Source organism: Bactrocera dorsalis, chromosome 2 (assembly GCF_023373825.1).
Source record: "Bactrocera dorsalis isolate Fly_Bdor chromosome 2, ASM2337382v1, whole genome shotgun sequence".
Lineage (NCBI taxonomy): Eukaryota > Metazoa > Arthropoda > Insecta > Diptera > Tephritidae > Bactrocera > Bactrocera dorsalis.
In genome coordinates this window covers 37614939-37759117 of record NC_064304.1, presented here as the reverse complement: position 1 = coordinate 37759117, position 144179 = coordinate 37614939, and the positions used below count along the sequence as shown (strand labels likewise).

The following is a 144179-nucleotide window of genomic DNA, read 5'->3' as shown; positions in this document are numbered from 1 at the left end:
TGAAAAAGAATGTAATTTTCTTTTAATAATTCAAAGTTTCGTTTAAAGCTAGTTTATTTTTTTAAACCATTCGTTATGCAATTTAACTTTTTCTATGTTCTTATGTAAGTATTTACATACACATATTTTTCCCATATGTGGTATTGGTTATAGTTAACATTTTTCATTCGTGTAGGTCAAGGCCGTGTGGCGCTTACATGTATGTACATATATTCTCCTCCTCCCCGCCACAACGGAAATTACGCAGCGTAAACGTACTATATCGAGTTTATTTGCGATTTTCTTTTTGACTTTTACTTTTGCTTTTACTCTTACTTTAGTGTTTTTGTTTTGATTCTTTTTTTTTTCGTCTTACCTAAGTGGGTGGTGTCATGTGTGGGTCATGGTAAATGTTGTTCAATGTAGTTGCTTGCAATTGATTTTCTCTAACGTGCTATTTTTAATGTCGTGCAAGTTGCAGGTTTCCGAAGGTTGTTGTTTGCCAATGTCATTGTTACGTGCATATGCCTGAATAAGTGTCGATTTTTTATTCTTTAGGAATAGAACAAAGGAAAGTGTTTTTTATGCCCTGAACAAAGTTTATTTGATTTGCCAGAAAGCCGACAAGCAGAGCCGATATAGCCATGTCCGTCTGTCTGTATATACGCGTTTTAGTCCCTCAATTATAAGATATCGATCTGAAATTTGGCGCATATGTTGGAGCCGCCAATTTCGGATTACTATAACATGTGCTTCCGTACGAACTGTTCAATCAAAATCACTCTTTATATCACGAACTTTTTTATTTGACGAGCCATCTTCACGAAATTTATCACGGATTGTTGTTCAAGCAACGGTGCAATCTCCGAAAAATCAGATCGAATCAGATCGGACCACTATAGCTTATAGCTGTCATACAACCTGAGCGATGAACGACAAGTTCTTGTATGGAGAACTTTTGATTTATGAGCTATCTTCATGAATTTTTCATAGGTTATTGTCCAAGGCAACACTATAATTTCCCAACAAGTTTTGAAGGTCGGATCACTGTATCATATACATAGCTGCCATACAAACTGACTGATCAAAATCAGTAAAGGGTATACATATGTACATATATACACATTACATACAAATTATAAGAAGAGTGTGAAAAACAAAAGCAAGAAAAGTCTTTCGTTTCATAACGTTTTCCGGTAATATCGAAAATAATAAAATTTAAAACGATTATTACTATGAACTATGCACTTGCATTATAGGTTTTTTTTCGCCAAACAACCAAGTGAATAAATTTATTTACATATTTACACATGCACTAAAGATAGCATACAATCAAATAAGAGCAATTAAACTGAAACGTGTGGCTAGTGATTCTTTCTGTATGTGGCGATAGTATTCTTCTTTTGAACATTACTTGTGAGTGCGATAAGCAGAAAAAGGTTCAAACAATCACTCTGATAAGCTCGTGTGTACTTTGACTAGTCATAGACTGAATTTTTGTTATTTTCCAAAGATTCTTAGTTGATTAGCAACAGTAAACAATGGCCAAGAGATTCTTATGCATTTTAAATATATAAAAAATTATACAAATAAGCAATATAAGAATACTTTTTTGTATATACATACATATGTATGTATGCGTGGAAATTTTTTTTGTCTTGTATTTTGTGATTTATTTTGGCGTTAAGCCAAAAGCAGTCTTATCTACTGCAATAGCATATTTAATCCCGCCGCCTAAATCTACAAATATACATACATACGTGAAAATTGGTGCAATAAACAAACAATTTTTTTTTATTCAATTAAAAAATTCAATGCATTCAACACAAGTTGATGAACTTCACCATTTGATTGCCAAATTTATTTTTATATCTCAAAATAAAATTTCGTTTACTTTTCCCTCGCCCAAAAACAATCGTTCGGTGGTCAGTCAAATCAACATCAAAAACACATACACGCTATGCAACAACAATCACACTGTGCCACACTCTAGCCTACTCAAGGTCTGGCAGCAATTGAATCTCATGAATTGGGGGCAAAAAATCGCATAATCAAAAATGTCAAAATTTCGAACACTTAGAACATTAATTAATAACTACAAATGCTTCAGTCGGAGAAGAAACAAAACACGACATGTATTTGCCTCTAAATTGTCGACATTGATAAGTGGGTGTGTTACACATGGACAAACCTTCCAATACTGCTACTAATTTGTACGTAACAAGTCATTGACTGACCGCTGCTGGTTGATTGAACTCGTCTCAAATGCATTGCTAGTAATTGCTTTGGTGTTTTTTTTTCTACGTAATGCACACTCGCCCGTCTAGTAGCTACACTTACGACGTTTAACTTCGTATAAAAAAATAAATAAAGGCTTCGTTGGCGTTTTTAGCCGCACTAATGCTTATTCAATATATTCACCACATTTTATGTGTATGTTTTCTATATTTCAGGTTATTATTTGCATTTTTTGTTTGCTTCTGTTTAGCATAATATGGCGCACACCTTTTTTATACCAATAAATTTCGTATTCAAATTATAGCAATTGCTATGCGCGCTTCTAGTTATATATGTACATATATGGATAGTTGTATATGTAGATATGTATATATTTACTCATCGTTATGTATTAAACGCTCCCATTATAAGTTTTCCTGTTTCGGTTTTTTATTTCTGTTTGTATTTGCCTTTTTGTTTCTTTTTAGTTTTTTTCTGTGTTTTAGACCAAACAAGCTGTTTTTAATTATCTGTTGCGTTTTGCTTTTGTTTTCACACTTTTTATGAGTTTTTTTTTGTGGTTATACCTAGATACTATATATGTATATATAAATTTGCTTTTTCTTAAGATTATTTTCCTTTATTTGACATTTCCAAGAGGCATGGCAAAAAATTAATAAAAGAAATGTTTATTATGCAAATAAATAAAATTGTAATTGTATATATATACGTATATTATGCACCAATTTTATTATAACTGCAGAAATATACAATAATTTTTTATATAATTAAAAAAAAATAGTTGACGTACTATTGTGGTAAATAAAAAGCTGTAACAATAATATGCCGTTATCTGTTCTGTCTTAAAATAAGTTTTAGTTAACAATGGTTGTAAATGAGTACTAAAACTGATATAATTTAATATTTTTATCAATCTTTGCTGCCCGCTGCACATATTTTTATTTTCAAATTGTCCCCATAACCTTAAAAACAGCATGTCCGTATTGAAATTCATATAGTATAATATTTCTATATGATCGGTTATATGTTCTTGGTAGCATAACAACATCGATAATTGATATGCAGATAGAAAGTTGGTTGAAGTAATGAAGTAGCAACTAGAGTATTTGAAATACAAACGACCACACAGGGTATATAGATAAGAAAACGCATAAGCCCATCTCTTCTATTTATAAGAGAGCCGTATTTTAACAAGAATAATATTTTAGCTCATATTCTCAGTGTATAATTAAATAAAAATTATGCTAACTTCAAGAATTTTCAAACCGAATTAAGGTTACTTAATAAGAAAAATATATCTTCCATGAGGAGTTTATCTTTAGAGTGGTCTGAACTGAACCATTTGTTCTAATTATGTAGCGTTGCCTTGAATAATAACCTATGACACACTTCGAAATATTATTTCAAAAAAGCAAAAGTTTTCAATACTTGATTTTCATGATTTCATGATTTTCATAGATTACTTTTTATGTCAGCTATATGCTATAGTGGTCCGATCTGTACATATTCTTTTAATATTGTATTCATTCTGTTCTGGTCATTCGGATAAAAATCTGCGTCCGTTCCGGTTACTTAGACCTGACTGTCTTGGGAACTGTGTAATCATGCTGTGAAATAAACAGTTATTAATTAGTACATTATTCTGGTTGTTATAAAATTCCTGGCAAACTGAATATAACCTGTTCAGGGTATAATTATTCATAGTTGTTTACTTTGTATTCACTATCAGTCACGCTAATGGAATATTTACTCGATTTCAATATTTCATGCCTAAGCGTTTGTTTACAATTGCACGCTTTAGCGCAGTATGTGTGTTTGTGTAACTCTGACAGCCCTTTGGTTGTTGGCCTATATATTTTTTATAGTTTTCAAATGCTTAAAATTTTTACATATCTGGTATATATACATACATATAAATCTGAATGTTTGATAAAAAAAAATATTTAAATTTTCCTTTGACCCTATTGAATTTATTCATAGATTAATTAGAATTAATAAAACTTAAATTCAAAAAAAAAAAGTTAGGAAACACATTTGCATCGTTAATTAGCTGAAATTTTGATTAGCGTAATTCTATTTATAGCATGAACGAATAAAAATGTCGAAATCGAGATAAGTTGCTAAGAAAAATTTCGATAGATATGGAACATTCATTCAAACATACTCGTACATATTTACATATGTAGATATATGCATCTACAGCCAATGATTTTCATAATATTCACATATGTATGTACATACATACATATACATATGTATGATTTGCAAATATAGCATTGGAATATCAAGAAATGTGAAGAAAAGTGCATACGTGCATTTGTATGTATATATTTACAGATCTTTATATAAAAATATGTTTGTAACATAACTACATATGTAGTTCTTATGGTGAACCATTTCGAGGTACCCTACTTTTTAAAGAAAAATCAGAGAAACTTCAAGTTTGGGGATGGGGGGATGTTTATTATCATAAAAAAATGTTTTATAATTTAAAATTTTCACGTTTGCGTACTTATTGTTCTATCAAATTGATTATTTAAAAAAAAAAATATTTTTACTTTTGCCTTACTTAAATTTAATTACTTTTAATTGTAGTGTTTTAGTAAATATATGAATATTTTTATATTGAAAAATAATATTTATTTGTAACACCAAATTTTAAACTAAAAAATATTTTTTCAATTTTTAATTCCAAATTGAAAATTGAAAATTTTTTATTATTTTTTTTTAATGTAAAAAATAGAAATATAAAATTAAAAAAAAAATCATATTTAATTCCAAACACTGTGGATTAAAAAATAGAATTAATATCTAATTTCCAAACGCAAACCAAAATGTTTGAACTAAGAAATTCTCAGCCTTTTCGAATTTCTGTTTCAAAAAACAATAATAATAATACTATTCCACACCTGAAAAGCAGCAAATGCTTATACACATTCATTTGCGCTGCATAACACAGAACACATTGCCATCGAAAATAGTTTATTTTCAAATTGATTACATTTGTAAAAGCTCATTAGCATGAACTTGAATTTTAAATACAAAAACACGCTTTTAAGTACATATGTACATAACATACATATTCACAAACAGCTGTTTCTTTTGGCCCCCTTTCAAAGCTATTCAAATATGTTCTGTATGTGTGTATTATATAAGGAAATTCTTCTATCAACCTAATTTATTAAACGTGTGTAAATACATACATACATATGTATATGTACATGACAAGTGAGACCAAAAATAAATAAAATAGTACAAAAGCCAATTTTATAAAGACAATAACAAATTACATAACAAAGGCATACGAACAAGCGCTAATCACTTTGCTTGCACGCTCCACGCTCAAGCTTTTAGCGCCGTCGTACATCTATACTAAGCTTTTAAGTGAGTGCCTGATATATGAGACAATTTACGATATGATACTTTGTCTCATTGCCGTCGTTAATCAGCTGAGCTTAGATAGAGTTTCCACAATTAAAATATGTACATCATAAATCACCAAGCTTCCGAGTGTTTTTTCAAAAATCAAAAGATGATAACAAAGGCATACAGACCCACCTACATATATTTACATTTGTATCGGTAATATTGCTACATCATTTCAATAATTATGACAATCGTTTTCGTCTACTAAACTATATATTTGCAAATTGTCTGTGAACACTTCAGCATACGTATTTATTTTAGTAGTGTTATGTTGTCTTTGTTATGGAACTTTCCCAATCAGCCAGACAGCCAATTTCAAACGCACCGCAATGATAATCGTTTTTGTTGTTATTGTTTGTTTGCTTGTTTGCCGGCTCTTTACCTAATTGATTATTCTCGTTCGATTTTTTATTATTTATTTACCGTTAAGTTGTACTCTGTACTATGAACGTACTACTCGTGCTGATCATGTGTGTTGACGTTTGCAGTTTTGGCTTATCAGTTCTTGAATTTCAAATTACTTGTGTGTTTGGTAATGGATATCAAGATTTGCTTACATATCTACAAACTCGTATTACGTTGAGTTTAGCATATGCTCAAAAAATGTTTACAGTGTTGCACAAAATTATAGCATTATCATAAACTTAATCTTATATACCCTTTTAAGCAAAAAATCTCGTTTATTCACGTAGATTTTAATAAAAGCTAGAAAGCACGTTAGTGCACCGAAGCAAAAAAGAAAATAAATAAATAAAAAATTTTCCATGCAAGAACTTGATTTCGAAACCTTACTTTGATCGGTGAGATTGTATATCAGCTATATGCGATAGTGCTACGTTCAACAAAAAAATGTCCAGTGATTGTAGCGCTGTCTTGAAAAATAATCCATGCCAAATTTCGTGAATATATCTTGTCAAATAACAGAGTTTTTCATATAAGAACTTCTTTTTTTATTTTGATAGTTCAGTTTGCATTGCAGCTATATCTTATAGTAGTCTGATTATGTCGATCTTTGGGAAAGAAGAAAGCGAGCTAAAATCCGGCTGACTGAGTAAAAATTGGGATATCTTGATGAAACTTGTTTCTTTCGCGAAATAGGAAGGATGAGTTTGTAAATGGGCGAAATAGCGTAATATGATTGGCGATTGTATGTGAGGTACCTTATAGGAAACCTGGGAACATTTTATTAGTATGTGGTATTGGCAAAAATAGATACAATCGATTCGATACTTAATATGCAATTTTGCCGGCACTTGAAGGAATATCCCGGTCTTTGATCTTTGCAAGTTGCAAAACTATAAAATGTAAGGTCACAATCGAAATTAGCCCTTCCTTACTTGTTCTGTTTTAGTTTTATTAATATTTTTTTTTTTTTAATTTTTCCTTGATTACTTAATACGTAATGCTTAAACAAATTTTAAGTTTTTTTTAATAATTAATAATTTTATTTTTAATAGATACTTTTTTGATTTTATAATGTTTTTGCGCATATTTAAAAGTAATTTAAATTCAATTAATTTCATGCACATCACGGTGATTCCACTTGAAAATTTGAAATACTCGTAAAACCCATATGTCGGCAAAAGGATTCGAACTTATTATAAATCTGTCAAGATGTCCAATTTCTATTTTTCAAACAAAATTTATCTCCAATTAAAATCTAAGATTTGAAGAGTGATTTATATTCACCATGCTCCCCAAACCACTGCTAAAAGAGTATAAGGATACCTCAATACAGTTTGATCACCTAATTCTATTCAATCTATATTATGCCAATCTAAGTGATTTATAACAGTTGTATATTCGATTGGTCACTATCGAAGTTTTATCGCTATAAAGACAAAGGTGTCTTATTTTGAGATAATGTATCAATGAAGTGGTTTTAGATATATTTGTACACAAATCGTTTTTATATATTGTATAAAAATTTTGAAAAAAATATAAATATAAAACTACCATGCATGCTTCTCATAACTATGTAAATTGGGTTATATTAGGCATTTTAAAGGTGTTATATTGCAATAAGTAATATTTTATTTTAATTTCCTTTTGAGATATGCAGTTTAACGGCTTTTAGGTAGTATTATATGGTACACATGTATCCACCTAAATACTTACACACATAGTAGGTAATAAAATAAATATTTGCTCTTATCAATTTAAGCCATAGAACCCCATATTGTATGCCTGCCAATATATTGCCTTTACGATTATTGTTATTAGTAGGCCAACGGCGCCAACTCTATTAACATGCATACTCACAAGCATATCCTCTAATCTTTTTTGTGACTAAGAGCGTTAACAAAAAACACTTGTTCATTAACTGTGTTTTTTTGTTTTTTTTTTCTATATCTTTTTTTTGCAAAGGTAAATTAGACATTTTGACGCCGCAATCAATCTTTTTAGACTTCTATTTTTTCCCCATGATCTGCACTTTATTAAGCAATCAATCAACGTAGCAATATTTGCCATTCATAAATCACTCCATGGTGCATTAATAACTTGAATTTTTACAATTTTTTTCCAGGTTGCTGTGCCCGATCTAATTGACGCCTGCAAGAATGCCGACATACTCATCTTCGTCGTGCCACATCAGTTCATTCCGAACTTCTGCAAAACACTTTTGGGCAAAATCAAGCCCAATGCCGTTGCCATTTCACTCATCAAAGGTTTCGATAAGGCCGAGGGTGGTGGCATCGATCTGATTTCCCACATCATTACCCGCCATTTAAAGGTTAAAGCGCACAGCTGCCATTTACTTAGCAAACATATTATTTAAAAAGTGTTCTATTGCTTATAGATTCCTTGCTCTGTGCTGATGGGCGCCAATTTGGCCAATGAAGTGGCACAGGGTAATTTCTGTGAGACCACCATTGGTTGTCAGGACATCAAGTATGCCAAAACACTGCGTGATCTCTTCCAATCGCAAAACTTCCGCGTGGTTGTGGTAGACGACTCTGATGCCGTTGAAGTTTGTGGTGCGCTCAAGGTTTGTACACTGTAAAATAATTATTTCATAATTCAATTATAATTGCAGTAGGTACTAAAATTAATTAGCAATTGTTCTCTCTTCTTGTTGTATAGAACATTGTTGCCACCGGCGCTGGCTTTGTCGATGGTCTAGGTTTGGGTGATAACACTAAAGCGGCGGTTATCCGTTTGGGTCTGATGGAAATGGTACGATTTGTGGATGTCTTCTACCCAGGCAGCAAATTGTCGACGTTCTTCGAAAGTTGCGGCGTTGCTGATCTGATCACCACCTGCTATGGTATTTATTCATTAAAAAAATATTAATAATAAAAGAAGCAAACAATTATTATTTTTTTACCTACACCAGGTGGCCGCAATCGTCGCGTTGCTGAGGCTTTCGTAAAAACCGGCAAAACTATTGCGGAACTAGAAACCGAGATGCTCAATGGCCAGAAATTGCAGGGTCCACCCACGGCTGAGGAAGTGAATTACATGTTGAAAAATAAGGGCTTGGAAGACAAGTAAACATACACATTTTTTCGCTGCTAAAATACGCTTATTTACTGTTAATGTTTTTATTTCAATTGTCCTTTACAGATTCCCACTCTTTACGGCCATTCACAAAATCTGCACAAATCAATTGAAAGTTCAAGATTTAATTGATTGCATACGTAATCATCCCGAGCACATGTAAGTTAATTGTGTTCTTTAGCGTTCCTAAATTCCTAAGCTCGAAATTAACCAAATAATCCCACTTTAAAAAAAAAGAACTGCCTCTTAATGCAAAAATTATGCCACTATTTAACGCTTCTGCTATGTAAAAATTTGCCTTCCCTTTTGTGATATAATTTGCAATTATGTAGCTTTTATTTGTTGTTGCACGTTTTAATGTTTATTTGTACTTATTTGCTTTTGTTAGTTTCTTAAAAACGTAAATAATTAGCCTTAGCTTTCTTATTGTACGCTGACTTCTTCACTAACTTTAAGTATAAAGAAGATATTAAAACTCTAAATACACTGCTGTTGGACACCAAAATTTGTTATTTTATTTACTTGCCACACTACCAAGCCTATTTACTAACAGCGCACACGAAATGCTCAAAATTCGAAACAAAATTTATATTGTATATTTTATAATAAAAATCGAATCGAGGAGGCTGCTTTGCTTAACTTTGCCACGGCAGCGCTTAAGCACGCATGATTGTTGGTGGCGGCCAAAAGTGAATGATCTACAGTACATATATAGCTTTTGTTGTCAGCATTTGCTTTATATTTTACTTGTATATATATAAATGTTTATGGCTCTTTCTCTTCTTATCGAGCAATTTTACAAAGTGCTTTGGGGGTGAAACTGTTATATATATTTTTATTAATGTATTTTTTTGTTTTATGATGAGGCTTTTGTTTTTACTTCTACTGCCTGTGCTTAATACAAGTGATTAATTTTTATTGTGCCAATATTTGTATATATTTTATGAATACAAATCTCAATTTTCTTGTAAACTGAGTTTGAGTGTTGAAAAGTGCTTCCGCGGTCACATATGCTTTTTGCTCAAAGGTTTGTATTGTTTTGATTATTTATAATTTTTTTCCATAACCTTTTTTGTTCGCTTTAACTATCTCTTCATATATGTTTAATATATATAATTTTATTGCAGATATCATCCCACAAACATTTTTCCGCTCTAAATTCATTTATGCATGCACCAAGTCAGTTGTGTTGTCCCCATTTTACGTTTAACCTTCTCATAGCACCATAAAACAACTAATCATTAATCAATCTTGCAGCAATCAACTTTCTAGAATTGTCCAGAATTTCATACATCGTAACGCTAAACACATGTTTACACATTTTCCATTTCTCTTAGGGACGAGCCCATTATTGTGCAACCAAAATTGTAAATTCCTACAGCGTTTTCACAAAAATAATATATATAAATTTAAATATATATATAAAAGTCACACAACTAATTGGATTACTGGAAAAAATTAACAAAAACACGCGAGAGAAAGAGAGCGACCGTGCGTGTACTATAAAGAGAACGTTTCCAAAATGCACACTTACCTACTTAAACACTGTTCTCTGACGCATACAAGGACTAAAAACGCAAAAATAATTAACAACAAAAACAAACAAATTGTAATTTCAAATTTCCGCAGTCGCACTTCACTCATCTTCCTTCCACGCATCAATATCACAGCCTACAACTGTCATGAGCGTATGCCGCCAATTCATCTCCCCTCAGCATAAGTGTGCACAAGAAGGATCGAATTTTCGTGGCTCTTGCGCCTAAAAGCTAACAAAATGCATTGATCTAACGCAGTGCGATTTATATGTATTTGTATACATTATGTTAATTGCAGTATATTGTATATTATGAAGTCTATATATATGCATATATGTATGTACTTATGTATATGCAAGATATATTTGTAAATAGCTATAAATCATTTTTGCTTTGAATGTTTAATTCTATAATTGTTATATTGATAAAATTAATTTTATAACAAAAATGTTAATAATAAAAAGAAATGGTTTTGTAAAAAAAATCTAACATTGCCATTATTCATTTACATGCATACCATTTCAACATGTTCGAAAGCACTCTCCATTAGTTAACTGCTCAGTGAAAAATGTTTCATAGGAGTTGCGCGTAGAAATCTACTTTATTTTCAAACACATTTTCACAATTTTCAGAGTTTTAGTAGGCGAAGGCGATCCCATATACCGGAAAAATAAAAAAAAAATAAAATTCAACCCACAAACCGTATTAAAAGTTAATTTACAATTTTTTATTCTTAAGCTTTTCTTATTTTTAACATTTTTTTATTTTTATTTTTACTTTTTTTAATTTTTATTTTTACTTTTTTTTATTTTTATTTTTTTATTTTTAATTTTTATTTTTTTTTTATTTTATTTTTTTTTAATTTTTAATTAAAAGAATTTAATTTTTATTTGTGTTTTAATCGCAACTACGATATTGAAAATTAAAAAAGAAGAATTTTAAGAATTAATATTATATACATATGTATGTATGTATGGGATTAAAAAATTTCAACCCACAAACCGTATTAGAAATTAATTTTAATTTTTTATTCTTAATTTTTTTCTAATTTGTAAAATTTTTTTTTATTTTTTTTTTAATTTTTTTTAATTTTTATTTTTTTTTAATTTTCATTTGTTTTTAATTTTTTTTTTAATTTTTAATTTTTTTTTATTTTTGATTTGTTTTTTTAATCGCAACTACGGTATTGAAAAATAAAAAAGAAGAATTTTAAGAATTAATATGTGGGATTCAAAAATTAAAAAAAAATTCAACCCACAAACTTTTTTATTTTTAATTATTAATTTTTTTTTTATCCTGACTTCCGGATCGAATAAAAAATATATTCATCCCACATACCGGATTAAAAGATTTAAAAAAGCAATATAATTTAGAATTGAATAAAAAAAATTGTTTAGAATTAATATATTTTTGTGTTTGCGTATTTCATTCAAATTAAAAAATAAAACTCTAAACAAACTAAATTAAAAATTAGACTTTTAATTTGGGGATTTAAAAATACAAATTTTATTTAGAATCCAAAATTTTTTAAAATATAATATTTTTTTTTTTAATTTTGTTGTTGTAATTTTGCATAATAAAAAACTTTTAAGCCTAAACGTTTAGGTAAATAATAATAATTCGTTATAATACAACACATAACCATAGAAAATCGCTCATATTCATGCTATCAAACTGTTCTTGTAAGACTTAACCTGTAATTTTTTGCTTGGAAACTCTACAAATAAAACTTGTTTAAACGCTCAATGTTAACGACTTCATGTTTTATGCGCTAAACTAGACGCCGCTGCAAGTGCAGAAGACCTTTGCAGACTTATTTTTCCATAAAACGTCTAGGAAGATGCTTTGCCCTCTGATGTGCTATGCTTTAATGCAGCAAAACCTAAAAGCGAAAAAAATAATAATTACAAAAAAAGTAGAACAACACAAAAAAATGTGAAGACAATATTGAAAATGATTTTCAATTAAACCGCTGCAGAAGACACACACTAAACGTATGTATGCAATACCCCTTGTATAGTTCGACTGACAACAGATTGGTTTTATCCCCTCCGATTGGCATGTTTAGCACATATTGAAATACTAAATTTATGACGTGCAATGCTGAATATTATTGTCTTTTTTTTCTCTCTCTTCTTATGTCTTCTATTTCACAGGCAAAATCTCTAAATAAATATGTATGTAAGCGGTTTATAATGCAAATGCATGACATGTACTAGACACACACACACACACACGCATACACAAAAATAAGTATATACAATACGTAGATGATAACTGTTGAGAAACGCAAAAATAATATGTGTGACAAAAAAAAAACGAGAAATAACGGCACTGCACATTTAATCAAGCAAAAAAAAAACTAAAAACTAAAGAAAACTGCAAATTAATGCATTTGAACAATTTTAAAATTCTCTCTTTTAATTACTTAAATGAATGTGTTAATTTTAAAGCCATGCCACTAAACCTGAAGCGTTGTGCCTAGTGCCCGGTACCTTGAAGCTGCAGCGCATACAACTGTGAATTGTTTTTAACGCCTAAAAACCAAAAAACCAGTGAAATGGCCAGTAAATCCACGAGCATCCAAATTCAAGGCTTAAATATTTTAATAAAAAAATCATTAAACAAAAATAAAAAATTTAAAATAAAATAAAAATTAAAAATAAAATAAAAATACCAAAAAAATAAAAAATAATAATAAAACAAAAATTTAAAATAAAATAAAAATTTATAATAAAATAAAAAAAAAATAAAAATATAAATCCAAAAAAAAAAATAATAAAAATTAAAAATAAATATCGATGAAAATGATGGTGCTGTTAAACGGTAGCTGAGTAGACGATGCAGATACACACACATACATATATACACAGCGTTAGAGTTAGCAGTTAAATTGCACAAAAATAGCCTAACTCCACTTTACGTATTTAGACAAAAACTAAATAATAACAAAAACAAATAAAAGACACTGACTTCTTCAGTTGCTCTGCACACAGTCAACTTTATTTAAAAAAAAAATATTTTTAGAAATACATTTTTTTGTTTTCAGTTGGTTAAAAAATTTAAATATTTTTAGAAACAAAATGTTTTGTTTTTAGTTGGTTAAAAAATTTAAATATTTTTAGAAACAAAATGTTTTGTTTTCAGTTATAAGCGCCTTCAACGGCACTTTTGTTTGTATATATTTATTTAGAACGCGAAAATGTACCTAAATTCTTAGAGTTTAAGTAATACCACTGCTAGTTGTTGTTTCTCAACCCACCAAAACCAAAACCAAAAAAAAAAACATTTGAAACAAAATTATAATAAAAGGCAGATTTTAAACTGTAAATAGGATGTGTATTAACTGAAATATTAACTGATATATTTTGGTGGCAACATGCCTGTCGGATATACACACATATAGTTTTCGAGCAGTTTAAGAAAAAAAGCATAAAAATATGGAAATAAAAAAAATCAAAATAAAAGACACCAACACACGAAATTGCGGCGTTTTTTTTTTACTTAAACAAATTTAAATCGAATTTATTCAACTTTTTTGCAATTTTCGCTTTGATTGAGTGTGTTACAAACTTTAATATAAAGGGTGTCTTTCTTAGAGATGTAGTTTCCAAAAAGACGTAAATTGCATGCAATTTAATGTTTTGATCAAAATATTTTAAATATTTTTTGCGGTTAGTGACCTCCGAGAGCCCTAATTCTAGACCACTTTTTGCAATAATTGGCGTCGAATATTCTATTTCAAGTCGTCAATGGTCTTGAGCTTATCTACGTAGATAAATGACTTCAGATAACTCCACAAAAAATAGAACAGCGACCACACCGCAGACGCACGACGAGATATTGCGCTCACCAAAAGTTTCCTGCAATAAATTGATTGCTTCGTTGGCTGTATGGCATGTACCACGGTTTTATTGGAACCCAAGGTCGTCCACATCAACATCCTTCAAAGCAGTTAGGAACAAAAAGGCATTTACCATGATTCTATCGCGTTCCCCATTGACTGTATTGATCTGTTTGATTATGACCTGTTTTATTTTTGAAGAAATTTTTGAACCAATGATTCCTGGAGGTTTGATATTTCCAGCCGACGTGATTTTGTTTGGCGTATGGAATCGAATCCTGGTTTTTGCGGAGTGCTGGTGCTTATACTATATACAAGGTCTGTCGCAAAAAAACAGAACTTTTTAAATATAACTGTTTCTGGTGGCGCCACCTATTGGTGGGTATATGAAATAAAAAGTTTGATCTCTTGTTGACATTTCGTAAAAATTTTAAGACAATTGGATAACTACAATCGATGTTATCGATCAAAAAGTGACAGCAGCTTTTGGTCATCGGTCGTAAAATGCATTTTGAACAAAGAGCAAATATTAAATTTTGTTTTAAACTTGGGAAAACGTTTACTGAAACATTTCAAATGATAAAAAAAGTTTATGGTGATCAGTGCCTATCCCGTGGTAATGTGCATGAGTGGTTTAAGCGATTCCAAGAAGGTCGTGAGGACGTAAGCCATCACCGAAAAAAAGTCGTCTTCAGAAGTGAAAAATAAAGACAATGCTGATTTGTTTTTACGATTCCGAGGGTATTGTATACCGGGAGTTCGTCCCACCTGGCCAAACGATTAATGATGTGCTTTACTTTGGTGTTATGAAGCGTCTTTTGTCACGCATTCGTCGTGCTCGACCACAATACCGTGAGGCAGGGTCCTGGCGCTTGTTGCACGATAATGCGCCGTGTCATCGGTCGACGCTTGTCACTGATTTTTTGACAAAAAACTCCATATTAACCATTAATCACTCACCCTACTCACCTGATCTGGCACCCTGTGATTTTTACCTATTTGGAAAACTTCATTTGCCCATGAAAGGACACTGGTTTCAGGACATTTCAGCTATCCAAAAGGCGACGACCGATATTCTCAAGAGCATTCCGAAAAATGACCTTAAACACTCATTTGAAATGCTAATTGACCGGGCTAAACGCTGTATCGAAGCACAAGGAAACTACTTTGAATAAAAAAATATAACTTTTGAAAAATATTAATTTTTTGTTGTTTTTTTAACAGTCCTGTTTCTTTTGCGACAGACCGTTCAGTTCAGTATCACCCTAGATTAGATTAGATAAATAAATGATGATTGCACCGCGTCCTAAGGACTATTGTCTACGTCTAAATTACAATATACTGCTAGGTGCTATTGAGGCGATGTGATACCTATTTAGAAACATGGATCCAAGGGCCTTTATCCTGCGCCTACAGACTGCTCTGCAGGCAATTAGCAAGTGTTCTGGGGTTTCAGGTTCTAACTCGCAGGACCGGCAAATTCGCTCAAGAAGCTAGACCCATGTTTCGTATGTGTTTCTTGAGCTTGCAATGGCCAGTGGTGCAGAAGGCAATAAGTAGCTTGAGTTTGTTCCTTAGGAATTTAATATTTAAACGTTTTAAGCTTGTAACCACCCGTTAGCATGGCGTATGCCAAGGAGTTGTTACCAGTACTCCCAACCCACTCCTTCATCCTTGCGGAGCAGCTCGTTTATGGAATTGGGGACCAACCGCAATAAACGGTTCGGGTCCTATCGTGTTGGTTGGTACTCAGCAGCCAGTTCATTCTCGGCTATAGCTTTCTGACCGAGCACCCAGATAAGATGCACCTACTTACGATCTGATAGACTGTTCAGCCGTTCTATAAACTCCCGCACCAATAGTGATTTGATCTCGTACGCTGTATCAGTATCACCCTAAATGTATACTACGTTTTCTGTGTAAACTTTTTAATATAGCGAGTGAAGATCAGTTTATTTTCAATTGCGCAACCTTTTCGTCGTAATTATTTAAATAATCACAAAAATAGGAATAACTAAAACTGATTTTTTAACATTTTACTGTTTTTTTATTAGTATTAACAAAATTACATAACAATATAAAAATAATTTAAGGCCTTCAAAATGTAAATATGGAAATTGGCTATTTTGTAACTAAATTTTTCTAATATTTAGTCTCTAAAAAATGCGTGCTTTCAAGCTTTTTCTGGAAATCCATCCAAAAATCCGAATCTAATAGTAATAATCCACTACAACCATATCGGATCGATAGTAGACTTTACGATCACCAATCGGTTGCAAAGGTCTATAGTTGTTTAGTAATTTCCGACCCTCCTCATCGCGCACAAACCAAAAGTTTTTCAGCTGTAAATTAGAGCATATTTATGTAATATTAATGAAATTCAGCAAACGATTACAAAAGCAAAAATATTCGTTACGCACATTATATACAGAGATGGGTATAACATCTGGGTACACAATCCATGTGACTGCTTCGGAGCAGGGCGGTGTTGTCAGTGAACCCTGATAGGTGTAAAAGTTTTCACGATTAATATTCGCCAGCAGCGAGCCCAATGTAATCAATTGTCGTGTTGATGCCGTCGAATTATAACGAAGCACAAACGGCACTGTGTTGAAGACCGTGCTCGGACCAGGGAAGAAAATATTGGCAATAGTCTTTAAACAGTGAAAAGGCCAAAATTAATTTATTAACACGAATGCAAGCGGCAAAACTACAATAAGTCATTTACCTTCTCTACTTTAAAGAAAGCGCCTATCACCGACAGGCCATCTTCGAACTCGCGCGCCTCTTCCACAGTGTTGTATTTGGAGTTTTTGTGTACTATATGCATTTCGACGTCATAACGTTTGCCATTGAGTTGATGCTCGGAACCCTTCGTCAATGGCGAACCCCAATGGAAGTGTACCTCCACGGCTTCGTAGATGTCCTTAAGTGGTCCATTTGTAATGTACGGAATCTGGTGTTCAATTGTTGGTGGTACATTGAATTTGACTATGTGAGTAGAAGATATTTATTGAAGCGTGGTTGAACCAAAAAAAACAGATACTTAATTAAAATACATTATTGCGAATTTAATATGGCTTAAAGTGCATAAACTTATTTGAAGTAAATCTGTTAGACAAACAAATTTTGAATTTAAATGACTAGCCTCTAGTTACAAGGCCTCTAGGTACTACTTTTATTAGTATTTTTACTTACTTGTATGTCCATTGTTCTCTAAAACAACATAGTTGGAAAGAAACACATCATAGGATCCGAATACAATCGCTGGAATATCCACGTTCACTATCTATAAAAGAAAGTAAAATAAGTAACGATGAGTGATTAGTAAGATTTACTTGAATTTAATATGATTTTAGGCGTCATTATGCCCTGAACAGGTAGTTTGTCACGCTGGAGACACCATAAAGTACATACCGGCATGAAGTGAGCCTTAAAAGACAAATGTGTTGGTAGGGAATATTTGTTGTGAACGAGCCTTATTTTTTTGGACATCTGTCAAACATATTGAATAGCATTACAGTCATTGAACAAATAATATCATATTTTTTCATTCTGTTGAAACTGTCAAAACTTGTATCAAAGAGTGATGATTTGCGGAAGTCATTCACTTTTTTTTCCTTTGGAAGAAAAATGCTGCAGAGTCGCATCGAATGCTTGTCGAGTAATGTTGTGATCATGCTTTCTCAGAAGCAGCATGCAAAATCTAGTTTCATTGGTTGAAAGATAATGATTTGGATTGAAATGAAGAACTTTGAAGACCATCAAAAAAGTTTGAAGACGCTGCACTACAAGCCATATTGGATGAAGCTGATACTTAAGTCAAAAGCAAATGGCAGCCATGTTAACTGTTGCACAACAAACAATTTCAAACCATTTGAAAGCTATGGGAAAGATAAAACTATCGAAAATGCGTGCCACGTGAATTGAATGATAGGCAAATGGAAAATCGAAAAAACATTTGTGAAATATTTCTTCAAAAGCACGAAAGAAAACCAGTTCTGCGACGAATTGTCACTAACAAAATAAAGAGGGCATAATAGACCTAAGATCAGGGTGCAATCCTCATCTATTTATCTTACAAGGGAAATTAATTTATTTTAAGAATCCTAAATGGCTTGTTCCGGGACAACTATCAACTGCAAAAACAGTTCGTGTCGGTAAGAAGACAGTGCTCTGTGCTTGGTGGGATTAGAAGAGTGAAACTGTTAATACTTACAGACAACAAATGATCGATTTGAACCATGCATTGATCGAAAATTTACAAAAAAAAACAGAAGACACGGCAAAGTAGTTTTGTTACACGACAACGCAGCCGCACACAAAGCAAAATTGGTTCAGGATATTATAAAAGCACTTGGCTAAGAGCTGCTACCCCAGCCGCAGTATTCATCACACTTATCCGCTTCCGATTACTATTCGTTTTCATCGATGACACACAGAACCATCAAAGACGCAGAAGTCGAAAATTGTGTGTCTAATTGGTTTGCTTCTAAAGTCGAACATTTCTATTGGCATGGTAATTTTTTCCTGCTTTCCAATTCAAAATTCCTATTTCATTTTCAAAAAAAACGCGCTTTTCATACCGGTACACTTTAAGAAAATTCAACAAGTTTGCCGATAAAGTTTTGGTTAAGCGCTTAACCACACAAAGCGTGAAAGCTAGTTTTAAATGTTAAGCTTCATTAGTAACTCTAAATATTATTTGTTTAAATCTAGATTTTACTTGGTCTCCCATATAGTATCACTCACCTTATTTGAGTTAATGGCAATTGGCGATTGCTTTTGGCCACCACATTGCGGATACTCCAGTTGCCATTCTGCGGGGTTGTCATAGGTGAAAGAACCAGCTGAAAGGTAAAAACAAAATAGAAATAAACAAAAGAGATGTCACACTATGCTGCCTCAAAAAATCACCCCACACGCGCATGAAATTTCGCTAATGCCGCTCATATAATTCAATGTATTTTGCAATTAAACGCTCACTTAGTTACTTAAGAAAATGTAAGTGGAGGAAAATACTTGCAAATAACACAAACAACAATAGCAACGAGATGTGACGTCAGTAAACGTTTTAAAATCGTATATTTGAAGAAATTTTAACAAAATGATATGAAAGCGAAAGTGCTGTGGAGCGTTAGATCTCAGTAATCATTTGTAAGCACTGAAATTTAGCAAACATGTGCATAATAACCTATGTATTTACTGCTACAATTAGTCTAAATTTTGTCCCACGCGCGCGAAGCACTGTGTCGTCGTGCGCTTATGTCAATCAGATGTTAGAGATACATATGACTCGAAGTTCACAAAAGTAACTGCGTCTGGTAATTATCTAGGTGAATAACCTGTTGTTTAGAGAAAAAAATGAAGAAAATTGGGACAGTCTCAAAGAAGTGGCGCATACTATGAAATAGGGATGCCGTGAAAATGTTTACTTAAATAATTTTAGTGGAAGTTATATGCGGTAACCTAACCTAACCTAACCTATATGCGGTAATTCATTGTAAAATGTGGAAATGCAATAATTCGGAGAGCAAGATGCCTACCAAATTGTTAAAAAAAAAAAGTATTAAAAGTGAAAAAAAAATATTTAAATATTAGGGTGGTTCTTAAGTATAAAAATAAAATTTTACATTAACTTTTTTAAGTCCAAGATAACACATAGACTATCTATTTTTTTCTAATTTACCATATTGACCAAATTGTAACATTTAAAAAATAAAGATTATTTTAACCATCATAATTTAAAATTTTCTTTGCGACTATAGTAGTTATCATTCATATGTTTTTACAGGCCATCAAATAATTTAAATAATAATTAATAGCGTCTGAGAGTTGAGCCAATCTACAGTTTTCAGCAGCAAAGCATGAAAAGTGAACTAGTGTTGTAGCAAACAAAAATAGCTTCGTATTGAGTCACTTCGTTTTACTGCTGGGTATTACATACTAATAACACAGTATGAACAGCTGTTTTATAAGCAGATTTGCCGTTTATAATATCTGATATTTCGCACGCGTACTTTTTCTTAGGGGTCCGACCGAGAGTTGAGATGGCATTTTCTTGCTATGTATTTAACGTCGCATCTTGCTGCCAGCGCTACAATTATGCGCCGGCACATCACCAACCGTTATGTAAACTAACCGATAAGCGGCAAGTAGAGGAAGCAGCCATGCAGTAAATACTAATTCGGGAATTGGTACAAATGCACGCGCGCACACGCACACCCGCACCAAACGCAAAAACACACAAATCGCACACTAACCGAGTTCACCAAGTAACACACACGCATACCTCACTTGCAGATTGGCTTATGTTGTTATACTACCAAGTAGTGTATTTGTAGTGAGTTTGTTATGCAAATGTAAGCATTTCTACGTTATTTGCAGGATGAAAACGCAAAAAAGCGATAAGAGCAAAGGCGGCAAGGGTGGCAAATCGGCTGGCGCATGCGTCAAGAAACCAAGCTATAAGGCGCCCACCCCTTGTTGTCAGCCCAAAAGTGGTGATGACACACAGAAGTGTAAATTTCACACATTCAACTATCGTGTGACGCCACTGAAAGCCAAGAATGTCACCTTCCGCTTGGTGCCCAAGGGCGAGAAGAAAGAGTTCGCCATCATGAATGCCAGCTCGAATAATATGTATCTCTTCAATGGATTTCGTACGCGTTGTGGCAAGGGTTTGCCGTTGGGTATGCGTGCGTTGTCGGGGGCGAGTAAACCGGTGCGTGCCCTCAATACAGGGCTCGGTGTGTTGGCCACATTTTGTGCTTACAAATCGGCTAAAACTAATGCTAAATGAGTTTTGGGCGCAAAGTGTATAGGAAATTTAAAGTGATACTCATGCTGGTATGAGCGTAAGCAAGCAAGGAATTAATTTATTTTTTAGCATCTTTTCAGTTATCGGAGGTATTTATTTGGTAATAGTATTTGCCAGAAAAAAAGTGAATATGAAACTATAATAAAACTATATTATATATTAATTTACCTCAGAAACTCAGAAACTGTAAATAACATAAAAATTGTAAAATAAAAAGCAGAATAAAAAAACAACAATATACTAATATTTATTCCAACGATACATTGACTTTTTATCTTTAGCCTTCAACCATTAATATTTACATATATTTCAATTGTATAAAAGAAGGAGCATCCCTAAAGTGAAATTATAAATATATATTTTTCCCATTTTTTAATAGTTTATAACATATAAAACATTTAGGTATATGTAGCTCGGTGGGTAATTGCGGCTGGGCAAACACCGACTACATGATCCCACTTTTCAACTGGGAAATAGGGTTCAAAGTAGACATAGAAAAAGATAGCTGCCGTAAAGGTATGTTAGCTTCACGCAAAACTTTTAACATCTATACGGATGGCTCGAATATAGACTACGGAGTTAGTGCAGGAATATACTGTCCAGAGTTAGGTACAAGGCAGCCTTTTAAGTTGCCGGACCACTGCAGTATATATCAAGCTGAAGTCTTTGCTAGTGCGAAAGCCGTGGAACTGGCCTCCAATGCACCCGCAGGTTATTCTTGAGTCAACATCTACGAAGGCAGCCAAACAACAATCAAGGCAATAACCTCGTATAGCATATCGGCTAGAAGTATCTTGAGAAGCAGGGCAGCAGTGGAAGTGTTGCCAACTTCACTTTTACTGGGTGCCAGGCCACAACGGCATCGAAGGCAATGAAATAATGGACGAGATTACTAAGAATGGGGTACGGTTAACACTCGAAATCGTGATCAACATCAGGAAACCCAAGCACTGTCTATACGACGGTTTGGGCAGAAGTGTGGTAAAGAAGATCAAAACCCGATGGAACAAGCTATTTGGGTACAAAACAGCAAAAGTTATGTGCAAAGGGTAGATCGGAAGTGCACAAAACTCCTATTGGCAATGGATAGAATAGACTGAAGGAACATGATCGGAATACTATCTGATCACTGTCTGGTGGCGACACACACCTGCAGAATGGGGTTGACATATCGAGAAGTATGCAGGAAATGTTTAAAGCAAGGCATGAGGGAAACAATGGAGCATCTCTTGTACAATTGTCCCTCATTGGCAACAACATGCTGTAAACATCTGGGGTCCTCACGGTATGATACACTGGAGGATATATCGATAGTGAGTCCGCAGAGTCTGTTAAAATTCGCGTTAAGGGTAGGCATCCTAAAAGATGACTACTCTCTTGAACTTAGCAACTGAACTCCATCTAGTATCGCGAAGGGCCAAGACTGGTCTATGCGTGGCTTATTTACCTAACTTAGTGGATAACCTTATTTTAGCGCAGTCCAAGATCACGTCTAACATAACACATTTTTTCTTCCGGAAAACAGGAAATGCCTCATTTTATGTGGGGATTTTAAAGAGACTTGAACCAAATATCTTTTTTGCGATAAAAATAGATTAACTTTACAATATTTGAAATAAACGTACTTATTTTCTCCATAACACACATCTACGTATTTATTGTTTACATTTTTTTGAAATATTTAATGCCTATGAAACAAAGGTAGTATTTGAGTTTACTACATTGCCGTGTGTGTCAGCAACGTAGTAAACAGAATACCATGATACCTTTACTATGGTATTGTTACTACATGACTGTCTCAGATATTATGGAATCAGTCTCATTACTTAATTGTCATACCTCGTACCTTCGGAATCGACTATAACCAGCGTAGTTCTATATATTTATGATATTGTTTGATATTGTAAAGCAAAACTGGACACATTAGCAGAGTACCGATTATGTTATCACTACTATAAAATATTACCATTTAAACCAATTTGACTGACTGACAAAAACTATATTTTACGAATTTTATTACAAATCTTTATAAGCGCCTTCAAAATAATCCAATTTTCCATACACTTGTGTACTTGCTATTAGCCTTTGCTGGGATGGTCTTCGGTATCTTTAACAATTTAATTTTTTTCTTCTGTTTCAGTATAGCATTGCCTATTAAAAAAAAAATTAAGGTGACATTTACTCACTTATCACTATCCAAACACACACTACCACTAAACCGAATTTCTACAAAATAAGTCGACAAAATGTAATATTTCCATTCAAATAAATGTGTCTCGAGAAAATAATTAAATTAAGAATTAATAACACTGCAAATTACCATTCAGCTGTCTTTGTAAATGTTCTTTTAATCAAGCTACTTTAAAAAATATAAAAATCGTTTGAAAATTCCCTTAATGGAAGAAAGTGTGAATAGAAAAAAGAGAGCTTAATTAACTCCAAATTGCAAGTTTGGCAATCAGTAAAAGACACAATAACAAGCTAAATTTCTATAGCATGAGTAGTTTAAGTGCACCATAAAACTTTTAGAAGCTTCGCAGCTTTTAATAATGGGCTAAGCTGGTGGTATTGAAAGTTTACGATTGCTTTATTTACACAAAGAAGCCGGAAAGTATGAAAGTGGCTGCATATAAATTCCTAAAAATTATATAATATATAAAATGCATGGTAATAAAAGTACTCAAAAAAATTATTTAGACAAAAAATGGTAAATTATTAATTAAAATTGTGTATTAAAAAATATTCAAAAAAATTCAAAAACATCTACAATTCCTCCACCATCACCTAAAATGGAAAATAACGTAATATTACTTTTTATAAGTTTATAGTACATGCGAAAGAAAACGGTTTAATAGAAGCCACTAATATTGAAAAAAAATTGAGTTTTGGTTACAAAATGGTTCCGTATTTGTTATATCTGACAGCGGAAGCTGAGAATTTTATGCTATGTACATACATACATACTTGTATATCTGATATGATGTAGTGAATCGTAAGCATTAGAGAACTCAATTTCGATTTTTTTGATGATACGTTATTTTCCATTTTAGGTGATGAATTGCTTCAATATAACCTAATTACTTTCTTCAAATTTTTCAATTCTCTATCGAAAAGTTTCAAGTGTTTCCCAAGTTCAAGTATTCTAAAAGTCCTTTAAATTTCTGACTTAACTTTTGTTGTATATGCTAATGAACTGTAATATATTTTTATTATTTTATCAAAGGAAATCAGGAAAAAGCCACCGCGGCGTATACGTCACTTCGTAAATCATTGACTACTTACTATATGGAGAGCAGATGGAAGTGAAGCAAATACTCATATAATGGTCAGTAATAAACAATTTTTTATTGGCATTTACGTAAAATAGTGCAAAAATATTTATATATAAGTATAAGCATATGTATATATATGTTCAAATACATACATATATATGTTGTTAAACTCCTTTAAACCTTGTTGCTTGAGACAAGTTAATCAGTTTTCTTTAAAATTAAAAGAAACGAAGAAATATGATAGACACATTATACATATTTGTAAAATGAAGACTCGGCTATAATCGCGTAAGCGGTGACTACGCCAGTAAAGAAGAAGAAAATGAAGACAAAAACAACTTATGTTATTCCCAGTTATTTAGTCAAAAATATGCGGGGCAGCCATTTAGTACATTTCACATTAAGTATTCTTAGTTGAAGTTAACTACAGAAATGTATATTAAATTTTAAATTTCTTAAATCTCATATTTTCACAAGCTTTATCACTATTACCAGACAATTATATCAGTTTTAGCAACGTGAGTGACTTAACACGTGTTAGTGCAAAGCTTTATACTAATACAGCTGATAGTTGGGTTTTCTTACAAAAATTAGTGGGAATTTAAATTTTACGGAAAATATTTAATTTTATAATTTTTAAATTTAGTTTGGATAATTTTATCAATTTTATATACCCTTAACAGGGTATGTTAAGTTTGCTATAAAATTAATATGCACATACATATATGTTCAATTTTGACCTAACTACGCTATGCCCGCCTGTCTGTATATTGGAGAACTAGTCCCCAAATTTTTTAGTTATCGATCTGGAATTTTGCACAAGTTTTTTTCTGCTAAAATCTGCTCAGTTCTCGGAACTGCCGATATTGAACCACTATAGCATATAGCTGCAATACAAAATGAACGGTCAGAATCAAGTGCTTGCATGGAAAACCTTTCCCTTTTCATATTTCCAATCAAACTTCAATTTTTTTTTATATTTATACTAATAAATAAATAAAAACTATGTACCATTTTAGTAGACCACTTTTTGCCATTTTTCAGCTTCTAAAACTTTCATCCGCGTAAATCAAAATTTCCAGAATGGAAGCGAGCGAACCATTGTTGTGCTACACGAACTGATACAGCATCGCCTCCGTAAACTTCACAAATTTCATTGGTGGCTTGCGTGGCTTCTTCCCTTTTTTATACAAATATTTCAAAATATAGCGAATTTCTTCATTATTTTCACTCATTTTTGAACAGCTGAGACTTTTTTTCAATTTCTCTGAATCTTATTTTTTTTGTTTAAATGAAGCTTAAAGTCTCACCTTTCCAACACTATATGACACAATGTGATTGGCAGCACCTGAGATACACGACTGCAACGACATCTATTAAGAAAATACGAAAAGACTTTTTCAACTACCCAATATTTTTACGAAATTTGGCTTGGCTGTCTAAGGTAATCTCTGAAGAAATTGTTCAGACCGGATGGCTATAGCATATACCGTAGGCAGCTGAATTATAGAATTCTAAGGAATCTTTTGTATTTGTGAAGCGTATTATAGCTTAGGTTCATCGCTTATTCATCGTTGTTAGTATTAAGTAGGAGCAAGACAAAGAAGAAGAAGAGTTAGTGATAGAAATATGTGGTAAAATATTTAAAGCAGAAAAAAATTGTTTTTTTTTTTTAATTTCTTTCTCGAAAATGCTTTATCGACATTCCCAATATTTTCAATCTACTGTACTACAACCGTTTTCGAACAAAAGTAAACGCTTTTCCTTTTATTTTTTCAAAAAATAAAATTCTAATATCATTAGGGTTCTGGGATTTTTGTCTATCGGAATTTTATGTATTCTCAAGAAACACCTAATGACTCTTATGACCCTGCAAAAAGCATAAGCATGACCATAAATATAAATTTAGATTCGTTGAGAACTTAATTAATGATATGTAATCGTTTACGTACGTTTCTAGCTCAGCACATAATCATTTGTGAAAATTCAACAGAACATAGAAACCAAGAAATATTGGCGGCCATTAGGGCAATCGATCATAAATCACCGAATACTGGTAGAATTATTGTACGTTTGTTGATATTAACTGAGCACTTGCATAAATACATACCTACATAGATATGTAGATATTTGCACAGATACAAGACACGCCTACGGAAATCTTTGACAGCTACGGAACTACTTATACCGGCAACAGGGCAGCACGAACGCTTAATACGCGGCTACTGGTGGTTAATTATATGAATGAGTCGGTGGTACACATATGTATTTTGAGTTCTGTTCTTCGAATGCTACTCAAGTGTAACGAGGGTGAAGAGAGTGTGCAGAATAGTATGAAAACAAATGATCAGCGAAAAACAACTTCAGCGGGGAAAAAATAAATAAAATTGTTTAAAAGCATGCAAAAGTAATTAGAATGCAGCAGTAAATGCATAATAATATGCTATTTTGTTTTTAAATTTTTTTGTAATTATTTTTTTTGGTTAACAATTTTGCGTTTAAATTCTTTTATTTTCAAAGTTTTATTTTTTTTAATTTTTAAACTTTGCAAATATTTTTTCAAAATATAATTTATTTATATAGAATTTATTTCATTCTTTTTTTCAAAAGCTTAAGAATTCTTTTGTAAGTTATTTTTTCCGTCTAAAAATTTTTGCGAATATTGTTTAAATCCTTTTTTTCAAAATTTAAATTTTTTTTTTCAAATTTTAAATTTTTTTTTCAAAATTAAATTTTTTTAAAAAATTTAAAATTTTTTTTCGAAATTTCTTTAAAATTTTTGTATTTTTTTTTAATTATTATTTTTGAAAATTTAAGTTTTTTTTTAATTAAATTTATTTTTTTTTAATTTCTTCCACTTTTTGTAAAAGTGATATACCGCTTTAACAAAAACACAAAAAATTTGAAATCACACTCACCGCGATGGGCAGTTGTAGTTGTTTCTGGATTATTAGCGGCGGTTAGAGGCAAGAAGAATAGCAACTTCTGACAAAACTTGAAAAACTCGGCGAAATGCATTTTAGATCCAAAAACACTTAGAATACAATACAACAAGAAGAAGCACTTATTTGATATTTGGATAATAACTTTGAACTTCCGTTACTTTTGAGCCAGCCGAGTGCTTTGTTGGCGTTGCAAATGCCGTTAGTATCGTAATAGGTTTTACAGACACTACTAACCTGCCAGCTATCAAGCCATTGTCTTTTATACGTCGAGTTGAAAAGGCCTGCGCAGTCAGCTGTTGTAATTCATTTGGAAAATTGTACATTTGTCATTTTGCATTGCCGTCTTTGGCGAAGCAACAGATAAGAAGAGCTTAACGATATATTCACTCAAAATCCAATTATTTGTTTAAGAGCTGTCATTAAAACATTTCTGCGAAATAAATCTATTTTTTATGTCTCCAGACACCTGGAGCCAGTTCTTAAAATAAATATAAATATTAACTTTAAGTTTAGGAAGCCTTAATAGCGGAAAGTTTAGAAAGCCTCAATAAAAATTAAAGTTGACTGCTGACAATAAAGTAAGGAAACTAAGATCTTCGATTCCAGCTCAGAAAGTTACTAGAAAGATAATTTTTTACCATTGCAACATTTATATTGCAAACGACTGGAAAAAATTTTATACAGATTTTAAAATCAAAAAAGTATTTCCAAAATATCGAGTAATAATTTATAATTTTAATGAAAAATATAGTAGTAATTTCGAAAATTAATGTGTATTTATTCACACCCCCTCGTAAGTGAGTGGAGTTTAAAAGTAGGTGGTGGCGCCGTTAAAAAAATATGTTTTACATATATAAGCGGGCTTATTTTAAGCATAAATATTATGAGGGCATTATTGCAGAATAAATTAGTAAAAAAAATATTTTATTTATGTTAATTTTCTCTACAACCTCGAACAGCTTTAGCTTAGTTAAAAGCTTTTAACATATAAATAAAATAATGAAATAACATTTACCTACCATGTGATCACAAATGACCAGGATTATCAAAAATAAATCAGGATCACATATTTTAATACAGATCCTTATTATCACGCTCAAAATAGGCTTTAAGGATCCTGAACCAACCAATGAATCAATACAAGTATGCCAACGATTAATTCAATTTTCCATATATTTGTTATGAACCTCGGCTATGAGGACCTTCAGTGCTTTGAGTGAATTTTGGTTTTTTTTTTTGCTTTTGGCTAATTTATGGTGCGCCATTTTCGGGATTATTGGACAGATTCGACGTCATTTTCATAAATCCACGTTTTGCCACCAGTAGGAACGCTTTTGATGAATGTAGGATCGTCAGCTACTTCTAGTCGCGATACTCAAAAACGATTTATGTATTTTGATACGAGTCTAACATGGATACGTCTCATACTCGAAGCATTAACCAAATAATTTAGTCGATGCAGAAGAGATGTTAAGAATCTCTCTTATTTTTCTTATGCCAGCGCGATGATTTTCAAGCAGTGACTCTTTAACTTTTTCGATATTATCGTCTTTAACAAAGGTCTATGGACAACTCTTACCAGGCTAGTTTAGTGCCACTTAAATGCTTGTGGTCGTGATAGACTCTGCAAAAAACTGCTTGAACTTTTTCAACTGGACGGTGACTGTATGAGTTGGCCTGCAGACGAAGTACTCCTTTGTAAGTGGCTTGTAAATTTTGTACAAATAATATGAATAGCGAAGAAAATGATCCCAGTGGGCCTTCAAAAGATTATATAACACAAAAAAAATCTCCAAGAATGCACAAAATGATATTGAATGACCATCAAATGGGCTTGATCGAAAGCATAATCCAGCATGATAGCGTGAAAAACATAGGAAATACAAAATTCTTATAACCAGCATTAGCTTATCAGAACATCATACAATTTAGATGCATTTGTATTAAACATATTGGTTAATCGATGATTTGAATGGCTGGCGTCAACAAATCTCTTCTAAGCATAGCCGGTAAGTATTGAATTTGAACACTGAAATATTGTTAAAAACGTAAAATTAGTTATCAAAAATGATATTTTTTAAATTTAAAAAATGGGACCATGGACGTGGCACCAACTATTTTAAGAGCAATTGTATATTACACAAATCACTTAAGCTATCGTAAACAATTTAGACCAAATATAATAACAAATATATAGCACTCGCCAGGATGAAACGGAATCGCTGATTTCACTTCACAATAATTAGAAGATGATTGATGCACAAATGAAAACTAAAGAACTGAAACTCTTCGGCTAGGAACATTCGTAATTCCAATTATGTACATCCTCGATCCTATAATCTGCTCAGAGTTGCCATTAAAATGTTTTGAAACCTGTTCTTATCTTCCTCTATCTTCCTCTATCTTACGAAATGTTGCCAGGCGTTCGGTCAAATGTCCCGAAAAATACCTTTTAATATTTATGGATACCTCTTTATTTCTGTACCATCTCTTGACATTGTTATGTTAGGTAGTCGAAAAAGTCTTTTCGTATTTCGTCAATAGATATCGTTGCAGTCGTTCAGTGCTACCAATCACACTATCTCATACCATATATGGTTGGAAAGGTGAGATTTTAAGTATTACAAGTATAACGAAAATAAATTCGGAGAAGTTGAGAAAGAGATACAGCAGCAGGAATGAGTGAAAATAATGAAGAAATATATTTTTTATGTTATATCTCGAAATTTTTTATAAAAAAGGGAAGAATGCCACGCAAGCCACCAAAGAAATCTGTGATGTTTAGGGAGTCAGTTCGTGGAGCACAACAATGATTCGCTCGCTTCTGTTCTGGAAATTTCGATGTGAAAGATGCACCTCGCTCTGGTCGGTTGAAAAATCATTTAAAAAAGGTTGGCCACAAAAACAAGCTCAATGTTTGGGTACCACATGAAATGTCTGTACAAAATTTAATGGAGCGAATTAACATCTGCGATTCTTTGCTGAAACGAAATGAAATCGAACCATTTCTAAAGCGTAAAGTGGATCAAATATGATAATAATGTCCGAAAAATATTATGGTCCAAGCATGGTGAAACTCAACAAATGGTCGCAAAGCCAGGATTGACACCTCAAAAGATTATGTTGAGTGTTTGGTGGGAATGGGAAGAAATCATCCACTATGAGCTGCTCCAGCCTGGTCGAACGATTGATTATACATTTTACTGTCAACAATTGATGAAATTGAACCAAGCAATTGAAAAAAAAACCGCCAGAACTGATCAACAGAAAGGGCTTCGTCTTTCATCAGGACAACGCTAGACCACACACACGGCAAAAACTGTGAGAACTTGGCTGGTAAGTTTTGATGCATCCACCATATAGTTCTGACCTTGCACTATCGGACTACCATTTGTTTCGGTTAATGCAGAACTACCTTAATGGAGTAAAATTGGCTTCAAGAGAAGTTTATGAAAATTACTTGTCGCATTTTCACACCGATGGAATAATGTCTCTGGCGGAAAAATGGCAAAAAGTGGTCGACCAAAATGGTACTTATTTGGTTCTTTAAAGTTCATTATAAATTAAAAAAATAAGTTGAAGTTTGATTAGAAATACGAAAAGACTTTTTCGACTACCCAATATATACTTTGTTTAGAACATAAAAAATAAATTTCAAAATTTAAACTTTCCTTCTCCATCTGATCTTTCTAACGCGGTGAATGTCTTCCTCTTCCTCTGCTTCCACCGGTACTGAATCGAGAGCCTTCAAAGCTGAAGTGTTCTCATCGGGATAACATAACCTAGCCAATGCAGCCCGTGTCTCTTACTTCGCTATACTATTTCAATGTCGTCATATAACTCGTGCAGCTCATCGTTCCATCGACTGCGGTACTCGCCTTGCAACGCGTAAAGGAACATTAATCCTCTGCAATACGCTTCTCTCGAACAATCCTATGGCCCGCTCATTAGATATCATTGTCCATGCCTCTGTGCCAGAGTTTTAGAGTTTGTCATCGGGAGAGGACTTTACTTTTCAATAGGATTTCAAGGCATATATACTCGTAATTCACATATTAATATTGTCAGAGCATAACAGCTAAACGTGAATTCGAGAACGCCTGCGGTGTACGCTTATTGGGTCGGTTTTAACACCACAAATGCAATCACAATGGCTTCAGCTTTGATGCATTAAATGCAGAAGTAACAATAATTAACAATAGTTAGTGTAAAGCAATAGAGTGCCAGCAATAAATTGTCAATATTTCAGCTGAATAACAACTGGACTTTAGCGTTTTCGTCTTCGTCTACTTGGCAAACGAAAATTGTGTTTGTCTCCCGAAAACCGTAGCAGCTGACTGACAACCTGTTACGTGATGACCCTCAAACTGGTAAGAACACGTGCTAATATGCAGCAGATGACGGTTTCTGCGCCAACCAAGCCATTCGCAGCAGCAACGAAGTTATGCGAACATCAGTTGCCAACCGAAACCGGCTAATTAGTACGAGATTTATACAACAGGCGGCGAATGTCAAAGAAAGTCGCAAGCAATGACATCAGTCTAACTGCTGCAGCAGAAGAAAGTTAGTCATATAAGCAGAAGAAAATGGTTTCTGATGGTCTGCGATCCATTCGCTTTTACGGTGGGGTGAAGTTACCTCATGTGTAACATGAGACATGTGATGTAAATGCCAGTAGCGCGTGCGCAACAGTAAAACAAACTTACAAGCTTATGAAGGCTTCCACACCCTCCCACACACACATATGTGTATCTATGAAGCGGTGTGCATGCGCACAAATCAACAAATATCAGATTTGTATGAATATTCAGCAAATAAAGAAGACGTTCCAGACACAACTTCTGGTTCTGGTGAGACAACTTAAATTTCGAAATGGCATTAGAACTTTTATTTATTAAATGTGTTCTTTTTAAAGATGACCTGTTTGCGCTCGCATACAAACATCTGCAGCTAGTTTATGTACGTACATATGTATGTACAAATATGTGTTATACATATATACATTTAATATAGTGTATTTCACTGTTACTGCGAGCTGCAGGTTTTTTTGTGCTAGTCGGTGCTAATTTATGCAAATAAAGAAATTATTCGTTGCATAAAAACGTCTGCATGACTAAAAATATATACGCACACACATACATGAGCATACATACTGACGTGTTTCCTTGGCACTACTGTGCTACATTTATCTGTTTGTGCTCCGAAAAAAAACAAGAACACTATAAGTTTAGAATTCTTGCACAAGTTTCTTTGCAATTCAAGTTACCAATTCGAGATTTTTATAATCCCCATTTGCATTAACGCTTCCCGCTTCTATATCCCCCACAACTAATAAGCTCGTATGTGGATTTGTATATAGCAGATATGATCATCAGTTGTGCGTATGTTTATATAAATATGTATATAGGTGTGTCTATGCTAACATATGCAGTTATATATGCACATAAGTATGTTATTGTTTATGCGCACTTCATCGCTGACCTTCAAACTAATGGAATAGTCAACAGTCTTTAGTTGGGACCAGTCTTGTTGAAGCGTAACCAACAATTTAAGATTCTCTCAATGGTTAAACTTGTATATATATAGTAAATCAGTTGTTTGTGCCATTAGCGGCGAAATTTCGGCAATAAATCTACGTTTGTACCCAAATCCATATACTAAAAATAACAAAAATATTAAGAACTCCATTAACACACATTTTTTGTTTAGTTAAAATCATTCAATTACTGGTTATTGATCCCAAAATGCATAGCTGTTATCTTACCTATATATTCGATTTCTCGAATTTCAAAGAATAATTCTTTAATTAAATAGCTTTTTGTTAACAAATAATCAATAAAAAGCAAGACTATCTCGTATTTAGGTCATTAAAACCATAATAAAACAAATTTGGGGTATTCACGAAGTTACATAAAAAGCTGGTGAATCTGTAATTATGTAATTATTTCTGCAGCATTGTTTACTATTTCAACTATTATTAATATTAAAATATTTTTTTTAGCCTAGGATGAAGCCATGTGTTGAAGTTCACGCAAGTTAGAAAAGTTCTCTGAGTGCCATTCACTTGGGAGTGCCATTTTCTTTTACATATGACTCAAGCAACTCACGACTTTCGGTCTTAGACCCAAGTATCCTCTGGATAGGCTAACACCACCGCCGTTCAAGAAATGCGTTCGACGGGACAAGGACTGAAGCGAGTAGGTCCGTGTGGCATTTACTACAGTGGCCATATAAAGGAGCGCAAATTTCGTGTGGGGTTCGTGGTAGGTGAGACCTAAAATTCACCCCAGTGGATGAACGTTGAGCCACAATCCGCATCAAAGCAAAGTTCTTCAACATATCGCTGGTTTGAACCAACGCCCCGAAGGAGAAGAAGGGCGATGTGACCAAAGATGCTTTCTATGAGCGCAATGAGAGCTGCCCCTGCCACGATGTCAAAATCGTGTCTGGTGACTTAAACGCCAGGATGGGCAAAGAAGGTATCTTTGACACAACGGTCGGGAAATTCAGCATCAGCATGAGGAAACATCCATAAATGGGTTGAGGCTGATCTACTTCGCCGAGGCCCTAAATATGGTTATCTGCAGTACTAGAATCCAGCATAAGAAAGCTAATCAATCTACCTGGCTGACTGCGGTTCGAAAAGTCACCAACCAGGTTGATCATGTTGTGATTGACAGAAGACTCGTTTCCTGTGTTTTAGACGTGCGTACGCTCCGAGGTCCTAACATTGACACGGACCACTATCTTGTTGCAGGCAAAATACGCACCCGTCTCTGTGCAGCAAAAAACAAACGCAACAAACTCAAGGAAGGTTCGACGTCGAAAAAATGCATTCACAACAGGCAGCTTAACGGAATTGTACTCGGCTTGCACTCCTGCTCTCTGAAAGCACTCGTCAACAACTCGGTATAAGGGAACTGTGGTATGGTATGTACAGCTTTTCATGTGCATTGGTTTTCGAAAAATGCAAAAGAACATCTGGTACAATGTGGAATACAGTGGAGAGAAAACAGACTGCCTACCTATATACTGAGAGTTTGAGAGTTGAAGAGGGAAGCATGCAGACAAAAAAGCGAGTGGCCGAAATGCATGGGTACGAAGAGCATGACAAGTTGGCCGATAGCTCGAAAATTCTACGAAAAGTTGAGGCAACTAACAAAAGGTTTTAAGACAGAGCATTCTCTTGTAGAGCCCCCAAAGGTGATCTAGTGGCTGATGCCTAGAGCTTACTGAAATTATGGAGGGAACATTTCTCCAACCTGCCGAATGGCAGTGAAAGCATAACACCAAGAGATGGTGAACCCATTCGACAGCGAAGCACTAAACAACATTCTTCAATGAAGTAATACAGAAAATTTTGTGAATGCCCTGATTGAATCTTAAACAGAAAGAAAATAAAAGGTTTTATACTAAAAGTAGATATAATGGTTCATTGCTTAACATGTTTTACAATAGTTTTTGTTGAAATTTTTCCATTAAGAGGTTTTTATGATAGTAAGCTCCTTTTGTCATATCAGCTATAATTATTCAAAAATATGGGGATAAATAATTTTAGTTAAAATTTTAATAAAAGGCTCAAAGAAAACCCCGCGACAGCTTTCATTTTTATGTTTTTACTTTGTGAATTAAAATATAAAGTGCATAATATTATACTTTTTTTATAAAATATCAAAAAGCACAAGTGTGCCAATTGAAGGCTTTTATTGCTAAAAAAATTTATTGCATTCATTTCGAAGATGTTTTTACCACCACTTAAAACAATGAATAATAATTTTCTGTAGGTAAAGTTTTGTAAAGAAATGTGTTTATAATAATTATTTTTTTATTTTAAAATTATTGTTAAATAAAATATATTCATATATTTTTTTATATTATTTTTCAATAATAAAAAAGTATTATTTTAGTATGCTTTATTCATGACAGTTTCTTTTTCAATAAAGTACTGAAGTTGTAAGAAAAGGTGGCAATATCTATATACTATATATGACAATTAAGAAAGGGCTAAGTTCGGTAGCAACCGAACATTGTAGCAAAAGATTGCAAGAGTATAAAAATTATGTATGTGTCATGTTTCTACGGGCTTAACTCCTAAACTACTGAAACGATTATAGTAATATTTAGCACACTGTGTTCAGTTTGATTCAACAAAAAAGACATATTAGTTTATATCTCATTTATGTTAAAAGTAAAACATTAGAAAAGGATTCTCTTTGAATGTCTATTATATATATATCTCCGATTAACTAATAAGTTCGCAATTGGAACTTTGATCCACATACTGGAAAGTGAAAGAATCAGATGGAATTGAAAAATCATAGGAATGTTAAGATTATTTTATATATTAAATTTGGTCATTAACGCTCGAGCAGGTTCTGAGATGTGGGTTTTTACTGAAATGTGGGCGGTGGCACGCCCATCATCTAATTTTGAAGCCATCTAAAGTCCTCTTGTAGCATACTATTTTATTTTCTATATTATTTATGGATTTATCGCACTTTTAGTAGCCCTTAAGGAAACTGTAATATGGGGAGGGAGCTGGGTTATCATCCGATTTCATCCAGTTTTACAGCATTGGTTAAGAACCCAAAAGGGATTTGTTTTGAGGAAATTTGGATACTGTATTATAAGTAGCTTAGGAAATATGTACATTAAACCTTTTAGCTTGACTCTTGCCTCTGCGATCCCACGTGCCAAATTACAGTTATGACACTTTATAAATGTTCGTTAATAGCGTTTTCTAGACGTGGCTGTGGTCCAACTACGCCAATTTATATTATATTATGAAAATAATCTTAAAAAGTTTTATTATCTATAAATATACATAAATATTATAAAAAACTACTTGTCGATTGTTTGTTCGCAGTAAATTCCTGAGCGCTGAACCTATTATAAAAAGTTTTAGTGCACTTGTACTAACTCAAATGATAAGAAATGTTATATAATATTATGAAGGCGCGAAATTATTTTATTGACAATTATTTGTTTATTATATGACAAAAGGTAGTCTAACAGATGACGATGTGAGGTAATTACCTCCGAGGATAAAGTAGTTTGCGCTCTTTTAAAAGTTAAGTTACGAGTATGTCATATAAGTATATATTGCAAGAGATTAAGTAATTGCGGAATAGATTTAATATTACAAAAGACTTCAATCAAACTTTGAGATGAGTAAACATTTGCCTAGAGAAATGCAAGATTTTAACTTGAAAATTGAAACGATAAACTTATAGTATTGCAGTCAGACTTTTGTCTGATTTTTTCAAACAGATCTTAACAGAAATCACGTTTGGTTAAGAAAAAGATTACCGGAAATCATTTTAACTGGTAAGTTCAATGGAGAATTGTTGCTCTTACATTCCTTTTCAATGAATCTACCTTACCCTTCCAAAGGCTACAGCTTTCGATTAATTCGACTTTCACCATGCTTTATAGACAAATATGTATAATTTCGGTTTAGATTTTAAAAATCATTTTTTGCTTTAGATAAAGTTTTTTATGAATCCTTTACAAATCTCAACTCAAGTTGATTCCTTTGAATTCTTATACCAGCAAGAAACAATAAGGTTTTTATATTTATTCGTTAATAATATTTTCACGGAATCGAATAGTTTATAGCATTTTAAAATAGTAAGACTTTGTTCATAATTTTAAAATTCTTAATTGATTCTACAAAACCTATGTCGGCCCCCTCAAAGTAATCTCCCTTGACAAAAATTTATTTTATTGTGCCAACGCTTTTTCCAATCCTCGAAACATACATATATATGTTAAAGTCAATTTCGGGAATAGCCTTCAATGTGCGTAGCGATTCACGTTTAATGCCTTGAATTGACTAAAAACGGTTTCCCCGGAACGGTCGTTCAAGTTTGCTGAAAAGCCAAAAGTCACACGGAGTAAAGTCAGGGGAATAGGATGGTTGCGACATGATGTTGGTCGAAAATTTTGCGAAAAACTCACGAAGAATCAATGCGGAGGCGACGGTGCATTATGGTGCTGTACAGCCAAGAGTTGTACGCAATAATTTGGGCCTATTTTAACGAATAGCTTCGCGCAAACAATGTATAACACTTAAATAGTATTTTTTTTTGGCAAGAAAGCTGTCAACATCTTTTTTACTTATTTTAACGTGGTTTTTCGGCTTCGGCTCACCTTTGCCACGATATTCGGCCGATTAATCGCCTGTATCCAAGTCGTAAGCATAGTTTCAAGACTCATCACCAGTAATAATACGTTTCTTGACATCCTGGTGGGCGGAAAGCACGGTTTCACAGCCGTTAACGCGGCATGCGGCGCTGCTTTCACTTTTCTTAGGTGCAAAAGATCTTTCAAAATGGTTTTTAATGATCCTTCTGATATTCCAACGATACCAGTAAGATCTCGTCGATTCTCAAGCACCAATTCCTTTATTTTACTGTCGTGTTGTTCATCAGTTGATGTTGTAGGCCGTCCTGGACGTGGTTCGTCGTCATTTAATGTCAGTAAATCTTTCAAAACCGCAATATATTATTTTACAAAGTTTCACGGGAACAGAAGTTTGTAAGAACTTCGATGCCACCTAGATATGTTTTTAAGGTACAGTTCAATTGTGTTATTGGATGCAACAGGAATCCTTTGGTCGACCAAGTACTAAGGCGAGTCGCGCAGTAATAATTTTTCTTTTAAAATTTTTCACACATATTGAAAATTTCTTCTTAAAATAATATATCAAAATACGCTCTCTCTGTTTATCTGCAAGAGGTGGAAAGAGCCACTTATACGAGCTTTGTTGAATAGTCTTCTGTTCGAAAATCTGATCTCCGTTAGCTACGTTGCCCACCAAAGAGGTTTCCCTTTACATTTCTGAGTTTTGAAAGGCAGAAGCTTTCAAGAGTAGTTCTATTCACAGAGCTGAAAACCTCGACAAGCTCATCAATCGCACCCGCAGATAAGATCGATTCCATGTAGGTTTGGGTTGGAAAAGTTGATCGAACCTTCCTGCATTACAGATGTCAGTTGATATTTCTGAAGTTTCTATATATTCTGCACTTCGGGCGCAAAGCGTCCAAGCTGAAACTGAATTCAACTTAGAAAATACCAGAAATGTACGTATATTTGCTTCTTAGCAATACATATTTTGAAAGTACAACCGGCTTGAACATCCCTTGAAGAAATACAGACTGGGTTCTAGTTAGCCGAGATCAATTGGAAATCCATTAATTACCCTCTAGTTAATAAAACAAAGTTTTTGTGAGGTAAAATATATGTGCACTTACATAAGTATATTTATTACAATAAAAATCGGTTTCAAAACTAAATAATTAAAACTAAATTAAATAAATTAGATTCGGCTTTAGTCTTTAACAATGGATGCCATTGTAGTGGTCAGTTCAGTAAAGCACGCTAAATACCGCCTTTACGCCGATAAACCTGGCGTCTATTCAATGCTTGCAATGGCCGATAGTTGTTCCATAACGGTGCACCATTGGTCTGTCTCAATTCGAAGAATCTTTGGATCTATACAAAAGCGGGGGCATTAAGAAAAAAATGATTAAGCATTATGTACGGTTGTTTACCATTTCACGTGATATCAAAAGCGGCCTGGGGAAAACGTGCCAAGTAACCGCTTCCGAACAGGGCGGTGTGGTCAGTGAGCCTGAAAATGTTTAGTTTCAAATTATCTTTAAAATATAAATATATGCATGTATGTGTCAGGCACCTCTGTAGGCGAAAAAGTTTCTGGTATCCACATCGCCCAAAAAGTGATTCAAGCTTAGTTGATTAATAATAGTCGTATTTGTATTGGCCGCCCGCACTCTGGGTAATGAATTGAAAACTATATTCAGGCCCGGGTAATAAGTTTGCGGAATCTACGAAGCACAGACATTTATTATGTGTAAAAAACAACATTTCCAGCTATACGCCACACTTACGTCCACAATATTAATCATAACGGCCAACACAGCCAAACCGTCTGGATGTTGCATTGCTTCCTGTGCGTTGCCATATTTCATATTTTTATGCACAATGTGGATTTCCACATCGTAACGGTAACCGTTGACGGTGTGCTCCGAACCCCTAGCACCACCTGGCGCACCCCAATGAAAATGCACCGACTGCGCTTCGTAAACGCCATCCAACAGGCCGCCTGTGATAGTTGGCCGCGGTCCACGTACAGTCTCCGGCAGTACTATATCAGCTGTTGAGTACGACAGAATGTTATTCAATCAGTCGTGCAATTGTTGTTGCTATAAAGACATTTGCATGTATGTGAATTACCTGTATGACCGTTATTGACGAGCGTGAGTCGGCCAGCGAACGGCTGCGCATAGTTTCTGAACTTCAAAGCCGGCTTAAGCGATCCGATAGACTGTAAGTGAACATAAACAAAAAGTATGAGAAATGAGATATACTCGTAAATATAAAATTATAAAAAAAATTGAAGCATTTCATATCGTCACGTAATTTATCAGTAATTAGAATTAATATGTCATCGCAAAACTGCTAACACGTAAATATATTAATTATGCAATTTGCTAATTTGACAATTAAGAAACGAACACACACACTTCATTAAATATACTAGATCTATGATGCACTAAAGTTTTCATTTGGTTGTGTTTGAAATTGAGTTATTTTCTTTAGCAAAAATGACAGATTTATGCAAATGTTATGACATGGAATTAATTATGTCATACGCGATGACAATAAAAATAATAGTCTGTATAGATGATATGATGGTATAAATTATTTGATTTAATTATGAAAAATATCTAATTATTATTTCAGAGGCTCCTCCCCTTAAAGATAATAATGAAATTAATCTTGAGGGTTAGATACTGCTATATAAAACAAATTATGACCTACGTATAGTTTAATGATAGACATTTTGTTACATTGATATCACTTCGCAGTGCTTAGTTGTTCACGCGTCTAGAAATAATGTCTTGTTCCCTGTCATCTAGTTAAGATTCAGCAATTTTTTTCTATTTTTGAGTTGGAGAATAGATAGGAGAAAATAGATCTCATGCAGATTTTTTCTACTATTATTAAAACGTCAATAATGTAACCCAAAGCGCCAGTAAAGAAGAAAACGTTAAAAATTTGAACTATGTCTGTATTTGGGCTTGTCTCGAAATTCTAGTCTAGTGCTATAATATTTACTCAGTTTGAATTGATATTATAGACTTTGAATGGGATTATTTTTAATGAAAAGACATTTAAAGTTCAAGCGACAAATATCACCAGTGTTTACGTTAGTTTAGTTACAAAAACTACAATGTTTGACCAGAGACTTAAATCTGGTACCATGTTGAGTAGTTAGCTCTTGGAGTTCGCTCCAATCTGCTCATTGGCTTTGGCCTTTTGGGGAGATATGTGGTGGATGTGGTTTAAACCTAAAGGCAGGTAGAATTGAAAATGCTATTCAGTGTGGAGTCGCACTGTGGCCGTGTGCCAGGTTCATAGCACGTCAGAGGTTTTAGATCGGCCTCGAACACGGTCAAGGCATTAAAGGTGTACCTTCCAACCGACCAATTGGAGCCAAACAGTTGTTTTAATTTATGTGCTTTTAAGCACCGTGAGGTTAGATCATCGACGGCAGATGCTCACGTAAATCACAATGATTGTTGTCCTTTTTATAGAGTTTTCTGAAGGCACAGATTATTGGAAATGTTTCAATTGAAGTCATCGGTAGATTCAATCGGTTCTATAGAATAACTTAATTAAATGTTTGACAGATCAGATCAATATTAATCGGCCGAAGCCGTAATGCTAACCTTTTCTCAATTCGCCAAAACTTGACTTGGCGAACAGAACAAGCAACCTGCATAAATACAGAAACTGTATACGAAACTGTATCGTAAATGGAGTAGGTCGCCAAAACAGAATTAAAAAAACATTTCCAACAAGCTATGACTGTTTTCGACACGCCAAAGGTTTTGAAGAGCGAATAGAACAAAAAATTAAAGTATTAAATAACTTTGCTGTCAACGTTTTGATAAGAGAGCAGAACACAATCATAGCGAGTAGAGAACTGACGAATCGAGGACGACGTGTATTACTTGTGAAAGCTCGTGGCTAATTTCTACAGTTTTCAAATTAATATATATAAGTACTTGGGAAACCATAAAATAAATTCAGGTAACTCCAGATTAATGATGAAACTTTGATAATTCGAGTACTCGGAGTTTCTTAAGTTTTGGTATTCGGATTATTCAAAATTATTCGATTCGCCACATTATCCAATGGGGAATGTGGAAAATTGAACAATAATACAAAGAGTCAACCAAAAAAAAAAAAGTCGTAGTAATCTAGAAGACTTATACAAATGTAAAGCAGACTTACTTTTGAGTTAAGCTGATGTTTCTTAAGGGTTATGTACAGAGAATTTTTGAAAAATCGATGTTTTTTATTATATTTTTTTAATGTAATTTACGAACACGCACAAAAAAGGCGTGCTTGGAAGTGCATTCTAAACTTTAAACGCATTTTTCTCAAAATGGTGTTTTCAAAGTCGAAAACAGCTAAACCGATTAGTCTCAAATTTTAACACGAGTTTCTTAAATATATAAAATAAATACTTTTTGTAAACACTTTAAGGCCGAAATTTTAGTCGAAAACCTCTTTTGTTTTTTGAGAAACCGCCATTTTGTCAAAAAATTTTATTTTGCTTTTTATTTTCCTTAGATTAATTACTAGATTTAACATTACTTTAACGAAATCTGTTCGGTTTTTTAATATGAGAGGATCCAATTCAGACATATAGTGAACGCCGCAAGAGTATTTTTTTGAGAGGAGCTCCGGGAGATCAGCTATAGTTCCTTTCCCAATAAATATTTTTACTATATTAAGTCTTAAAATACAGTTAAAAGATACCATAATGTGTGTATAAATTTTTGGATTAATAAATTGAAAGCTTTTCTCTGAAAAAACTCTTGAATATTCGCTTTTTTCGGCCTGTATAAATCCCCTTAAATTGTGGTTTACTAACAACAAAGTTCTAGTTGTGGTATATTTGAATATATGGTACATACAATGAAGCTTAAGAATCAGCTACAAAAATATGCAATACCCAAAACTTACCGTATAATGATCCAAATTGATCGGCGACTGTTGCGATCCACCACAAGTTGGATAATCTGCGATCCATCTATTTGTATCACGGTAATCCCACTGTGGCGCACTCTGATCCGCTATTTGGCGGGCTAAACAATGCAATGCAATGGAAAAGAAGAAACAACATGTGCATAAATAATAAATAAAACTTGTTTAACAATAATTACTTAAAAAAAGCAAAAGTAGTTTGCCAAAAAATTTGCAATAAAAAAGTGGAAATAAATTAAGCGTGACCTAAGATAACAGCTGCGAGTTTGACGTTTAACTCTGTTTATATTAATGCAAATATACATATGTATGTATGTGTGAGTTGGAACATCTTCAAACATTTACTTATGCATTTCTAATGAGACGTAACGCTCTGTTGTAGATCACTAATGCGAGTGCGAGTTGCTGTCGCATGAAATGGAAAGTGAACCATATATGTATGTACATATGTTACTACCTACCTATGGTACATTAAATATATACTCGTATATGAATGTATATGAATGTGTGTCAAGAAAGAAGATCGCTCCAAAAATGTAAATTATGTTATGTTCAACGACATATCAACATACATATTTACATATTAATGTTTATATATCCATATTCATGTATGTACATATATATATATGTATAATTTATGCGCACATTTTTCTGGAAGAATTATGATTTTTATTCTTTTGAGATTTATTTGTGGTTTTGACTTCAATTTTGCACAATTCCAAGCTGATTTCAATATAATTTTGGCTCATTTTGCATGCCGTTATACGCAAGTGTACATATGTATATGCATATTTGTTGTTAATATTTATAGAATTTGTGACTATGGAGCAATACTTAGTTGTGCTTAGTCACCCAGTGCCGCTATTTTCTCCAAGAAATCTGTTTCAATTCCGAATCTTGGAAAAAGTGTGGCACGCGCTCTTATTCCAAAAAATGTTGCATGATTAAGTGGAAATTAAATAAGGTTATTTACTATAATATTTCAAAATATATAACCACAGTTATTTACTGTAATATTATGAACACTTGTACGTAAATACAGTTATTTATTATACATTAAGAGCCATAGATGCCAACATTTAAAAAAGCCTCTTCATTTTAACAGAAACAACAACAGAATAAACTAAATATGCAAATATTTATCTTTACCGATTTTATTTGTTGCGATTTTTTATATAAATTGTGACAAAAAAGCACCCGGAAATTGTTATTTTCTATCAAATTTCGTATTTCTAAACAAATTTTGAATCGTTGCTAGTGTTGGAAAAGGTTTACGGTGATTCAGTTTTATCATAAACAAAAGCCTACGAGTGGTACAAATTATTCAAAGACGGTCGAGAGATCGTTGAAGACATGCTTTGTTCTGGACGACCTTCGATCTCTTCAACTGATGAAAATATGAAAAAAATTAAAGATATGGTGGGTGAAAATCGTCAAGCAAGTGTTAGAGATATGGCTAGAGAGCTTGATATCTCTCGCGAGTCCGTTCGAGTGATTTTGGTGTATATTTTGGGTATGAAACGCGTTATTGCACGATTCGTCCCGATAGAGGGAAATTCTTTTGAAAAAGACATACGGTACCGTGGACATGCTTGATCGTGCGAATTCCGATCCCACATTCATGGAGAGCATTACAATTGTCGATGAGGCAGGGGTTTGTGAGTTTGACATGCAAACAAGTCAAGAAACATCGAAATGGAGGGCAAAACGAGTCGAAGCAAAAAAAAAAAAAAAACACGCCAAAGTCGCTCAAATATCATTGTGATGCTCATTGTTTTTTCGATGTTCGTGGTTTGGTGCATCATGAATTTGTTTCGGAGGGACAGACGGTCAATAAGAAGTTCTATTTGGCTGTATTGAGGCGTTTGCTTGAGAACATGCGTCGAAAACGCCGGGATTGTGGAAGAACAATTCATGGATTTTATACGATGATAATGCACCATCGCATCGAGCCACGATTGTGACCAAATTTAAAGCCAAAAATGCAATGAATACCATCGATCAACCACCATATTCACCAGATTTGGCTCCGTGTGATGTTTTCTTCTTCCCCAAACTGAAATTGCTGCTCCGTGGAACCCTGGATCCGTTTTCAGTCGATCGAAGATATAAAACAAAACTCACTGAAGGAGCTGAAGGCCATCCATGAAAGTGTTTATGAAAGATGTAATTCGAGGACTGGAAAAATCGTTGGCATAAGTGTATTACATCTGGGGGTGATTACTTTGAAAGCAACAAAATAAATATTAATGAATTATTAAATATTTTGCGTTTTATTTACAATTTCCGGGTGCTTTTCTATCACAATGTAATATGATGACACTTAAGTTATTTTGGCAGTAGTTTCAACTATATACTTAAACAAGTTTTAATAGTTGCGAATATATTTGCATATTTATGAATGGAATTCCATGCCCAAAAAAGTTGGTGATAGTTTTTGTAAAACGTAGTAAATGATTAACATTAATATATTTTTTACGGTATTAAACTCTAACTGACGGATTTTGACCATTTTTCATAGGACTAATAAATAACAAATAGGCATGAAGCGATGTCGTGTGGAAAGGTCGAGTATATTAACTATTTTTACAGGTTAAGTGACTTGGTAATAAGCTCTTGGTCACGATATTTTCGAAAAAGATAGCAAATAGGGAAGTGAAAGTGTGGAGTAACGAGTAAGAGGATTTTCTCAAACAAGCAATAAATTAACGATCAGCCGAGAAATGATTAAATATGTTTACTAGGTCTTCAAGAAGAAAGTATGAAATATGGATGACGACAGTTTCGTGCCGGTACCTTTTTTGGTGTGCGTTTGACAGCAATAAACTATGTATGATTCGTGACGTCATGAATAAAATAAAAGAAAGGCTTTTTGGTAATAAGTTTGACAGCTTTAATGTGTTGCCGTTTCACATTATTTTTGTTAATAACGTATAACTTATAATAAACTGCAAAATCTGTCCCTTTTTAACCTTTTTAATGATATAGAAAAATATCATTACAGTTAAAAATAATTTTATTTTCATTCTTTGCCATTTAAAAATAATAAAATATCAAAAAAGTGTAGAATAAAAGTGCTTACCAAAACGAGTATAAAAAAATAAAAAAGGATAATTTCTTTATTACAACATTGGCTTAAGCGCAAAACCACCAAAATAGCAATAAAACAAATTAACCTTGAGGCGTGAGAAAATTACCGCAACATTGTTACAAAAAAAAATTATTGAATATATTATTGTCTAATATAATTAACAATGCTTCGAAACTCGTTCCATAGCTCATATCGGTAAAAGCATGCGGTTTGGTAAAACCCATGTCATATTGATAAGCTTTTTTTGGCAATTAAACCGCTAATCGAGAACACAATAACAAAACGAAAACCAAACATTTTTGCCGGTAAATTACACAGTCACCGCGTGGCCGGTCGAAAATTATGATGCTGAGATGGCTTGGGAAACTCCAAAGCAACCCATTTGGGCACCAGCTTTTTATTTACTTTTCTTTTGACCAAGTTTTAACGAGGTCATTACACCGAGCAAACAATTTTCATTTCAGCAAATTTAAAGTGGGGATACCTTATAAGGAATTTTACTTCGATATTTGTTTTTAGAAATAATTATTAAGTATTTTACCATTCCTTGCCATGGAGTTTAAGTTCAGATAAGCAATAATATTGTACAGACATAATACAATGTTTCATTTTAATTCAATAAAATGTCAATTAAAAAGTACTTATAATTAAAAACAAATAATAAAATGTATTTAAAAATAATATTTCAATTTAAGATGCCAAAGGGTTTGAAAGTAATAAATAAAAATTTTTGCTTATGACAAAAATAATGAATTTCCAATATCGAATCGAAAATAAATATTTTTGGGCTTTGAGACTTAGTTATTTATAGACAACCCATTTCACACAATCATAACGGGTGATCCAAGTACTTACTACTTACTTACAAGGTACTTTTTTCAACACCCTTTTTTTGACAGTTCACGCGTGGGTCGTGTCAAGCTGTAATTTTTTTTCAGTATTATTTGGCATTTTATCATGGCAAGACTTACGCCTGAACAACTTTTAGAAAACATTCATTATCATTACGAAAATTTACGTTCTGTAGAAAATGTGTTTCGCGCTTGGCTCAACTTATGGTCAACATAATCGGTCTAAAATATAGCAGCCGTACCTGAGAGTGTACCCAAAACCGTGGTGAGTTGATTCGGCGCCGTTCGCACGGACTGACGTATGGAACGACTTGGGGCATATTACGTCAAGATCTTAAATTAAAAGCGTACAAAATACAGTTTGTGCAAGTACTGAAGACGCTCGACCTTCCCAAGCGACGGCGCTTCGCTCTATGCGCTCTTGAAAAGTTCCAAGAAGATCCAACATTTTCGAGTAAAATTTTGTTCAGCGATGCGGACCATTTCTGGCTCAATGGGTATGTAAACAAGAGAAATTGCCGCATTTAGGACGAAAAGATCTGAAGAAATTCACGAGTTGCCATTTCAACCAGAAAAAATAACGATTTGGTATGGTTTGCGGACCGGTGGAATCATCAATCCATATTTCTTCAAAAATGATGTCGGTAAAATATCGTACGATAACCGACTATTTGATACCTGAAATTGAAGCTCGTGATCCCAACGGCATTTGGTTTCAACAAGACTGCGCCACTTCCCACACATCGCCTCAATCAATATAATTATTGAGAGAACGCTTCGGTGAGTAGACAATTTCAGGTTATGAGTCGGTTGTTTTGGTCACCAAGATCGTGTGATATCAAACCGTTAGACTTTTTCCTATAAGGTTATGTAAAATTTAATCTAAGGTATATACGGACAATCTCGCTTCGATTGGGGCTTTGAAGCAAAATATTACGAGTGTCATTCGCCAGTTACCAGTCCAAATGCTCGAACAAGTCATCGAAAATTGGACTCAGCGGAGGGACCATCTGATACGTAACCGCGTAACCAACAAATAAATGTCAAAGAAAGTTCTTTGAATGATAACAAACATTCCCCTTTAAAAAAGTAGGGAACCTCCATATCACCCTTTATTATCGCCGGAATTTAGTACGCATATTGTATATAGATATTTGTAAATACTTATGAAGGGATTGTTGTTAAGAAAAATATTGGAAATTTTAATATAATTTTTCCAAATTATTATATACAAGAATATATTAAGTTTGCAAAGAAGCTTTTAGTACTCAGAAGGAAATGTCGGAGACCTTTTAAACTATATATATATAGTAAATGATCTTTGTGATGAACTGAGTCGATTTAGCTAGGACAATCTGCTCGCCCTCTATCGAAACCGAGTTGCTCTACAAACAATTTTTTTTTTTTTAGAAAATAGCTTCCCGACATTAGGCATGAATTATTATCCAAGGCAAGGCTACAACAAATTGATGAGATCGGCCACTAAAACATAGCGATCAAATCAAATCCTTGTATGGAAAACTTTTTTGCTTGTGTAGGGTATTATGACTGCGATGTAAACGAAAAATAGAAATAGATACAAGATGTATGTACATATATTTAAAATTTGTTGAATAAAATTTAAAAATCGTCCTATGAATAGAATTTTTATATTTTTTGCAATATTTAATATAATAGTTATTTTTTATAAATTTTGCGAGCAGTTTTATACTTAAGAGATTCAAATTATTTAAATTTTATAAATTACGATTTTTAATTTAATTTTGAATATTTTCCAATATATATTAATTAAAAATATATACATATTTTATTTATTTTCATTACTTTTGCAAAATAATAAATAAATTTAAATAATTGATTTTTTAATATACGATTTTTTATAATTTAATTTTGAATATTTTCCAATATATATATGTTAAATAAATATATACTATTTATTTTTAATGAACTTTTTAATATGAAGATAATAATTATTTCAATTTTAAAATTTTATAGAAGGATCATTTAAAAATTATTTCAGTGATATATTTACATAAGTATGTAATTACATTTTTTTATTATGTAATATTTAATATTATGGCCATTTGTTTGTAATGTTTCCTGCAATTTCAAAACTTATTTAAATATTTATAAATTAAATTTTTAAAATTTTTTTGTTTGCAAATTTTCTTTTTAATATTATTATTAATTTCATTCTGATATATTATTTAATAAATATAAATTTAGTTATTTATTTAATTAATTATTATTGTTTTTTATTTTATTCTCGTTTACAAATTATAATGATTAATTTTACATTTAATTTTAATACAATTTAATTAAAAATGGACTAAAAATTGTATTTTATTTCCTTTTATATTATTATATATTTTATTTTTTTCATTCAAATTTTAATTATTAAAAATGAAGAATAAAAACGAATATTTTTTGCTTGATTTTTAATATTTTTTTTATATTTTATATACCAAATATATTTTAATAAAACAAAAACTAATTTCATTTAATATTTTCGTTTAAATTTTAACCATAACTACATTTTTTTTAATTTGTTATTATTATTTATCATTGTTTCATTTAAAAATTATAATACTTAATTTCACACATACATAGTTTTTAATACTAAAAAATTTATGTTTTAATTAATAAATTTTTTTTTTCTTCGTTTTTTTTTAATTTTTAGTTATAATATTACGCATGTAATTATATACATATACACTAATATTTCATTTTACATATAATTTTTCATATTTTTTAAATAAATATAATAAAAGAAATATTGTACATATTCATTTATTTGTTTCGTTTAAATTTTAAAACTTTTTTTTAATATAAATGAAAAAAATATATTTTTTTATTAATTGCTTTTTATTATTTATGTTTCGTTTAAAATTTATAATATGTAATTTCACTTATAATTTTTAATATTAAAAAAATTATGTGTTAATTAAGTTTTATTATAATTATTTTTTTCGCTTTAAAAGTTATAATGTTTCATTTCATATTTAATTTCTATATTTGTTTAAAAACATATATGAATTAAAAATATTTTTGTTATTATTGTTTTTTATAGTTTTTTTTATAACTATATAATATTATATGATATTAATATATGTATATATGTATATATGTATGTACTTTAATATTTCATTTTATATTCAATATTTAATAATTTTAAACCACAATATTTATCTTTCGTTAAAAGTTATGATACTTTATTTCACATATAATTGTTCATATTTTTTAAATAAATTAATTTTTTTAAATAAATTAAAATATTACTTTTATGTAATTTTATTATTTAAATATATATTTCGTTTAAATTTTTTTGTATATTTTTTTAAATTTAAATTTAAAAATATGTTTATATATTTAATTTAATTTCATTTTTTTATTATTTATGCTTTGTTTAAAAGTAATAATATAATTAATATAATTCACATTTAATTTTTAATATTTATTTTAAATAATTATAAAAAAATATATTATTTAATTAATTTTTGTTATTATTCTTTTTGTCGCTTTGAAACTTTCATTTCATTTCCTATTTATTTATTTTCTATATTACTTTTAAATACATGTCTATAAATTAAAATAATATACACATATTTTTATTATTTTTTTTACATATTTTTCATATTTTTCAACTTAAAATTTTTATTATATGTTATTTTTATTATTTTTTAATAATAAAAATTGAATAAGTTAATTATTATTATTAATTTTTTTTTATTGTTTTATTTTATTTTCGTTTGTAATATTTCATTTCACATATTGTTTTTTAATTTTTTTGGATTTTTCAAAGTCCAGCTCCTTTAATTTAGCACAAACTATTTTTTAATATTAATATTTATTTAATTATATTAATACTCTTAAATATTTATTTAATTCCCATTTAACTATGTATCACTATTTCAATGTATAATTATCCTTTCTACGAGCAATTTTTCAATTTGTATGAGTCCTTTAAAAACAAATCCAACAATTACCGGCCAAAAGCTGCAGGAACAGCAACAACGGTTTTCTCAGCACCATTTTAACGCGAAAATATTTTTAAAAAATTAACTGTATGCTTTCAAATTTTCAGAATTTCACTTAAATATTAATTTCGCTTAAGAATCTCAATAGCGCTGTGACCGCGTTGACATCGACGAAACTAAACTAAATACAGTTAAAATGCGATCATGCCAGCGAGCGTTGCAGATCAGTTATTGGTGCGATTAACTAAAGCACTGCTCTGGCGACTGCAATCAATTTATATACAAGAAGCAAAACAGAGTAACGCCAAGCCGGCTAGCCAAGCGCTGCTTGAGCGAACACATATACACGCGCAAGTGGCCGGAAGCACCTGAATTTGCAAGAGATCAGACCAAGCTGCGAAGCCGGCAAATGTATGCGCATAAAAACAAGTGTGTGCTTAGTCAAACTCATAAACATTTACACATACACACGCATTTGCTGACAGCAATACACTCGCATACATAGATTATGTATGTGTGTGTGCGTATGAGCGTCGAAAAACGCCTGGAAGTGTTTATTGTTTTTGCGCCGCCGCACGGATTCTGTTTTGGACTATGCGGAGATAATGGCGCGATCTAGCGTATTCATGTACAACACACACGCATATATACATATATTTGTATACACTGAAATGTGTTTACATTTGTTTGTATGTGTTTGTTGTAGCCCTGCGGTTATTGCTTGCAGCGGTTCCGGTAGCCGAAAAGTAGGCGTCTCAAGCCGTGTTTTGTCTTATCAGTTCACACACACACATATATACCCACATGCACAAGTGAGCGCGTATAAGTGAAAGGTATGATATAATTATGAGAATTCTTGCGCTTGTAGCAACAACAACAACCACTTGGTCAAAAGTTTTTCTGGTGCGATATTAAGAAAAAAAAACCGGTTAATTGCTAATAATATACAATTTATGACAAAATAGCACAAATGTTAAGAGTAAAAAGTGCTGTGTATTCTCAATTGTAGCAAATACAATTAGTTGCTAAGGTTTAAGAATGCGTGTTTATACATGTGTGCCTATATACATACATATGTATGTGTATATGTATGTATTTTTGTACGTATGTATCTCTTTTATTAAAAAACTTACTTTAGCTTACTAAATAGCCCCGTTATTCATTTGGCTAGTAAAATTTTCATTCAATATATTACAAAGCAAAAATGCTGATAGTCATGTTGGCCATCTTTGGGTTATTCCCATTTAGTCATGTGAGCCTAATCATAGACACGCATAATTTTTGGTAAATTTTGTTTACTTAGAAACTCGTTATTAATCACTGAATTTGTTAATCAGTTTTCTATAAAATAAAATATGAGTTTTGGCTCGTGTAAAAGTGGTTTACGCTTGGATGCTGTATATGGCGATTCTGCCCTTCGATGGCGTCCATAAAAAAATGTTATACTGAGTTGAGTTTTTTGCCCTGAAAACGGACACCACGGAGAATAACGTCACAACTTTCCAAGATTTCGTATTGACAAAGGAACGATTGAAGAAGAGAGAGATAGTTGAGACGGTATTTAAGGGACTTCGCCTTAAGCAACGTTCTAAAAAAGGCGGAAACAATTCTACCTGACAGAAATGCAATGCCCACCCTTTCCAAGGGATGCTCAAAGTGTGATCTACACTGATTACCTGGACAAAGACAAAATTGTCGCAGATATATTAACCATCGTAAAGGATATAAAGTCTATTTATACGTCATTCACAGTGGAGCCAACAACACCTTCACCGATTCCCTTCCAGTCAATAGCGTACTCGGAGTCAAACCACCACCCATAGCAAACGAGGAGCTCGAGTTGCCGCGAGAAACGAGAGTGACCCTTGCGCAGATTCGTTCTGGATATTCTAGCAGGTTAAACGCTTACTTATCCAGAATAGACTCCGACATATCCAATATACATGCATATGCCCTGTGAGCAATGAGTCTCCGCTTGACACTGGCCACTTTTTTGCATGCCCTATCAACCCCACTCATCTAACACTTTTCTCCCTTTGGTCCGACACCGTCGAAACGGCACGTTTCTTGAGCCTTCCGTAGGATGACGTCGACGACAAGTTTGCTAAGGCATACTTTTCTCTTCAATTCCCACAACAGCCGCTTCAACGTTACTGCATGCGGATAAATTTCGGTCAAAAGGGTGCTATTTTGAAGATCTAACCCAGTTTGGATTGGTAAAAAAATCATATTTAACATACTTTTGAAATTATTTACTTACTCATTTTGATAATTCACTCCTGGCTCAACTGAGTACATTGAAAAATTTGTTCTCTCCATAACCTAAAAAAGTATGTTGGGAATTTTGAAAATCTTTTCTTAGATATCATTCATAGTATTTTTAGCATCACGTTCTTTTCTTCAAAGTCTTTTCATTTATTTTAGCTCGTTTTTCATTCAATTACTAGATACTTACCGAACCTAAAGGAGTCTCGACTTCATTGGCCTTGAATTCATATTTTTTTATATAAATTCCACTACATAATCCAAAAAAAAAAACCTTTTTTTAGATTTGAGAGAGAAATAAATGTTTAAATACATATATATTTAAAATTTTCTTGTAATTTTACATAACATACCAATCATATTTAATGCATATATAAGTAATTTACTTCTAATAACATATATTTACTCATTTTATTTGAGTTAGCTAAATTTATGTAGAATAATTTAGTACTTCATACTGAATACTATACGGTTTCCCATACATTTTTAAAGCAATTTTCATCGTATAATATTACATAAAATACTTAAATAATTATTATTGTAAATGTATTACACCATTGGCTTCGTACAAAACAACACACTATTTATTATATCAATTAATTTCTTCAACAAAATCAGTCCATTATAGCCACAAGCACGCAGTATAACTTCATTAAATCGCTGTGCATCTCATAATTCTGAGGAAAAGTAGATTTTCGGGTTTTGTCAGAATTCAATATCGTCCCTGTCGAGGAAGTGCGCTTCGACATGTTGTTGGAATGCTTCCCACGCAATTGAGCCGTCATATTTTCTGCCACACATTGGACACACACGTTCAGCGGCATCCATATTGAGTACATTTTGTACTTTGTCATAATATGCATCAACGCCTAAGAAGGTTTCTTCTTCCTCCGCTTCATTGGTGCATGACAGGTCTTCTTCTACTGCTTCATTAGATCCGGACCATGCTTTGTTGCTTTTGGACACGTTATTCTTATTTATATGCATTATTTCACTAAGACTTTCGTCAGTTTCTAGACTTTTGTCAGCCATTTCGGGTTTCTGCGATTTCTTCGCACAATCTGCGCACGGCTGCAGTGCTGTAAGTATATATAAAAAGTATTAATAAATGTATGTGCTGTTAAAAGTCAATTTTTTTACTGTTTACCAATTCTGGTCTCGATAACAGTAAGTGCAGAATTTAGTTCTTGTTGTTGCTTGAGCGCCTCACGTTGCATTTCCTGCAACCCTTCCATACACTTTTTGGCTACAGAAGTGAAGTCTGCATCATCGACATTATTATCGTCTACATTTAAGTAGGCGAATCCCAAGTCGCCATCTGCTGGTAGTACATAATCATTATCTTCGACCACGTCACATTTCTGTTCAAGCGCAACTTCCTCCATACTAAGTTCTTTACCATTCGGTATTAGCTTATGGCGTAAATTAGGATTTGGCGAATGTTGTGTAAATGTTTTGGAACGTATAAGATTTTGATTTGAACCGCTACCATTACGTGGACTGGTTGGATTATCATCTGTCTCATTGCCGATGGTGTAATCTGGCTCAATAGTAGCACCGCGTTGTCCGGTTTTATCTTTGGCTATTTGTGACAGCCGCGACCATAGTTTTCGATTTTCATTTGAAACCATATTGATGTGTTCGCTTAATTGTTCTTTTTGGCGATTCAACTCCTCGACCTGCACACGCAATTGCAGCAATTCACCCGCCTCAGTATTGACACTGCCATTGCTAGTTAGTGTTGTGTTTGTTTGTTTCACTTGGTCAGAACGTGCACGTAGTTCTTCGTTATCTTCTTCCAGCTCAGTCAATCTACGTTGCAATGCAAGGCATCTTTCCTTCATAGTTTGTAGTGCAACTCGTAGTGCATATTCAGAAGCAAGTACATTGCTAGAGTTTGGCCCCGATTCCATTGCTGCTTGTTGTTTGTGTTTGTGGTGATGTTTATTTGACTCTCGGCTTTAAATGACCATTAGTAATTGAAGATTATTATTTAAACATATATTAAAATCTAAGTTAATCATAGAATATTAAATACAATAAGAAAATAAGTTTAAGAGAATTTGAGTGTGAGACAAAATGCACTAACTGTTATTTATCTTTGACACATAGCATTGTCTTCATTTCGTTGTATCTCCCATTCGTAATAAACACCTACTAAGGTGGTTTGTCAAGAACATTTAAAAAATATATAAAAATCTTTTATTAATGTTAATATCATAATTAATAATATGATCGATTCCCGATTTTCTGAAGGGTCTAATAATTCCAAATTTCAAAATTTGCATGCGTGTAATATATGTTAAAAATTTCTTTAGTGAAAATAACAGATGGGTTTCAACATTTAATATGCAAACCGGTTCGGAAAGCACTAAAAATGGAATAAAAGAAAACTAAAAACATTCTTAATTATTTTTAGCTAAACGACAACATACAAAAAGTATAATTAGATAGAAGAATATTTTTAAAAGTGAAAATTTTATTGCTATATATCATTTTTAACAACTCTGTTAAACTAACCTGTAATCGACTGTGTTTAATAGGAAATGTCAAACCATGGTCAGCTGTTAGTTGTTTGTTTGTGTAACTTTTAATTTTAGTCAAATATGCTTTGCATAAATAATTTTAAACTAAATTTCTTCAAATATCGAAGAAAAATAAATGAAAGCGTTAATTTAATTCTCAGTCAAAACAGATGGAAATGTCAACAGTCACAGTCAGCACAGTTATTAAAAAATTCCAAGTTGAAAGTGTTATTTTTCGGTACCGACACATTTTCATTACCCAGTCTGCAGGCGCTACATAATAACTAGTATGCTAAAACATTAATTTTAAAAGAATATTTGCAATAAATAGTTTTTAGTAGTTATTCTAGAACAGAAAGCAACTTACTGGGCGTAGTGACATCTTTTAAAAATCCGGCAAATTGTGTCCGTACCTATGCAGAACAGAAGCAGTTGACACTTTATCGTTGGCCGGTACTTCCGGAAGATTGCCAAGGATATGATTTAGGTGTTGTAGTATCTTTTGGTCATTTAATACCTGAGAGGATCATTAAATCTTTTTCAAAGTAAGTGTTTAAAAAATGATTTAAAAATGTGAGTATTCCTTTTTGGTTGAGTTTTGTCATTCAGGAGACCGAAGAATATTTAAACAAAAGGTTAGGAAATAAATAGATTTGATAAAATAATACCTTTTTTTACTTTTCAGTGGTATGATTAATGTACATGCTAGTTTATTACCTCGTTGGCGTGGTGCTGCGCCCATTATCTATGCTATAATGCAAGGAGATGCGCATACTGGAGTGTCTATTATGAAAATTGAACCAAAACACTTCGATGTTGGAGATGTAAGTTTTTCGGAGTAGTAATTTCAGCTGACGTACATACATCAAAGCTTTTTTCTTAAGGTGTTGGCTCAACGTGAAATACCAATAAGAGCGGATATTCTTATGCCGGAACTTCATGCAAAACTCGCACAAGAAGGAGCTAACTTGCTAGTTAATACTTTAAATAATTTCTCAAGCTGTTTGGAATCTGCAACAAAGCAAAATAATGAGCTCGCTACATTTGGTAAGAATTCCACATAGTTTTGAAACTTTCTATTAATTTCGAATACTGTTCTTCTATAGCACCCAAAATAACATCGACCATTACAAATGTGAATTGGTCTCAATTAAGCGCAGAGCAATTACATCGCAGGTTTCGTGCACTTTTTGGATTTAAGCACTTAAATACGAGATTTCAGAATAAAAACATTCAGGTGATTGATGTTAAACTACCTGCTGTAAAAGAGCTCCCTGCTTCTTTAGCTAATGCGGAATGTGGCTCATTTTTGTACGACCGAAATAAACGTCTGCTTTTAGTCCGTTGCGCCGACAACACACACTTGGAAATACATCAACTACGTGTCGAAGGCAGAAAAATTATGACTGCAACAGAATTTAATAATGGATTCCTCAAACAAATAAATTCCACTAAAATACTGTCGTTTACAAGTAAATAAAGTTCATTTGACTGGTTAACAAGAATTTATTACTTTAACAATTTTGACGATAATAGGTTTTTTTATACTCTTGCAACATGCTGCTACATAGTGTAACAGTTTTGCTTATTATAAAGATGTGCGAAATTCAACCTAGATTCGAGGGTTTAACTTCCTTTGTATCTGCCGGTTGCGCTGTAGTTTTTTGCATTAGATTTTTACTGAACCAAACAGGTCGTGGCTTTTCCATTTCCACTACGCGCACTTTCCGATCGTTGCTTCCGTTTTCATTTTTCTCGAGTTGTTCCCCTTGGTAAAGTACCACAACTTCGTGTTCAATTGGCTCCAGTCCCAACTTTTGTTCAATTTTTTCTTGCATTAATCGTGTTTCCTGCTCAACTTTTTTGTAACAGTGAGCTAGAATTAAATATTATTTATCTACATATTTCTTACATAATAATGAAATAGTGTTAACTTACGACATAGTACTCCCAGTTCGTGATCATGACCACATTGATTGCATGAGCGCAAGTTGGTTTTAGCAACCAACGGCTTCCAATTATATCCAGGCAAACCAAATTTTCGATTTAATCGTTTTTCAATGGTACGACGATGCTTAGGCACAGCCCACAAAATGCCATCACCTAACAGATTCTTAAGGCTAAATCTATCAGATTTATTAGGTGCATTCAATCCAACACTAGGCATGCCGACCAAAGCTAACTCCACTGTGTGAGAAAAACATGATTAAATAACCAACAATTTGTCTTATACCAATTGTATGCACATACATGGCGGTTGGCCGCGATGTCCGAAAAATATGAATCTTTCAAGGCGATTTAGGAAGGAATTTAGACTTTGATAGATATTTCGTGACATTTTTATTGTTATTTTTTATTTTAAGAAAATATACAAAAATTTTCAAAGAAATTCAAGCAGTAAATGAAAAATTGAATGACAGCACAACCAGCTGTTTTGTTTTTTTTTTTTATCGGCAAACATGCATGCTGCGATTTGACAATAATGACCAAGTAGAAATCGAACAAAGTTATAAAGAATTTGCTAACAATTTATATAAAGTGAGTTTTCAAGATGACGAATGTTTTACGCTAAACTGTATCGATTGAATAATGTGTTGTTTCTATAAATCGATTTTGGGAACTAATAAAGAAATTGTATAATTTAATTACGATCCCATTTGCAAGTTTATATATCGTCACCAGTTCTCCCGAACTTTACATGTAGATGGCGCTCCTAAAACGTAACTACTATGGATGGCAACGTCAATCAGCTGTTCCTACAGATGTTTTGCATATTGTGAAAGTAAAATAAAAAAACATGCAAGTTACGTCAAATCAATTTCCAATCCATTTATAAAATAGTTAAATAATCATAAAGAAAATTTAGCAAAAAGTAGTTTGTATTGACAGTGCTCAGTTAGAGCTGTTGTAAATAAAACTTAATTAATCCTGTGTGTTATTTCTAAGGTGCTTCAAAGGTTGATGGATTGAATGCATGAGCCATGACGGTAAACTTAGCTGAATAATAACTTAATCGCTACGTGCTAAGCCGGTGTATTTTTATAAGGAAAAATACTTGTTGAATGCGGCAATAGCTTCGTTCAAATTAGAGCCAGTCTTAAAATAGTTGTGTTCAAATGAAGCACTAGAAACCCAACACGACGTGCGCGGTTTCATCGCACTACCACATATGCAGTTCCGAGTACGAAATGATTTTCTAATACACATATATTCACCACAGCGCAGCCGTAACCATCGTCAAAACATAACTCAGCGAGCCAAGTGAACGAGTTTCCACTGTCGTTGCAGTCGTTTCTTAAGCTCTCTTCAAGTCTGCTTAAATACCTGGCTGCTGCCACATTGTAATAACCTGCGTAAGCCACTATCGTTGACAGCGACAACAGACACTTTGTTGGAGCTGCTGGAGTCAGACGTAAGTTATCGTCGTTCCGTGGTTGTCTTTGCCGTTTTTCAGTTACTAAATCAAATTAAATTAATATAACGTCGTTTTGATTTAACTTAACCAACGTTGTGCGTGTCCAGTCAATTAAATATCTGTGAAAAGTAATCCAGTAGTGAGTTTCCAAGTTAAATTGAAAAAAAAATTATAAAAAAATATTAAGCTTGGCTTAAAATCAATGAAAACAAAAGCGAGTGACATGTTTCCTCCTAAAGATATTTAAAGATATACTCCTCTATATAATACTGAAATCGATAACATATACAGGACCTATCGGGCGTTTCATAATCATACCCAAAATTTATATATTATTTTAAAACAAAAAAGTGTAAATCAATGAAGCAAAAAAGTTTTATTTAATAAACCTCTTGAACATAGACAAAGTTTATGATCAACAATAATACAAAATTATTTAAAAACGCATACGAAAGTGTTTTCAAAAGTGCTAATTTAGAATTCAAAAATCGTTGTTAATTTAACAGTTAACTTACAAAAAAATCACATAAAAATGGCCTGTTTAAGCACTTCCGGTCGTAAAGGACTTAACGTGGTCGTCGGTACACGGAACCATCAAACGCAAAAACATCTTTGCAAATTGTTTTGGCAACAAAAAATTAGCAGATCCTTTTGCTCTAACGCAGCCATTGCTGCTGCGTTACTGTGTAAAAATAATGCGAACAGCATGTCCTCGCTTTTGCCACAACGCAACTTCCACGGAGTGGGCATATTATTGCAACGTAACGCGGCCATAACAACAGGACAGGATTATTTTGCCAATATGGTAAGCTGTTGTGAAAAATTAATGATTTTGTGTATTTACATTTAAAAAATTTGTAATGTATGTGTATTTCAAATTAACGGATTTTTCAAAACTAGTAATTGTTTGGACTTCCAAAGTACATATGTATTGTTATACTCATATAAGGAAGTTATTTTCGGAAAAAAATTTTCTATTATCTTTTTCTTTTTTTTCCTTGTGTTTAAATAACCAGTCATTTTTTTATCATTACGACTTTCCAATATGTCCTCTTTCTATGGCCAGGGAATTTCGTATTTACTTCTTCTCTCACAGCATTGTAACGCTGTAAACTCCAATATTGTAGATCTATAAACTAATATATTTAATTGTCTTTAATTCCACCAGTTACAAGTCTCAATGTCAGCATTCATTTGCAAGAAGCCGTTAATCCATTTCGATTATTACTTTTTAGAGAGTATTGCTACCACATGCTGCCAATTTTTTGCGGTCGTTTGCAGTTTGTGATTCAAAATCCTATATAAAGTAGCAGGTATCACTGTATTACGTCGACGGCGCGCATTCCCAATTGGTTTATCTAGCTGTTTTTTTGCGCCATGCTCAATTGATTCCTACAAATTCACATACATAGAAACATATGTATATGTATCTACATTAGTAAGTTGGAGCAGTTGTTGTTGTTGGTCTAGAGCATTTGTCATCATTATCAACGACTCGTGTGCATCAACAACATTATCATCCTTAATATTGTGTGCGATGACGTCGCTTTGCATTGCTTCCTCATCGGCAAAGTGCATTGCCTGCGGTTGGGAAGTTGTTTGCTGTGCTTACGCTGCGGTTGCTGCGCTGGTGCGGTTGTAACTTGCAGCATTATGCACACAAACAAAGTTTCCACCACCACCATCACCACACACTGTGCGCAAAAGTTGCTGCAAACGAAAGTGAAATTAATGCACTCGCCTGTTGCTTTCTGGCTTTTAAGTTGGTAACGACTCTTTTTTTGTCTTCATTTTACTTTGTCTTGGCTTATTTTATCGTTTCTTCATTTATTGCTGTTGGCAGTTATTTCATTCGCTTTGGCATCTTTCTTTGCCGCAAACTTCACTTTCGTTGGCCATGATAGTTTGGCTGACGGTTGTTGTTAATTCATGCGTTTGCCTGGTGTTTTCTGGTTTGTTTGTGCATTAAGCGTAAAAGTGTGGACATGAAGTGGCGCTGTTGGTAAGAAAGTGCGCATATACATAGTGTATAGTGTATCTGTATGCCAGTGTTTGTGTGTGAATGGAGCAATGAAAAGCAATGCACTGTCTGTTGTTGTCTACCAACGATCGCGTTGATGATGAAAACGGTGATAATGACGTGAGAAAAGTCGTTGGCCAAATGTGAGACAGGTGTGTTTGCGGCTTCCACTGTTTTTTCTTGGTTTTACACACACACTTTTGAAATTGTCTAAAATTTTGGTAACTGCTTCAAACAATTCATATGGTAAATATAAAAAGTAAAAATTTGCCATAAATATTTAGTTTTTGTGCATTTATACTTTTGTTATACTAGCGGCTGTCATCCATCTCCACTTCTCTTCGTTTCTCACTTTTTTATTATTTAAGTTCTTTAAACTAAAATATGCCATGTACCTTCATACTCTACTTTCTGTTTTTCACTAAGCAGTTTCTCGTCAACAGCTGATTTTTGTTTTGGTGCATGGATTCTTGTTCTACTTGTTTACCATTAGGTTTGCAAACAATTGAGAGAGTGTGCCTGCCGAGAGAGCGTGTCTTAGAAAGCATGTGCGTTTGTGTGGTTGGCAGCGGTGCAATTGCACTTGTAGCTTTGTTTACATTGTTGCTAATACAGTGCTATTCAAACAGTTTGGTGCTAGCATCAAAACTTTTATGCTGCATTTTTCGTTGTTTAAGTAATAAAAAGATACTTTTATTTCATACGAAAATAATATTATAATTTTTATTAATTAAATTATTTAACAATAACAATGTTAAATAAATGTTTACAAACGTATTAGTGAAGTGTTAGAGTGTATTAAAGTGAACAATATAATTGGAAAAATTACGTACTTTAAATAGTAAAAAATTTCAATTTTAAATGCAAATATCTCGAAAACTATACGTTTTCTGCGACTAGATCTATATTCTTGATCTGGAAAAACTCCTCTATCCGCCCATACCTATTTTATCCTCGAAATCCTGGGACATTATTATAAAGTTTACTCAAATTAAAACTACATTGGACATAGACGCCGAAATTATAACATCAATAAACGCTTATACAAGTGTAGCAATAACAATGAAGCATTGTTAATAAATGTTGATGCCAATAAGAAATGCAGCAATAAACTCAAAAGCGCTTTCAAACCCTCACATACATATCTATGTATGTATGTGCCGCGGGTGGTGCCATAATACCCTGCCAACCATCAGCGGGTAAAAAACTAGATAATTAATGGGTAACATGGTGATAAACGTGGTGGTAAACATATGGAGTGTTTCTTAGGCCGGGCGGATATTTTACCCATTCACGTACGTATACATGTGATCATACAACAAAAAATACCCCGAAAATGTGCGTTGGTGTTAGTGCATAGAGAAAAAATGTGTAGTTGTATTGAAATATTTGTCACAAGCGGGTAGCCGTGGTTGGCTGGGATATATACAAACTTACTTACATATCTACATACATAAAGTAAATGCTTACAAATGTATTTGTATGAAATTTTTGTACAGCGCGTTGTGGGTCTGGCAGGTGAGCGCGCGCATGCGCATACAAATTGGCGTATCTGACAACAATTGATGAAATTTTGCTTTCAAAGAATTAGACCTTCATATTTGTATGTAAGTGTATGTCTTAATGTACACAAATAGATATTTACAAACACTCCTCACATGCATCTTAAAACAGAAAAGAAATTTCAGTGATCAAACTAAATTCGTCTATAAAAAAATCAAAAATCAAATAATAAAAGCGTATATAAGCGTAAATAGAAAGCGTTGACTGCACAAAAAACAACATATTTGATTATTTGCTCGCTGCCAATAAAAGAACGGTGTAACTTAAAAGACAGTCAGCCGTTAGCAAATTGAATAGTTTTGTCATCCAAAGCAATGAATCAGCGGCCTTCAATGGCGGAACCTTGATGCAACTACTATTTCTTCACACTTCACAAAATTGATTTCACTAATCGCAGTAGTGCGTTAAGTGCCACAGAAATCCATTAATGCTAAGCTGCTTTGTGCGGAAAAATAAAATAGTATTCTGTTTTACTAATTTTTACCTTGCAAATTTTGTTTACAATTTGCTTTTTTTATTTATTTTTTCAATATAATTTTTTTTTTTTAATGTTTACTTTTATTAGTTTTTCTATTTTTTTTTTTATTAATTTTTTTTATTTAAAATTGTTTTTTTAATATTTAAAATTTTTATTATATTTTATACCCTGAACAGCGTATATTAAGCTTGCCACGATGTTTGTAACAGCCCGTGTTTTGAGGTGTCACATTGAGAGTTTGTACAAACCCTTTTCTCTTAAAAAAGCTGCTCATGCGTCGAAATCGCCGATATCAGACCCTTTAAGCGTTTATGTAGCTGCTATACAAACTGACCGATCAATATCAAGTTCTTGTAAGGAGAACTTTTTTAGTTGACAAAATATCTTAAAGAAAGATATTATCCAAGGTCATGCTGCTATATCCGAATAATTTTTTCATATCCGATCACTATAGCTGTCATACAAACTGACTGATCAAAATCAAATTCTGATATAGAGACTTTTGCATTTGTGAAGGGTATGCCAGCTCGGCGGCAGCGCAGTTAATGCTTTTTTGTTTTTCTATTTTTTTGAATATTTGTGCCGATTTCTTTGCCATCTCCTTTCCATAGCTTTCGATTTCGTCTAACGTTTAGCTCACTTATTGGTTGCGCCCACTAAAAGTTGGCAAAAATGTGAAATATATTTAAGTCAGTCTGGAAAGTAAAAAACAAAAAAAAAATAAAAACAACAATAACTAAAATTAGTTCATATTAACAGTTATGTGTGAATTGAATTCCTCAACGTTTGCTATGCTTATAGTGCCAGCTACTGCGCTTGTATGTATGTATGCTTGTGATCTATTTGCGTTTTCTAACCGCTTTTGCTGCTGTTTCCATAGCGTTTCTGTAAGAAAACGCTTCTCCAAACATTTGGCTGTACATTTTTAATGCGTCTTTCTAGGCACGATGGGGCCAAACTCTCTATTGCACACATTTAAACACATGCATATGTATGCGTAAGTAAGTATATATAAACATAAGACATGCCTTTGCGCTGAGTATTTATGCGTTTGATTTATTAAAAAAATGAAAGTGCTTCGCTTTTGTGTTAACTGCGCATGCGTGCGTGTATGTGTGTTGCTTTTTTCTATTAAATATTTCTTACAAGCAACTTTTGTGTCGCTGACTGCTGGTTATTGTGACCGACATTGCAAGACACGCATTTTTATTTAGATATACTTATGTATGTATGTATATGTATTGCTGTGCGCATGTGTAACTTGTGGTTGACATCATTTATATTATAAATTCAAATTAATTTTTTTTGCTGTACCCTTTTAGGTGTTAACACTTCACTAATTACATTCATACATATGTATTTGAGCTTAGGTGTATGTGTGTGTATACTATTTGCTTGCAGCGGAGTTCACTGAGGTGTCCATATCATCATCAGTTAGTGAAGTTGTCAAGTTGTAATCTACATATACATATACTTATATGTTGCTATTGTTGTTGTTCTTACAAATCATTTAGTTCAAATGTTAATAGTGTTTGCAGTTGCCCGACAGCTGTGCCATCATAATATAACATTTTAGTGCATATATGCATATTTGATTCTCATTTTAATATATGCAAATGTATTGCATATATGTAGTTCACTTATGTACATATAGTAAATAAATAAACTGCAAACATATTTAAGTATTACAACATTTTCGAACTTTATGAACTGTGTAGTTATTTTAATGAGTTGTTCATGGCTTCAATTACAACACTTTGTCGAACTAATAATTTGTCCATGTATGTACGAAGTTAATAAGATAATTATTTGGGTGTTAAAATACAATTTATTGCAGAAAATTTAAATGTTTTTTTGGGCTAGTATTGTTGCCCTTTTTATTTCTTATAAAAATCTCAATTTTAGAACATTGTTGGTTAGGATTTTTATACCCTCAATAGGATATATTAAGGTTGCCACGAAGTTTGTAACACCGAGAAGGAAACGTTTGTCTAGTTCCATTTCGATTTAAAATTTTTCACACGGTCTTTTCTTCACAAAAACTGCCCATCCTGCTGCCGATATTGGACAGTTATTGCATATAGTTGCCATATAAATTGAACGATCAAAATTAAGGCCTTGTATAGAACTTTTTTATTTAACAAAATATGTATCTTCACCTAATTCGGCATAGATTATTGTCCAAAGCAATACTACAATATCCGAAGAAATTGTTTAGATCGGATCACTTTAGCTTCTGCCATACAAACTGACCGAGCAAAATCAAGTGCTTGTATTGAAAACTTTTTCATTTTGCAAGGTAGTTTCAAAAAATTTGGCATGTGTTTCTTTTCAAGAAAACGCTACAATCTTCGAACATTTTTTTTAGTTCGGACTATTTCATATTGCTGTCACACGAAGTGGCCGATCAAACTTAAGTTCGTGTATGGAAAACTTTTTTATTTATAGCTTCGGTGTAATAGAAGATTTTATTTTTTAATTATAGTGAGATTACTAAGTCGATATATAAGTTTCTCGATTATATTTGTAACCATTACCTGTGCTTTTTCGAAGCAACGCTCAGTAAAAGACCTATTTTTTGAACACACTACAATATAAGGGTAGACAAAATTTAATAGCAATTATAATAATGAAATCCGTAAAGGCTCAATTATTATAACATAACATGCGTTATTTGATATTCACTAAAAACTACAAATAACTTTTCCACTTTAACACATTTCCACTGAATGCAATTAACACCAACAAAAAGGCTGAAATTGCACCGACAAATTGTTTTACTTAAGATTGTTACTTGAGAAATGACTAATGTGGCTAAAAAAATAATAAAACAGAATTTGATTAATTTATATTTCTATTTATCAGCTGATGCATGACAAGTTGGTCTCTTTCCAATACATCGCTCATTTGACATGCAACAGTTTAAGAGCCAACGCAAACTGTTAAATCATAAAGCTGATTTCCTCTAAAAAAATTTAAATTTTAGTAAAAAAGTAATATTTAGCAAGCAAATTTTCGACAACTTTCAACTTTCACACGAATATCAATGCAACATACATTTAACATAGTGTGAATTCATCAAAAATGTAATAGAAATGTCTGTAAACAATAAACATAATGATAGCTCAAGAGATATTAAATTATAATCGACATTTCAAGGTGAACACCGCGCAAAACTCAACACATTTCAGCTGTAATTGATCTGAAAAACAAACAAATAAGCGATAATAATAGCTGTAATCTTCAGCGAATGCCTCAAAAAAAAAATATTGTTGTTTGAGTATGCTCCAATGGGTGTAATCGTGCAATAATTGCGGAGCCTCAAGTGCGCAAAAGATTAGACGTCAAGTGTGAATCACATTGCAGAGTAACGGTTTGAAGAAATGCAAACACAAATTCATCCATATTTGCAAACAATCGCGTACAATTGAAATGAAAAGTGAGCTAAAAGCCCGCCGCAGACACGAAAACAGTTTACAGGTGTCAAAAGCCAGCTGTGAAGTAGGCCTCGATGAGCTGAGTGTGCACGTATGCTATGGAATGCGATGGGAATTCGGTTAAAATAGTATTAATGCTCGAAAGCTGGCGAATTCGAACGCATACAAAATACAAAAATTATATTGTATATGAATATATAGACACCGCATCTCTTTGTGGCTTTAACAGAAATGCCTGTGAATGAGTGTAATGATTTGCAGTATCTCGGGATCAAGCTACTTTATTGAAATTTAAAACTGGCATGAGCTTGATATGTATGTAGATATGTACATAACTGTAAAGTATGTATGTGTGTATGTTTGCTTTTGGCCATAGAGTTCAAGTGGACGCAGCCAAAATTGAAGCAAAAATAACAACAAATTATAACAACATAAATAAAGCCAACAAAAAAGTCAACAACAATGCTATAATACAAACACTTGTATGCAACAAAGTGCGGCATAATCCGTAAAAGTCTACAATTAGTTGCTGATAGCGTTTGCAATTGGCAATGAACGGAATGACGAGTGCTTGGAACGTGTAGTCATTTTTATGTTTGCACCATTTATGTACATATGTACACATATAAGTATATAAATGCGTACATATGTGCAAATCACGTATGTATTCATTTAAATATATGTACATACATATGTATAAAAAAATTCGCGAATGTTATTGAGCTTTTTAGTGCCTAGTGGTGTTGGCAAGGTTGTGCATGTGTGTAATTACTGTTTGGCCGAAATAAAATTATATTGTAACTGTGATATTTACAAGTACCTGAGATGACTTAAAACTTTTTGAAAGTGCCGAAAACGCTGGTTGGTGCTTCGGTTGCTAGCTCGTAATTTAAAAAAAAATTAATACCTAAAAATATAAGAAATTTAAAAAATTGGAAAATAAATCAAAAAATAAAATTAAATTTTAAGATACTTGTATTAAAAAAAAATAAATATATTAGAATTAAAAAAAAGAAATAAAATTACGAAAAAAAAAAATTAAATTACAAAAAAAATAAATAAATAAATAAATAAACTAAAAAAAAAATAAATAAAAAGCTGAACAAATAAGTTAGTTAATTAAAGATTGCTTAAATACAACTTTTTGAATTAAAAAGCAAAAAAAAATAATTAATGATGTACAAAATGTCCACAAACTCAATTTTTTAATTAAAAAAATATAGAAAAAGTTAAAAAAAATAATCGAATAAAAAATTGAAACAATATTAGAAAGTTAAAATAATAAAATTAGCGTAGAACAAACAAATTAAAGTCATTTAAAAATATGCAAATACGCATGCATAAACACATCAAACAAAAAAAGAAAAAAAATATTAATAAAAAGTTATTAAAAAAAAATATTAAAAAAAAATTTATAAAAAAAAATTATTAAAAAAAATGTAAAAGAATTAAAGAAAAAGTATTAAAAAACAAAAAAATATTTATAAAAAAATTAGAAAAACATATTAAATTAAAAAATAAAAGAATTACGCAATAAAACAATTAATTTTTTTTAAATATAAAAAAAAAATTAGAAAAACACATTAAATTAAAAAATAAAAAAAAATACGCAATAAAACAATTATTTTTTTTTAATTTTTTTTAAATAAAATAAAATAAACCAAATAAGAAAGAGCTAAAATTTATAAATATTTGTATTAAGTAAAAAAAAAAATTCGAAAAACAATTATAACAAAAAAGTTAACGGTAAAAAAAACACATGGAAGTCTATAAAAAATTATTGAAAAAAAAATCAAATTCGATTCCATTGCGAATGCATAAATGCGCTCATTGCACACTTTCCTTAACTGCATTATTAATAAATTAAATTCAATTGTAGGTTTCAGGCTTTTTTACAGTAGCTAAACGTGACGCGTTTGCCTGAATATCAAATCGAACCGGAACCGCTGCACACCATTTTCGACACCACAATCACTCATACACACACAAGCTGCCATACAACACAATTTAAATAACTATACAATAAACCAACGCTGGCCAGTATCAAGTATTTGAAAAAGTTTATACACACCTTTGCCATTTAGTATGTGCGCGTGTGTGTGTGTGTCTTTCTCATTTCTTCGCCGGTTGCTGACTGCAGCTTTCACGCTACTTCAGCGCGTCAGTGCCGAGTGCCAAAGAAAAAGCGAAAAATTAATAAATAATAAAAATTGAGGCACACACAAGCACACAAACAAACAAAATAGCTAGAAAAGCTAACAGTGATGGCGCACAGCGCGCACAATACGACGCATGCACGGCGCATTACAATTAGCGCCGAATAAAGTCAACTTCATGCTGATTTTGTTGGCCGCAGTCGCTGGCCAAAGCTCCCGCCACTTGCCACTTTCATTCTGATATCACGCGCTTGTTGGTATTTTTCGGAAGACTTTCGGCTGCCAAAAAATCAATCCAAAGCGTGTTTACAAATTTTCGACACCGCATGCAGATGCCACTAAATGCCAGTTAGGCAAATGTCTAACTGGCTTCACAGCGCTGCTGGCTGTCTGAGCGCAGCGCGTTGACGGCGCTGCCCGCGTTGGTGGCGCTGTCGCCGCGCTCGATTCGCAGCGCTTGACACAAAGCGCGACGCTCTCACTCATTGATTGAAATTTACACACAAAAAAAAGAAGAAGAAATGCATGCTAAGTTGTGGTCTTCCTATCACACCTCACCACTTGGCCACACAAGCCGCGCCAAGCCCAGCCAGCACTGCCCGCGCAGCTCTGATCGCCGCTTCTCAGCTTTGCTCACTTCGCTTGGCAGCCAAGCTAGCGCGCCGCTCCGCTCTTGGCTTCGTCTTTATCAGCACGCTGGCGACTTTGCCAGCGACATTGGCTGCGTCCACAATTTACACCAGCATACCACGAATGTGGATGAGTCTTACTTTCCCTTTTTGCTGACATAACAATCGAGCGCTATTTCATTTTAGCTTTTTTTTTCGTCATTGCTGTTGTTGTTTTACGACATTATAACGCTCTGACTGCTATTGATGACTCGCTGCTGGTATTTGTGGCTTCTTAACTGTAACTATTTTTTAAATTTTTATTTAAATAAAATTTTCTTTGCTTTGTCGTGTCAGTTTTTGGTGTTTTACGTCAAGCCGCTGTCCAACTGTCGCTTGAGTGTAAGTATATAGAAGAAATCGGCACGTAAACACCGTTGCGCACATATTTTTGGCACGTTTGGCAATTTGAATTTCAATTTGGCTTCGAACGCGCCAAAAATCCACTTGATTTTCGAAAATTATTATTATTTTAGTTTTTTTTTACCTCTGCATTCGTACTCATTCATGCAACCTGCATACTGACATTAAATATATATTAACCTGCAGTGTATGTATGTATGTATGTGGGTATGCCTCCAAATCACTTTAATCGCTTTAATTTAATTATGTATGCATGTGGTTGCGCATTTCAACATTTCCAAAAACAAAAAAGTTTTCGAACCAATATACTTATACATTACATACTTACATATGTACATAATTGTTAATGTAATTAATCTGAAAATTATTTATATATTATATGTACTTACTATATCGACTACCTACTATATTATCTGCATTTTTTTTTTGTAATAACAGTTTCCGTCGGGAATTGTCGTTAACCGCGCTTTTAATTGAGTCAAATTGTCTGCATTTTTCTTTATTGAAAATTAATTTTTTTAAATGATTTACCAGTGGTACTCAGAAGGGAGTGTTAAGGGGGTTATAAAGTGTGATTCATTTCGATGTTCCCCACTTTTTTAAAGGTAAAAAACAGAAACTTCAAATTTAATGGGGAATGCTTATTAGCATTCAAAAGAACATTAATCAAAACGTTGGCCGTGGTTACGTCTCAGTTGGTCCATCTGTTGAGTCCATTTTCGATTACTCGTTCGAGCATTTCGACTGGTGATGACACGCGTGATATTTGCTCCAAGGCATGAATCAAAGCGTCACTGTCCGCATAGACTTTAGACTGTATGTATATATCCCACAAGAAAAAGTCTAATAGTGTGATATCACACGATTTTGGTGGCCAATCAACTGATCCAAAACGTGAAATTATCTGTTCATCGAAGGGTTCTTTCAACAAATCCTTTAATTGATGTGATGTGTGGGAAGTGGCGCCGTCTTTTTGAAACCAAATGTCACCGAGATCACGAGCTTTAATTTCAGGTATGAAATAGTCAGTTTCAAGGCACGATAACGGTCGCGATTGACGGTTACGTTCTCACCGGCATCATTTTTGAAGAAATATGGATCGATGATTCCACCGGGCCAAATATGGCAATTTTGCTTGTTTACATACCCTTTGAGCCAGAAATGGGCCTCATCGCTGAAGAAATTTTGGCTCGAAAACGTCGGATCTTCTTGGAACATTTCAAGAGCGATTAAAACGAAACGATGTCGCTTGGGAAGGTCATGCTTTCAATCTAAGATTTCGACGTAAAATGCGCCAAGTCATTCCTTTTCGGTCGAACATTTTCCAATAATGGACGCTATGTCTCAAGATGGGCGATGGTGTTGCGAATAGTATGCTCACTAAACCTATTATGTTGACTATAAGTTGTGCGAAGCGCACGAAACACATTCGTAACAGAACGTGAATATTCGTAAAAGAAGTTGAACGATTTGTCTTTCCATGATGAAATGTCAAACAATACTGAACAAAAATAAAATGATAGCTACTTACATACACGTGATCTGTCAAAATATGGCTATTTAAAAAGATAATTCTACTTGGATACACATATAAATAACTGTTGTTCATCTTTTACTGTTTTTACGTGTTTTCTGGACGAACTCAGAAGAAGAAATATATTTTTTTTCATTTACTTGTATAACAGGTGTAAACTGGAGTAATTTATTGTGAGAACAAGTTCTGGAATTTTGGACAATGCAAAAGTTATATTTTGTTGGTGAAAACCCACCAAGGGTTTTACCAAATATAGTACTAATGCAGATGAAGAAATTTTTACTTCATACTGGTTTTTGGTTCCACAAAAAGGCTATTGGATCGAGCTTTTTTCGTCGTGTATATTTAATTACTTTTTGGAATACCTCTTTCTAACTCACGTATCTTAACCGATTTGTAAGGCACTGTTCAGATTCTATCATATTACGGTTACTGAACTCGACTGTCTAGAGGTTGCTATCTCCATATTGCCTCTTAGCTGAGATTGTTTTGTTGATCTTTTAAAAAGCTGAAATCGGAACATAAAAACAAGACAACGGAATCCATTTCAGTCGCATAGCTTAAACTTTTAGATGCTAATATTCACTGGGTAGATTTTCTCTTCCATTTGTGTTCCGTATTTTCTTCAACAGAGTCAGGGTTTTGTAAATACCAAGTCGACTCAGAACAGCAGATGGTTTTCACAATAAATCTTTGCATTGATAAATATGTTCGATTATTAGAAATTTCGATGGATACTGTAGTCGCACAAGTACTGAGTCTCAATCAGCGCTCGAAAGGTCCTAAAGTCCAGCGTTAGAACATAAGAAGCGAATCTAGCGATTCCATTGTGATCGGGCACAAAAACAAGTCTAATACGGGAGCAGCTTGATGCTATTGCTAATAAGATCATAGACTTGACTCGCTTTGAGCACAAATTTAGCGGTCTCAAAACCAGTATAGCTGCAATCGGAGTGAATGCACAACTCTCCGAAAGTAGCTGCACTTAGGAGCAGTATATCTTTGGCAATCAATATGGTGGTGATGGTAACCACGTCCGCTTGAAAGACGCTACAGAGAAGTGTTAGCCTAAAGCTAGAGTTCATGGAACGCACGCGACAGAATATGTCGTAGTAACTTATACATAAATGAGACCAAAACATGAAATTGACAATCATTAAACCTCAGACATTTGCTTAGATAATTTTGGAAATCTTAATCTTTCAAGATAAACATGTTTCAATATGGCAGTACGGAAAGTTTATATGCAATTAAAAATCAATAAAATAAAATGCTAATATTTTACGATAGAATAATTTTTGGTCAATAACAAACCATTAAGTGATAAACACATTTCTGTCCATTGCATTTACTTACATAACCTAACTCTTCTCATATAACCTAAATTCAATCAACACATTATATCAATAACAAGTTTTCGGTTGGATAGCTTTGTAAATGCCAACTTTATGGCCTCATTTAGGATGAAAATGTGAACTTGAATTTGCCGCTATAAAAATGCAGACTTCCAATCAAATTACAGCTCTTCAGTAAATACAATCAAATGGAACTTTTATGTATGTATATCAAATATAGCACATGGTATATTGATTTCGCTTTCAAATATTTAATGCGATCCGCTAAAGCATCAACACACCCAAGTTTACAAAATTTATTTGCATAATATTTAGTGTGTATAAATTTAAATTCACAAAATTCTCTCTTATCGAGATCTTGAGTTAGCAACTTTAACAGCTACGGCTTCTGCCTATGCACACAGTACATATTTACATACATACATTTATGTATATTTTATTAGTTAGCCAAGTTATAGTGAAGCTAGTTTCTATGTAAATATTTGGACTTAATCACATACCATGGCAGCTGAATTCTGAATTTTTGGCGGTTTTTTAAGTCAATAAGGGTGTGTATCTTATGATGTTTGCGATGTAGTGAAGTGTTTAATAATCCCGAAATTTCGGGATTACAAAATTAATATTTCCAGATCCTGAAAATTATTACTAAAATTAAAGTGTGGTGTAGTGAAGTGTTTAATAATCCCGAAATTTCGGGATTACTAAATTAATATTTCGGGATCCCGAAATTTATTACTAAACTTAAATTGTGGTGTAGTGAAGCGTTTAGTAGTCCCGAAATTTCGGGATTACAAAATTAATATTTCGGGAACCCGAAATTTATTATTAAAATTTTATGTAAATGTACAAAAGAAAATATACTATAGAACCAAATTCAAGATTTTCGGGATTAAAGGATCGGTCAACACAAATAATGTATAGCAAATGTCGCAAATATATCGGGTTATAGTACCTATCGATTCAAGCAGCGTAGAGAGTATAAAGACCATCGCAGCAAATAAACATAGAAAACATAGCAAATAAAATATCGGTATTTTCGGTATTAAGCACTTCGATCTTGTATTCAAAGTATTCAACCATTCAAAGAACAAGAAAACATAAGAAAAAATATCGAGGCTTTCAAATAAAAAAAAAACTTGGTACAGAAAATTTCGGGATTTTCGGTATTAGACTTTGAATATTGTATTACATATATACTCTGGTTTTGCTAGTTCCACCATTTTAGGTAGTTGTAAGAAGATTTTTCCAAACTGGAAGGAATCAAATTAAAAATGAAAGCTCTTTTTTCTGCCTCGAATGCCTAAATCTCATCTCTTGCATTGTTTTTGTATTTGCACGTGTTTGAAATTGCAGACGAACGAAAAATTAAACCTAACAGCGAATAATTTTTTTTTCATAATTTCTCTGTTTTATACTTGATTGTTGTTTTTTTTTTGCTGGCGCTTGTGGCATGCGCTACCGCTGCGCCCCGTGTCTGTTGCAAAACAAACCCAACACATTATCCACATCGAAAATCGATTGATTTGTAGTCGAAAAACGTCATGTCACGCTTTTATTGTTCCTCTGCCAAAAGCGAAAACAATCAAAAGAAAAAGTGGTGAAAAAGATAGCTAAGCCAAATTTTGGATATCCAAGCGTCAGGTGCAACAACAACAACATGGCAAAGCACAAGCTGCAATCTGCAATTAAAAAGCCATTTACAAGCGTAATAACACGTGTACATATGTACATACATACGTGTTTGTGCGTGCACGAATTTATATTGCTTTACAGCAGCAATATTTTCTTTTCGATTACAAATATTGGTGTTGCATATATAATTTTAGACAGCAGTTATGTTTGTGAGTAGAATAATTGCAATTAAAGAAAAAAGTTTTATACATATTTTTAATTCTTAGGTTTTATGTAATTTTTATTATTAAAATTTTTTGTTTTATTAAATTTGTTTAATTTTTTAAATTTCTAAACATTTTTATTTAAAGTTTTTTTTATAATTTGTTTTTATAATTATTTTTTATTTTCTTAATTAATAAAAAAATTGAAAAAAAATTAAAAAAAAAATATAAACAAAATTAAAAAAGGTAAATTTATAAAAAAAATTAAATAAAAAAAAAATTTTAAATTTAAATAAAAAAAATTAAAAATATATGTATTTCAAAATTAAAAAAATTAATATTTTTTTTATTTTTTTTTTTTGTAATGTTTTTTAAAAATATATATATATTTTTTATATTTTTTGTCTCCTCTACTTTCGTGTTTTATTAATTTTCGCTTGCCTTTGCCTATAAATTTGCGTAATACTTACTGGTTGCTTTGCCAATCTAACGGTATGCGGAAGATTTTTTCAAAGCAGTGGCGGGCGAATGAAGAGTAAACATTGATTATCGATAATACATAGAAAAAAACAATTAAAAATCGGAGCATAAAATGTTGTAATACCTGCTGGCCAACTTAATTGTGTGGGTGGTTCCATATTTTTGCTTGCTGATCACATGTCTGCACGCAACGACCACGGCACGCATCGGTTATGAAATCGGTGAAACAATTAAGTCTTTGGTACACTCTTAGATTGTTGCGTAGTTGGTAATGCAATTGTATAGCAATGCATTACTCGTAAATTACAATATTTTCATATAAAAATTTTCAAATTTTTATCTAGTCTCAGCAAATTAGACTCTTACATATTTTGCTACAAATCTTTATGAACGATTTCAAAATAAGCGCCTAAGCCAATACAAGCATATCAATGTTTAAACTAATGTTCCATACATTTTTCAGAAGCCTCAGCTTGGAGCTAGACCTTCAGTGCTTTCAGTGAATTTTGGCTTTTTTCGGTTCCGGCTCATTGTTGGAGCGTCATTCTCGAGTTTGTTGGATAGTTTCAATGTTATGTTCCTAAAACCACTTTTCGTTATCAGTAGAAATGCATTTGTTGAGTAACCCTGAGGATTCACGTTGACAAGCATCTTTTTTGCGACCTCTACACGACGTCGTTCTTGCAAAATATTCAGTTTTTTTTGGTACGAGTCTAGCATTGATATGATTTATACCCATTCATCAAAATGTGTTGAGTCGATCCATAAAAGATGTTGAGATACTCTGAAATTTCTCTTTCAAGCACTGTTTATTTAAAATGTTCGATGTTATCGTCATTGAAGGGGGTGGACCTTCACAGAACTCGGTTTACCACTCAAACACTTGTGTTTGCGATAAAGCAGGCTCCTCAAAACACTCCTGCAATATTTTCAAAATTTTCGATTTTCGTAGCCGTAATTCCATTGAAAACACAAAATTTCAAATTCGTTTTTCGATTTTATTTTTTATGGATAAAATCGCCAGTTAAACTTATCGCTTGATTAATAAAGAGCACACTAATTGACGTATGGAGAACAAACTTCAAGGTTGTACTTTGTATGCACAGTTTCAATGAACCAGTCCCGGTCAAATTTGATCAAATGATATATGTAGAAAATTGTTGGCATATGAAAAACAAACTTCAAAGGTTGTACTAAATTGGAAAAACGCATTTATTGACATAGTTTGTACGCACAGCTTAAATGGACCAATCCGGGTCAAATTTGATCAAATGTTATATCTAAAAAATGTTGACATATGAAGAACAAACTTCAAAGGTTGTACTAAATTGGAAAAACACATTTATCGACATAGTTTGCAGTTAAAATGGACCAGTCCGGGTCAAATTTGATCAAGTGGTATATATAGGAAATTGTTACATTCTAGCAGTTGAACTAAATTAGAAGAACAAATTTATCGACATAGTTTGTACGCACGGTTTAAATTAACCAGTCCGGGTCAAATTTGATCAAAAAAGTATGCATAGAAAATTGTTACATTCTAAAGCTGTCCTAAATTTTTTAATTATTTTGCCAAATTTAATGACAAAATAAATCTTACTATTTCCTTAATTATGTTAAATTGGTTTCCCTTCAAAAACGAATTTTAGAAATAAAGTACTTGTGCATAGCCTTCTGGCTCTTTATGCCAAATTTTTGAAAGGTTATTTTAAGAAATATTTAAAAAAATTAAAATAACGTTAATTAGAACTTTAGATAATAAAGTTATGACAATAAAAACTTAAGAAGTAATAATTAAAATATTGCCACGGTGACAATAAGCAAGCAAACATACATACATAAGTACTGTTAATATTTGGGTCTCTTTGCTTGTAGCCAAACCATTCAACGTTAAATCATTAAAAGCACCATTTTCACACCACACATAATGATTTATTACCTGAAAAACTAAATTGTTTCATTTTAAAATTTTAATTATTAAATACACTGTCGTGCAGACCTGCATAAAAAGGCATAATAAAGAGCATTTTAGCGAATGTAAAAGACGAATGGCACTGCAGACTCGTTGATAATTACTTAAAATGACAAAAAATGTGCACTTGTATATGTGTGTGCGCGCATTGGTATTGGTATAAAAGTCAATGTGCGCAAGTGTCGCTCAAATGCATCGAGTTTCGAGAAAGAAATTAAAGAAGAGGAAAAAATAAATGAAAACTTAAAACGCGTTGTCGACAATTTTAACAGTTGTTAGTTATTATAGTGTCAACAACACATACACACATACATGTGCACATATAAAAATAAGATATAAACCTGTGTGTGTGTGTGACTGTTTATTGCTTGCGCGCACGAGTGCCCTCCATTGGCATTTAGCTTGCAACGTGTGTCGAACGCGTTTGGCGCGTGCCACAAGTTAGTGTTGCAGTCAGCTTTCAGCGTTATTGCAAATTGTGGTCATTACTGACTTTGTGCACGGTGACGGTCGCGAGGCAGTGCTGAAAGTAGCTATGCGGCTAACACAAATACATTCATATGTTTGGTAAAAACTGTTGTTGTTGTTCTTTTTGCTAAAGACATTTTTATTGTTGTTTTACTGCGACCAACGCCATTTTTGTTGTAGGAGATGGGGACTGACATTGTTTTTGTTACTGCTGCTGTTGTTGTAGATTTGCTGCAAACATAGTTGTTGTTGTTGTTGTTATGTTTCTGTGATTAATGATTTGTTTGTAAATTTTTCTTCGAATTGTTGTTGTAATTTTCTACTCACATTATTATTGCTGTTGTAGAGTTGCTAGCAACATATTTGTTGCTGTTGTTATATTTCTGGGATTAATGAATTTTTTGTTATATTTTTTCGACTAGCATTGTTGTTGTAATTTTGCTACTTACATTATTGTTGTTGTTGTAGAGTTGCTAGCAACATGTTTATTGTAATTGTTATATTTCTCGGACTAATGAATGTTTTGTTATATTTTTTCGAGTATCATTGTTGTTGTTGGTGTTGTAAAATTGCTACTCTCATATTTGTTGTTGTTGATAAAGCTCGCCGACTACAATGCTTAGTACTGGTTTCCCCAACGACACCGCATTTTCCACAATTGTATATTTACTTTTTATTGCATTACATGTAATGATTACTATCATCATTATCTTAGTTTTCTGGGTATTTACGCGTTTTGTTGTTTTTTTCTCCGTTTTGAGTTTTCAATTGCGAATTTCACACTTGCAACTTGGACGCACGGAATCTCCTTCATACATACATACAATTTTATATGTTTATGCAGACATATGTATATATGTACATATCTATATGGATTCAGTTATTTCCCATTCGTTCAGCGTTTGAGTTGTGGTCAGTGTTTGTTGTTGTAATAGTCAGTACCATTTTCACCAAATTGTGAGTTATTAACGCAATTATTATTTTATGAGCACATGCACAAAACACACATACACAAACACATGCATTTGTTAATTGTTGCCAGCGAGCACACTCGTCTGTTCACGAGCAAATATAATTGTTGCGGATGCTTATTTGCCACACTCCTTGATTTTCGTATTTTTTTCAATATTTTTTTTCGCAAAATTCATTTTATTTTTATTTTATTTGTTTTTGGGTTTTTATTTTTCAAACTTAATTGAATCGTAAATCGTTAATCACTATGTTAGTGAAGTGCAGAACTTTTGAAATATTCACGCACGGTTGCATTTGATCGCCATTATAATTGAAAGTGGCACACAAAATATTAATCTTAATTAGAAGAAAAAATCGTAAAAGAGTTGGGCACTGCAGTGGATATATGACTAGTTTCGATTGCATAGTTCATTTGTTACTTTTTGAGTTCTGCAATTTTAAGAAAAATAATTAAAAATTCTTTGGCTGAAATATACCACTTATTTTTCTATAGTAAAGTATGTTATGACAAATTTTTCCCAGTCGGTTTAGTTCAAAGCTCTTCTATTCTAGCACACGCTAAGCAAATGGTTAAAGCCATTCTGTGCCCTCAATGAAACTACTTTTAAACGCATGTTCTTCAAACCGCCCAATGTCCCGATATGATAGCTGTAAGTTTGTATATATGTACTTTTCCTGGATCTATTCAATAAGTCCTTATCTCATGCCTTGTCATATTTTGACCATATCTGTTTCGCTATCTTGCATTTGGTTATAGAACACCTTTCTGAGTGATTTTTTCCAACTGTGTATTGAGCTCCTTTTTTATTGCTCCCAGCGAGCATGATATTACCTCTCCATGGGATTCGTTAGAGAGGCTTCTGACTTATCCAAAGCATCTGATTTTAAGTTGCCGCAAATGTTCTTGTGATCGGGCACCCACATTATGGACAAGTGGAGTTGGCCTGCCAGTGAGCTGAAAGCCTGCCTACATTTGTTAACTACGCTGTAATTAATCTATAGCAAGGATAAGGCTATCAGAGCTGTCTAGCTATTTGTCAGTAGAACTTCGCAGGCCTTCTCTATGCCTAATAATATCGCTTTGAAGATTCTGGTTGAGTTTGGTTACGGATTGAGCGAGCGCTTTCAAGGTTCTCGGAGTATACCACGTCCCTACTCAGCAGTCGCCTACTAAACCTCTTATCCATTCACGTCTAGACAGTATACTCACCTGAAAGTAACTATTGAAATTCAAATCCTTGGGAGAATGTTGTCTGTTTTATTAAAATTTGTTTTAAGCTGGTTCAGAAGTGAAGTAACTGTACGTTTCTTATAAAATTGAATTTGCACACAAAAAAAACGTCCTTTCAATTATTTGTATCCTGATAAGGGATGATGATTTGTGCTTTTGTGTCTCAAGCGCTACAACAAAAGAACCGTTATATTTCGTGTGAAAGAGCAGGCCTATTACTTCTACCTAATGTGTTAAATTTTTTATTTACAACAAAAACAATTCTTTGAATATTGAAACGAGGAGAGACTAATTGGTCTGAAGCCCTTGAATGTGACTAGATGTGACAAGAGAGCTTTTTGCCACATTTAGTATGAACGCCAACTTAACCTGTCTCCAGGCCCGGGAATGTGGTCTTATCTAAGGCAGTTCTCAGTTCTTTAGCGTGCATTGAAATAGCACAGATATAAACTCCTGGAACGCTCAAAGAATCCGCACTCACCTAGAAGGTCTGAGAACGCTGTACAGCATTCCCGAAACTCTCCAAGGGTATTTTTTTTCGTGGAAATGTGAAGTGAGCGTCCATTAGTGGTTTAAGTTACTTCTCACTGTTTAAAGACCAGTCACCTTATTTGCCAAATATCACAAAGAAATAGAAATCTTTGGATTCACAAAAGGATCTCCTGATTAACCTAACGTCATATATTTTTTCCGATATTGGCAGTTTTGATAGATTTTTTTTGGATAGCGAGCATGTTTTTGATTGTGGATTGTTTCTCGGTTTGAATTAGTCCGAAAGTAGGTTAAAATCCAGCGATTTTTTTCCCAAGCATCGCGAAATACAGCAGGCTCGTAAAGAAAGCATCGCCATCGAGTTTTTTTTTTATAATATTAACCTTGTGATTTTGAGTTTATGTTATGAATATATTCTTCTTCTTCTTAATTGGCGTAGACACCGCTTACGTGATTATAGCCGAGTTAACAACCGCAATACTCTCATCCGAGGCTGTTGTTCATTTTTCATTGGGAGTGTTTTTTTTACGTGGCGGGTCCCAAACCCAGTGCACAACCCTATGCAGGGGATGTTTCGCCTTCTCACTTTAGCTCGCCTTCAAACGGATGTTCTTAGGCTACCCAGAGGATACTTGGTCAAAGACCGGAAGTCGTGAGCTGCTTGAGTCATATGTAAAAGAATCGTTTCTGGCCACTCCCAAGTGAATGGCGATCAGAGAACTTTCCTCACTTGCGTGAACTTCTAAACATAACTCCATCCTCCATTGAATATATTAGCAGTTTAAATGAAATACCAAATTATGTATTGTAATGCAAAACCAACTACTTAAACACCCTTTATAAGCACCGATTCACATAAAATGTAACATGTATATTTCTACAACTGATGCACTAAATTTCACATAGCCCTGTACACATGCATACAACTGAATTAGCACAACTATATTTTATTTTGTAATAAATATAATTTTTGGACGCGAAACATTGTGGGAAAATTAGTTTGTAATGAGTTTTTGCATTTAATTGGCTGCTAAACCAAAAACCCACAAAACTGTCAACACTTTCACTTTTTGCCTTTAAAATCCATGTGAAATGACAGACGTATTTATTTATATGCTTAATAAATATACATACATACACATATATATATACATATGAATATAATAAATAATGCAAGCATCTCTCGGCGAATAATGCAAGGAAGACAAGTCGCGCGTCAAAAACGCCAGTCGAAGTGATCGCTTATCACGCCAAGCAGGCGAATTAAAAGTTTTAATGCAAACAGATGAAAATGCCAGTGTGCTGGAATGCGAAACTGCGTGTTGTTGGTTGCAAAAGTAATAATAACCGAGCTCGCTACCTAAACATTCGCTGAAAGGCATTATTAGCTGAAAAACATGAGGAAGCGCCTGATTGTAGGCAATACCGCCTGTATATACGCGCACAAGTCTCGCAGTTTTGAAGATAATGGTCTGAAAATTTGCGCACGTGCTTTTCTCCTCAAGAAGCTGTTTAGTTGTCGGAATCGTCAATATCGGAACATTGTAGCAAATAGCTGCCATACAAACTGAACAATCAAACGCAATTTCTTGTATGGAAATTTTTTTTATTTGATGAAATATTTTCACGAAATTCAATATGGTTTATTGCCAAAGGCAACGGTGTAAACTGCGAACAAATTGTTCAGATTGAAGTTCTAAACCATAAAGCTGCCATACAAACTAGCAATTCAAAATAAAGATGTAGTTTTTTTATATGCCTTAAGAAATTCACCTGTGAAGAGTACTATACCTTCGGTGCAGCCAAAGTGAACATTGTTTCTGATTTTGATTTGATTACGCAATAGGCGAGTTCTGATTTGCATGCCAACAAAAATGGACAGACACAACAATTCGAATTGTAAATTGCGTGCCGCAGGCATTGTATGCAGGTATTTCTGGTTCCCTAGCAATGTGCAGGCATGCAAACAAACACATACACATACATACGTGTGTGTGTGTGTGGTATCTATGAATATTTAAAAATAATTTCATTACACAAATTCCTTGGCTTTATTGAGTTGGCAACATTTCGCCTCACAGCACAAGCCAAACTGTTTGTTATGCTTTTTATTATGTTTGTTGTTGTTGCTTTTCTTTTCATATGTTGTCTTTTCGAATTTGCGCATTTGAATCGCGCGCCGATGTACGTTTCTACCACTTTCGCCGCCGCATTGTACGCGCAGAAAATATAAAACCAACAAATCACACACACACAGACAGACACACATACGCACAGATAAGCTATACTTGTAAAAGAGCATGCAGACGAATTCGAACCCGTTGCGCATGCGTATGCGCAGCAAGACAACGCAGCGACATTGTGAGCCAAATGAACAAAGCAACAGTTAAATAAAAACAACAAATATTAAAATTAAAATAAAAGTTAAAAAAGCCATAAAAAAAGTTGAAAATTAAAAAGAGTAACAAAATTGAAAAAAGTAAAAATAACGCAAAGAGAAACAGTAAAACTATATTTGGCTGAAAGCTGGTAAGCGCATACCAAAGTGTGCACAAAGCAACAAACAGCATAATTTTGTATATGAAGGCATATACATATGTCCATGTCTGTATGTTTGTGTGTGTGAATCATATGCACTGGCTCGTCTTTCACATTGCACCTGTCCGCTTGCGTTCAAGACATACCACAGAAATGTGTGTGTGTATGTATGCATTTTATGCATAAGAAGCTACAAAATTCCAAAATTTTAATAAATTTGGGAAAAAGCAGAAAAAAAACAGTTTCGAGCAACGCCTTTTGAACTGGATTGTGTGTACTTGCTGACCCAATTCCAAGATAACGATGTCGTTGCCATTGCTTTTGTTATATTTATTGTTGCTGCTGTTGTTGTGTTTGTTGTAATTGACGAAGATATATGCTGTTGCCTGGTTGTTGTTGCTTTATGCCTAAACAGGTTTCTTTAGGACAACATTTGCATCACCTTTCATTTCAATACATTGCTGTTGTTGTTGTTTTTTTTTATAAAAGTAAGCAAGAGATACCAAAGCTTGTGAGAATCGCTAAGAAAAATCAATGTCATAACAAAACAAGAAAAAAGTGAAAAATATTGCGAAAGAAGTGCCATAAAGAGATGTACAAAGTGCCAGCATAAAAAGCGGTTAAATTGAAAATTGCTTATTGGCAGCAAAGAAAAATAAAAAAAATTGTCACACACACACACAAACAGTAAAAACAACAACAGCAACATTTTCATTCAATCAACCCATTGATTCATCTCTTTTCTGTTTTTTTCTTTTACTGCTTCATTGTTTGCTCTTTTTTCTTCGCCTAACTTGTTTTTGTTGCTGTTGTTTATTTTAACTTAAGCTTAAATTTACCTTTTTGTTACTTTCTTTATTGGTCACCAAGCGATTGCGTAAGTTACCACAGAGTATAGCAACACCTTGCTACTTTCGCACAGCCATATAACAGCCACAACAAATACAACAACAGTGCCATAAATAACAATAGATTATGCGCATCTTCACGTACACAAACGTTATCACTTGTCACTATTCGCCTTGGCAACGCACAACTTCATCGCAACATTTACGACTTGTCGCAACATTTAAGGCAGCCAGCAACATGTTGCAGCAGCACCAGCATTTGACGCTAGCCTTGTGACGCATTCATTTACATTGCGTTTTTGAAGTCATTCATGGCCGATCATGGTCAATGTGCGGCAGCTGCATTAGATGATAATACAAATAAAAACAACAATAACAACAAAAATAATAATTACAGCGATAACAACAAAAGCTGGTGCTCTTGTAGCAAGTCGTCTGCATTTTCCGTGCTTGGACATGCTGATATGTTTTTTATTTATTTTTCTGTTTTTGTTATTGTTTTTGCATATTACAACAGCGTGCGCACACTTGCAGCCACCGACAAATTGGTTGCATCAACAACAAGTTTTTGGGGAAATGCGCCGCAGTGCTACTCAGCACAGCTCAACCGCAACGGGTTCGCCTCTTCTTTGCATTCGCCTTTGCCTTTACCTACGTCAACGTCAATGCCGTTATTGCATCAGCAACCGGCGCTGCAAGTCAATCTCAGCATCTGCGGTTGCGGCCGCGGCCGTTAATCAACCGAACATTAGCCTGAATGGCCAGTTGGGAGCGTCTTCATTCAGTTGTTATTGTTGTTGTTTTTGCGGCTGGTGCAGTGTGGCGCAGTTGCCATTAATCAATGCTCGGGATGTGTGGTCACTTGCATTAATCTAATAATGGTCATGCTAATTTAACCATATTTACTCATACACACACACACATATATTATACATACACACGTTAGATTACACATCGATTTTATTGTGCATTTCAAGTTCAGTTAGATTTTTCTCGCTTCCATTTCGTTTTCAACGCTTTCAGTCGAATTAGTTGTGGTTGCAATGCATTATTTATCTTCACTTTGTGCGCGCCTGCGCATTTGCATATGGCGCAGAGTTTATGAAATGCCTATGCGTTTGTGTTTGTTGTAATATTTTATACTTTTTATTAACTTTTTTGGGTTTAAGCATCCACAGTGGGTTTTATTTCAGGTGCACCACTAACACACATGCACATACGAGCACACCCTTCGTGCCGCCCAAAGTGTCAAGCGTTTTTTTATTTATATTGTTTTTTTTTTAATATTTTTTATATGTATTTAAAAAAAATTAATTATTTTTTTTTAATTTTTTTATTTTTTTTTAGTTTGATTGCATTTGTTTTTGTTGTTTTTTTGCTTGTTGTCCCTCTTCAGTCTTGGTTGTGCCATTTTTATGACCCGGTTGCCATTGACGGCCCATTAAAGCCGCCGCTATTATTAACTTGTTTACAAAAAGCCGAATCGCTGCCGAAACACATTCCAAATTCATAAGCGTATTGCATTTCCTCGCTTTGAGTTTCCCAGTGCCGTGCAGACTGTGTGGCTATTGTGACTGGTTTGGCGTATGTAAATTTGACATTGCTCAAACGTATTTGTGAGCGTGTATTTTATTTGCAGCAAAACATCATTAGCATAAAATATTTGTTAGATTGCTGAGGACATTTTCAAAATTTATTTACTAATTTTGATTACAATTTTAAATTATAAAATACTATTTTTATTGACTGAGCGACTGGTTAATCGACAAACGGCAATGAAGAATTTTTATGGAAAATTACTTGATTAGATTGCTTTTACAAGCTCTTCAAGCACATAATTTGAATAATTAGCTGATTATTGTTGTTGTTGATGCTGCAGAAAGTATTCATCAAACATTCTTGATGATTAAAATTTGTCCAATTTAAAATTTATGTTCTTGCGTAAGGGTGCGCGCAGAGTGGGCGCTTAAAGCCGAGTCGAGCGAAAATTCGCGTGTTGCGTAAATGGGAAAATGCGCTCGGCTCTGCTTCAAGCGTTCACTCTGCAGGCACCCTTAGCGTATGCCTGAATGCAGTGGGAGTACCGATTGCTTGGAGAAAAAAGTGTTCTGACCTTGCAAAAGTAGACGTTTCGAAAGCTTACGTTTGAGCTTTTTTTTAGTGAAGTCAAAATTCTTACACTTTTTATATGATAAGCAGCTTCAAGTGCAAATTATTGGCGAACATGCTTCTAGAATATACGAATGTCCGACTGGAACCTTTAACTCTTTGAAAAATTTAGGGGGTTTCGTTCGATCTCTTAGAAAGGTGTCCAAAAAATTAGAGCCATAACATTCTAATTCGTCTTCGGATGCATAAAAGCTCTCAAAAGCTTCGAAGTCGTTTCCAAAATCACGTATCGTTGCAGATTTTATTAATTTTTCGGGATATAATTCTTTATTAAGAAATCGGTCAGTCGCTTTGCAAGCTTTATTTACCGAAAGCTTCAAAGCTGTTTCCAAAATCACGTGCCGTTCCAATTTCTATTTATTCTTCAGGAGATAATACTTGATTTAAAAATCAGCCGGTCGCTTTGCAAGCTTTATTTTACCGAAAGCTTCAAAGCTGTTTCCAAAATCACGAGGTGTTCTAGTTTTTATTAATTTTTTCCTTGGTTGGTTTGATAATCCTTGGTTTAGAAATCAGTCAGTCGTTTTGCAAGCTTTACTTTACCAAAAGCTTCAAAGCTGTTTCCAAAATCACAAGGTGTTCCAGCTTTTATTCATTTTTTGGGTGATAATCCTTGATTTAGAAATCAGTCGTTAGCTTTGCAAGCTTTATTTTACTGAAAGCTTTAAAGCTGTTTCCAAAATCACAAGTCGTTCCACTTTTTATTATTTTTTTGGGTGATAATTCATGATTTAGAATTCAGTCAATCACTTTGCAAGCTTTATTTTACCGAAAGCTTCAAAGTCGTTTCCAAAATCACGCGACGTTCCAGTTTTTATTTAATTTAAATTAAATTAAGTTAATTTAAATTATATTAAATGAAATTAATTTAAACTGAATTAAATCAAAATCAAATTAAGTCAAATTAAATTTATATTTTAACGACTAAAATAAATTTTATATTTAATGTATACATATGTACATATATATATCATCTACCTATTATATATGAAATTTCCAATGGAAAACTTCCAAATCATTACATCGGTATCACTTAAGGCTTACGCAAATATTTATTCAAAGCTATTAAACTCAAAACATGAATATAAACCTTATTTCACACATACCGAAACGTTTGAATGCCGTCAACACTTACATATGCACATATCTAATTATGTATAAACAAATGCTGTGCAAAAAATGAAAAACAAAAAAAAAACAATAAATAAATATATAACCAAAAGTAGCATCATTATTATCAACCGTATTATAAAATCGGCAACGGATTTGAATTTGGCTTTGTTTGCCCAATTCGATTGCAGCGAACCGTTTACATCCGATAGCGCAGCGGCGCTTATGTAATCGATCGTTGAATGCCTGAATGAGTGAATAACAAATGAATGAATCAATGAATGGACAAAACGAAAGCGCAAGTGACTAACCACAAACACACATAAATTGACTAATTAAATAACTGACTGACGAACTGACGAGTGATGAGTGACGAGTGTGGAGTAGCGAGTACGGGATGATTAGCGCGTTGACTTAGTGATCGATCGCAGAGCAGCCACCGAAGTGAATTGGTGACTTGGGATTTTTGGTGTTTTTGTTGTTGGGCTGTCGCTTTAGAACTCTTAGGAAGAAATTATTATATATTTATGTTTAAGCTTTGAGACACGCGCTGATTAGCTTTTTTTTTTTTAAATAACAATAAAGTTCACGCAGCAATAACTTCATTAAAGTTTACATTGCAGCGAACAATAAGAAATGCAATAAACAAATTAGCGAAATAATTTGCTTTGCGGCATTCGCAAAAAATCACAGTCATTAAGAAGTTTGAAGTTCAAAGACATTGCCAAAAGTGCCGCTACATTTGAATGCGAGTAGTATTTGTGAGTGTATGTGTGTGGGTATGTATGTATGTCTGTGTGATTATGGTAGTAAAATACTTTGTTGTTCGTTTTTTTGTTGTCTGCTGCTGAAAGTCAATGTGAAAGTAAAACCGTCCAAATTTGTTTAATAAAGAAAATAAATGGGAAGTGCGGTGTGGCACAACAGAATATGCGGTAAAGCGTCTATGACAATAGTAATTGCGAAAATAAGCAAAAATTAGACAAATGAAAATAAAGCACTCATAACTGTGAAATACAGTAACGATTTTTTGTTTTCTATGCAAGTGGCTTGATATCTTTTTTAACACTGTGGGTCATATGACACAAAAAAGTTCAAAATTCGAAGTTTTATAAAATAAAAAATATTAAAATTTTAAAATAGTTTAAAAAAACTATGTGAACAATATTTTATAAAAATATTACATTTTTAGAAGTACTTAAAAGCAAATAAGACACTAAACTAAATAGTTTTTGCCATATATTTACATTTTCATTATGAATAAAAATATTTATGGAAATAATTGAATTAAAGAAAATTAAAGAAATATAAATAAATATATTATTTATTAATATAATATATAATACAATAAAAAATCGAATGAAATATTATAAAACAAAATACAATAAAAATATAAACAAATTATTTTAAACTAAATTTAATTTATTCCATAAAATAAAATAAAATAAAATAAAATAAAATAAAATAAAATAAAATAAAATGAAATAAAATAAAATAAAATAAAATGAAATGAAATGAAATAAAATAAAATAAAATAAAATAAAATAAAATGTTATAAACAAAATAAAATTGTATAAAATAAAAAAAACGAAATTAAATTATTTATTTTTTATGCTTACTGCTTTTAATTGCCTCAAAAAAGTCATTTTGTGTGTTTAAAAAAATATATAAAATTATATTAAAAAAAGTAAAAAAAAAAAAATAATTTTATAAAACAAAATAAATTAAAAAATAAAATAAAATAAAATGAAATAAATTAAAATAAAATAAAATGAAATAAATTAAAATAAAATAAAAAACGAATTTAAATAAGTTATTCTTTAAGCTCATAACAAATTTTTTCTTTCATTAGAAATTGCTAAAAAATTAATTGCCTCAAAAATGTCATTTTCTATGCATATTTATATTATACATATATAGCAGATATTAAGTTTGCCACGAAGTTTCTAAAAATCAGAAGCAGGCGCCTCTCACCCTTTACAGCATACACCATACATACTCATGTTTGTCTCCCCTCTGTCTATAAGCGAAATAATCCAGCAGGCTTGGAGATATTGATTTCGCACACTTGATTTTCTTCCCAAGAGATTGCTTATTTGTTAGAACTGCTGATATCGGACTACTATAGCACTTAGCTGCTATACAAACTGACCGATCATAATCAAAGTCTTCTATAGAAAACTTTTTTATTTGACAAGATATCCTCACGAAATTCGGTATGGATTATTGTCCATGACAACGGTGTAATATCCACAGAAATTGTTCAGATCGAAGTATTATAGCTGCCATGCCATCAAGATAAATATCTATTTATACCCTTTATGCTATCAGAAATGCTCCTGTGTAGGGTATTAAAGATTCGATGTAACCGAAATTAACGTTTTCTCTTGTTTTTTATTATATTTTTTAATTTCTTCATTTTTTAACTATGTTTTTAATGTTTTCTTTTTTTATAAATTTTTTTATTATTTTGTTTTTTATATTTTTATTGATTGTTTTAAAATCTCAAAATGGCGAGGATTGTGATAACTGTAATTAATTCATTAATTTATTACTCCTCTAAATTTTTAAGACTTTTTATGCACAAAAAAAATCCCTCTTTGCAACTTTTCTATGACACTCATAGAACAACTTTTTTTGCCACCACTTTTTAGCCACAATTTTTGGCATATTTTTTTTCTTACTCTAAACCAATTTGCTATTGTCTTTTTGTTATATAAAGTAGTTATTGTTGTATATTAATAGGTAGTCATGAGGCTATTGGGTCATTAGTTTACTGCTGACAAAAGTAATTCATTTTCAATGATACATTTTTGTTGTCGCAAAAGCCCCAATAGTCGTTTGGAAATCCTCCAAAATGCATTGACCCAACGCGCACAGCCCACACACACATATATACATGCGCACAGCCAGCACTAACAACCCACACAAACACTCCAAACGACGTTAGTGTTGACAACAATGCGGGCGAAGACGTTGAATTTGTTGAAAACGAGGTAATTGAGCGCTGAAATTCGGTTGAATGCATCGCAGCGGGTTGGCGGCTGACGAACTGTCTCAAGGAATTGTAAACACTTAAGCAAATCTTAAACTTTTAACCGTAAAGCCAGCAAATTGACGAATGTCAAGCAAACAAACGTGCGCAAAGAAACGAAAAAAAAAAACCAACAAAAACAAAGAAGTGACGAAAATAATGTATTAAAATTAATAAAAAAATATTAAAAAAAATAGCAAATATTAACAAAAACGCTAAAAAAAAAAATAAAAAATGGGTCAGACAACATAACTATAATGAAATGAAGTTAGCAAAATTTTGAAATAACAGTAAACTGACCAGAGCTGCGCAAATATCCCATTAGTAACAGTCGATTTTTAAGCAAAACACTCGCAAACAAGTGAAAATTATTAAAAAATATGTACAATTTAGCCGGAAAAGTATCGCCAAATTACTGTGTTGCCACTTTGACAAGTTGTGCGGCTGGTAAGGAACAGGTTGCGCAGACGAGAAAGCAAAATAAACAAAAAAAAAAAATATGAAATATATGGAAAATTGTGGCAGCTAAGTTTTTTTTTTGTTATACACCAAATCAGCGAAGCGTTACAAATTTGCGAGTGCATTTTCTTCCTATTTTCCAGTTAGCGGATTTATTTTTAGCTTATGGTTGGGAGTTACTACCTTGAACGTGTTTTGTGACAACTACATTTGTGTTTACTTTTCTTTAGCATTTCTATTTTTTCTTATTTTACATATTTTACATTATTACTATTTTTATTTATATTTTCATTTTACCTTTTGCTACATTTTAAAGTACTTTCCGTTATTTGCTTTGTTGTTCCTCCATTTCCTACATTTGCGCATATTTTGTGTTATTTTATTGTTACTCTTCCGTTTTCCACCATTCGCTGCGCCGTATTTTTTCTGCTGCCATAAACTACAAATGCTTATTTTTTGCATTTACTGTTATTTACTACTAACTGCCGCTTCTCAGCTCTTGTTTTTCTGTCAATTTTTTGTAAATACAATATTTTTTAAAAGGTTTTTATTATTGTTGTTTGGCCAAGTACTCATTACTATAGACACTTTTGTACTTTACTGATTTTACTGTTTGCATTTTTTATTTCTACTACTTTTTGTTATTATCTACTACGTACAGATGTAATTACTGATTTTCCACTGCTTTTAATATTGATTTTTAGTTTTTTTGCGTTTGGAAATTTCATAAAATCGTTAGCATAGATCAGCTGGCTAAGCGCTTAGTGCCTAACAAAACGTTTGAGACCTTCTCATTAACTTTCCATTGTAGCTTATTGTACAGTTATGGTTAGGAGCCAATGATTGAAAGTCAATAGCTGTTTTTTACTTACTTGAAATATTATTTTTTATATTCTCTTGAATTTTCTATTTTCTATTGGTTCTATAACTATATTCGTGAGTTTTATTTTCAAAATTTGTACAATTATTAATATTAATTATTCCTATGGTCCATCTGAAGCTATAATATTTCCTTATTCTTATGACAATTTTTTTATTCCATCCCAAGTGAAAAACATTTCTCTGCCGGATTTGTGTCAAACTTAGAACTGAATATGCTAGCAAACTACACTGACTTCAAAATGAAAGGCACCAAATAAGACACGAGTAACTAAAGTTTTACACAAAAGTTGTTTTTTGAGAACTTGACTTCACTTCAAAGCAAATTTTTTTCTTATCTTTTTTTTATCAAAATTTATAATTAATATGCAAGTTACGTTTTCAAACTAACAATCAATCGAAAAAAAAAATTTCCTCAAGCCATGCAGCGAGAGTACGTTAAGCTTTGATATTTTCCTTTGAAGATTTTAATTTTTGTTGCTTCTATTTTGTGAGGTCGCCACATTGTCTGTGGATAAGTGAAAAAATAACAGATAAAAAAGCCAATCTGTTAAGTAGTCGCTCATAAATAATTAATGAACCACAGCTTACCGCTTAGAGCGCTGCGCTGCCTATTGTTTACAAGCAGAAAAAAACTTATTTAATAAAAAATCCAATGAAATACAAAGCCACGCATACAAAAAAATAATAAGTGTGTGTATTTCAGCATATTAACCAGCGGTCATTTATAAGCTTGACAAAAGACGCCGACCCACCGGCACGCTAATCTACAAGTCTAGAGGGATTGAGTCAACTAAGAATTGATTAAAGATTAAGTGCCAACTAGTCACTGAGTGGCTTTGTTAGAAATAAAAAAATCAAAGATAAAATGGAAATTATAAGAGACACAGAGCAAAATATATGCGCGTGTGAGCTTGTGAAAGACACCGCCGCGCCAGCAGAAAGCAACGTGTTAGCATAATAATGACGATTATCGAAATTTCCATTCAATTAGAGGAAGACGAAAATATAAAAAATAAGCGCGTGCGAGTGAAAATCACGTTGAATTGCTTAAAAAAGCCCAAGAAGAGACATTTTTTAATATAGTAACGATGGCGGTTTAGGTACTGAAACAAGATGGCTAACCGGAGATCTACAGACACACCGATGTGGTAAGCTTTTTTCCCAATAGTTGCAGACCCTCTGTCGCCAATGCCAAACATTTTTTGAAAGCTCCATCTGCCATTCCAAGTTGGCTTGTAAGACTCTTTTTCGGTCCGATAACACATCGATATACCCTCTGATCAAAGCCCAGAACCGGACAAAAAACAAAATTTTCACACATTTTAATTAAAAAATTTCTTATGGCCTAAAAAACAGTATCTCTTTAGGGTTCCGTACTCGACTTCGTCTTTGCAAAAGATTAAGGTCTTTTAGACGACTCTAGCACTGAAACACTTATGCCTAAAACATTAATCAATATGAATTGAGTCGATCCATAGTAGATGTTGAGTTCCTCTGTTATCTCTTTCAAGATTTTTAAGCACTGTTTCTCTAAATCTTCATTAAAGAACCTGATTTGACGAGTCGGATGACGTAAGTTTTTGATACTTCATGACCTTTACTGAATGCAATTCAAAAAAGGTTATATCAATCTAACCAAAATCTTTGTATCGACCAGTCCGAGTCAAATTAGATCAGGTGGTTTTATGTGACCCATAAGTTGGTCGTTTAGCATTGATGCATATTATACCCAAGACATTAATCAAAATCTGTTGAGTTGATCCATAATAGACGTTAAGATCCTCTGTTATCTCTCTGATACCAACATGTCGATTTTCAAGTACTGTTTCCTTAACTTTTTCCATGTTATCTTCATTAACGGGGTGATGAGGCAAGTTTTCGATGGCCTTTCGAACTCCACTGAATGCTCTTCAAAAAAAGATTGTATCAATTCAACAAAAAATATGCATCGACCAGTCCGGGTCAAATTTGATCAGCTAGTTTTATGTGACCCATAAGTTGGTCTATTAAAAGATCATATTTACCACATTTGAGCTTACTTACTTAGACATTTCTCATTAGCATGAAGCTTCATAAGGTATACCATTCCCCCGCGATCGGGATTTGACGTTGATCATGACGGAAACCGAATTTATATTCGACAAAAGTGTGAATATGGCAGTTTTTACTTTATAACTTTTAGACTTAACGCAAATAGCTTAGTTTAGACTCCAAGCCAATATCTTAGTTTCTAATAAAGTTAGACTTCGCTAAGTTGATTCGGCTGGACGTTTGGAACACATTTTTTAATTCTTGTCTACTGCCGTATATGAGCTAGAGTTATTAAGGGAATTGTTTTATTATTAGCTTTTATTAAACCAACGCCAGAAAAATAAATGATACAATTTCCCCACATAGCAAGACAACTACGATACATCAGAGCCTTAGCGACTGGATACTAAAATTTCAGTCTCACTTGAAGCCATATATTTACATACATACATTGTCTAGCATTCATATATGTACATATATATGTGTACTGATAGGCCTTTGTGTTCTCAAGGACGAATCGCTTCAGTCACGTCCCGTCTCGTCTCAAGCAGCCGACTGGCCAACAAGCGTCAAGTCACGTCAAGTCAGGTTAAGTCGTCGTAGGCTGGAGTTGAGTTGAGCTGAGTTCAATGTTATGTTTGGTGATGAGACAGAGAGAGTCAAGTTGGTGTCGCGCGCAAAGTCAAAGCGCTTGACACTGACCAAATGCTAAAATAATAAATAAATAACAACAAATAGCAGAAAGATGAAAATTTTGCGGTACAATCAACTGGCCAACCCACAATTTGTATGTAGACAGCCGATTATGTTCGACACACGCGTTCACGCTCACGCACGTTGACAGTGTGAAAACATGCAAAAGCACACACACGCACGCAGCTGCGTTCCATCTTTTGCAGCTATTGAGGCTGTACTTCGTCTCCTATGCCTTTCTTGTAATTTATGTTGTAGCTTGCGCTGCTTCTCCATTTTTGTTTTAGCTTGACCTATTTGTTGGTGCCAGTGGCGGTCAAGTAGTTGCCAGCCTGCCCCTTTCTGATGTGAACACAAGCCGGTTATTTTTATGTACACACACATATACATGTATAAGTGTGTGTCCACATGATTTAGTGTTGTTGTAATTATCCTCAGTGTCGCGGTTTGGTGCGATTGCCATTGTATTTTTGAGTATATTCCACACACTTAACTATTATAGGGCTATAATTTTGCTTTGGCATTATTCTTCATTGTCGGCGCTGCTGTTGTTTTTCTTGTTGTTGCTCAAACCAATTATGCGTAAAGATGCTGTTCATGGTATGGCCACTGGTCTCTGAACCATTCATACCAAGGACAATGCGATTGTGAAATAAATTCGCTACATTTCTGCAGACCTGTTTTGTAAAAAGAGGGAAAGAAAGCGAAAAAACGAAATTCAAAAGACAATATTAAAAAAAAATCCCGAAACAAAATTTAAAAATTACAAAAACAGAAAATGTGACCAAAACCGGTCGGTCTTACAAGCATTTACAATGGAATGCGCTTCGGCATCCCTGCACCTTTGTTGCTCTCCAGTTGAAATGCTTTTTTGTGGTTACCAACAAACTGCCTGTCTCAGTTACGGGGAAGCATGGAACATGGAAGGCAACTCTTTTTCAACGATTTGCAAAGCTGCTGCTGTAAAGGTTTTTTTTTTTGGAATTTTTCCCATACTTTTTGCGATTCACGGTGTGGGTCACGTGTAGATATAGATGGCATTTCGTTGTATGCATTTTGTGGAACAAAAAAACTCTTAGCATTTTTTGATTGGAAACGTGTAAAAATATGTAATTAATTACTGCAATACTCTTCGAATTGCTGAGATTTTTACTTGACAGACTTTTGAATGCGGAAACTTGATAATTGAATTATGAAAGTTGATTTTTAGCATTCTGCATGTGAACTTAGTAAAATCACTTAAACTCTATATGATACTCCGCAACTTATCAAATATGTAATGATTATTAAACGAAGTATAAACTGCGGCTACAACTTAGAGCACTTTGTGATTTCGATACTTACGCAATGAAAATATTGAAATACTCTTTCACATAGATATATTAATTTTTTTTGATATGGTTAAGATTTAAAACACAAATCCCGAAATTTTCGGGATCCCGAAAAATCTTATAAAATCCCGAAATCGAATACTCCTGAGATGTTCTTAAGCATACACATAGATTAGTTTCTTCTTGATATGTATGCGAACGAAAACAAAAAAAGTCCCATAATTTTCGGGATCCCTAAAAATTTTATAAAATCCCGAAATTAAATTTTCGTAAAGTGGTCATATGCAAAAATTAGCTTCTACTTGATAGGATTAAGAACGAAAACATAAATCCCGAAATTTTCGATATCCCGAAAAATCATATAAAATCCCTAACTCGACTACTCGTGAGATGCTCTTGTACATACATAGATTTGCTATGATTAAGAACAAAAACCAAAGTCAAACAATTTTCGGGATAAAGCAAAAATTATATAAAATCCCGAAAACAAATTTTCGTAGAGTGGTCATATCCAAAATTTTATTCTTTAAATATAATTAAGAACAAAAACAAAAATTTCAACTCTGTCGGGATTCCTAAAAATCATATAAAATCCCGAAATCGCATGTACATACATATGTACATATATTAATAGAATGGTCTAACGTTGCATCCCATAGTTATATTCAACTGCTTTTTAACTATTTCAGTTATTAATATCGTATACACAAAGTTATCACGCCTTTAAAAACGCTTGTCATTCTACTTCTGACCTCTATTTGTCAAAATTCAATTACTTTGACAGCAGTGGCTTAGTTTGAGTTTTGAGAATTCCCAGTATCACAGTATGTTTTTTTTTGTATATTTTTAAATTGCTCTTAACACCTGGGTTGGTGCCTCATAACGGTGGTCCCCCTTAAAGATTCATTCACTACACATTTTCCTGTAAAATTAATTAATTAGCTTCAGTTGTTGGATTTCACATTTTATATATATAATATCATAAGAGTTTATAATTTGCCGGTAAACATTCACCGCTTTCTTACGCATAAATATTTGGTCTGTTACTTTATCTTTAAGTTGTGAGTCATAGACACACTGATTCATGCAGATGGTAAACCTTTTACCATATACTATACACGCATTTCCGCTTCTTCTGAATCACTAAATACCACAAATCAAAGACATGAAACCCAAAAGCCGATGTGTAATACAAAAATTACATATGTACATAAGATGTAAGTGCAGACTTTCTTTCGGTCAAGGTTGGTTGGCACTTTGTAGTTATAATTCTTATGCGTAAGTTAAGCCGATTTTTACTGCACGAGTTCAGTTACTTGGTGGGAAGAACCCGGTCGCTCTAAATGATAAATCAAGTAAGCGAGATTTAAGCACATACCAGATTGACAAACATAAAAGGGATGAAAATGATAATGAAATTAAAGTTGTATTTCTTATACATATGTATATGGGTCCCCAAACACGTAGTTTGCCTGCTCATTGTGATTTTGCATTTATTTTAAAAGTAAAATTTCGGAATCCTGAGAAAAAAAAAGCAAAAAAAAAAACAAAAAATCCGAAAAATTATATTGTTAAGTCCAAGTTAAAAGGAAAAAGAGTATTAAAAAATCCCGAAACTTTTCGGGATCCATTAGAAACATCAAATTACAGTAAATTTTCGGGGTCCTGAGAAAAAAAAAAAACAAAAAAAATCGAATTATATTGTAAAGACTAAGTTAAAAGTAATTAAAGAACATTAAAAATCCCGAAAATTTCGGGATCCCGAAAAAAATTTTCTCAATTTTTGTAACATCAAATTTAAAATATGTTTTCTGTATGTCAATTAAAAATAATTAAAAATTATGCAAAAATCCCGAAATTTTTGGGATCCCGAAAAAATGTTCACAATTTTTCTTGTTAAAGGTAAATATAAAATATATATTTTTTGTTTTCTGTATGTCGAATATTGAAAATTTTCTAAAGAAACATAATGACATTTTGCTTTTAATTTTATGGAGTATTAAATTGTTGCCAAGTAATTATGAATATTCCAGAAAATAAAAGCTATGAATAACTACTGCAACCGTTGTATACATATGTATGTACGTTCATAACTATAAATATTTATCCATATGTAAATACGGTCTTGTATGTACATATGTATTCTCTTTCGCATCTTAGTGGAATTTAGAGGTCTTTTATGTTTGTGCAACTAATCATGTTGCTCTTGCCAAATTTAAAAGTTAAATATTTGCTATTTAAGCATGTAATACAGAGGCACATACTTAAGTATGTATAAATATGTATGCGAGTATGCGCGTGCAACGCAATAGAAAACTTAATTGAGTTCACTACACTTACTGTGATCTCTTTGCGTAGTGATGAAGGTCCTTTTGATTAGCGTCTCGGCAAACGTTAAATGTGTGGACATACATGTGTATGTATGTATGTACCTACATATGCATGCTAGTTTGGCCACGCTTGTACTGATATAGTGTAGAGTCATAGAAAAAGCGGGAGAAAATAGTAAAAACGTCTTAGACATTGTATGTACGTATGTACATATACATATATGTACATTGATTCCGTGATGAGAGCGTACAGTTTTATGAGTTGGGAATTAATAAAATTTTGTAATTGGCTATAATCGAGTTTAAAAATAAGTCCCGAAATTTTCGGGGTCCCAAAAATTTTTTTTATTTTCTTTTTTTTCTATAATTCAGTTGAAAAAATAAGTCCCGAAATTTTCGGGATCCCGAAAATGAATTTTTCGAGAATGATTTGTGCATTGCATTTTGTTTTTGTGTTTATTTGAATGATATACATATAAGTATAAAATATAAAATCCCGAAATTTTCGGATTCACGGAAATGAGCATATGAAACATTAATATTACATTTTCAGAGAATGGTCTGCTATACCCGAATGATTCTGTAAATATATGATATATTTTAGTATAATAAAAAAAAAATCCAGAAATTTTCGGCTGAAAATGAGTATTTAAAATCCCGAAATTGGTTTTTTACCATCTAGATGAAGGTCTTTCAAATATCTGTAACATATCCAATTACATACATACAAGTATAAGTAGTTAGTTATGTAAGAGTCCCCCAAATTTGAATCGGAGGCGCAAATATTTATTTAAGGAAGAAATATACACTCCAGCTGCTGTGATCACGATGTTGTCACATATTTTATGCGATCGTCAAACTTGTTGTTGCTGCCACTGCTGCTATGCTAATATTGCCAATGTTATAGCTAATGTAAATGATGAATGAATTAACACGGATTGCGTACATTTGTAGCTGCCTGTTGACTGCCTGGCCGCCTGCCCTTGGGCTGCTGCGCATGCGTGCACGCGCTCTGGGCTATTGACACAACAAATACAAATAAACTAATTTCTGAATGCAACGCCAACAAAGAAAATAACGAAATACACTACAGAAGCGCTAACAACAACAACAACAACCACAAAGCTAATAACAACAACACGATGCTTTGCATAGATACTGTAAAGCTTGCATCATTTGGCGTTTTGATTAATGGAAAATACATGAAATTGCTGCCATTAATATCTAGAGTTGTTGTCGTTGTTGTTGTTGTTGACTAAACTTTGGCAATACCTATTGTTAGGCTCATTGGGCTTTTGTTTAGTTGCATACATAGCGAGCAGAGATATTTTGTTGCCCAAGCAGTGTGATAAACACATGCACACGAGCGAGCACACACACACATACATACTCACAAATGCATAGAAGATGAGCAAAACAAATAAACATTCAAGTGTATGTGTGTGTGTTAACCTTAAAATCCATGCTAACAGCTAATAGCAAAAACAACAAGTTGTTGGCAACTCACCATACAAGTTGCTGCAAATGCCTCTAATAACAACAACAACAGTAATAGCAACATTGATTATCAACAAAGTGGGTGCAAATTAAGTCGTTACCATGCATTCCGCGCATCACGGGCGACCCAGACGCCGTTTTTGTAACCGAAATCGATTTGTGTTGCTCTTATTTGTTGTTGTTGTTGTTGGTAGCGTTTTCCTCATTTCATTCGCGCACAAGTACTTTGATTTGTATTGATTGCTGCATTTAATGGCGGCTCACAGACAGACAAATAGCCTGCTAATATTATGCCTTTACAGGTAGCAGCCATATAAATGTGACCGCATTGATTGGTTGCAATAAAAAATGCAATAACCAGAATGGAAATGACAAACGAATTATAAAATTTTAACTGACAGGTGAATCGGTGAATGAAGTAGAAACAGTGCGAATTTAATATTTTTCGGTCAAACTTATATTACAGTTATTGTATGGAAACTAAATTTTTGTTTTTGAAAAAAAAAAAAAAATATTTCAAAAATACCTTTGCGCCTTTGAAACCTTAAAATGTCTGTTTTAGAAGCTCGAACTTAATGGGTAAGATCGAAAAAGGTTATACACCATTGAAATAAGAAGAAAACATTGGTTCTATCAATCAAATTCAATTTTTTTATGACTTGATCTCTCGAAAAAAATATATTTTGTTCAATAGCCAGTCGAGTGTATTCTGTCACAATTCTATTTTCGGCAAGTTTTTGTTTTGAATTAAAAGAAACGTATCTGACATCTAGCCATATTATCCTAGTAAAAGTTGTATTATACAATTCTTTATTAATTGCAAAATTGTATATGTTGCACAGCTGTTCCACTATCTCAACACACTTTCTGCGTTGAGCTTAATCATAATGTATTGATCATTGCTGACATTTAAAATTATTGTAAATTAATCTCTTGATATTCTACTGGTTTTCTGTGCAATCTATTCAAAAAATTGTGTTAGTGTTCTTTCAATCGAGCTATTAGATTAAGTATCTCTACGTCTAAGTTTACGTTGTACTTTACCTTAGTACTTCATGCTAAGTTGGCTGCTCTTCGTTGACCTTTTGAAAATCAATAAATATTGAACAAGCTTAATGGATCAATTTCATATAAATGATTGTTTATCATTTAAGGTTAGGCGCTTATATGGAGCTTTATTCAGTTCGAAATTGTGGAAGTGCGACCAATTTTTAAGGAAATTGAGAATTTTCGCTATGGAATTGATTACCATAATTTGTTATCCATAATGTAGCAATTTAGAACTACATCAATCTTACATTTGACATTATTTCAGTAACCCTTTGATCTACCTTTAGTCGCGCCAGCATCGTAAATATTTATATATTCGTCATTAAGCTGTAAATACATTGGCAAATTTGATTCAAGGCCGTCCTGTGGCTCTTAAATAAAAACATGCATATACAGGGTGGGCCATATAAAATTTTAAATTTAAAAAGTCAATAAAAAAAGGGGCTTGCTATTTTTCAAAGGTTTAACATTTATTTATAAGGTTGTTTAATGAAATTTATTTGTGAAAAACTATTTCGGACAAATGACCACCACGGCATTACATTAGCTTATCCGATCAAACCAATTTTGGAGTACTTTCTCGATGGTTTCAGGCCTTATGGCAGCTACAGCAGCTTGAATCTCGTACTTTAGATCTTGAATTGTTTCTGGATAGTTGGCGTAACATTTATCTTTAACAGCTTCCCACAGAAAATAGTCCAACGGAGTTAAATCGCAGCTTCTGGGAGGATTATGCGATTTTCGAAGATAGGGCGTAAAATATTGAGTGTAACGTTTGCTGTATGGCACGTAGCGCCGTCCTGCTGGAACCAAATGTTGTCCAAGTCTTCCTCTTCAATTTACTTGAAGAAAAATTCGGTTAACATTGCGCGATAACGCTTACCATTGATGGTTACGGCGGTGCCTTCTTCATTTTCGAAGAAAAATGGGCCGATGATTCCACCAGACCAAAGTCCGCACCATACAGTGATTCGTGGTGGGTGCATTGGCTTCTCGACGATTATGTGCGGGTTTTCTTTGCCCCAAATGTGACGATTCTGCTTGTTAACGTAACCATCGAGATGGAAATAAGCCTCGTCCGAAAAGATGATTTTTCGGTAAAATAAGACTCAAAAAAAAGTTTTCAATATTTCCCAGTTTTCTTCTAGTAAATAGCGACCCATTTCGTAAATTTTAGACTTTTTGCTGAATATTTGAATGTTTCCGAATGGTATTTGACGTTTCCAATGTCGAAATATAGATAATTCAAATTTAAAACGTTGGATGGCCCACCCGTTACAATATATAACGGGTGATCCAAGTAGAGGTACTTTTTTCGATAGCCGTTTTCTGACAGATCACGTGTGAGTCGTGTGAAGCTGTCATGTTATTTTGCTTAAGTATTGTTTGACATTTCATCATGGAAAGACTTTCACCTGAACAACGTTTACAACACAATCGGCCTACTCAGCAAAATATAGCAGCCGTAGTCGAGTGTGTACCGGAAGACCGTGGAGAGTAGATTCGGCGCCGTTCGCAGCAACTCGGACTGACGTATGGAACGACTTGGCGTTGGAAAATGCACAAAATACAGCTTGTGTAAGAACTGATGCCGCTCGACATTCGCAAGTGACATTGCTTCACGCTATGGGCTCTAGAAAAGTCCCAAAAAGATCCACCACGAATGTCAGTCGCTGGTTACCAGTCGAAATGCTCGAACTAGGGAAATAGCATCGAAAATTAGACTTAACAGATAGATCATCTGAGATAAATGCCAAATAATGGTCTTTCGAATGATGAGAAACATTCCCCATTAAATTTGAAGTTTCTTTGTTTTTTTCTTAAAAAAAGTAGGGAACCTCGAAGTGAATCACCCTTTCTATGCCTATAGTATTGGTATAGACCGCAAAGAGAATGTGCGTCAAATTGCCAACCACAATGCCCTTAGCGGCAAAATATCTATGTGTGTACATCGGTAGGCATGGGTGTAGCGGTGGGTGTTGCGTTGGGTGTGTGACGCAGAGCAATTTTCCAGTTATTAATCTCGCTATGCCAAACTAATTTCCCTAATTCGTCAACACTTAACTGCGGCCCTGATTGTTTGTGTTGTTGTTGTTGTGCGGAGTTGTGTGTTTCGAAAGCAACAAAAAAACCTTTGCAATACTACAATGAGTTTGGCACGCTTTTGCGCGTCGGTTGTAGCAACAAAAAGCGCTGTGGGTGTGTATGCGTGAATGCTGCGAAATCGTAATATTTAAGCGATTTTTTGTTGTTTTAGTCTTTTCAAAATCTTCCGACTTTTTACGGTTCCACCAAGATGATTTGTCATTTCTTAATCGGCAGTTTTGTTGTTTTTGTTGTACACACTTGCAAATTTCAGGCTTGGCGTGTTGCTAATTCCTTGTTGTCGCAATGCCGTCGAGTTTACTTGCAGCAAATGAAATTATTTAACCTTTTCACATTTGCGGCAAATTAAAGTAATTTCGTAACTTTTTAACACCCGTGTCACATTTGTTTATTTGCTAATAGCCTTATTTAGCATTCATCATATTATTTTCACACTTACTTACATACGTATGTATGTGTATTATTATATATGTGTATTATATATTTAAATATTGTGTTACTATATACAAATTTTAATTTTTTGACTTCCTTCACTCTTTCCGCAGCACACAAATACAGCTTGCAACAGCAGTAGCAGTGGCCCCACCAGCACAACAACCACAAGCAGCCCAAATGTAAATAATAAAAGCTCAAATTCTACAATAATAACGAGAAATTGCCGCCAATACAGCTCGGTGCACACACAACAGCCGGCTGGTCCCGTGCGAGAGATCCAAATCGATCCGTACATCATACTCGAAGACGATCTGAAGTATTTCTACGATGACGTCAGAGACGTAAGTGTAGTTATGAATCACTCCCTTTCTAGAGACATGTACCTCAGTTATATATAGTAACATAATGTAATGATTTATGGCAATTTCATTTCGATGATTAGGCGTCTAAGTGTGAGTTTTAGTATAGCATATAAGGACACCAAACCGTTGTTTTTTGTTTGAAGTGACAGCTCTTGAATCTATTCAGGGAGCTTTTCGTCTCAAATGCGATGCCAGAAATGGGCCTCTTCGCGAAACAAAACTTTGGATCTTCTTCGAACTTTTCAAGAGCCTATAGAGCGAAGCGATGTCGCTTGGGAAGCTCGAGCGGCTTCAGTTCTTGCACAAGCTGTATTTTGTACTCGTATGCGTTAAATTTCAGACCTCGACGTAAAATGTGCCAAGTCGTTCGATACGTCAGCTGCGGCTGCTATATTTTTCACCGTGTACTGGTCGTGGTCTATTCGGTCAATCGAAGTTTAAGTTAATTTAGTATAAGTATAAGTATAAGTTTAAGTTTAAGTTTAAGTTTAAGTTTAAGTTTAAGTTTAAGTTTAAGTTTAAGTTTAAGTTTAAGTTTAAGTTTAAGTTTAAGTTTAAGTTTAAGTTTAAGTTTAAGTTTAAGTTTAAGTTTAAGTTTAAGTTTAAGTCTAAGTCTAAGTCTAAGTCTAAGTCTAAGTCTAAGTCTAAGTCTAAGTCTAAGTCTAAGTCTAAGTCTAAGCTTAAGTTTAAGTTTAAGTTTGAGTTTGAGTTTGAGTTTGAGTTAGGTTTAAGTTTAAGTTTAAGCTTAAGTTTAAGGAAAAACTTTTATACTTTCAATATGACTCGGTGGTGTTAGTAAGGCATGACTTGATAAAAATTACTCATATCTAGGAAAACACCCGATTGTCATGCGAATGTCAATTGTTAAAATTGAATGCATAAAATATTTTTTTAAACTAAATTTAATGATTGTTGTGTGTGAGCTAAGAGCAAGCACATGCTTGCAAATAAAAGGGTAAATGTGAAAAGAATCCGCATTTACACCCGCCAAACGCGGCAATAGTTGGCGCATAAAAGCGACAACATAGGACGCTTTCAGCATTTAGATGACTGATTTTTTTTAAATTGCTTACTTGATGAATGCGATGTGACGTTGTGGGAATTTTGTCGCGCTACAATATGGTAAGAAGTTATTTAGACCTCAAACGGATGAGTAAATCATTTTGGGTTTATTTGCTTATACACATAAAAGTACTTATGTATGTATATGTGTGCTTATATGTGCGCAACACCTTGAAAGCACAATTTAGCATACGCAAATAGTTGAAATTAAAATTTGAGAATTATTTAGTTGCTTTGGTGTAGGAACTGCAGTTTTTACTACGCAATTATGTTGCCCCCTAATTAAATGCAAAATGAGTTTTTTAATCGTCAATAAAATTTAGCTAGTGAGGCATGTGAGGAATATATTTTTTTTCTATTAATATACATTTTCATTCATTTCATATTATTGTTGTTTCTTTGTGCAGCTCCTGCGGCAGGGCACGAGTCAGACGGAACTCGATAAGATCGCCTCGTACTACTTCGACGGCCAGGGCAAAGCGCTGCGGCCAATGGTTACCATGCTGATGGCCAGAGCGATCAACTACCATTTGAATAAGGAATCAAGGTAAGCGCGCACATAAAGCGCACTTTATGCTTGTGGCATAACAGAGCGGAACAAATTAAATGAAAATATAGTTAATTAAAAGCGCTCAAGCGATTGAATATATTAAAGCCACAAATATTAAAAGAGTTTCAATGAATATACGATAAAATGTTATAAAAACCGCAAAAAGAAGAAGAAAAAAAGTAGCAACAACAAATAATTGAATTAAATTAAAATTACTTGAAAATGCGCAGAAAATAAATAATTTCAATTTATTTCGATGAAATGCGCAATTAATGCGCTTTGCAATATATTTTGGCGCGTTTAGTGCCGTAAATACACATTTCAAAATTTCATTCATTTTGAAATTTCAATACGTTTATTAATAAGCAGTTTGTTGTTGTTGCATTTTTGCACCCACCAGCACAGCAACAGCACTGAAAAGCGTCATAAAGCCTCATTCGATTGAGTTTGGCGCACGGGGCGTATGAGTGATCTGCCGTAAAATTCATGCTGTTAATGGACAGCATTTATTTGCTTTGCTGTTATTGAACATTCACATGTTTGTTGTTGTAAACAAAGAAAAACTACAACTTGTGCAACATTGCGTAAATGCGCATCGGCCAATAAATCCGGCTATAATAGCGCCTGTTGAAGGTGTTTGCGAGAGGTTACACGGTCGCCTCGAAGCCGCCAATGGCACCAACACCACCATTACTAACGATTTTTACCACCATTGCACACTTGCACGTGTAAGTGTGTTCGTGCGCTGGCTGCGACTTTGTTTGTTAGTTGTGCGCGATTTCGCTTTTAGTTTGGCCTAAGCGTAACGGTGCTAATTAAACAGAAATTATTTCATTCATTTCACTGTAGCTTTGCAGCTGCCGCTGCTGTGTGCTTCTCTGCTACCTTGCAGCTCTCCGCCATTGTTTGTTGCCTTTTATTTATTATTTTATGATTTATTGTTTTTTTTAGCAATTTAGTGAACAAACAACGCTTCATCTCGCTCTTCTCGGAAATGGTCCACTCGGCAAGTCTGGTGCATGACGATGTCATCGATCAATCGGATATTCGTCGCGGCAAGCCAAGCGTGAACGCGCTGTGGAATCACAAAAAGGTGAGTCGCTAATGTCAGTAAGCGTTTGTTTGTCTATTTATTTTGCAGCAGGGGAATATTTTTGCGCGGAGATTGCTTTGCCCTTACGCGAAGGTCATTGATATAATGGCATGCCTTTTCAAGGTATGGCAAATTAAAAAGACATACACTAAAATTTGTTGTGGCTTTTGTGGTATTACTAAAGTATTTTTAATATTTTTGCGAAGAATGAAAGCAACAAGTTGTTGGAAAATCTTTTGTATAGGCGGTATTACTGAGTTTGTTGAATAACACCTTATTTAAAACTAATCTAGAGGTCTAAAGCCGTCGATATATGGCTATAAGCTTCACAGTTTCGTAGAACTCTGAACATCACACCTTAATATAGCTACTATTTGCTTAAGTTAGCTATAAAAATTAACTAGTTAGGTACCAAAGTTGGACTTTAATGGTTACTCACAGTCCAGTATACCCTCTAGACGTGAATGAAAAAAGGTTTAGTAGTAAACGGAGATACTATCGCAGTCTATATTTCGGGTCCAAATGGACTGCAGAGTAGAGACGGGGCTATACTCGTAGCATAGTATTTTAATATCTCTCACTTTATTTGCATACCAAATGCAGCTGGCATCTTCCAAGCGGAAGTATAAAGCCGGGAGAAGTCTTGAGGAGTTCTACTGAATAACCACCGAAGTATTCAAAAAGCTACCAAAGACACAGCTACTGAGATAGCTTTGCTAGCCTTGTCGTCGTCAAATATTATTACCAGCGTTGTCAAAAAATATAGGAAGGCTATAAGCTCACTAACAGGTTAACTCCATCTGTCCACAATCTGAGTTCTCGGCCACAGGAACATTTTTGCCAAAAAAAAAAAAAAACAGATATGTTCGCTCAATCAGGAACCTCTCTACATGAAACCGAGGAAGATATAATATTATGTTCGCGGGACCGATCAAGAGGGACACAGCTCAGAACAGATGGTAATCAATAGTGAAATGACAGATAACGTAGCTGATTTGAATTGGAAAAATTCTGAATATACATATTTGTTACCCATCTTAAAAAATGTTCTGAAAAAAAGATGTTGTCTGAACCATGAAGCACTTGAAAAATCATTTCAAAAAGTATCAAATTAGACATATTTCGAAACAGAGTCGCCAACTCTCCAGAAAAGTAATTGTGTACAAAAAGAATTCAAAATATTAGCAAAGCAATGTCTTTAAATGAAATATATATTTGTACAGGGTTGCCACCTATAAAAAGGGCATAAAGTTTAGTCAATCACAAGATGTTGAAAAATAATATTTGGGAACTAAATCTTTAAATGACTTCCATATACATGTTTTAAAATGGCGTTGTCATCTATTCAAGCATGTAAAACTGAAAAATTAACATCAAACACTTTAATTAAGACTTTTGGAAAGCAATGTCTTTAATTGAAATATATATTTGTACAGGGTTGCCACCTATATAAAGAGTTATAAGTTTAGTCAACGTATGTAAGAAAATATTCCGAAAATCGTTCAAATTAGATATATTTTGAAAAAACTCCAGTATGTCGATCAATGTTGCCATCTATCGAAAAATGTAAGTCCGAAAAATTACGAAAGTTCAGATAAACTTCCATTAAACATTTTTTTGAAATAGAGTTGCCATATATTCAAGCTAAAAATATTGAGAAAGTAGCAAAAAGTGTATAGGAATTTAAATAAGTCTTCGAAAAGTGTTGAATTGGCATAAAATCGACATAGCGTTGCCACCTATCGAAAATAGTGGCACAAGAAAAAAATTACATTGTGCAAAACATAAAAAAATTAGAAAACATACCGAATTCATCAAATTTTAAATTTTTTGGCGCAGAGTTGCCACCCATCAATAAAAATAAAACTGAAAACGTATTAAAGTATGCCGATGCTGCCATCTATCGGAAAAAGTAAGAAAATTCCGAAAACATTACGAATGTTTAATCAAACATACGATATTTAAAAATATGCTTAAGAAAGTATTGAGATGGCCTTTTATATAAAAGTTTTTTAAAAGAGAGTTGCCATATATCTAAACATATAATATTGTACATGCAAAGTGAAATGCAAAGTAGCACAAAATTTGGTGTACATAGAGATTTTAAGAAAGCTTTCGAAAAGTCCTGATTTTACAATAAAATCTACATAGCGTTGCCACATGTTGAGGACAGTAAAAAAAGAGAAACATTTTATTTTTTATAAATATAAGGGAAATTAAGAAAATATTCCGAAAAATTATCAAATTAGATATCCTTTGGCACAGAGTTGCCACCTATATTTACAGATAAAACTGAAAAAATTATTACAGTATGCCAAGCATGAGAACTTTAAGACAAGCTTCCTAATAGTTTTAATTTACAATATTTCTTACAATAGTGTTGTCAACCATTCAGAAGGAGAATTGCCAAACATAACGTGTTACCGGAAAGTTTTCAATTTAGTTTTATTTTGGCCTTGCCACCTGATGTAAGTAGATAAACTAAAAACAAAAAGAACTCTTGCTAGATTTCCTTCGAAAAGAGTAAGCACAATTTAGTTGTATACATTCCTCTCTATCTTCAAGCAAACACTTGATACTTCGTTTAATCCGTTGTTCTCAATTTGCTATTTTAACTGACCTAACCTCCTAGATATGAACTGATTTTCGGAAAGTCGAACGGAAATTCATTAAAACGTTTCAAATACATTATCATGGTCATCATGGTATCTAAATACCACCATTATTGATGAAATCCACACAGCCATTTGGGCAACAAAATTTACATCTTAATAGTCTGAGTGGGCTATAACCCGATTTCAAAACTTCTACATTACCGCTATTAACACCATTCCGCATATTATTACTCAATTCAAAGAGGCAATTGACAGCCAATCAAAAATCGATTGTCTAAAATACCGTTTCAGCGCTCGTGTTAATTGCTGTTAATAAAAGTGCAGTTATTTTCGTAATTGTTTAATAGTGTAAGATTATACGAGCGTTTACGTCCCATTTGCAAACCAACAATTTTTCTAAATTCTCAATTTACTTTGGACTGGTTTTCCTATTTGTTTTTTTTTGCGCGCCGCTTTTGGTTGCAACATCAAAATTAGCCAAGTGTCATGGTATTGACCGCCTGGAAATCAACGTCGAAATGGCCAAACTCGTTGCCACTGCCAGCAACAAGCTGACTCAACCGACTAACTGTTAGGCAATTGCGTGGTTAAGCAACTGGCGTTTAAGGCCTTTCAACAATTTATATATTATTTGCTTTAATTCGTCTGATCTTTGCTGGATTCGGCCGCAAGTGTCCATTTTCGGTTGGCAGAAATTTCCTAAACGCTGAAGGTCCCTGGCCGAGCTGAGCTGCTGCGGCGAGTCGAGCCGCGCCGATATGGGAAATGAGAACAAGTTTACGTCGATGTTGCAACAAATTGTCAGTGGCCGCTTGTGTCACCATGCCCCTACCCACGGCGGTATTGATAGCAAGTCTTCGATTGGCGGGGCCATATGTGGACCGACTCGCTTTGGAATAATTGCACTCATTTTTGGCAAGCGGATTATTTAGCTGTTTTATTGTTGCCGCCAAACTTTGCATGTGTAAGCGTTTTGTTGCACTTGCTGCAGTTGTTGTTTTTGTTGTTGTTGTTGTTGTTGGGACATGTGCCACAAATCGAAAATGTGCAATTTAGCTGCCTAAAAACGGGTTCGTGTTCAACTCGGTGTTCATGTTCGCCCGATTTTGCCAAAAAGCTGAGAGCAGTGGGTATGTTTACATACATACATACATACATACATACATACATATACTGAGACATATGTACATATGTAGATACTTTTATATATACTCATATCCATAGACATATTTATAAATTTGGCTGTCATGTCAATTCGATGGCTATCGCGAGCGATTACGAAATTCGGCAATGCATAATACTGATGGTATTAAATAGTGTGCTTAAGCAGGTTATACTCTAGGAGTGGTGGACCATATATCTAAAAGTGATGTGTTTTTGTTTTGGTTGGAGCTCTACAGAAAAGTTGCCTACCTTGTTGCGGCTGAAAAGTGTCTGGTGTTAGGTAATGGAAATTAAGATTTTGCTGTGCTGTTTGTCTCTCTGCCACGCGGAAGATGCATAATGTGTTTTACCTCTAAAAAATTATTAAAAAAGAACTACGATAATATAGTATGTTTAGTAGCACGGTGGAAAAATAATAACAATGTTTATTTGTTACTATTGAATTTTCTGAATTATTGTTGTTATGCATTGGGACAAAAATGCATCCGGAAATTTTAAGTGAGAGATGGCAAGAGACTCGACATCTCTTGAGAGTCCTTTCGAATGATTTTGGTTAGATTTTTTGAGAGTTGAGAGTCCTTAACCGGATAAAAATTCGGATCCGTTACGGTTACGTAGACCCGACTGTATCTTTGGCATGCTTGATCGATCGTGCGAATTTCGATCCCACATTTATGGAGAGCATTATAACTGCCGATGAGACATGAGCTTATGAGTTTGACATGCAAACAAGTCAACAATCATCGAAAGTGATGGAAAAACGAGCCGAAACCAAAAAACCCACGACAAAGCCGCTCAAAAATCAAGGTTATGCTCATGGTTTCCGTCGATATTCATAGTTTGGTGCATGATGAATTTGTTGTAGGGGGACAGACGGTCAATAAGGGTTGTATTGAAACATTTGTGTGAGAATATCCGTCGAAAACGGTCGAAATTGTGGAAGAAATATTCACAATTCAATACAATTTCCGAGTACTTTTTTGTCACAATGTACACAGATTCCGAACCAAAAAACCGAAAACTCAAACTTAATTTATTAAAAATACTCACTTTTGAAAAGATGTCCATTGATACAAAATTTCGGTTCAAATTTTGTCAATATTTTGTGTAGTCAACAGACGATTTTTTACTGCTTCCATCACTTTTGGCATACTATTTATAGGGTTCTCTATAATATTTGGATTTATATTATATCAGGCTAGGAGGTCTTATTTATAGTCTTTGAATTTTTCCTTTTGGCTAAAATTATCTATTTTTAAATGGCTTATAGGTTCTGAATGGTGTTAAAATGTGTGGATGGGGGAGCAATCCGAGCAGCTTAATCTCAATATCCCAAAACCACGATTTGGTAATTTTTGCGGTATATTTCGGATCGTTATTCTGAACGAAAATATATCCTTGTCTACCTTTGAGTCCGAATATATTCAGGCTTAGTAGATATAAGTTCTCCAGAATATTAATGAAAGTTGTGACACGCATACCACGATCTCGATGGTTGCACACTATTATCTATGTATCAATCCAAATTTACGAGTGTAAGTGGCCTGCATCTATCATTTTATACTATACTACTTTATATAAATTTAATGCTTTTTAATATATGGTATATGATAAAATTTGACTCAGACTGAGGGAAAAAAATACTTTTTCAAAAAATGAATCAACCTGTGCTGAGTTGATCCATAAGAGATGCTGAGAGCCGCTGCTATCTCTCTGTTGCTAACTTGATGATTTTCAAGAAATGAACTTTTACGATATTATCGTCCTTTGCGTGTATGATCAATAGAAAGAGTAAATGAATCTAGTCCGAGTTATATTTGATCAGATGGCTATTTGCATCAACACGTTTTAGATACTTACAAAAAGTATTAATTTTAAATTAAATTCAATATTAAGTCATATTTAATCAGCACTACGATTATGCATGTTCCATAAAATCTGTTAAAATTCATTTTTCGATTATTTTGCGGCTATTTTGTAACGTCTGTGTGAGTTCAGTTTTTAATAATAATAACTTAATATCTATGGTAAAAACAGTACCTAACTGCCATTGGCGACCTAACCATTGATGCTAATTAATTTTTAGGTAGTGTTGTATGTACGAGGGTTGGCTATTAATAAGTGGGTTTTCTCAAAAAAATTCCATAAACTCCATTTTATAATTGTGTGTTTATGAATTATTGACAAGTATTCATTTTTCGATGTACAAAAATTCTATTTAAATGTCGTTAACAAATTTTTGTATCGTAAACTCCAAGTTTTTTAATGGTGTTTAACAGTAATGAGTCAATAAACTCGAGTTAAATATATAGAGTTTATAAACAATGAACAACTGTTCCTTTTGGTGTTTGAATAACTCTGATTGAAGGGAGCTAAAATTTTATATATGACAAACTCTGAGCTTAATAATAGTGTTTAATATTTGAAAGTCAATAAACTCGAGTTAAACATTTTGTGTTTATTAACAATTAACATGTTCTTTTGGATGCTTGAGAAACTTTAATTGAAACGAGTTAAAGTTCTATGTATGGTAAACTCCGATAATCAACTCGAGTTAAGCATTTTGTGTTTATTAACAACTAACATGTTTCCTATTAAAACTTTCATTGATAATACTCGTAGTAGTGTTTAATATTTAAAAGTCAATAAACTCGAGTTAAACAGTTTGTGTTTATCAACGTTTCTTAAGTGTTTCTTTGGGTCACAAAATTTAACCGTAAATATGGTTAACTCGAATTTTCTTAGCTTAACACTAGAGAGTCAAAGGTCGAGCTTTTTAGTTAGGTTAAAGTATGATGAAAAACGCTTTTTTTTTATAAAAAATGGTTTTCCATTAATAATCTAACTAGAATCATTTCAAAGTATACTCTCAAGAAACCACGACTTTAGATATGAAGTTTTCTTAATCTGCAAATATTCAATGAATTTTGGGCTGCGTATTGCCACATTCTGAAATCTGGGCTGCAACCGCATTACCTACAAGCCACACCTCGTATAACTGTAGTAATGTTTACAAAACTGTTGGTTTACTGTTAAATTTTTTTTTCTCCAAAAACGATAAGCAGTCGAACACTTGACATGAAAACCAAATATTTTTCCGCAATTTTCAATTTATGTTCAACTTGCTTAACACTTTAAATGAGTGTTGAACTTAAATCCGATATAGCTTAACCTCAAATAGTCGAAGACACAGTAAAAAATAGACAGATATCAATTATGTGCAAAATATTAAATGGCCTAACACCGCGCAAAGATAAATCGAGAAGAAGAAGCAGATAAAGAAAAAACACGCCGAGTTTGCACTTTGCATAGCAAAATCACAAATTACGCAATGCGTGTAAACAACACAGCCAGCGTTATCCATACCAATCGAATTAGCGGCGAGCGCACAGGGCGCAATAGCGGTAGCTGACGGCCTGACAACCAGCAGACAGCAGGCGGCAGACAGTGACCAACAGCAGTATTCGTTCAGCATGATTACGTTTAGCATTACGTGAATACTGACAAATTTATGTGTTTAGGCGCTTAAAAGCTGGCGTGTCTTATGACGGCTTAGTTAGCTCGAAATGTGTGGTATTTACAATAAGAGAAAAAAAGTAAAATAAGCTAGTAAAGCGTTGAAAACGTTATAATGAGTTTCGCACTTGCATACTTGTCATTGCTTATTCTCTTTTTATAAATAAATGCTCTATTATCATAAATTGTGTTCATGGCGCCGAAATGTATGCAACTCTTTCGTTGATAATTTGATAGAAATCATCATCAAATCATCATCTGTATGATATGATATGTGTTCTATGATCTATTGCACGGTTGCATATGTTAAACTTCAGCCATTTTGGTCTCTGACATTGGATATTGGTATACTGGATCTTATTTCATGAAACCCGTCAACTAATTTCGTAAATTTTAACATATTCTGATTGCCAAAATGATTGATTATTTTATCGACATGACAGTTGAAATGCATTCTATTTTCATATTTTTTATTTTTGTTATTGTTTTTTTTTACTAATTCATTTACTATTATTCATTACAGGTTACAATGGCTGGTGATTATGTACTTTCCATAGCTTCGATTATGATTGCTCGTCTCAAGAGCGATGATGTGACAATTATTCTAAGTCAGGTGAGCAAAAAATAACAATGAGTAGAGAAAAATAGAGATAATGACGTAATTTAAGGAAGTGTGTGTTTTCTGCAGTATTTGTTTGCAGTCATTTAATTCGATTGAAGAGTTCTAAGTAAACGAATAAAGTAGATATGTTATCTATTAAAAATTACTTATGAATAATATCAAAAACAATAATCGTATTGTAGGTTTTTTGTTTTTTAAGCGGATTCAATCATAAAACTCATAACATTTTTTTCTTGACAACATTATTTTTTTCGATAAAAAGGTATCGAACTTTTAGTATTTTCGATTATTTTTACCGCATACAATTTTTTACTGATATCTTTTTTTCGTGACAAAAAAATATGTTTTTCGATAAAAATGATCAATTTATGGATTTTTTTTACTATATTTCCATAACTTTTTTCTATATTTCGTTAATTTGTATTTATTTCTTTAACCCAATGTTAAAAGTATGTCGATTTATTTTACTAATTTTTGATAAAAATATCGTTTTTTAATATTTTTTCGATTATTTTTTATCGCAAAAGCTTAAAAATATTTTCGATTAAAAATATCGTTTTTTAATTTTTTTCGATTACTTTTTATCGCAAAAGCTTAAAATATTTTTTCTCGACCCAACAATTTTATTCTTAAGAAATATATCGATTTATTTTTCTAAATTTCGATTGAAAACTGTCAATTTTTTTATATTTCGATGATTTTTTATCGCATGAGTTAAAAAATATTTCTTAATGTTTTTTTTTTTACTATATTTCGATAATTTTTTACTGTATTTCGTTAATTTTTATTTATTTTCTTAACTCAAAAACTTTATTATTCTCTTTCAAGCAATATCGATATTTTCTGATTTTCACTTAAAAACTATCGATATTTTCTATATTTTGATAATTTTCTATTTATTTTCTTGCCGCAACAATTTTATTCTTAAAACTATATTGATTTATTTCTCTAATTTTTGTTTAAAAAGTATCGATATTTTCTATACTTCGATGATCTTTTATCGCATAAACTTAAAAAAACTATTTTGTCTACTTTTTCTTGACGCAAATTTTGTATTCTTTATTTATATTGGATTAATTTTCTATTATTAATCTATCGAAAATCGGCGTTATACACTTCTTCCTTTACACTTTTCTTGACAAAACTTAAATTTTTTTTTCGATTACAAAATATAATGTCTTTTACTATTTTCTGTTGTTTTTATTGTAAAGCACTCAAAAAAAAGTTCTTCGTCAGTCTTGTTTTTGGCTCAACAGTTCGTTAAAAGTATATTGATTTCTTTGTCTTTACTAATTTTCGATTATTGTTCGTTCATAATTTTTTTTCATCTTTTTATGTATAAAAATTATATTATCTTTACTAGACGATAATACAAAAATGCTTTGCAATTAACTACGTTGCCAGCCCTTCTAGATTTCATCATATCTTATGAAATTAAATACACCTTTGTATTTATGTGTGTAAGATTATAATCATTACATATGCTGCTGTCTCAAAAGTTCGCCGATAAATTTTCTGCGAACTAAACATCTTGCAGAAAGGCTATCTGTGATTCCTTTGAGCTTGTGATTCCCTTTGTACTACGAGTATAAATACATATTTTTTATTTCTTTGCCATTAAAATGAGACTTTATGCTTGTTTTCTGTACGACAACAGCATCAAGCGCATTACGCGCCATTTATCTGTCTCGACGATTGCGATCTAGAAACCTGAAATGCCGCCTGCTTGCTGCATTACTTCCGCAGTGTTAAATGCTACGTCTATTCCTTAGCACACACTTCAGTGATTCTGTTCTGTGTAAACTCGAAAATGCAATTGTCCCCTCAGCCTTCAATATTGCTTTATCAACTGCACCTCGCAAGCGTGGACACATGAGTAAACACAGATTTTAGAATTATACCTTCAAATATATATAATTTGTTTTTATTTTTTATTTTTTTTTTATTTTATTATTTTTTTTATTTTATTATATTTTATTTTTATTTTTTATTTTGTAAAAGAATACACATTGTTGCCGGACATGCCTTAAAAATTATCTTAAAGGGTTACGAGTTCATTGGTATTGAACTTTTTGGAGGCCATTCAATGGTGGGTTACCTGATTGACAACTATTCGACTGCTCGTCATTGTGTTCTTTTTAAAGTATTCCTTTTGCATTATTTATGCCTGTAATCCTTTATTTTTTATTCATCGATGTTCTCACAGCATTTTGTTTGTTATTATTTTCGTTTTGTTGGCGCACCTTATGAATGCGTTTCTTATTCAAGCTGCAGTCGAAGTGCAATAAAATACAAAAACTTTATGCATATATAATTAAATCATCTCTTGATTTACAATTTATATGTTCAAACGATAAAAGACATTTTGCCGATCATTTTTCACTTATACGTTATACTATATGTTCTCGTTTACTGTTGTTGTCTCGAGTCATTAATCTTCCGACTACTCCATGTCATTTGTGCATTTTGCCTGATTTTACCTGAAGTGTTTGTGTAATGCATGTTTTATTGTGATTGCGAAAAGTCGAACATATTGCTACAAATGACTTCAGAAGAATGCATATTTTTGGAAATACTTTAACCCATGTTGATCATTTAGACCCTTCTTTTTCGTTATTTAAAATAATTTTTTTAAGCTAGAATTTTCCAAAAAACAAAAATATATATACTCCTATTTTTTTTTTTTTAGCTAAAATGTTGTTGATAAGTTTCGATAAGTAAATTTATCGATAATTGTTTAAAGCTAGAATTTTCCAAAAAAAACCAAAAAAAAATTAGGAAAATTTCTATAAAAGCATATTTCTGAGCTAGAAAGTTGTCGATAAGCTTCGATAAGTAAATTTATCGATAAATAAGTTAATCATAATTCCAAATTTTCGTGTCATATATGATCAACTTCGTTTTAATTAGAAATTGCGGTATATTACGTTATTCTAATCCATAAAATGCAACAAATTGATAATAAGTAGCTTCTATTATTTCTCTATCCTTTTAAAAGTATCGATTTTTGAACAGCGATTAATTTTTATCGATGTATTTTTAACGGTTTTTGAATTTAAGTACATTTTGTAAGAAATTATCGATACTTTTAACCATTTTTTATCGATAGAAATAATAGGTATAATATAATTTGTATATCGATTACTTTTTATCGATATATATATACACATATGTTAACGGTTTTTGATAGTATGTATATTTTGTATAAAGTTGTCGACACTTTTAACAATATTTTTTATCGATAAAAATAATCTAGTATTAATATTGGTTCTTTGTATCGATATATTTTTAACGTTTTTTGAATTTATGTATATTTTGTATAAAGTTATCGATATTTTTAACAATTTATTTATCGATAAAAATAATATAATTTTAATATCGATTAATTTTTTTCGATAAATTTTTAAAACTATTTGAATGTGAGTATATTTTGTATGAAATTATTAACAGTTTTGACAATTTTTTATCGATAAAAATAAAATAATTTTAATATCGATTAAATTTTATCGATCGATTTTGAACACTTTTTGAATGTGAGTTTATTTTTTGTGAAATTATCGATAGTTTTAACAATTTATTGATCGATAAAAATAATATAATTTTAATATCGATTAATTTGTATCGATATATTTTTAACGTTTTTTGAATTTAAGTATATTTTGTTCAGATCTGCCGTGACATTTTTAATAATTTTTTTATTCAAATAATAAAATTCATACTAATTTTAAGAAACATTTGCAAATACTCGCCTCTCATTGCAATATAAAATAATATTTACACTTGTATTTTGTTTTTGCACTTGCCTTTTTCCTTTAGTCAAGGCGTTACATAAATATTGTATGTATGTATGTACATACATATGTATGTGCTATTTGCAGTATGAATGGCTTATGCATATTGGTAAATAAATGCAAGCAAATAGCAGCTAAATCAGCACTCGCACATGCTTATTAATAAGCGCGAATAATATATTTCTAATAAATGTGCTCTTAATTTGTCAAGCACGTAACAGCGTCAAATTACATAAGCACCGCGGCAATGAATTACAAAAAAAAATATTCCACTCACAAATAAAATCGAATGCAAATAATAGTAATTGTTATCAGCGGCGTGTCAATATTAGAAATTAGTACAAATGCTTGCGCGTGTGTGTGTGTGATATGCATGAATTTTTGTTGCTAGGTTGCATAGCGGTAAAAATTCAAATTTAATAAAATCGAAATATGCAAATGAAAATAAAACTATTTTAGTGCCGAAAATGCCTTCCGTGCGTTTGAAATCGTTCAAAATGCCATACAATGCAATACTGAATGCATATACATTTGTATGTGTGTTTATCTATGTACGTGTGCGTATGTTTCTATTGTTTGCTTAAAACATCGAAAATCCCATCAAATTTGAATGACACTCGGCCGCTATGAATTTTTGCATGTGTACACAATTTACGAATGTAAACAAACAAAACGCAACGCAACGAAATGAAATTAAATGAAATAAAATGTAATGAAATGGTTTGTGGCTGCAGCTGTAAATTGGTGGCGGCGGCTGCGGCGGCGCTGGCGACTTGGTCAATGTTTAAAGCGCACCCAAGCGCTCCGCAAAACAACACACGAATACATGCATGTGTGTGTGTGCGTTTGAGGTTTTTTGGGGCCATGCTTGTTACGCCGTTTGATGTCTGCCCTACTCACCCAATTTGTTAATACTGTTTGTAAACATATGCATACACACACACATACACATGTATATGTACATGTTGCGGCGCATACTCATCGCTGCGAACCTGTGTAGTGTCATGTGTTTAAGTGCCTCTGGCTGTCGCCGCGTTTTGTAAATCCCATTAAAATTGTCGATTTTACAGTTTTCTGCCAGTTGTTGACCACAAATTCCGATGGCGCGCTGTTGCTCCTATGATTTGTCGTATTTATTTCTATTTATTTACCTTGCAAGCGGCGCGCTAATACAGTTGTTGGGCCTGTAGTTGTTGTTTTTAGTGCAGTAGTAGTCGTTGTTGTTGTAGGTGCAGTTATTCATTCCCTGCTAGCTGACAGTTTGAGCTTTAGCCTCATGTCCATATACATATGTACATATTTGTATACTTATTTATCTACAACATAATCCCTGTTGTCGTTGTTGTTGGAATGCCATGCGCGTTTAGTGCAAAGGGTGTGCCAAAATTAAGTTTACATATTCGTCTTACAAATCGGCGCTTGCATATCCCCATACATTCATTTGCATGCATAAATTACCGTCAATACCGTTAAAACCACTCATTTTCGGCGCACAAACGCACACACACACACATACACAAACTCTTGTGAACTTAGTAGCGCTGTCTATTGGTTTTTTCACAGTCTTCAGCTATTAACCACGCGCTAACACCGCTTAGCAGCGCCTCAGAAGCATTTCTCACTAAATTATTGCAAAATTTTCCAAATATTCATTAAGCTTTGCTCAGTTATTGCCCACGTGCGTTTGTGTATTGGTTTCTTCATCGCATTTCTTACGCAGTTTCGTTGTCTCGTCATTTGTTTCCGCATATTTACATAAAGATTTTGGCATCACAAATGCGATTTGCTTGGTTGGTCATAACAAATTTGGTTTCTTAATCAAGTTTTTAGCTAAAACATTTTTTGTGTTCGGTAAAAGTTGCGTTGGAAGGGTGTCAACATTGTTGTTTTTTGTTGGGTAGACGTACTTTTTTCTTGGAATATTATGGCGGAAAAAAGTTTATATGCGTAAGCATTATTCAATTTAAACTGCAAATAAGTAAAGTGGTGTATGAATACGAATTTTCTGCTAGCTGTTTGTTAAGAATGCGTCAGTGCGTATACGTAACATTCGGCATTACACGTTGCGGCTAATTGCTGGTAGTAATTAGTAAGATTAGAAGAAGATTAGTAAGCATCGGCCTTCATAGAATCTTAAAAATTGCGTCATAAATTAAACAAAAATATTGTTAATTTATAAGTAAATAAAAAAATATTAGTTTCAAATGATCTTTGTTTAATTTTTTTTTTTTTAATTTTTCATAAACTTTTCCAAAAATAGTTGTTTGTAATGTGGTTAAAGAAAAAAGGCCTACTTTATCGTTACTTTTTTTTTGATAAATTATAAATTCGAGAATTGGTAATTAGTAGATCTTTTCATTATTGATTAACTTTTTTTTGGAAAATCAAAATTTTTAATAAAGTTTTTTTTTTAATATTCACATTGTGGTTAAACAAAAAAATCGTACTTTATCGTACTTCGTCGTCAAAATAATTGAACTTTTGTAATTGATTTTAAAAAAATCGTTTTTATCCATATTTTAGTTGATGAATTGTAGCTTTGATTATTTCTTTTTTAGAATTTAAAAATTCATCAATAAACTGTTGTAAAAAAATTATTAATAAAGTAAGAAAAAAATCGATATGTCATTCGATAAATTTTAAAATCGATATTTGATGAATTGTAGCTCTGTTTTTCTTTGATTCATTTTATTTGGCGAAAAACTAAATTTTTGCAATAAACTATTGAAAAATTAATTATAAATAATAATAATACGCATAAAAATATCGAATTATCGATTTATCGATAAATTTTAAAATCGATAATTGATAAATTGTAGCTTGATTTGAGCGTTGCTATTACATTGTGGTATAATCAAAAATATTTAATTATTTTAATTATGGTAAAAGTAACGATATCGAATTATCGATATTTTATAAAATCGATAACAGATTGATTTTAATGCTTTCTGTTAAATTTATATTAAAGTGCTTACATTAAAATTATTATAAAGCACTTATCTTTACATATTCTTAAACTCATTTTCAAATTGAACAATTCGCATTGTATAGGCTTACATATATGTGCATATATAACACAAAGAAAAACAATAAATAAGTTCTGTACTAACAATAGCTGGCTTTATTTACTAACACAAAAAATGCCAAATTCCTAAACAATTGTTTTCTTTGAACTAAATTGCTTAAGGTAATTGTTCTCAAGAAAACTACTATACATATAAAATAAGGCTGAGTTAACAATGTCAAGATTAATCCCATATATGCGTGATTACCGCAGTACTATTCGTATGGGAAAAAACAAAAAACACTAACAGGCAGAAGCATTGAAATTACAGAATATTAAAATTTAGGTTTTAATGCATTTGACTTTGTTGATTTTGCTATAGCTACCAGTTATCGATCCACTCACTTAAACCGACATAGTAACGTCGAAATATATCGACATGTTTATCGAAAAATATCGACTTATCGATATGTTTACACATTATTTTCAAATATATATTTAAAAATAAAATTTATATCCGAAACTGATCACATTATTTCACTCCCATTAGCGAATTTTCGAGCAACACGCCAGAAGAAATCACACTACTATTGTGCGCATTGCTAGTCTTCCATCTTCTTTATGCGTTTTTCTAAGCATGACCTTAAGGAATTAAAATAAATTTCTTGAAAAAATCACCAAGTGTTATCGATAAGACGGTAATCAATATTTTTATATCGATTAATATCGATAAATCGATAACGAAATATTGCTTTCATACTTTTTTTGTTTTTATTTCATAGCTGCTGAGTGGAACCTATCTTTCTATAGCACATAGTCTACAAAGTTGTTCATTAATAGATTGGTTAAGTTGTCACTAAAAATTAGGCAAATCCGAAGGTGAGCACACGTCTGTTTCTGACTGAGATATGCTTTCAATCAAAAAACGGAAAATAAAATTTTGTTATGAATGAATTGATTTGTTCAAAAAACTTAGGCAACACCAGAATTCGAAAATTTAAACTAATTAACACCTTTAGTTCGAAATACTTCTATTTAGTGAAGTAGTTAAGTGTTAAATATACAACAGCGATTTGATGAATGGTGTAAATAAAAGTTTGGAAGAAAGAAAAACAATCAAATTATAAAATATTTGAATTTTACAGCTTGTTACTTGCTATTATTCTTACTCGCACTAGCAATCAAACGTTTTATTTGTTTCGTAAACTTATACCACTTAGGTTTACAAAATTTATTCAAAATAAGAATCGCCAAATTTATTAAGTAATATAATTTAGTTTTGCAATTAAAATAAACTACTTAAAATTCATGGTTTTATTTTTGTAAAATTATATATTCAAGCGCATTTGAAAACGCCTAAGGTTTAAAAGTACTAGTAGCAGGTTCCTTCGTTCACTGCGTATGTTGACCATTATCTCACTTATGTATACATCACATGACCTTTTGGAATGTTTTAGCGCGGAAACAGGTTTTTTTTAAGATTCAATTTTTCCCATTTCGAGTATAAGAGTGAAACTAGAATTTTCGGCTGATTCCCGATAATCAAATTTATGCTAAGGCGATTGTCACAGTTGTTTCGGTTCTTTTCCATAAATTTATGTATGCAAATAAGTCTTGTGACCAACAAGTTCTCAAATCACAAGATTTTATGTTAAACAATGCAAAAAAATAATTCCTTTACAAAATTACAACAAAACGAAAGTCTTTATTGTGAAGAAAACACCAAATTAGCGCATTAATATTGTGGGTTTCGGGGATTTTTCTCGCTGTCGCTTGGAGCATTATTCTAAAAAAAGATTTATTTGAGATAGGCGCGAGAACATAAGTGTGGTGTTTGCTGTGCCTGTGGGTTTTATGATTGTGTTCTAGAAGTCAATAAACGTGATTCAAATGCAAATATTATGTAATACCGGCTTGATGATTTACGTAGAGTATTCGTGTATTTACATACATATATTTATTGTTTGTGGACGTGTGCGAGCAGCGCTTAGCATCTTCACAAATGAGTGCGAACTTTTGCGAATTTTCGCAATTTTTTTTAAATGTGTGTAAAAGCACTTTTATTCAACCATAATGAAGTATTTGTCTTGTTTCTATTTTGGAAAATTTTCATATGCCCACAACTGGTATTATTATCGCATAAAATAAATTATTTTCTTGTTCGGGGCGATTTAAAAAGCATTAAAATTATGGTTTTCGTATAACACGTGCCGAATATAAATTATGTATAACTTAGGCTTGAATATATATGTATGTACATATGTGAACCTGCCATAGAAGCAAATATTAAACAAAAATTTAAAACTGAAGCTCATTATCTTAAATGCTGCCCTGCGGCAACACTGTAATACAACAAATATGTTTTTTGTAACGGTGTAATGAAAAGAAATTTATGGTTTATGTTGTAGTTCAAATCGAGAGGTGCTGCTAGTTGTTAATAAAACTTTTAAGCCACCCGCTCGCAATACACTCAAAGGTGTAAAAAAAGGTTAGAAAAGAGTTCATCAAAGGTATAGAAACTAAGAATTTCATTAAAATAAAATATTATTTAGATGTTCAATAATTTTAGTTATTAAACTACATTTATTTTTAGATTTTATGTATCGATAAATGTAATGTTATTGATAAATATATTATTGGTAATTATAAAGTTATCGATAAATATAATATTATTGATAATTACGATAAATATAGTATGATATCGATAATATAATATAAAATTATCGATAATTATCGCAAACAATTTAGGTATATCGATAAGCGGACATTATAGAAAATTAAACTCAAAGTTTTGCTCAAATGCTCAGTGTTATTACACAAGAAAACCGGACCACTTTATCTCAAGCCCTGGTCTATTAAATAATATGGGTTAAATGTTATATTATCGACAAACGTGGTATTATTGATAAATACAATGCCTCAGGTTAATATAATTTTATCGAAAATCGCAATGTTATCGATAGTTATATTATTGGTAATTATGAAGTTTCGATAAATTTCAGACAAAATTATTGATATTATTTATTTATTTGTTACTTTTATTTAATTTTTTATACTTTAACACAAATTATTCAAAATTAAAAATTTTTGCTCAAATACTATGTAGTGTTATTAAACAAGAAAATATGATCACTTTGTCAAGCCCTGAGTCTGAGTGTGCTATCAGGACCGCACTCTATAAATAGTTTTGAACAAAGAAAATTGCAGATTATGATTGTGACATGTTGCCGGGAGAATTATTGGTCCAATTTTTTTTTACTGTAAAGTTATCGAACAAATGCTTTACAATTTATTGTTTTTTTATTAATATATCCAATTGTTTTTTAGTGGATACGATGTTATCGATAAATATAAAATTATCGATAAATATCGGACAAAATTTTATATTATTTATTTATTTAATTTTTTATACTTTAAACAAAATTAAACCCAAAGTTTTTCTCAAATACATAGACATGTTGTTAAACAAGAAAATAGGATCATTGGTCTATCAAATAATATCGGTTATAGGCTAATTTTTCAATATTTACGATGAAAATTGAATCAGACGTATGCGCTGAAGTTAATTATGGAATTAGAGTGGTTGAAAATGAGATACTTGTTGTTGTTGTATTGGCATACAAAATTTTTGTTATACTTTGTGGAAAGCTGTCGAGTTAAGGATTCATGTTTGGATAAACATCCAAATTCGTTCATAAATAAAACAATAAATTAAACAATTAATGATGTATTACGATGAAATTTTTGGCGATAATCGATTATTTAAAAAAATATTTAAGTTTTAGTATTTGTGGGCTATTTTCTGATAGGTCGCATTAAAAATTTTCAGCGTCAATAATTTATATGATTTTAGGGATCATTCCGAGCACTTATATATACTAACCCCGTATGTTATAATTATAGTTACTGTCTTAGTGGTGATAGTTTTTTATTGGGGTTTCCAAACTAAATTAAACTAAAATATTTTGATTTTTGAATATTCATATTTTAGTGTTGCCCTATTCGTCATCATTCCAGCATTCGAGCATTCGAGCAGTCTCCCAAAGCTCTGTACGTCTTCTTCTCAAAACGTTACAAATTAATTTGTCATAATAGTGAAATATAAAACAAAGATATAAAGAAACATCTTTTAAATAAAATCTTATATCTCTAAATAAATTTCCGAATCATATTTCTTGTTTTTTCTTTGAACTAAATCAGTCATATGACAAGTAACAGTTTTCGATTTCGGAAAAATTAGCATTTGCTATTTTTGTCTCCAATTTGCAAGCTTACATACTAGATTCAAACTTCGTTAATTTACGAGTTAAGTAAATGTCATATTTGGCTTTAAAGTTCATTCACTTAAAGCGATTTTTCTACTTTATATATAACCGTCTACGTAGAAATTATGGGTATGTGTCTACAACCCAGCTGCGTGCAGGTTTTTGTTCTTTCTTTGCTTGGACATACCTAGAATAGCATAAATTAAATTGGTAAATCCCCACCGAAAGTACTCTGAGTCGTTTATTTCTTTTGCAAACAAGTATATGAGCATCTGTGCTTAAATATTTGGGTATGCTTGTATGTACATATATGATTTGACTATTAAAAGGTGCTAAATGTAATTTAAATCTTCATTTTATTTACATAACTATCACAGAAATTCGCCACGCAAAAAATAAATATTCTTATTTCATATCTAAACGGGAATTATACGTCGAAGCACCGATGGAATTTTGTTATTAGGTACTCAAATCCTAACATTTTTTTATCTCAATACAAGTTAGTGGAAATAAATAAGCTTTGCACGTATAAAAATTACGTACCACCTTTTGTCCGGGGTAAACTCCTAAACTACTGAACTCATTGTAATCAAAATTAGTATACTGTGTTCGGTTTGATCCAACTTAAAATATCGAATCGTTTATATCTCAGTATTTATGTTGAAAGTCAAAACAATTCATAAATAAAAATAAATATTTTTCTGTACATGCGTTAATAACAATAATATTTTAGAATAAAATGCCAAATAGAAAATGAATCAATAATAATCAAAATTAAAGCTCAAGTACATTGACTTTGATTTTTATACCGTTTTTATTTATAAGTAATATTTTCACTTTATTAATCATTTTATTATAAAAATATTTATTGCACATCATATCAGCAACCGGAACTATTGGTGGATATTTTACAAATATTTTTCAGTATATTTTTCAGTATATTTTTTGCTTTCATATCTCATATAATATTTTTCACAAAAAGGTGCTCTCTGCTTTCAACTTTTACCGAATACAAATTTCTACCAAATCAAATCAAATTTCTACCTTCTGCTCTCATAATTTTGATGAATAATTTTTCTATTTCCCATTATTATTTTTTTAATTTGAATATTGTAGGTAAGAAACCTTTTTTCTTTTTGACAAATAAATTTCTAATTTCTTCGCCACGTCTGGCTACAATGTTAGGCGTGGTTATGCTCGCATTGACAACGGCAAGCGACATTGTTGGCATGTTAATTGAGAAACAGACTTTCCAAAAAAATTAATTAAATAACTTATGATTTCTTACTTGTTTACAATTTTTAATTTTATTTGTAGTTTTCGCTATTTAGATGTTTAATTTTCGCATTTTTTTCGAAGTTGTTTTCGTTTTTGTTTTTTAAGAAATATACATCTATTGCTATACATTTATGTTCATGGTATAACGGCGTTCATATACACATTTATTTGTGTATATTTCAGCATATATATAAGTATATAATAAAAACAGCTCACCCTCCTCAAAACAGTGGCTAAAGATATTTGCTTGATTGATTTCATGCTGCTCACGTAAAGCTTAGAATGCTACTGTTTAACTTGCGTTTGAGCGCTTTCTGTGATTTAAAGGGTATTTGCTCTGTGAAGCCGTGCTATCATATAATATATATAAATTATTTAAATAGATTCCTATGTATGTTTATCTGCAAATAGTTGCACAGCTATAAACAAGCTGCAGGCTATTAAAATGCTGTGTGAATTGCCTGTGATTTGTTTATGATATAAATTCCATGTGCGGCAAATGTTAAAATAAGCGCTTCATTTATAAAGGAAACGTTTTGTAAAAGAGCAAAAAGTAATCTACAGAAACACGGAGGAAAATACATTTAATTGACAGTTTTTGTGTTCAATAAATAATTCATTATTTTTTTATTTTCTTTTTATTTCTTAATGCTGTGCCATTTTATTAATGAATAAATCGAATAAAGGAAAATAATTCAAATAAAATAAACTTTTAAGTATATATATATTTTTAGTTATTTCATTGTATTCAATCGTTTAAAATTTTAAATTTTTTGGAGGAGCCACCATTTTGTCAAAAATCTAGATTTGGATTAGTCTTTCGATCATTACCTGTGTATATAACTAATCCGCTTTCCTAATTATAATTAATTAATTAATTATAATAATACCTTAGAAATACACACCAACACCTTTTAATGTGTGCAAAGCATTTGGGCTAAGTTCAAAACATTGCCTACATTTTGGCGCCGTAGATTCCACTTTTATATGCCACCTGTTTTAAAAGGACTTCTACAACATGACAATTATCTTTTTGGCACATATTATACAAAAAAAATATATTATCAATTGCCTAAACCTCTTGTTGTATGTAATGACTCGGCATGAGTTCAATATGTTGCCTACATTTTGGCGCCGTAGTTTTCATTTTATAGCTTATCTAGCGTAAAAATAACCTTCACAACATGACAATAATCATTATACACTAGAGAAAACCCCTGGTAGGCAGAAAAAAGACCTGATGGTCTAATAGTGGCAACACGTAAATAATGCATACATACCAGAGAAGACTCTGGTGTTAAAAGTTGTGCATCTATTCCCAGAAAAAACTTCCGACAGAGAAGAATAGACAGACAAAGAAGTATGAATAAACAAATTTTGTTGACTTTATTAATATTTTTCATTGGAAAACTTGAATTCTTATCATTTAAACCCGTTAAATTTCATAAATCTCTGTTATGCGTTTTTTTTTTGTTTTTTTTTTTCCAGAAATTCAATTTCATTAAGCATTATTTTTTCCGCCCAAATTTAGTGCTAGTATCTCCCCTAAAAATAATAAAAAAAAATCGATCCACTTAATCTTGTGCGCTCCCTAACGCGTTCTCACCACTTACGGGCGACAGCTAGTTATGTTTTTGTCAGAACTTACAGCGAAGTGGTGCGAACTTTTGCATTTAAAACTTACAGTGGCAACTAAATGTTTGTAAACAGCATTGAAATGCATTGCTAGCAAATAAAATACTTAGCATACTAAAACTTTGAATACACTTACAGTCATTTAAGTAGTCACAATGCCACGATATTCAAAATTTTTTAAACAAATATTAATAAAAAAAAGTTATTGCGTTGAGCAAACAAACGAAGCTTAAGCTGCTTTTCATTCCACGTGAACTTGAAGTCGTCAATTACACCTGCTAGTTGTGTGTCCATTGCAATGACCATGTCTGTACATGCGTGCAAGTTTATGCCCCGTTGAACCTTGTTCTTCCACCAATTGCAGGAGAACCCAGATACTTAAGTGTTTTTGCGTGCGTTGCGTTTCGTCTTCGAACTTTTTCGATTTCAAGGCGAAGACAATAAAAATTGATTGCAACCTAAGCGTATGCTCTTGCTGCATTTTGGCGTGTGCATGCAACACTTACGCCTGTAGTTATGTGCAAATAATCTTGCTTACATGCACTTGTAATACTTTTGTAAGCATATATTTACAAATTTAGATTTATGATGGTTTGGCATTAAAGTTTCTACGCACTCGCCTCCAAGTGGGTAGTAGCCGTCACGCCCTTGCTTAGTTGGCGTGTGGCTCGGCCAATTCGGACACGTTGTAATGAGTTTGTACTTGTTAATTTGTTATTGTTGTTGTTGTACACTTTTGTTGTACCGCATGTAATGAAGTTATAGTTTTAATTACGCTGCTAATTGCTTAATTCTACGCACACAGCTACACAAATATTCAACTATTTGTTGTAATGTGACTCATTAGACTTCTATGCACTTGTAAATATGCTAATAAACAGTAAATTTGTGCTCATTAACCCACTTCCACTCGTTGAGTGGAGTTTATTGCAATTTCGAATCTTCGAATTAATTGTACATATGTATGTATGCACTACAGTGTCAATTAAACTGTTGTAGATTTATATGTAATTGTTAATAATGCCTTTGAATTTTGTTGTTATTTCAGTCGGTAATGCAATATAAATGAGAAACTCATTCATTAATGTTATTAGTATGTTAATAAAATTATAATTTATTTGATTGGAATAGTTATATTAAAATCCACGTATTGACCACAGGTTCATACTGTTTTCAACATGTAGAACTTTGGGAATTAAATTGTTTTAATATTTTATTTTAAATATCCAAGAAAATTTTTTTTTAAGTATTTATTACCTTAAAAAATTTTAAAAAAGTTGAAACCAAAATTAAAAAAAAAATTAAAGAAAAAATTGCAAAAAAAAAATTAAAAAAATAATATTTTTATTTAAACCATTTTTTTTAATATTTAATTTTAAATATCCAAGAAAATTAGTTTTTTTTTTTAATAAAATAAAACTATTCTTTATTGAAAATTAAGTTAATTTATTATAATACATTTCTTTATTATATTTTTTTGATAAATTTTTTTAAATAGTTTTACGTTCTTTCTAAACAATTCTTTAAAAAATTAGAAAAAAATATTATTTTTATTTAAATCATTTATATATTTTTTATATTGTATTGTTTTACAATATTTTTTTATTTAAATATAATATTAAGAAAATATTTTTGTTTAAATAAAAATAATAATATATTTTTAATATCCCAGAAAGCAATATTCCTTTATAAATTATTTTTGATATTTTTTTAATATTTAAAAAATAAAAATATATTTTTATTTAAATAAGAAATATTTTTTTACTATTTTATTTGAAATACCCAAGAAATAACAATATATTTTACAGCAAAATATAATTAAAAAATGTTTTATTATAATTTTTTTTTATTATATTTTTTACATAAAAATAAAAATATATATTTCTTCTTTAAATTAAAATATTTTTTTGTAAATTTATGATAATATTTTTTTTATGTCCCAGACAAAGGTTTTTTTATTATTATATACATATTTTTTTTAAAGGAAAGATATTAATTATAAAATTAAAAAATAAAAAATTTTATTTAACCCCAAAAAAATATTTTTCAATATTTTATTTTAAATTTCCAAGTAAAAGCCATATTTTTTAAATAAAAATGAAGTATTTGTTATTATAAAGTTTTTAATATTATATATTTACTTATTATATTCTTTAAATAAAAATAAAAAAATTGGGTATTTAAAATACAATATTAAAAAAGTATTTTTTTTTTAATAAAAATAGGGTTTTTTTTTATTTTATTAGTATCCCGGAAAAAAATATTTTTTTATAATTTTTTTTTTTTTCAATATCCAATAAGACTATATTTCAATATAATACCAATAATTACTGCAAACACACCATCCTACGTTTTTTTATATATTTTAAAATGTACATAATTTGTACATATGTATGTACAATCAAATGCTACACACATTTTCACTTATTCACCTTGTTACCTTTTTGTAGATTTTAACCGATCTGGTTCAAGGCGAATTCATGCAACTTGGCTCAAAGGAAACTGAAAATGAACGATTCGCGCACTATTTAACGAAGACATACAGGAAGACGGCCTCGCTCATAGCGAATGCGCTGAAAGCGGTAAGTATATTGCAAGGCTCGCGGGGGGCAGTAAAATCGTTGCTTTAGCCACTAAAAAAATGCATGCAGAAGGCAACAAAGCGGTGCTTGAACACACACACATATACCGTACACATATTTACACTGCAGTTTGGTAAATTGTTGCTTAAACAAGCACTTGAAATGTAGCGAAACTAGTAACGAAAATACCGACGTTGCAGTCAAGCGTAGGCCATTATTGAAAAAAAAAAATATTTTTTTGTAATAAATAACCGAATTTGCAGTTTATACATGATTTTGGTGCTGTGGTGAATTTTTTTAGTATTTAAAATTGGGTTGAAATTTATTAAAGAATTTTTTCACTTTCTATTAAATTGTGTTTGACATTATATTGTTTGTTTAATAATTGATTTAATTTTTTTTAAGTTTTTTTTTTTTTTAATTTTCGCTTTTATTATTTTCTTGTATTAATTCTTTTATAAATATTAATCTTTAATGTTATAAATATTGAATATTTTTATTTCTTTTTATATTTTTTATTTAGTTTTCTTTCGAAATTCAATAATATATTTCAATAATGGGTTATAAATTTTGATTTAAAAAATAGTATGCAATAAATATAACCAATTAAAAAGAAGAGATTTTGATAGAATGATTAATTTACTTTTTTCTCTGCTTTCGGTTTATTTATTAACAAAAATTTTATTATTTATTTAAAAATAAAATTAATATTAAAAATTAAAATTATTATTTCAAATTTTTTTTCTTCTCGAAAAAAATATTAAAATTTTTTTTTTCTTTTTTCGCAAAAATTTTTAAAAAACAAAATTTGAAATAAAAATTTAAATTTTAAGTATATAATAACAGTTTTGTTTAATAAGTCGAAAGTATAAAAAAATAAAATTAATTAAAAAAATTAAAATAATTTATACGCATTTGTGTTATTTCAGCATTAAAACTAGTCCATTTCGCATTAATTGTAAACATTAGTTTTCACTAAAATAAAATTTCGATTCAAAAAAATTAAATAAAAAATTATATTTACAGAAATATTAATTAAAATAGTAAATAATTACTTTTTGCCATATTTTGGGGTACCGTCGATTATTATTATTTTTTTTTGAAATTTATGTGATTTTAGTTTGACTTATTATTATTAATTGTTTTATTTTAATTTATTTTTTTTAACACTTTTATTTTATTTTTTATTTTTATTTAGTAGCTAATTAATTTATTTTAATTATTTGTTTATTTTAACAATTTATTGATTTTTTTATTTGGTTTAAAAATTAATTAATTAATGTAATTAAAACTAATTTAATTAATTTTTGTTTCTTTTTTTTAACAATTTTAATTAAATTTTTATTTTTTAGTAACTAATTAATTTATTTTAACCTTTTGTTTATTTTTAACAATTTATTGATTTCTTTATTTATTTTAAAAATTGGTTCATTTTATTTCAATTTTTGTTCTTTAGCAGTTTTATTTTATTTTTTATTTATTTGAATAACTAATTAATTTATTTTAATATTTTATTTATTTTAACAATTTTTGATTTTTTTTATTTATTTTAAAAAGTAATTCATTTTATTTTAATTTATTTTTTATATTTTTAATAATTAATTTTTTTTTGTTTATTTTAAGAAATTATTAATATTGTTTTTATTTTATGTTTATTGTAATATTTTTAGTTTTTATCTTAATATTTTTATTACTTTTTTTTTGATTTATTTTTGCCTTTAGTTATAATTTTTAAATAAAAATTAAATTTTTTAATACAAATTCTCTCATTTCCATTTGCTTTCAAACATTTATTGTTTATATTTAATGTTTAATTTTATATATTTTTTTGCCTACAGACGGCTGTAATCGCTGATGCAGATGAAAACATCGCCGAATTGGCATTCCAATATGGACGTAATGTGGGCTTAGCGTTTCAACTGGTCGACGATATGCTGGACTTTGTCTCAACCGCCGAAACAATGGGTAAACCAACGGCTGCCGATTTGAAGTTGGGCCTCGCCACAGCGCCGGTGCTCTTCGCATGCGAAAAGGTGAGCTTCTTATTAACTAGGCTCATATACAATACATACCAGTATATATTACATAGATATATATTTTTTTAAAAGACATACTCCCAACTGCACACAATGACAATTTTCGTAATGATCACACCCCCTGAATAATTTCATTTGCTTAATTCGAAATTACACAAACAACTAAAAAGCAAATATTTGAATGCGCATCAATCTCAATATCGCGCTATAAATGGCACTTCCTTATTTCTTATTTCTACGCGTTTTATATGCAAGAATTTTGACAACAACAAAGCATGTTTATTGCGTGATAACATCAGAGCATTTATTCAGCTCCCGTTCCCTCAATTCACTCTCTCGAAAGTGCATGCAACACGCCTTCGTTTTATGAGCCGCTACGCGTTGCATACAAGTGTCAAATAAATTACAGATTAATGCTGCTGCTAGTCAAATAAATCTCGACATAAACACTTAATTATGCACGTTTGCACGGTTGCACTCATGCTCGCCATAATACAGTTCCTTATGTTCTCTAGCTCGGCTTGTCAGACGCATATTGATCGTTGAATTTTACACTTTATTGCACTTAAATGCGTTTATTGTCTCATTGCACACAAATATATATATACATATGTACATAAATACAGTGTTGCGGTGAGGGCTAAGATTTATGACGTTTAATTTGTACGCAATGAAATTGTAGTGCGTTGATTGTGCGACAGGTGGTGCAGGCTTAGTAGCCTCCATCGATCTTCATTTGTGAAGGCAAAAATTGTAAAATTGTGATAATCTTGAGGCAACCCGTTATTAGGTTGTTAATGTGTGTGAAAGGGACCTAAATATTGAAACGCCAGGCTGAACTTATATTCGATCTAGTTGTAAATATTGTATAAGCTCGAATATATTTTTGTTTTTTTAGTTTTTTTATGAGACTATTTTTATTATACTGAATCAAAAATGGTAAACATTTGTTAATATACCATGATCTCCGGAATTTGAGCCGATTTTATATCATATACCATATATTAGTCAATTTTGAAGATATCCTATTAAAATAATGTGATCTTATTTTCAATGGTAAAGAATGAGCCATTACCTACTTAAAAAAAATCACAGAATCTTCAAACCTAATGAGGAATTGAGGAATGTTTATTATCATTCGAAAGAACATTCTTTGGCATGTTCGATATTTAGTTCCATTTGCTGAGATGAATATTTTAAGTTACTGTAAACTGCTGGTATGTCGAATTTTATAATACCGTTGAGAAATGCCCGATTGTAACACTAGGGTCGCCAAATCTCGAAATATAAAAGGCAACCTGCTTATGCATCTAAAATAGCTTAATGAAACTAAACGGTGTCAGTTATGGATGAAATCATTACATTCTTTACTCCTGTCCCCGCCGAAGTTATTCTATATGCAGTTGTAGGAAAAAGGAATCGAGTGAGTGTGAAGGCTTTATTTAGTATATTCCAAAAATATTGACTTAGACATTTCATCGACAGAAATAGGTAGTAATCACTTAGAACAAGGTTGGAACTATGATTGGGATACATAAAAACATCCCTGAGCTTCTTGTGAGTACCTATCGATGTTTACTTCCTCTCTTAGTAGCCAAAGCTCACCGCTTCTGGGCCATTGATTTCTTCAGACAGTCCAATTGTTGACAGTATAGGTGCGCATTAAGAGTTTTGCGGGGAGCAGGGGAGCAGCTAATAACAGAAAATTGCCTGTCAATTCTAACAAACACATGCCAAGAGCTTCTTAACCGTCAGTTCTGGCTTAGCCACCCTTTGTGCCGCCTCAGCGTCACTCAATTATGATCCACTTTTCATTAGCAGTAATCAGTTAAAAGGTTTTTTCAACTGTTAAAAAATTTTAATTAAAAAAAAAAATATAATAAAGAAATGCAAAAGGTATTGCTCTTAATCAAATTAAAGTTCAGTTTTTTAATTAAAGATCAGCTGAAACTGTTTAAGCACTTTTACAGTTCAATGCAGAAAACTTTAGAAAAGAAAAAGGTCACATTAAGTCTTTCATACACATTTTCTCACAATTTTGACAATTCATGGTTAACAGCTGTTAATAACAGTCAGTTAATCTGTACTTAACACAGAACTGTTAGTAAAATAATGATATCATCTGTTACTAACAGCGATCAATTAATCTGCACTTAACATACAACTGTTCGTAAAATAAGATATCATCTGTTACTAACAGCGATCAACATAACATTACCCAATTGTATGTTATTCTCTCTCACACGCACAAAAATAAATTCCGACAAGGCATTACGGCACTTTAAATACAATTCAAGTTGAAACAGATAATAAAGCATTAAAATAGCAATGACTCAAATTCAAATCAAATATGTGCATACCTATTTACTCGAAACAAAAAAAAAATCGATGCTACGCAAATCCAAAACCAGCAGTGCATCATAAAGTTACTTAGTTGGCATCATATATTATGGAATTTTGCAGTAACACCGCTTTAACACCGCCACAAAATCTGCGTTGCCTCCTTTGGCACTAATTACGCGGCTAACACTCTGCTGTGCCACTCACCACGCAACGCAATCAAATTGAATAGTTTTTCGAAAATTGATATGCGAAGCAATTTGTTTGGACGTGAGACGGTTGTTAATCCGCAGCCGGTGAGCGTCGCATAGAAGCGAGGCAGTAGAGTGGCAGGAGCGACTTGTGTTATGCGTCAAACGAATTGCGCACATGTGTGTGTGGGTATGTGTACGTTCCAACCATTGACATTTTTGACGGTTGTGACAGGTGTGCTGTGACTGTTATAAAAATGGAATAACGCCGGTGGCGCATCGCTACAATGACAATGTCTGTTAGAGCATTGTAGGGTGTCACTCATTCGGTGTGAAATGGTTCAGTTTAGTCCGTGAGTTCTGTCTGTGTTTGCGGGCGCTCAATGGGTGTAGTTATACGTTTGATCAAAGCGTCAATTATTGTGCACCTTAATATGCCTGTGAGTTTGTCGTGTTTATGTGATTAAGCGCTGCTTCCGGTCGTACAATTGTTTGCTTGCCTTGCTGCGCTGCGCTCATTCATTGTAGGTGCTTTATCGAAGTCGAGGCCTGACACTGAATTGCCGCCACAATTGTCTGCTTTTAGGCGCTTTAGGCGCTTTAGGTATATTACTTATGTTTGTGGCGGATTACTGTGTGTTTTTTGGAAAATGTTTTGACGCTTTGTGACGATTTTATTCGCTGGTGAGAATATTGCTTTAAAATTTGAATTGATCGAATTTGATGTTGGTCATTTATGAACCTTCTGTGAAAAAGTGTTTGTGTTAGGTTTGAGCAAAAATTAACTCTTTATTAAGGAATTAAAAGATTTTTTTTGCCGCAAAAAAGAGCATACCTTTAAGTAAACTTATATTTTAGCCAAGTTTCACAGAACTATTTTGTGTTGTGTGAAAATAAAACAAATTCATTATAGTTGCAAGGTGTTAAGTCAAATTAAAATTTTGTATATGTTTTGTTAATTTTTAAACCTAACGAAGTCCATATTAGTTATAAACTTCGGTCAATTCTAAAGTATTTAAAATCCTTCTACGTTTTGGTGTGATTTGCTGCAAATAATAAAAATGTTGCCTACCTTTAGGCGAATATTATATTTTGGCTGAAGTTTCCCAGCCAACAAGTCATCAAACAAATATGTTGTAGAGAACAAAGTAATTTCATTATAGTTGACAAAGTTTTAAATCGTATTAAAAGTACTTTTTATTTTAATTTTTTAACTGATCAAGTCTATATAAGTAAGAACTCGGCAAATTCTAGAGTATTTAAAATATTTTTAGTAAGTTTTACGTTTTGGTGGTGAGTGTTGATATTAAGTTTTACAAAGTACTACCATTTTATTGCGGCAAATAATAAAAATGTTCCCTACCATCAGGCGAACCATTTAGCAAAGTTTCACACCCACTATAGTAATAGCATATGCGCAGACGCGCTGGTATATAGAATATTAGAGAAATATATTATAATTTACAGATGCTGAACGCATATACGGAAAAGTAAGGAAAAAAAATCGTTTATTTCAGTTTTTAAAAAAATTTCAAATTGGTGTTTTGCTTAATTGCCGGATAATGAAACCTTTACACTTCTAATAATATCAATATAAAATAATATAAGTATAATAATATAAATTTTATGTTTTGAATATATAATAAAATTTAACTCTCATCTCTCCGACAGTATCCCGAACTCAATCCGATGATAATGCGCCGTTTCAGCGAACCCGGCGATGTTGAACGTGCCTTCGAACTAGTCCACAAATCGCACGGACTCGAACAGACGCGCTTCTTGGCCAAGAAGCACTGCATCGAAGCGATACGATTGGCGCAGGAGCTGACCGAGTCGCCATACCAGAAGGGTCTGCAGGTGGTCGCGGATTTAGTCATTAATCGTATGAAATAATAGCTTAAGTTACGGGTGCAGGGGGCAGCTGGTGCAAGACATAATAGTGCAACATAACACTAACATACAAAAATTTAAAAAACACAAACAACATACACAAATAAAAAAAACATTTTTCAAAAAAAGAAAAAATGTTAAATAATTGGAATATACTTATATACATTTTTATAAATATACACACACACATATAATATATAATTTGTAATTATATAAAAATAATTATAAAACGATAAAAACAAGTCCAAAATAAATTATGTATAGATTTTATATGCACATATGCAGAAATTGAAAAATATATTATAAAAAACCACAAAAAAATACTGTAAAATACACAAATTAAGTAAATAATTGTTGTTGTAGACACACTAAAGCGCAAAAAATGAGGAAAAAATTGTATGCGTGTTATATAAAGATAACTGTGTATATTGCAATGATAACTGCAGACAAAACTACAGTTAACAACAAAGCGTAGCGAAAACTATGCCTCCATTGTTATTGTTGTTATTATTTTTTTCTGTTGCTCAACTTGTGTAAAGCATAAATATAGTCTAAACAAACAGAAATATTATTTAATAATTTTATGCATTAGTATGTAAGTCTTGTTGACATTGTAAATAATTTATGGTAATGTAAAGAGGAGTTCGAAAAGCAGAAAAAATACAAATAAATATATACATATATGAATATATATTGAAAGAAAATGTATGCGCAGGAAATAAGTTAAACCAAACGGAAAATATTTAATGTGTATATAACTAAATACATAGTAATGTTTATATATTATATGCGAAAAAACAAAACAACATAAACAGCAACTGACATACTTAAAAGGCCAGCAAATAAACAAGCAAACAAACAAAACGGGAGAAAGGTTGGTGCAAACTTAATGTAGTTTGTATGAAAAACTACAAAAAACAAAAGAAAATAAATAATTATATATGTAGAGAGACAAGAAATAACTGTACACACGCATGTACATAACTATTGTACAAATGAGCGAGTTGAAGCGGTCAACTTAGAAAGTATAATTATGCAAGCAAATATAACGAATGTGTTCTTGAAATACTAAAAAAAAACTTACAAAAGATATTTGAGGAGGAATTTTGATAGATTTTTATATGTATATGTAATGCTAGAGAACTATATATATAGCGTGCAACAAATTTCATAATTTCTTAAAGCGAAAAATATTTTTTTATTACTTGTTTAGAGCAAGAGGGCACAATAGGCCTAAGGTCGCGGTGCAATTCTCGTCTATTACAGCAACTATCCCAAGTGTACGGTAAAATCAGTGAAACTTTGATTTCAATTTCAAATAAATAAAATAAAAATCAGTTGTAAAAGAAATGTGCGCATAAAAAAAAAAATCTTTGAAACTATTAAACAATCATAAAAAATTATTTACAACCAGAAAAAAATTGGCTGAGAATAAAAAATTACAGAAGGGCGAGATTTAGAGCACGCATGGAAAGCGAAATCGCATATACGAAATTAAAAAATAAAATTCTAAATAAGTTTGAAATAAATTTGAATTTTATTTTTTAATTTTGTATGCACATACATACATTATACAAAATTAAAAATTAAAAAATAAAATTCTGAATAAATGTGAAATAAATTCTATTTCTTATTTTGTATCTTCAATTTCGCTGCAAAAAAATTGTAGTAAATCATGCAAATTGTGAATAAAGCAATCATTAAATATTTAATAAAATAATAAATTTCAAAGAAATACAGCCTAACTCTCCATTTTTCCAACTGACCGATTTTAAGCCACCTTTCGACATGCGCACATTACTGTTATTTAGTCAAAAATATAATTTGTTTTCTTTTTCATTGCAATTAAATTGCTTAAAAATCAATTAAAATATTATGTCCAATATAGTTTTGTTTAAGAAATATTGATATTCTTTGATATTTTGAAAAATTTACAATTATTAAATAATTACAAAACTAAATCAAATGTCTATATAAAATTGTATTTAATTAAAGGAAAATTTTACAATTGCGCGTAAATTTATACAAGCACGTGACGTATGTATGTATGTTTACTCAAAATATTAAGATATCTAAATATATGTTTGTATGTATGCATGACAGGTGCAAAATACAAATAATTGTTTTTTACAAAATAAATAACTGAAAAATGTACGAATTGTTATGCTGACTAAAGAATAATAAACTGTTTTTAAAACCAAAAACAATTGTTTTTACTGATAGAAATGTGTGTATAGTAGACTACTAAATACTGAAAATATTTATACCAATTTATTAATATTATTTTTAATCATAAAAGTGGGTATACTAGTCTATTAAGTTTAGAAAATATTTATACCATTCTATTAATTATTTATTATACTGGTTTATACCAGTTTATTATTAATATTATTAACTGGTAAAATGGATGTATACTAGTCTATTAAATATTGAAAATATTTATAACAATTGATGAACTAGTTATTATACCAATTTATACCAGCTATTAAGTGTTAATTTTTATGCTAGCGAACGGTTATATTTCTTTATACCAAATTACTAATTGTTAAAATTATTTATTATTATACTAGTTGACGGTTATGCATTTTTAGGCCAGTTCAATTATTAAAAAATTATTCTAAGTATAATTGTTAAAGTTTATATCGGTTAACGATTCTACCTTTTTTTTACCAGTTTATTAATTGTTAAACTTTACATGAAGGCAATAAATGTTTATACCAGTTTAATAATTGTTAAACGTCACACTAGTCGAAGGCAATAAATGTTTATACCAATTAACTAGTTTCTAAATTTGTACCAGTTGCAAGTTATACGCATTTATACCAGTTCATTCGTTGCTACATTGGTTCCAGTTAAAGGCTATATACATTTATAGTAGTTTGTTATTTGTTAAATTTGTACTAGTTGAAGGTAATACCTTTTCATACCAGTTTATTAGTTGTTAAAATTCATTGCAGTTAATAGTTATACCAGTTTATGGGTTAAAATTTGTACCAGTTAACTATTATAGCCACTAATTTGAGTTAATTATTTGTTCCAATTTATACCGGTTCAAGTTTTTAACAGTTAAAATGTATACCAGTTGAAGACCTATTGGCAGACAAGTTTTGTCATCTGTCAAACATATTCAATGACATTGCAGTCGATGGACAAACAACAACATATTTTTTCATTGTGTTGAAAATGTCAAACGAAAACCAAGGGTCAATCCGGAACAACCATCAAACTCGACAGCAAAACCAGTTCGATTTGGTAAGAAGGCAATGCTTTGTGTTTGGTGGGATCAGAGGACTGTGGTATATCATAAGCCTGGTGGTGTAAAATCTGGCGAAACTAATAGTTACAGAAAACAAATATTCAATTGCATTGAAAAAATAGCCAGAAGTGAGGCGAGAAAGGCCTTTAGTGAATCAATTTTTTTGTTATTGTTATTATTATGGAAGCAGAAAAAATTGCAAAATAATTTCGATCAAATGCTGACGAGCTAAGTTTGATCCGTTATAGCAGCTCCTCCATGGCCTCTGCTGTCTTGGTTTGCTGGTCTTTGGTTTCCGCTTCGGACTTATGAATACCATGAAGTCGTTGAAATCCAACCAAGGCTTCATCCGAATCAATACAATTCGGAAATTGCAGGCTCTTGTCGGAACTTTAAACGTTAACTGCGGCGAGAAGAAATAGTAAAACGGGGTTGCTATATGTCGGCCAGTGGCCCTAAATGCCATTTAGTTGGACGTCATAAAACTACTTTGGCCGCTGCTCTAAAAATCACATATACAAGTAGTTCAAGTATATTTTCCAAAGGATTAAAGATTATTGCAATGCGTCGTTTCAAGCAAGAAGTGTTACAGAAAAGAGTTAAAATAAGTTGACCGCTTATATAAGTATGTAGATGTGCAGCATACAGTTTACATTCAGCGGCTGCCTGACCGCGTGACTGATCTGTAAGCACATATGCCACTGCCCCAGTTAATGTACAAAGCAGCAGTGTGAGGGGTCAAATACATTTCCTCAACGAAGCGCTTTCATCGCATGCCTGTGTGTGAGTGTATTAAAATAGTGGAAAGTGTCGATGAGTTGGCAGCAGCTGGCATTTGTTCAACTGAATATTTCATATATTTAATCCTTTCCATAAAAGGCCACATCACTTAAGTGTAGTTATTGTTTTTGTTTAGTGCGATACCGACAAAGAATGACATGCGTTGGTTGCTCTTAAAGCCCTGCAACGTAACGCTGAGACGTGCATATGTGCATTTGTGCTTGTATTACTAGTAAAGTGCCAAGTCCATCGCTGAAGCAGTGCAAATAATGGCAGCTATTGTTTTAAGCAAGAGTCTAGAATGTAGCTGACGCCCTACCGTTTTTGTTGAGCATTGCGAATTCTGCAAACACAACTGCTTTTTTGTTGGCAAATAGCTTTAGGCTTCAGTAAAACGCGCAGAGGCAGCAATAGCAGCTCATTGGCACTCTATAAACTGAATGAGATGGATTTAAAAACAAACAGACTGCCGGTGTTGAGGTTGGAAGAAATGACTCGTGATAGTGCATGGGTCTGCATACCAGAAGTTGTAAAAGAGAGCGATTTGATAAGTCAAGTTTTACCATGAGTTGTATTTTACAGACTTTCTTTTGTGATCGATAAATTCGTGAAGTGTGAATGACGAGAAAGAATCTTTAGCGGTATAGGAAAAATTCTTCTATTCTCCCAACAAAACACATCAAGCTGACTCTAGTTAGTAATAAACGAAACTAAATTCTTTTGAGATTCTGGAAACATACAGTTGTTGAAAGGTACATACCTTACCAGAACCCAATCCAACTCGGATCAACAACTTGCCGCACAGTTTTGCTTTTCTACATTAAAAAGTACTTGCCGAAAATTGTCTTATTCTTCTTTATTGATATTGACACTGCGTAGGCGGCTATAGTCGAGCTTACAACAGCGCCAGTCGTTCTACCTTTTCGCTAATTGGAGATTTCAAGTGTAGCCAAGTCCTTTTCCACTTGGTTTTTCCAACAGAGTGGAGGTCTTTTTATCCTTCCGGACGGCATGACCTAGACAGCATGGCCGCTGTTCCAAAGTAGACGAAATTATCTACGACTTATGACTGTCAACGTGACGTGACGTGGGCTTTGCTTCTTTGTCCACCCCGGAGAAGGCAGAAATAACGGCGCGATTGTTGAGGTCAATGATATCAGCAGTTGTACATTTTTATAGAAGATGGTGCCTTCTCTATTTAGTTCTGCAGCTCGAATTATATTCTCCAGCTGTAAATTGGTAGTCACCTTGACTGAAACCTCGTTCGATATCAAACGGCTCGGAGAGGTCCTTCCCGTTCCTGGTAGATGCTTTGGTATTGCTCAAAGTCAGTTTACACAGCCGTATTAGTTTTGCCAAGATACCAAATTCAGACATAGCGGCATAGAGGCAGTGCTTTTTCGAGTGGTGTGTTGATCTTCTTTTCACGTATCTTTTCCAAGGTTGGGCGCATGGTAAATATCTGTTTAGCTGTTGATTTTTCAGGCCTGAAGTCGCACTGATAAGGTCCAATCAGTTGTTTGACGGTGAGCTTTAATATTTCGCATAGTACCTTATTGATACATAGGCTGCTATATATATTTCTGGACTAGGCAACACTAAGTGTTGCCAGGTGCAATCTGGCATTTCCATTGGAAAGTTTGACATTTTTTAGCATAACATCACTCAGAACGTTTTGTCATTTAATCGTGAATTGTTTTATTTACAGGGAATTAAAAAATTCATCTCGGCCAAAAAATGGAATTAACTCGTGAACATTTTCGTGCGATCATTTTACACAACTTTCCACGTGGATTATCACGACAAGAGTCCATCGATGAACTAAAATCTTTGTATGGCTATGAAGCACCATCCTATAGCACTGTGAAAAACTGGTACAACGAATTCAATCGTGGCCGAAGCTCGCTCAAAGACGAATTCCGTGAAGGTCGTCCAAAAACAGCCGTTGTGCCAGAAAACATCGATGCCGTACGTGAACTGATAATGCAAGACCGTCATGTAATATATTTCAGATAGAGGCATGCCTACGGTGCTTGCTTCAAAAGACATTTATAAGATCGTCACAGGTGACGAATCATGGATCTATGCGTATGAGCCCGAAACAAAATAGCAATCGGCCGTGTGGGTCTTCCAAGACGAGCCAAATCCAAAAAAAAAAAACATTTCGTTGATAAATATTCCTATTTTCATTAGGAAATATATATAGCAGCCCTCGTAGAACCTTCCATGCTATATTTAGGAGGCTTATCCACACACACTTAAATTCCTATCGTTGTGCATGCTTTCGCCCGACCATATTTTACAAATAAGCTGATGTATGCTTCTTACTAGTTCTTCGCCGCCGTATTTGAAAAACTCGGCCGGCAATCCATCGGCTTTTGCCTATTTGTTGTTCTTCAGACGGTTAATTGTTATTGCCATGGAGTTCTATATACAAAAGTATGGTGTAGTTTTGAAATTTTCTGTTAGTCGCCGCATCTTTTTGTAGAAATTTTGAGCATTATTCCTATCGGCCAGCTTGTCAAGCTTTGGCCTCTCTTTTTTTTGTCTGCAAATGCGTTTCGCTTCCCCCTTCAACTCTCGGTATATATTCGGTATACAACGGAGAATCTTAAAACAAAAAAATCTCAACACTATAAATAAAATATTTGATGTTTTCTCTTCAGCTCTCTGAGCGTAAGGTTCAACATTTCCCGAAGAGAATATACTTTCGTTGGAAAAGCAATAGCTTGTTTGAAATGTTATGGCAAAGACGTCCAGAAGCTAACGAAACAAATATTTAAGGGAAGGAGTTAAAGGAAAGGAATATTTCGAAATTGGCTGGTAAAAGTTTTCAATTAAATTGAAGTCTCCAAGAAAAGATCTTATCTGAATAAAATCCCAAATATAGATGGGAAATGAGAAAAACAAGATATTCTTAGATATGAGGAAATTTGTGTTTAAAAAAATCAGAAACACAGATGGCAACGTGACAAGAAAAGGAGGATCCTCTAAGAAATCGGGAAATTCTCTATATTTTATTATGAAAATTAACCTAGAGTTTTTGCTGCTAAGTCTAATAAAGCTCCGTCTCGGTTGTATTTTCTTATGAAACGGCCTTTTCTCGTCTCCTTGTATGTAATATGTAAGAGTGTATACACAATATTTTAAAAGAAAAAAACTTTAAGCCATTCATTCCCCCGAGGCATTCTTTACTTTCTCGCCAAAGGCAGCAGTAGGAACAAATCAGGCAGCTAAGAGCCTGTGTGGATGGTTGGAAATGTGGGTCAACGCTACAGCGCACAAGCGCGCAATAGTTGAACTCATTATCCCCCCATTCCCCCTACCTCCTTCATATGTTAGTACAGGATGTTGCAGTTATTGACTCGTGAGCATTGATGGATGAGCAAAACGCGCCGGAAGTCCTACTTACTGTCCGCACTCGCTACTTAATGCGGGCTTAGAGTGCTTAACTCGTCATGCATACATTCACATGTGTACTCGTAGATGTGTGCGTGTGTGCTGGTAATTATTGAAATGTGCCAAGGTATGTGCGTGTGTGGCTATGTGCACTCTAAATATCAACAAGTACTGTTTATCTTGCAACTAACTAAGTAGATGGCCAGTTGTTCAAGTGAGTGTCGATGGCGTGATTCAATTAAGTGCTCGGGGCAATAAAATGTTACGGATATATAAATAAAGCAATCGGAAGTAGAGCAATCGCTGGACTAGCTGAAGGCGAGGAAACATTTCAAAGAGGAAAAATATTGGACACAAGTGTATGTGAATGGGGTTTATGATTTTAGTATTTAAATAGAAAAAAGAAGATACTGTCTTGAATTTAGAAAATATTAACTAACTTA

The 144179-nt window shown here is 32.5% G+C and overlaps 7 protein-coding genes across 10 annotated transcripts in view; 3 read left to right on the top strand and 4 right to left on the bottom strand.

The window, feature by feature from the left end:
- The window catches only part of LOC105226401 (glycerol-3-phosphate dehydrogenase [NAD(+)], cytoplasmic), a 24005-nt gene extending 2574 nt beyond the window's left edge, over window positions 1-21431 (top strand). The window contains exons 4-9 of one of the 3 annotated variants that reach the window (XM_049449417.1): window positions 8171-8377; window positions 8444-8632; window positions 8728-8911; window positions 8981-9134; window positions 9211-9303; window positions 20911-21431. In XM_049449417.1, the coding sequence (XP_049305374.1) occupies window positions 8171-8377; window positions 8444-8632; window positions 8728-8911; window positions 8981-9134; window positions 9211-9303; window positions 20911-21325 (1242 nt within the window). In that variant the 3' untranslated portion in view covers window positions 21326-21431. Of the gene's footprint in view, window positions 1-8170; window positions 8378-8443; window positions 8633-8727; window positions 8912-8980; window positions 9135-9210; window positions 9304-10481; window positions 11164-12835; window positions 13683-20910 lie in introns of those variants that run through there. The other 2 variants (XM_049449418.1, XM_011205260.4) reach the window with 2 other exon arrangements.
- On the bottom strand, window positions 16548-27798 carry LOC105226402 (carbonic anhydrase 2). The gene is made up of 6 exons (XM_049449419.1): window positions 27534-27798; window positions 19276-19373; window positions 17722-17812; window positions 17252-17514; window positions 16944-17177; window positions 16548-16865 (listed from the first exon to the last, which is right to left on the bottom strand). Exons 1-6 carry the CDS (start codon window positions 27631-27633, stop codon window positions 16734-16736), a joined length of 918 nt encoding a protein of 305 aa, XP_049305376.1. The 5' UTR covers window positions 27634-27798; the 3' UTR covers window positions 16548-16733.
- A 10986-nt stretch (window positions 27799-38784) lies between these two features.
- On the bottom strand, window positions 38785-50833 carry LOC105226403 (carbonic anhydrase 2). The gene is made up of 7 exons (XM_011205262.3): window positions 50573-50833; window positions 42624-42745; window positions 39819-39909; window positions 39473-39738; window positions 39259-39409; window positions 39116-39195; window positions 38785-39056 (listed from the first exon to the last, which is right to left on the bottom strand). Exons 1-7 carry the CDS (start codon window positions 50616-50618, stop codon window positions 38943-38945), a joined length of 870 nt encoding a protein of 289 aa, XP_011203564.2. The 5' UTR covers window positions 50619-50833; the 3' UTR covers window positions 38785-38942.
- Window positions 50834-53134: 2301 nt separating this feature from the next.
- Window positions 53135-54934, bottom strand: LOC105226407 (protein spindle-F). Its single transcript, XM_011205266.4, has 2 exons — window positions 53976-54934; window positions 53135-53907 (listed from the first exon to the last, which is right to left on the bottom strand). The coding sequence occupies exons 1-2, from the start codon at window positions 54739-54741 to the stop codon at window positions 53534-53536; spliced, it is 1140 nt and encodes a 379-aa protein (XP_011203568.2). The 5' UTR covers window positions 54742-54934; the 3' UTR covers window positions 53135-53533.
- A 364-nt stretch (window positions 54935-55298) lies between these two features.
- LOC105226406 (methionyl-tRNA formyltransferase, mitochondrial) lies at window positions 55299-56858 on the top strand. 2 transcript variants are annotated; one of them, XM_011205264.4, is made up of 5 exons: window positions 55299-55640; window positions 55692-55898; window positions 56039-56177; window positions 56238-56400; window positions 56460-56858. In XM_011205264.4, exons 1-5 carry the CDS (start codon window positions 55435-55437, stop codon window positions 56831-56833), a joined length of 1089 nt encoding a protein of 362 aa, XP_011203566.2. In that variant the 5' UTR covers window positions 55299-55434; the 3' UTR covers window positions 56834-56858. The 2 variants fall into 2 exon arrangements, with proteins under 2 accessions (XP_011203566.2, XP_011203567.2); XM_011205265.4 differs by having other exon boundaries at window positions 55313-55640; window positions 55695-55898.
- LOC105226405 (39S ribosomal protein L32, mitochondrial) lies at window positions 56840-57788 on the bottom strand. Its single transcript, XM_011205263.4, has 3 exons — window positions 57604-57788; window positions 57292-57540; window positions 56840-57229 (listed from the first exon to the last, which is right to left on the bottom strand). Exons 1-3 carry the CDS (start codon window positions 57689-57691, stop codon window positions 56961-56963), a joined length of 606 nt encoding a protein of 201 aa, XP_011203565.1. The 5' UTR covers window positions 57692-57788; the 3' UTR covers window positions 56840-56960.
- A 336-nt stretch (window positions 57789-58124) lies between these two features.
- On the top strand, window positions 58125-137857 carry LOC105226408 (all trans-polyprenyl-diphosphate synthase PDSS1). The gene is made up of 8 exons (XM_011205269.4): window positions 58125-59573; window positions 102416-102646; window positions 104137-104276; window positions 105231-105372; window positions 113191-113280; window positions 129713-129844; window positions 131683-131877; window positions 136083-137857. Exons 1-8 carry the CDS (start codon window positions 59301-59303, stop codon window positions 136302-136304), a joined length of 1425 nt encoding a protein of 474 aa, XP_011203571.2. The 5' UTR covers window positions 58125-59300; the 3' UTR covers window positions 136305-137857.
- The last annotated feature ends 6322 nt before the right edge of the window (window positions 137858-144179 follow it).

Bases quoted from the DNA above. Each gene is read 5' to 3' on its own strand.
- LOC105226402 (XM_049449419.1), bottom strand. From the start codon at position 27,633: ATGCATTTCGCCGAGTTTTTCAAGTTTTGTCAGAAGTTGCTATTCTTC. The intron at 19,374-27,533 runs GTGAGTGTGATT...TTTACCTTTCAG, and splicing joins AACTACAACTGCCCATCGCG to CTGGTTCTTTCACCTATGAC. The intron at 16,866-16,943 runs GTGCGTAACGAA...TCTAATTTACAG, and splicing joins TACCCATCTCTGTATATAAT to CTGAAAAACTTTTGGTTTGT.
- LOC105226407 (XM_011205266.4), bottom strand. From the start codon at position 54,741: ATGGAATCGGGGCCAAACTCTAGCAATGTACTTGCTTCTGAATATGCA. The intron at 53,908-53,975 runs GTAAACAGTAAA...ATATACTTACAG, and splicing joins TGTTATCGAGACCAGAATTG to CACTGCAGCCGTGCGCAGAT.
- LOC105226405 (XM_011205263.4), bottom strand. From the start codon at position 57,691: ATGTCACGAAATATCTATCAAAGTCTAAATTCCTTCCTAAATCGCCTT. The intron at 57,541-57,603 runs GTATGTGCATAC...TTTCTCACACAG, and splicing joins ACATCGCGGCCAACCGCCAT to TGGAGTTAGCTTTGGTCGGC. The intron at 57,230-57,291 runs GTAAGTTAACAC...ATTTAATTCTAG, and splicing joins CGAACTGGGAGTACTATGTC to CTCACTGTTACAAAAAAGTT.
- LOC105226408 (XM_011205269.4), top strand. From the start codon at position 59,301: ATGGCCTGTTTAAGCACTTCCGGTCGTAAAGGACTTAACGTGGTCGTC. The intron at 104,277-105,230 runs GTAAGCGCGCAC...TGTTTTTTTTAG, and splicing joins CATTTGAATAAGGAATCAAG to CAATTTAGTGAACAAACAAC. The intron at 113,281-129,712 runs GTGAGCAAAAAA...ACCTTTTTGTAG, and splicing joins TGACAATTATTCTAAGTCAG to ATTTTAACCGATCTGGTTCA.
- LOC105226403 (XM_011205262.3), bottom strand. From the start codon at position 50,618: ATGGTGCTGAGAAAACCGTTGTTGCTGTTCCTGCAGCTTTTGGCCG. The intron at 39,910-42,623 runs GTAAGTTTTGGG...GTTCACTTACAG, and splicing joins TCAATTTGGATCATTATACG to TCTATCGGATCGCTTAAGCC. The intron at 39,057-39,115 runs GTAAACAACCGT...GCTTTTGTATAG, and splicing joins TTTTGATATCACGTGAAATG to ATCCAAAGATTCTTCGAATT.
- LOC105226406 (XM_011205264.4), top strand. From the start codon at position 55,435: ATGCTTTGCATAAATAATTTTAAACTAAATTTCTTCAAATATCGAAGA. The intron at 55,641-55,691 runs GTATGCTAAAAC...AATAGTTTTTAG, and splicing joins CAGGCGCTACATAATAACTA to TAGTTATTCTAGAACAGAAA. The intron at 56,178-56,237 runs GTAAGTTTTTCG...TTTTTTCTTAAG, and splicing joins AACACTTCGATGTTGGAGAT to GTGTTGGCTCAACGTGAAAT.